The following is a 133,701-nucleotide window of genomic DNA, read 5'->3' as shown; positions in this document are numbered from 1 at the left end:
CACCGTGTTCTCAGGATGACACCACCTGAACTTCACACTGTGTTATACTTAGGACTTTGAGGTATCCATGATCACATGCTAACTTAACAATATTTTTTTCTTTTTTTGATTTAGTTTTGAAAGTACATGGCATAGAGGCCAATAGGAAACAGGGAGCTAGAGAACGATAGGGCAATGACCTGCAGCAAAGATCCCTTGCTAGAATTGAACCATTATGTTGCATGTGCGGTAACCACTCAACTACCAAGGCGCTCTGTATAATAATGTATTGTTGTTGAAGATGTATTATTATTACATTGAATTTGTTTCTTTTACTTTTGTATGTATGAATACCCCCTGTGCAAAAATGTAATAAAGTATATGTGAAAACTCAAGGAACACTGTATACTTCTTCACAGCCCTGGTACTCCATGCTACCTGAACCCACTCATGTGGGATAAAACAGCAATGTTCGCTTTAGCATCACACACAAGCTAATAGGAAAAATGAGTGACATTGCTTTTGCGCCACAGTCCAGTTTTCTGTATAAGTTTTTCCCTGTTTAAAACTCGAAAGGCAGATAGTTATTGTCCTTTTTCACATTCAATATTAGGTACTAAGAATCAACATCAAGCATGCTTTTGTCTTCTGAACCACAGGAATTTTCTAGTTTAATTAATTATTTAATGCCATTTAGTGCATTTATGGCTTTAGCATAAAAGCTGTTTCGTAATCTATTAGTGCGGACTCTCAATGTCCTGAAGCGTTTGCCTCAGGACAGCAGCTCAAAGTGTCCTGGATGAGATGGATCCCTGTGGATATGGAGAGCTTTCCTGAAACGGCGGGAACTGTACAGATCTTCTAGGGAGGGAAGATTGCAGCTGATAATCTTTTGGGCTGTGGTGATGACCCTCTGGAGCGCTATCATGTCTGCAGCTGTGCAGCTGGAGAACCACACACAGATGCAGTAGGTCAAAATGCTCTCTATGGAGCAATGATAAAAGAGTTGGTTATTCCTTAGTACTTTCAGGAAGTGCAATCTCTGTTGTGCCTTCTTGATGATAGCAGTGGTGTTGATGCTCCAGGTCAGGTCATCCTCTATCCTCTCCTCCACATTATACGTTTTTGTATAGTGATTTAGTGACTGCACTCGCTATCTTCAATCGAAAAACGTAGAACATTTCTGGGGCTTCACGTCTCTGGCATACCACTCACTACTTTGTATCCCTGGGACCCCAAGCACTACCTTGCCAAACCTGACAAGCTGTCTTCCACATTATAATCTTATGTATAGTGATGTTGTGACTGCACTCTCTATGTCCAGTCACAAAAACTTCCAGAGTTTCGTACCCCTGGTACACTAAACACTACTTGAAGCCAAATGACTGACCTGAAAAGACAAAGAATACTGGACATCAGACAAAAAAACCTCACACCTTGGCACTTTTTAACATTGTAGATTTATATTCTGTATTTTTGTTGTCAGGATTGTTTAAAGTCATGTGCTCACAAACACAAGTCTGTATTTACAACTATAAAGTTGCAGGATTTAAAATACTGAGATGACACCTGGCAGACAGAAAAGAGACACACATGTGAATGTAATACATTACATAAGTACAATATTACAAACTACCTCTGTAAACCATTATTTATATGACTGTAACTTTATATTATTTATATGCTTATTTTTGATGCTATATTTCATGGTGTTGCATTGCACTGCATTATACAAAATGTTTTTTCTTAACATTTTTGGCACTGTCCCTGCTTATATATTAATGAGGTGGATGAAATATTAGAAACATATTTCATTATAAAGCAGTCCAATTAAACACCAACACATAATGCAGCCTCAAAACATTATAAAACTGAAGAAATAAGTAAAATAGTCTGAATAAAAACTCAATATTTTGTTCATGTAATGTAGTAATTTTGTTGTATTTCATTAAATTATACATCTATTTTTCTTGACAGCTGAGAAGCCATGACTGTAAACAAAAGCAGATTTGAGATGACACTTTTTTATAACTTCTGTCTTTAAGCCCGTGTTAACTCCTGTCAGACTGCCCACTCTCTGCTCTACTTAAGCATCATTTGGAAGTGCGTGTTGCCAGCTCCTGTCACCGTTAGAGGCAAGTGTTTGAAAGATTTGAATTTCAATACCCAAGGATCATGAGATGTAACTTCAGTAAAGAGGTAGCAGTGAGCCCCTGTTTACCAAACAGAGCATTTAGTTAGTGTAGCTTTCTCTGAATGGAGATCTCGTTCTGGGAGTCAATGTTTGATTTGTCATGGTGACTCATGACCACTGTTAAGTAACCATACCTGGCACAAAGTGGCCAAATTTAGTAAGTTTCTGATATTTTAAATTTTAATGTCACTGTTTTAGGTAATAACATGACCAATGACATATGACACCCAACAGGCAATCTTGCATATATATGTATTCTGTTGTGAAATGAACATTACAGCCTTGTACAGTCTAAAATCAGTCCCTGTTACCTAATGCCAAATCATAATAATGAATGAGTAAACAAGGATCTATTTATATCCACTGTACTATTTACTATGTATACACTATATTAGATAGATTTCTAAATGTAAACAGCCAATTCTGGGATTAACTTGTATGCAAAGAAAAAGTTGTTATTTACAGGCACTGAGGAAACAGATAAACATATGTAGATCATGAAACAACATCCAGTCCCAGTGTGACATGCATGTACTCTTTATCCAAGTTCAGATCATCATCATCAGATTTCCATCTTCCCAGAAAGAGGTTGTTCTATGGGTCAGTAGGAAATGTGGAACTGTGCCCAGCTTATCCCCTGGGAGCAAACAGTCCTATCAAGTAACACAGACTCCCTATGGGGATGGAGAGGCAACTCAGAGCTGGTAAACATCTGTAGTCGTTCATGGCTATATGCTGTGTTGGCATGTGTGCGATCAATCTGATCAGTGTGAATGACTCTGCAGCTATGGGGGGAAGGAACGCCCTCTACTCATTTCACAACACATGGAGCTGTCACTGAAACCAACACTGCGCGCGGGTTTAGATGAATCATGTTGACACCGAGGATCTCAAGTACTACCAATAGATTCATGGGCTTCAGTGAATGAGCTGCCAAGCCTGTACAGTGCTGCTCAGATTCTTTTGGTTGCAGTAGTGTGAAAAAGGCCTTCAGTACTTTTCCATACGAGGTTACATTAATTATGCTGGTGTGTTCCTCAGTATGAGCATTTGCAGACCATACTGCTTCTTTGGACATGGAGCATAAACCAAGTGCTCCATGTCCATATACATGGAGTGAATGTAATCTACTTTAAATGTCACATTTTAAAGGAACTTACTGACAAAAATCCAGACCTAGTGGTCTAATAAAATTCAACATTTGACAGGGCTTAGTGGGATTTCAGCGTAGTTGTAAATTAATCTACAACATGTTCTCTCATCTTGCCACATAGATATTCAGATTGGAAGACTGGGCTAAATACTCAGGGAGATTGGTTATTTAATAACAGGTCTACAGCCATGCCAGCAACTCTGTAAGGCTATAATTAGGCACAGCAGTGCTGTGAAATAGCCTAAATGCTAAGGTCAGCATGCTAACATGTTCACAACAACAATGCTGAAGTATTGATGATGATAATGATGGTGGTACTATGAAGGTAGATTCAGCAATTCATTCATGTAGGAAACATGAACATGTGTATCAAATTTCATGGCTATAAATGTGGTCATCATTGGGACCTCTTGCTCAAAACCTCAACCTCAATATTGGCACTAGATGAAATGTCAGAGGATCACAAAGTCATAAACTAGATATTATGGCATAAATAGTTTCCTTGCTAGCTTGGATCGGTTCAGTCTTATGATTTGGAAAATGTTCAGTAGCACCAGTGAATCTCCACAGATACATTTTCAGAGCATTGTATACTTTTATGGGCTCAACAATGCAAACTTGTGTTGCTGACCCACATTAGCACAGCAAGGGAAAGGGATCAGGCGAGGATAGGGTAAGACACCGAGTAAATGATCACTGGTGCTTTGTCCCTTCACAATGACTGTGATGCATCTTGCACAAGATCATGTGCTTCTGTCATTAACCTACTGTGACCAAGTCACCCTGTTCTCTTGTTTGTGCATGAGAGACGTGACAGTATAATTGGAAAAATGTTTATGCAATCAACATAAAGTAGTCCATTATGTCAGTGCCCTACTTTAACCTCAAACTTTGCAAGTACAAAGATGAGAGGCTGAATTGGAGGAGTACATATTGAGCTTAAATGCAACTACTACAAATATCCCACACAAGAGCCAAAATCTTTTATTCATCTGACTTTCATTTGTCTAGCCCACAAACACCGGCCCTCAAAATCACTATGGAGACACCTCCATTAAAGACAGCAAGAGAAATGTCACACAAACTCTGCAGATTCACACAAGCAGCTGATGTGCTTATATAAACAGCCACAGCACTTGTCCAAAAGCTGCTACTTCCACAGAATACACCTCTGTGCAATCAGAACCTGACAAAAGTTTCCAAGCTCTAATAAGACCTGTTGAAAGGGAAGAGTAAGAACTAGAGCTGTTAAGAGCAGTAACTAATCATTGACGATGTCAGTAATATACATTTAAGCTGGGTCATTTTTATATGAGTTACACCAAAAAACACTTTAGGATGCCTCTAGTTTTTTTCCTTGAAGTGACTGTTAAGATGCCAAGCCAGAAATTCTTTGCTATGCAAGTCAGGATCAAGCATAAACACATACGCCACATTCTTGCAGAGATCTTTCTGTGCCTTTTGTCCTCTTTTAAAAAGCCTGCATTGTGCCTCTGCTGCCTGCCCACTCCAGGCTTGGTCATGGCTCCAGAATATGCACAGTAATGTTCTGTGACTGCTGAACAGGCACAATTATTCAAAGATTCTTCATTAAATACAAGATGCATATGAATCAGTCTGCAAATGTGATATAAGGTTGAAGTCTTTTATTGTCTAATAGACAAGGACGAGTTTCAATAGAGTTCAAATGGCATACAAAAGTTTGCAAACTAGGGAATTCACCAAAAAAAAAAAAAAAAAACCCAGCTGGACCTCCAGTAATTTCATTGCACCTCCCTGTTATCAAATGACAAAAACAGATAAGCTTTCACATTTGAGTGATCCATCCTTTTATTAATCTATAAAGGCTCTGCATTGAAAAGGTGTGTCTAGCGGAAAGGAGGGGCGTTAAAAAAAAGGAATAAAAAAAAAACTGACACTAAAACTTACAAATAGCGGTGATCTGAGTGGAGGAAAACAAACAAACCAAACACTTACGATATGACGTTTAAGGCATCCACATTCCCTAAGTGTGAGAAGCCCACACCGTGACAGCAGCATCTTTACAAGACATTCAGTGGCTTAAATATCTGCAGCCCTAAATACAGCACAAAACACAACTAGCTACATATGGCCCCCAAAAGACTGCCTAAATTTCAGTCTCTTATTCAAGCCTAGGAGTGTTTACTGTTGCTGAACACATTCAATGTATCTGGAAACACGCAGATGCATCAACAAAGTGGCTAGTGAAAAAAGTGTACACAAAAGTGTACCCATGGTATGCATGTCCCTCTCAAACATTAACAGTTTTACATTCATTTGCAAAATGTACAATTTAAAATTGTGTCTGGACAACAAATGCTCTTATTAGAAAACAAAACATCCAGAACATTACAATTTTGCTGATAAAAAAAAAAGCACTTAGAAACACTGAAGCCAAACCAGAACTATCAGGCTCATTTATGCATAAGCTTTCAACTTTGTATCCCAAGTTTCAAACAGTCACTCAGGAACTGACTGGCTGCTATTAGATAAACTGACAAACTGTATTACAAAAACACTGTAGAAAATGTGTCTTTTACATTGGGGCAGAAGTGCATTTACCCACAGGAAACCCATTATCCCACTCTAATCTCCCTCAAAGTTCAGCACTCCTCTACCACGGTACCAGCCGAGGAGGAGTACAGTTTTTTCTTGACGAGTCGGAAACCTGGACTCAGTTTAAGTACATGTCTGAAAGATGGGGCAAAGCAGGTTCCCATAAAGAGGAAGTCCCGCAGACTGGGCCAGGCTGTGCCATCCTGCTTAAACACAAGTGTCAGTTCAAACGTGGGCACCACAGCGGCGTCGTACACGATGCGCTCCAGCCTCTTGCAGCCCTTGTCCAGCTCCAGGTGGATATAAAGGACGCAGCCACGCAGGCCGCACGGCTCACAAGACGCCAGACGCAGGACTTCCCGAGCTATCCTCCGCGTGAGCTTCTCGGGTACCAGCACAGAGGAGCAGTGCAGCGTTGTCTTCTTGGCTCGTGACAGGCAGTTCTCAAACATCTTGGCCAGCTGTTGACAGGTTCTGTCTTCAGAGACATCTGCACTCCTCTGGGGCTCAGCCAAGCAGTGATCCCAGAAATCCAGTTCTGGGGAAAAACAAATTTAACATTTAGGAATCAGTGGTAGCTTTCTTATTTAATTTCCAAATGCTGCAGAATAATAAACGCTATTTCAAGATGGCAACATCCACAAATCACATTAAGTGTTGCTGTTTATATTTGACCACTCTAAAAATGCCAGTTAATGAGTGATTGCAGGGATTCATAACTACCTACTGGTTGCAATTTCCGGATGTGTTTTTCAAAAAAATACATTTCATATAAACTCTAAATACAGGGTTTAAATAACAAGCCAGCTTTTGACAGCAAAAGATGGTTTTGCAGCCTGTTATTGTACGCAGGCTGCTGTTGTGCAGACAGACTGAAGGGATGACTTCATCCTCTGTTGCCTCCCCCCTCCGCCCCCCTCTACTGCAGCAGCCATGCACCACACAGGGATAAACAAGCACACAACTGGAAGTATCCAGCAACTAGCAGGTTAGCTATAAAGACAAAAAACACAGAAAGACCCGGTAAGCTTACCTTTCTCAATGCAAGCCTGGTCATATCTTCGCTCAACCAAATCCGATATGCAGTCGCTGCTTTTGGTCTTTAATGTGCTTGTGGCAACCATGGTGACAGTCTTGATTTCTCCAGGAGTGGGCTGCTTTCCTGTGGTTTAAGCAAAGCTGCCTGAAAAAACAAACATACAAAAAACAACAACGATGTAGTTAGGTGTCACTGCAACAGTCGAAGCGGGTTGTCTTTAGCTCACGAAGAGCCAGGTGGCTCATTACGTTAACCATTTCACCATGTAAATGCCTTAAACAGTGAAAATGCAGTAATTAACAGTCACTTCATGCCCGCCACCGACAAAACTGAAGTTTACTAACGTTACTCAGCCGTTAACAGCTAGCCATATCATTTCTAGTCAATATTGAAATGACTTACCTTAAATATTATTTAGTGCAAAATAATTTAGTTTAGACGGTTTCTCATAAATAAATTCATAGGCGCATGTCTTTTCTCTCCCACACCGACACATACACAAACACACAAACACACAAGGTAAAAGTTCTGAGGAGTATTTATACCTTCCTCCTGCTCAGCTGACCCGAGGGTTGGACCAATCACAGCACGCCTCTCGAAGACTCGAGCTTATTCCTGATTGGCGGTAAATAGGGCTTGATTTAAATAATTGACCAATGCTTGTGGGCGTGTAATTTGGTTGCTACGTGGAAGGATTAATATACTGGCTCTAGACTGTGAGATGAGTTTACCTTGAAAAAGGGCTGAGTGGTGATGAATCCACCTGAACCCTGTTTTTTATTTGCTCATTGGGGATAACACCCACGAGTTTAACAAAATGTGGACAAACACTGGGGTCACATCAACTTCACACACATTTTTATTTGGAAAACGTAGAATTAGTTTTGGTTGGATCTTTTGTGCTGTAAGGCCCAAAGAAACATTTTAATATTAGCTTATTCTTGGTAAGAGTACATTTAAAAATGTAAAACAACCATGCAGTTAAAATACAGGCACTAAAGGAGAAGTTCAGGCTCTTTGAACACATTGTACCATCTCTATACAAATCAATTAAAGATTTAAAACTAGGACTATATTTTTATATCATTCAACAGCTACAGGTCGCTTGAGGCTTTGACAGTGTGCTAATTATTGTTTTAATCTTTGTTAAGATAACGAGTTGTCCAAATGTTACTGTCCAGTATAGTTTTACATTTTATGTCTTTGTCATATCATATAACCCCTATGAATCTTATCTTAAGAGCTGAGGCAAATCCTTATCTTAAGAGCTGAGGCATGAATAGCATTTTCAGCATAATTAACTCTTAAAACATGGTAATCTCATGAGGCAGAAGCATGAATATGGAGTCTTCTGGTTTGACCAGAAAAGCACTAGTTTCCAAAATTGTTTCCTGGGACCTTCACATGCCAAACCGGGAGGGTGCAGGCGTCTGCAGCAAAATGAAGCATTATTAGTGGTTGGCATATTAAAAAGAGTATTCAAGAATAGCAGCTCAGAGTGAAATTCTGGTGGCTTTCTACCACAGGCATGTAATTATCAGCACAAAAACAATATCTCAGATGGATGTCTGAAACAAATCAAAACATATGTTTGTGGAAAGATGATTCCCCTTGATCAGGTTCACTGAACCTATATGTCCCATCTTACTGTATGTGTATATGTATGTGTGTGTGTACATTTGGCAGGGAAAACACTGAGCACAGTTGTTTTGCTCATCAGCAGTCTATCCCCAATCAAGCAAGGTCTCAAGAGAAATTTTCTCCCAGTAACTGGATCTGCCCCTCTTACCCCCAGCAGCTCGGCTGGCTGAGGGTGATGGAATTCAGTGAACGAGAGAGCGCTTTCCTCCAGTCACATGGGGAGAACTAGATATGCCTCAGAAAAAGTCACATGCTTTAGCTAGTGTTACTGCCTTTGTGGATGCAGGCATCCCGTGTAAAGTGCTGGATAAGCAAGGCCTTTGTTTAAGTTCTGTGCAAAAGGCACTGATGTTAGCACAGGATAATATTAAGCTTTCGGGTTATTTAATACATGGTGTGATACAGGTAGGTCAAGGTAATTTCTGCAGATTTTATGACAAGAAACGTGGCACCATCAGTCTCAAGGAAGAAAAAAAAGTTTATAATCTTAGTTATGGAGATCACAGTTTGTGTAACTTCAGCAATCATTGTGACATGGTTTTAATGAGGTTTTAACCTAAATGTATGTTTGTTCTACAGTTTCTGAGAAAGCAAAGCATGCAGACCCAGTAGCCTACATTTTTATATTGCGTCATAAAAACTTAACAAGCTTGAAGTCATTTAAATAGTAAAATGATGCAGGTCAGCCAAATAAAATGGAAAAATAATTGTAAGTGAAAAATCTTCATATTCTTAAGTCTGTCATTTTGAGTGTGAGCTTCACTGGAAATTTCAAACCTCAAATTCAACATTTGTTTGATGTAAAGTGGTATAAAACTAACAAATCACATGGTGCCTGAAACTTAACCCGATAGTGCCCTTACTCTTATCTGCTGATGCCGTCACGCTTTGCAACAATGTGGGTTTACTGAGGAGCTTAGATGAAAATAAAGTAGCACACTGGGATGTTACTTCAATTTTCACAGCTGACAGTAAAATCATATATATCACATATCACCTTAGTAAATCATACATACGGTAGCAGAATCAGGGCAATACAGTGATATATTTAGTTATGGGTGCAACAGTAATTCATATATAACGATGGGACAGTGTAGCAGCTTCATAAACCTAAAAAAAATATTTTAGGAAACAATTAGCATGTTAAGAATAAGATTTTAAAAAATACATTGTAATTGGTATACTTTAAACCTATCAAGAGGATTTAGTGATGGATGTATATTCTGATTGAGTTGTTTTTTTCTGTGTGCGTCTCTAAAGTTCAGAGTTCAAAAAGAAAGCCTTCTCCGAACTCCATGAAATAATATCCTCCAACTAAAGGCCCAGGAGAGGTACTGTGTTTACAGCAACTGGTGGATCAATCCATTTGTTGTTGTTGCTAAGACGTCTCCCGTGCCTCTCTGTTACATTTTGCTTATATATGAACTTTGCTTTTCCATGACCTGCAACACTCGCCTCTCTGTAACTTCCTGTGCTGCAGTTACGCAGACCAGAGCTTGATACAAATGTTTTAATCTCAATTAAATTTCACTGGTAAAAAGGACTTCAAAATATTTGTTTCTTTCTATCATGTTTCTTCGGGTGGCATACATCTGGTGTACAAAGACTTGCAGTAAAAGAGTGGAGAGCAGGCTATAGTAATGTGAAGCACCTTGACCTTCACTGTCTGTTGGTAAGGCAACCAAAATCTGCTTTTGAATTTGTTCCATGTGCAAGCTCCTGTTTCCTTGGATGAGGCAAAAAGATAAAAACGTGTAGTGTTTCAGGTTACTAATCCATCGTAGTTTCAAATGAAGGCTCTGTTAAGAAGGCTGGTATGTTAGGCTGGCACCAAATCTCTGCTCAGTGAAACGTGCTACTTCTCTCCCCCATGAAATTTAACAACAGGAGTGCTTTTGCTGAGTTGCATTTCTCTGCCAAGGGAGATAGCTGGATGAATGTGCAGGAGTATTCCTCGAGCATGCCAGAGGGTTGCTAGCGTTGCACATAACCGACATGTGTATATGAGAGGGAGCAAAGTCCTTATAGTTAAAAAAAAAAAAAAATGCATAAAGATTTTATTTCTTTGTTAGTGCAAGCAGACAAAATACTTTCTTGGTTATCACTTACCAGTTTGTTGATTTACTCTCTCTTTTATTCCTGATAAATATTGTCGACATTTCCTTGTGCTTTATCCATTTACAACAGCTCTTCATCTACTCATGTAATTACTTGATTCTAAATGCCCCTGCAAACCTACAAAACCCAGGTCATATTAATGCCTGGTTTTAATGCAGCTTTTGATCAATGTTCTGTCAGAGTTGAAATAATTAGACTGTGACACTCCGTGAGTTACTCCTTGCCACAAATTAGGCTATAAAATAGACCAAAGGGTTAGGTGACTGAATGCAATGTATTATGAATGTGTTTATTTGACAGACCAAAATAGTGTCTGATTTTGCCTTAATTCAATAATGAATTCAAAGCGAGCCATTAAATGTTCATCTAGCTGACATCAAGATCCTATCATTGACAAATTATGGGTCATAAGTGCTTTAATGTGCCAATTATGAATTCCAACCAGCCCATTTTCTGATGGACATTTTAAGTAAGTCACTTCCTCCAGAGCAAACTGATAAGGCAGTAATCATGGTGCTAAATTGTACAATTTGCAGCAAACATGTCAGATTTAGAGATTAAATATGTGAAAAATACCTCCATTAGTTCTTGGAAGCACACAGTTGTTTTCAATCAATGAGATTGCTGCCTTACAAATACGACTTTCAGAAAGGTTCCGTTTTGTTACAGCAGAAAAAGCACTCCACTGAAATGAAATTTAAGGGCAACAATTGCATTGATTTTTTGCTGTCAGAGGCTTAAAGTGCTTTAAAAGAGAAAGTGAAAATATCATGAAAATGGAAAAGTAGATAGTTGGCCTAAAGAGTGAGATGAAACACTGTGAGGGAAAAAAGGCTGGCATGGCATCTTGAATGTAACTCAGCCCATGCCACAGCTGGGAGGGCATTATACTTGTGTGTGATGGGCCTCCTGCCAACCTGCTCACTGTCTCATTGGTGGAAATGTGCCCACGGTCGAAGCTGTTACCAAGTCTCATCTTACAAAGGCCACAGAGATCGAGTCAGAGTGTGAATCATTTTGAAATGGAGGTCACTACAAAAAATGCTTAAAACTTTTTCTTATTAACTCATTTGAATTTATTCAGGTATCTTTCCTTTAAAAAAAACATCTGGAATTGATGACACAGGTTATAAATGTATTTGTTATGTACTGTATGAAAACTATGCTGTGGTTGAAACAGGGACACAGAGTGAGATTTTTCATTGGTTGCCAATATCTCACTCCAATGTCAACAACCTCATGAAACCTCTCTGCAATAAACACTTTCTTATGAACTGGAGGTCAAACCATAGTGCTTTCTTGTGTAGTGTTAACAGTCTGCTCCTCCCAGTGGTGAATCACTGCACTTACACTCAGTGGAGATCATGGGTTACATAAAAAATACTACTCCCAAATTTCCTGCTATCACAGAGACAAACCATTTAATCAGTTATTTAATTGTGTATTTTCATAAAAGCTACGCAAGCAAGGCTTTCACTATTCAGTAAACCAACCACCCAAAGACTATTAAATTTGATGCACTGAGGCTAAATAACAAAAAACAACATTTTGTTGTGATTTATTTGAGGTTTAATTCCAGCAATAAAACCGTTCCAGTGTCTTTAGATAAAATCCTCTGCATCCCCTGGGCTTCTTGCTTTTGCTTGAGTCAAATAAACACACATTCGAAAAGACCTCCACTGCAGATTCTTATTACTTTGAGTTTAGCCACATGCACAAAACAAAATTGCTGGTGAATGTGCAGTATTGTCATGAGAACTTTCTATGGAATATTTAACCACCTGTTTTTAAACACAACTTTAGATTATACACACATTTCTTTTACATCACATACAAGTCTGTTCTCTCAGTGACAAAAGACAAAAATACAGCTTTAACATGAGGATTTAACAACATGATGCCATCATAATCTGTAAAACAATTCAAGGCATATAAATGAAGTGTAACAAACCTACCAGAACATATGATAATTATGATAATATCAAACTATGTAATCAATTATTACATCCAATATGTGATGTATCTGAGGTCAGTGCACTGTACAGAAAATGTGTTTTGTGATCCAACACGACTTTGTCAATAGTATAATGAAATATTGAAATAAACGTTTGTGTCGATTAAGAATTGTTAAAAATAAAATTTTAAAAAAGACTATATTCCACACGCAAGGAGTTATCTGCTCATAATGTAAATTCAATCAAAAAGACTTTTACAGTTTTAAGTCTTCAGGAATGTCGTGAAGTTCACTTCTTATTGTCACAGTCACAAATGTATAAAGTAAAATGCTGCTTTCAGAATACATAATCATCGCCTACATAAAACTGCTGTTCAAAATGTTACAAAAAATTCACAAAAAAGTAAAATAAAATTCATATTCATATAAATTCATATAAACAGTTCCTCCATCACAGTAGGGGGGGACACCTGTGACTCATCTGCTGGAAGGCTGCCCTTCTTTTTTAAGTTCCTGACATGATATTGTTTCTTTTTTTAGATTGACTTTTGGGCTTTGCCTTTATTTTTGATAATAGATGGCACAGAGACCAACAGGAAATGGTTAGAGAGAGAGGGGAATGACCTGCATTATAGGTCCCCCGCCGGAATCGAATTGGGGATTCTGCCATGATGCGGTATGCACGGTAACCAATCAGCATACAAAGTGCTCCAGCTGCCCTTCATTTTATCTGGCAGCAGCTGAAACATAAAGAAAAACAGTGATTGGACAAGATCTAAATAATTCTATGAGGTTGCTGTCTTGTATTTTATTCCCCCCCCCACGCTTCATCAATGAAACACTAGATGGCGTTGCTGCATTGACTATTGAGAGTATGGGAGAGTACGTGAACCTGCTTATGAGGTGGCACCTGTTGAAAATGAAAAAAAACCAAAACCTGTTGGTAACCAAGTCGCACAATTTTCTGTTGTCAAACATCATATGAGTGTGTTAAATCATTATATAATATAATATAATTATAATTATAATTCAACAGATTATTTGAACAGATTATTTTTTATGGTGTACTTGCTGATAAATTAATTACATCAGTAAAGAAGCAGTTTTTGTTTGTGAGCTTGAGCGTGGGATTGTGCATAGTACAGTATGTGGGGAACAAGTTTGGCAGTCAGATAAGAATGTAGAAAGCTGCAACCCAAAGACATCCAGTAGTCTGTAACAACATAAACACTTTCTTCCTCAGCAAAATTCCAAAAGCATGACTCCATTTCCCTCCAAAAGCTTGCAGTCGAGTCATCGAGGTCTGATTGTATTAAGGAAGGGAGGCAGGACATTTAGTGACCAGATTTATTATTTTTTTCATGGTTGGGGTTGAAGGGGTATATAGGGTGTGTGCAAATATGTATGACACATGCGTAGCTACACGTGCATGTGCACATGCATTCACCCCACGGACACGCATGCCCGCAACGTCTGGGCCACATTGACATTTACTGGCTGCACAATAGCTCCTGTCCAAAATAATCTGTGTTTATGTTAGGAAGTCCCTATCTTTCAAGCCCTGCTGCTTGTTCGAGGGCGGGGGCGCGAAATCACAGGAAACACCTTCTGTTGCCCAGCAAAGCCCAAAAGCCCATACTGCACAATGAGATATTAAAAGCAAGTCACTTCCCTGGAATAATTGCAAGTCTGTGTCTGGAGAAATAACTTTAACAAGTGACGGAAAAATGCAAAAACAGAAGGAACTTGGAAAGAGCCTTTGCGAGAAATAGATGGAAGGCAGCTCACCATTCTCTTCTCCGCCTGATGACTTCACGCCCAGGAGCATGACACCATCTTTGGTGCTTTCGGGCCTGCTTTGGAAAGATGCACTGTGGAGGGTTCGGGAGACAAAGGGGTGAATGTTTTGATGGTGAAGGCGCCTTAAAAATACAATCCATAACATGACAAAAAAGTTTAAACTTACTTCTCAGTTCCGGTGTCGATGGTTTCTGTTGAATTGAAGAGAAGAGATTTTATTTTTGCTGCTCTTTTTGGAGCTGAAATATGTATCTTTTCATTTAAATGATCTATAATTGAGTTAACTGTACCTGTGTGATCGTGGCCCTTCTTGTGTTTGAAATAGAGGACGGTGGCAACAGCAGCTATGGCCACGGCAAAAGGCAACAAGATCCACCAAAGCCTTGAGTCTCCGGCTAAAACAGGAGGAGTTCGTCATCAATATTAATCCAGTTTGACTTGTCAGTTGAGGATAAAATGTCACTGGTAAACCAGCAATGTAACAGTTGCAGCTGCTGACCTTAAACTACACTATCCCAATCAAATTATTCACTTTACCGCCACAGTCTCCACACTGCAGGGCCTCGCATATAGTCATTAAAGGTTCAATCTTTCTAACTTTAAGGAGCTGCAATTGCTTCATCATTGGTCTGAATTTTCCTGAAATACCCAATTAGTGTTGGCATGCTCAGTATGAAATGTAAACTTTTTCTTTAAAAGGGTTAAACTTGTAATAACTGATTTTGTGGCCACTTGGTTGCAGTATAATTCTCATCACTATGAATGGCACCTTTCACATATTAAAAAAAAGAGTCACATGAAACACATATTAGGGCACCCAGCTATCAAGAGCAGTGTATAGTTTAGTAGTACATTACCTGATTTGGGGGTTCCTGGGTTGTCACTGCCAGTCTGAGGATCTTTTGAAATAACATGTTTTTTGATTAGCATCATGTCCCTTGTTACAGTACGATTGAGAATGATTCATTATTTAACATGACTTTATTTATTCTTCATGCGTGGCTTCATATCCAGTATAATCACATATGGTAGAACAGTATAACTTACCAGCAGCATTTACCGCCCCATTCCCCTTTGTTGGCAATGGTGTGGTGTCAGAAACGTCTTGAGACTTAGTAGTAGAGACTTCAGTATCTTCAGAGAAGAACAAACATATCAGCATTTTAAATATTATATTTAAACTCAATTCATTAATAATTATTCTATTCAAAGTGTAATTTCATTTTCATTTTAAAAGTTAATACGACCATTTTGTGTAAACATCTTGACTGTGTTGACTGTGCTTGACATTGTTTTGCCTTATTTTTAAATCATAAAAATATCAATTAAAATGTTACAGTTACAAAGTTCATATTAAGTTTGTAAGACTGTAAATAGTTAAAATATACATTGTCATAGATGTGTGAAGCCATTAGAGTAATGTCTCCACCTCACAGACAGTGTGTGGACTATATGTCGTGTTATGTTGGCAATACATTTTTATTCATAAATGTAAATACATAAATGTAAAAAAAATAATAATAATTAGAAAGAAGGGCTTGTTCTTTACTAGACAAAACATGTACAATATAATATGACTGACATACTGTACCTGTGACATTAGTAGCTGTATCTGCAGAAAATAAAAATAAGCATTTAAGTTCAACCTGATATGATGTTTTTTGAAATTTTGCTTTTGAATATAAGATATTTTTAATTCATTTGACTTGGTTATGATTTGATTAGATTTTGATACATACCGTTGACTGATTTTGATTGATTGAAGATCAAAAATAGAAGGAACATTTTTTAAAAGTAGCTTAGATAGTGCTGTCAACACAGTCGTCATTTGAAAAAGATTCAAATACTTGTGATAATGTAATACTTGTTCTTGTTTCCTCTCACCTGCAGTATTGTTTGTCGGACTATCCAAGTTGTTTTTTGGAGTAGTGGATCCTGGCAACATGGTACTTTGCGAAGCCTCTAATAAAGTTAATTAAAAACATCTTATTTAAATTAAACAAATATCCATCATTAATAGCTAATTATGATCATTACTAATAATTATGACTCTGATACAGGTCAATTATATATTTTGACATAATACTCCATGTGACATGCTTCACTCTGCCACCATCAGGCCAAATTTGCGAAGCAGTTTTCTTTTGACACATATGGAGTTTATTTAATCATCTCTGTGACACAGCATTTGGATAAATACATGAATGTAAAATGTGGCTCCACCAACCAATGAAAAACAAAGATAACATAATAGAGTTCGACCTTTAGCACCTGGCTGGGTATTTCCAAGAGTGGTGGTCAGCTCCGGCTTGGTTGCTGCTGTACTTGTAGCTATTACAGCCTTGTCAGGTGCTGAGCTTGAAACAGGAGCTTTTTTTGGGGGAAAAAAGGGAAAATACCTGTTTTCAGAAACATGCTAAAATAAGTCTATTTGCAGTTTTGCAGACAAAAGAAACCTATGAGAATTTTAAGTATCAATAAATAAATCAATCAATCATCCATCCATAGACCCCCCAACCTGTTGATGCTGGAGCTGTGGGTTGCGTTATTGTTTCTGTTGCTGCTGCTGCTGCTGATTCTGCTGGTCCTGCTGATGCTGTTGGTGCTGCTGCTGTTGCTTCTGCTGATGCTGTTTGTGCTGCTGGTGATGTTTTAGATGATGTTGCAGGTGGAAAAAGACAAACATTGACATAAAAATGGTTGCCTAAGTGGGTTAGAGTAGAGAATAAACTCTGGTCATGCTGTCAGGGGAATCAAACAATTACCATCATTTCAACAGAGGAATCTGGGCTCAACAACAAAATGTAGGATTGTAAAAATCTATGTTTGCACCTCGTCCCTCTCTGCACTTCCCACAGCAGTTTGTCTACTGTGAAAAAAACTGTTTTATTTCTTCTCATGATGTTCTTAGAAAAGCGTTTCAATATTTAACCCTAATTCAAAGTAACAGTTATACATTTGGGGAAATGATTAGGCTATCATTAATGTTCTGGTCTAATTATTAAGCTATTCTAGCAGCTGGTTATCTTAGCTTATCATGAAGACTGGAAACAGAAATAACTATCCTGTCTCAGTCTGATAACAAAATTCAGTTGTTTGATCAGTTCAAAAACTGGAGCCTAAAAATGACAATTTGCTGTTTTAAAGGACAAGTGTAGGAGAACATATGGTTGCTGCAAAACTACAAAAAAAAACAAAACACAAAAGTTCCTCTCCAGAGCCAGTGTTTGGTTTGACCCTTCTGGGCTACTGTAGAAACATTGTGTGCTCTGTGAAAGAGGACCTGCTCCCAAGCTCCCAAGAAGAGCACCAGGCTTTGAAGCTAATTTGACATAGCTGCTGATCTATGTAATTACAGCATCATATGATGCTATTGGGCCCAAAAAGACTTTACTTTGTGAAAGAGATGTCTGTAAATCAGAGGATTTTTTTTTCTTAGCGTCACAAACCCAGCAAAATGACTCATTATTACTATCAGTATTTGATCTGTTTGGTCCAATCACACTTTGAAAGTCCAGAAGAGCCATACGATTAGATGATTCTTATACTCAGGTGATTGTATGCTAATTAAAACATACTTATAAATATTATATTTCCTTTATGCCAATAGATCTCTCTAAATCTACATACTGGTCCTTTAAGTGAAGTGACAATTTCTTGGATAGGAGTTGCCAGGCAACCAGCTGAGACTCCAGGAAGATATGGCTGGTTTCTGTTGACTTATCAACTGAGATAAAACATGTTATTTATTGAGTTTTACAGGGGCTGCTGGGCAACTGCATGCTAGTTGTTATCCCTGTTTCCAGCCTTTGTGCTAAGCTAAGCTAAACTGCTGCAACTGCTGTAGCCTTAATTTTAACACACATATGAGAGTGGTATCAGTTTTCTCATCTGACTCTCCACCAAAAGAAGAAAAAAGAATTTCCCACTATGTTGAATAATTCCTTTAATGCCTCACTTACGTTGTGTCCCTGGGGTGGGTTTTCCATCTGGATGGCATAATGAAAACAGAAAGCAGAAACACATATGTCACACCACGACCATGGGGATGGTAGCCATTTGCATCATATACATTGACTGAAATTTTGAAATAGCCTGTTTTTATGTTGCAGACAAAATCATCAATCACACTGAATGTTGTAGCCTCACATGCTCACAGCCACTGGACATCGGGATCATTAAACCACCCTGCTGACTCTTACGCTCTACATCCTTACTGTCTGAGTGCAATATTTCAAACTCATGTGTTAGCCAGTAATTCAAAATGTTCCCATCATGAAAACACCAGCATGCATTTGTCTTTGTAAAACATGTCTTCAGACAGAATTTCTATTTTAGGTTCATGGTTGTATATTTGCATCATTCCTGTTTGGCACGGCTTTAAAGGCCAGAGTCTGAGACTGAGGCATGCCCTTGCTTCAAGTGTCAGACTGGGGATGGGAGGTCAAGATAGTGGTGGTGGTCGCGGTGTGTCGAGGTGGATATCCTCTGCTCGAACTGCCGCAGCAGTGTGAAGCTGCATCCTGTCCCAGACACACTATTGTTGTCCCCCTGACCTGTGCAGCCGGGCTTCCTGTCTTTACTGCTGTCAGCTGTGACTGCATTCAGTATATTTCACACGAGAGCGCTCGCTCAAGGGCTGAAGTGCACGTTTTAGCACTGACCACATGCAGCTCTGTCTGGCTTCATGGGTGTGAACAGCTAAAGGATAAGCTGAACTCTTCTTGCCATTAGGAGTCCAAGTTTACTCTCAAGTTCTTTACAGCAAGCCATATGAGACAAGTCCAAATCAATCCTCAAGTATTTGAGAGCATGTGTCACATCTCAAGTCCATTAGTAATTCCAGACATGTCCAAACTGAGTCACAAGGAAAGATTTAAGTTTTTTCAGATCCACTGGAGACAAGTCCAAGTGAAAAATGGTGTATTTAGGAGAAGATGTAAATTTTATCTAAAAAAAACAGTCAATTAATCAAGTGCAAGCTCAAGTGGGCTCAAGTAGCGCACGTCTCGAGTCCTTTAAGTCACTCTAAACAAGTCCAATGAACTCTTAAAAGCCTTGGAGCAAGGCTTTAATAAAATCCTGATTCATTTAGCGTCTTTAAGTCAAGTTGCAAGATTTCCTATTATAGGTCAATTGTGAATTAAAATGGAAGCTTCTGAATGCAGATCATTGTTTTATGTGTATTAAAACTAGTTTCTATAAAGCTGAGAGTGTAGTATATAACTATAGGCTCCGCTCTTCTTCACTCATTTAAGTTTGATGTCAAGTTCACATTTTTTGCCACTGCAGTTGTGGAGAACACACTAAAACCTATAAGATATTCAAGCTTAAAACCAATTATTTTTTCTTTTCTTCATATTGTTTTTTTTATATGCTATGTTTAAAAAACTTCAGAAAGTTTGGTGAAACTGTCTCCGCTGGTTGAGCTGTCGGCAGGGCGAGGGTGTTTCCTCCAGATGTTTACTGCTAAACACTGGAAGTAGATTTGTTGCCAGTTGGGACATTTTGGTCTCAGGACAATGATCAGTTTTCTCTGTGAGAGAGGGGGCAGTTTGGTTCCCACTGGCTATCTGCAGTTAGATCACCTATCTAGTCAGTGCAGGACAGATAAAACTTATTTTGCTTCTCTGCATGACAAGCAAACAAATAAATCAAGAGCCAGCCTCTTTTCTTTTTTTTCTCATTTGTCACTTGAATGTTGGTTGATATTGTTGATATTCTTCACAATGAAAAATAAATAGTCTGCATTAAAAGCGGAGGACAATTGAATACATGCATGCATACAGAGACACACACACACACACACACACACACACACACACACACACACACACACACACACACACACACACACACACACACACACACACACACATATCTTATCTCAGCCTAGATGAACGGAAATATACTCTTTAATTGGATGTCTCCAAGGTAACGTTCAAAGTGTGAGTGTCTTTCAACAACACTGTGATCTTTATCTTTGCACATACCAAAACAAAACAAAATTACATGACCAAAAAAAAAAGAGTTAAATGTATATCACGATCAATCTCAACTGATGAAGCACGAGAAAAAAGACATTTTAAATTCATTTTCTCACAACAATGCATACTACTTGATAGAATATTCAATTTTTTTGACACTATAAGATTTAAGATTCAATTTTGTTTCACACATCAGCAAATGAGATGATGATGCACAGACACAAGGCTGAAACTGTCCTAACAGGATGTATCAGTCAAAGATAAAGTTTGAATAGTCCCCTTACCTTCTGTAAAGACCGGGACAGATGCTAGAAGAAGGAAGACCAGAACCCTGATGATCTTCATGGTGATCCTGCAGCTGCGAACCCTGATTTCTTCCTCGGATGCCAACAGAGTGACCAGTGCAGTGGAAAAGGTGTCCAAGCTTGGGCGCTCTGCTGCTGATGCTTATTTTGGCACTTCCCTTAGATAAAGAAGGGGAGGAAATACACTGGCTTCCCCTCCTGACGTAAAGTGGGCGGCTGTGGATACCAGCAGACGGGTGCAAGCCTCAATCCATTTGACAGGAATTTTAACTTTGGTGTAATGTGTTTGAATGCGATGTAAACTCCCATCACTTATTTTTTCCTGCTCTGACACCACTTGACCAGTTTGGGAGGAGGCTGGGACTTATTGGGTGCAAAAACAATGTTATTTGTGATCAGTAATGTCAATAAAGCTTTGGGAAAATAAACTCATAAAATCATATGACAAACTGACAGGAGGCACTTTGGAATAAGTGATTCAGAAGCCTCATCCATCCATAAACAGGAAATACTTGGCTCTCATGTGCACACGTTGCCTCACATTTCAGATTCGCAACAACTATTACATGCATGTATGGATCAGAAGCACATATTCTATAAAAAACAAACATTTTCTTTGGTAAACAATGATTGGAACAGACGACACAGAGCCAAGTCTCGGCGGCCCAGGGGAGCAGCTCAAATATCAAGCATGACGTTTCACTATTCTTCATTGTGTGTGTGTAACAGTGCCTCCAGAAAGCATGGAGATGACCTCAGGTATCCACCACGCAGGGCTAACACGGCTCAATTAGACAGAAGTTCAACCATATTTAATAAAAGCCGACATGTCTTCCCTGAGGTTGTTATATGACACCAACAAGGCGTTCAACTGCTAAACAGAAACTGTAAACAACTTGTCTCAGGGCTCATTTCATTGTCCCTCAAACATCAAACTCACTTGGTGTTCGTATTATCCCTCTGAGGCTCCAAAATCTAGCTCCTGTGTTTTTGGTCCTCCCAAAAAAACAGGATGCTAGAGTTTACTTCCTTTCATTTGAGCATTGTGTTTGATTTCAGTCGAACAAACCCGAGGAGGACACTTGAGAAAACCAGCGATGAGAACATAGGCTGTTTAGTTAAACTGCGAGGTTGACGTCAGAGTATCTTATTTAGATTCACTGCAGGAAGAAAGCAGTAAAGAAAAATGTGATTTGGAATCCTTTTCTGACATCAAAGCTCATTTTTAAGCAAATTTATGCTTTAAATTCATATTTCTGAGAGGCAAATCTTTCTCTGAAATTTACAAAAGGTTTTACTCTGAAAGTCTGTGTGCCTCAATGCTCCTATACATATTTCATCTTTTTAAGAAGAGGAAGTCTGGGGGGGATTTGTCGCTGATGTACACAGGTACACTTGCGCAATCTTGGCCTTCTCTCCTGAGTTTAATCAAAGAAGTTTGTTGAAGAGGAAACACCTTTGTTGTAGAATTGCCAAAGAGCAATTTCCTACCTACATACTGGGCAGTCAATGCCAAAATCCCCATTTGAGAAAATCTTAACACTGCACGGCAAAACACCAAGACTGTTTTAAACAAACTCAACCCGTAACTATGGAAAGATGATAAAGCTCCAAAGGTGATGTGTTGTGTTGCAGGTCTATTTTCTGTTCTTGAACTTCAAGGTTTTAATGACTTATTGTAAATCTGTTGTTTTTGTTTGTGTTACATGCAGCATATTCATTGGTGAAGGCCTTAATCACACCCACACCCTCACTCACACCCACACACACACATACACACATACACAGAGGAGAAGCAGGTTTGTTTCAAGTTGAAATTCATGCACATTTTTATTGAACAGTTATATAAAATACTTTTCATAGTTGCAAGTGCATGCCTCATCTGCCAACAGTTTTGAAGTTAAATTACAAAAGCAAGGCTTCATGTCGTGTAGTGAATTACTTGGGCACTTAAGCAGTTCTTAAAAAAGATTGAAGTATTTTTTTTTTTGTTTCATCTTAAAGTATTGAGCAGTATCAAACCTGTAACTGATATACAAAGCAGAGTTCCAAATAATAATAGTATTAATAATCAAATTACACTTTCTGTGGCACATTTACAAAACAGAACAAAACCGATTTACCTGTTATATGACACAAACAGCTAATCATGCATTTTTGAGTTCCACATTGTAAACACACACCTTCACAAGAATTGTCAAACATGCTTAATTGGACTGTGTGCACTTACAAGCGCAGGTTAAAAATATGATTTCTCGTCCATCTTAGATAATTAAATGCTTCAATTACAAAAGAAGTTGAAGGCATAGAGCATCATGGTGTTAATTGAAAGTATGCAGGTATACGTTTCCAGTATATGTTCACTAAAGCGCAATATATTTCAAAACAGGCTTCCACAGCCACGGTATTCAGATTTTCTATTTCCTTTGTTTGATTTTTATAAAACATGCATAGGCAGACACTTTAAGTTTATTGTATTCTTTTTTTCTTTTTTTTTTCTTTACACAATATAGGTTCTCTATTTTTACTTTGTTCGCAATACTTAAAAAGAGAAAAATTAACACTCAATTCCAGCAAGCCACAATAAATCTACCCCCCCTCCCCCTCCAAAAGAGACAAAAAATAAACATATTTGCAAATGATAGATAGGTAAATGTAAATTCCAGTTATGAAACTCAAGAAAATAGGTATTCATTACCGAGTTATTTAGCCATTATACAGAAAAATCAGGTCAAAGCACACACCAAAAGAACCTGAGGTAAGCATAATATGTACAAAACCATAAAACGTTCCATTATTTGGCATTTCGACAACATTGCAACATTCTTTTTAAGACTGCCTAATTCATTTCAGAGCTATTTTATAAGAGTAGCAAAAAAAAGTTATCAATAAATAGTCCTTATTTAGTTTGTACACCCTTATATGTTAAAAACGTTATCTCATGTTCTGTCCTTTTTAGTGCTGTATTTTTGTAAACGTACAATAGTTAGTAAGAAGTTACACGACTTTCCGTTTCGGTGTAAATGAGCAAGGGTCTTTCAAGAAAAAAAAGAAAACAAATAAATCACCTTTAAGATCTTACTATCCCTCTCTCTTCCTCTCTGACATACTGCGGTGTGGTGTACAATCAAGCACAGACAGGCCTGACCGTTCAGAAATGTGAACCAGCAATAACTTAGCAGATTTGACTATGAACTAATATTTTGAAGGCATATCCAAAAGACTAGCAAGTGAGATGTCCCCCCAGTGTGCGCCCTCTCCACACTCCAACACTCCCCTTTCTTTCCACTCTTTCACCCACTGCCCCGTTTCTGTGGTGGTGGGCCGTGATGAGGCTGGGGGCGGGGCAGCCCCGATGGCCAAGTTGGCGCCTGCTGCTGGCCTTCACTGGATGTTGCTGCCGCTGCTGGTGCTTCCCTTGGTGTCTGTGCCGTTGGTCTCCGAGGACAGAGCCTTGTTGAGGGAGTTGAGGCTAGCGTCTGAGGGCAAGGCATCTCGCCGCGGCGGCATCCTCTCATTGATGCGGTCCAGGCCCTTCGCCTCTTCGAAGCTGGTGATCTTGTGCTGTGGCGAGAAGCCTTTGATGGCTGTTGAGATGCAAGAAAAAAAATGGAGAAAATGGGGGTAATTTCAGAGGGGTGGATGAAATGTTTGAAAGAAAATTAATTAATTAATGAGGTCACGCTTTCCACGCTCACATTCACTCACACATCAAGAGAGTTGCCTCATTTTTGGTTTGATCTTGTTTCATGGAATTATTGTGAGAAAAAGTAGTTTTTGTGACAAAATGAAACTTAGAGACTGAGAAGCTGTTGACTAAATGAACTGCAGGTCATGAAAAGTGAGTAACTTGAGGATTGTGTATACTAATCATACGGTAACTGCATGATTTGGACCCATAAAGACATGGCTGTAAGGAATAGTTTGACATGTATTTGATAAGAAGATCCATTACACTCTCATGTCTGCCTGTTAAATATAAAGCTATAGTCAAGAGATAGTTAGCTTAGCTTAGCATAAAGTCTGGATAGAAATGTTTTATGTGGGTCATGTGCAAACTTGTCATATTTATACATTTTTGTACAGATTAAACAAATGAAGTAATAACATTTTAAGAAGTGAGCTTTAGATGTGCTAGTAGGTGGATTTTGTTACTTTTGGACAGAGTCAGGTAGTGGTTCCCTCTCTTTCCAGTCTGCTAAATTATGCTAAGCTAAGTTAACTGGCTGCCTTATATTTTAATGGACAGTGAGTGGTATCAATCATCTCATCTAACTCTCCACCATGAAGAAAATAAACCTATTTCCTAAAATGTAAATCTATTCCTTTAAATTAACATCAACATATAAACTGTAACTATAATGTGACATGAATCTGTATTTCTCATGAAGATGAAGTTTTACTGCAATGTGTTATGATTTTAAAAAGGAAAACGGCATACTGTACAACATGTGTTAATATTGATCACTTTGCATGTTTAGTGCTTTGATAACATGTGAAAACAATTAATGTAAAAGGATATAACTCATTTGTATGAAATGACAACACATTAACACCATCAGAGTTTGAAAATAATAGAAGTGGACAGACAACAGGATTAAATAATCCCTCTAAATCTATCTTGGGTACTCCTGGCATCAGGGTCAACAGGTTTTCACTGTGCCATGCCATCCATGCTCTGTCAGCATTACATATGACAAAAGACAGCAACAAATATATCTTCTGGTCATCTTGTGCTGCTAGTTTGGAAATCCTCCACATATATGGACTCTATGAGGATATCAGAGCAGTATTCATCATTAAAAAAAACATGGCTGATGTTGAGGAATAGCTTGACTCAAAAGGCACAAACCAGAGCACCTGAGGACCCCAAACATCCAGATAGCCCCATCACGTCACAGATTAAAAATGACAAAAAGGGGGAAGAAGGAGAATGATCAAAGAGACAAAAGAAGGAGGGGAGAAAAAGAAAAAAAAAACACTAGTGGAGCCCACTGAGACATTCACTTCCACAAAATAGAACCACGTTGAGACTGAGCTCACGTACAAAGACACTACAAAGATACTTGGGGTGCTAACCACTTGTTTAGTCTGCTTGGAGCATGCAGCAATTGAGGGTTCACTGGTGGTTATGAGGGGTGGAGGTCACAATACAACTTAGACTTGAATTCAATCATCAAATTACATTGAACTGAATATTGGAAATAGATTTGATACATCTGATTCCGATCCGATTTGATCATGTTTGTCAACCCAACACATTTTGAGCCCATTTTTTGGCTGGACTGCAACAGCAGGGCCAGTCCTATAAAAGTCTGTGACAGACTGACTCAGTGACTGAGTGAAGTTACACCATTGGGTGACCATGTAGTGTAACTTCATCAGTCACCGTGGCCAAATGTCGCGACTTCCTCAATCTGTTGTTTCAAATGAGAAACCTTCTAGTGTTTTGTAGGTTTTGACCTACAGTTTAACTACAGAACGTTTTAATTTTGTTACTTCCACCTTTCATAAAGGTTTAGGAGGGGAGGGAGGGAGGGGAGGTCTTGATGATAATAAAATCTATGATTTCAAAGATTTACTATAATGGGGGAGGGGACATTATTATTAGAAGACAAATTGGGGAGTGTGGATGGGCAGCGTAGTTGTGTTGCTGCATAGCACAGGTCAGACACAGGTTATTAGCAGCTCACAGGAAAGAACACGACACAGCAGGGCCACAGAGGATCCACATGGAGAAAGAAGCAGAGAAGTGTCTCGACACTACAATGAACTGTCCTCTATGGGGCTAAAGAGGAAGTACTGGACAATTCCAACATAAATAGCAGCTGGCAAACTACTATTTAGCTCGCAGTTGAGGTTGTTCTTGCGCCTGAAGCGATGTAAACAAAATGATTTTGGGGAGAATCCAATTTAGATTTCAAACTGTACACAGTAGTTATTATATTCGTAGAACTGCAACAACAATGCACAACTGCTTCAGTTGTTTCAAAGGGGAAATACCACGATAAGCTTTCATAGCAAGACTTCATTGGATTGTGTGAGGGCAGAGCAGGGGGTACGTCGTGTTGCGAAGTAAGAAGCAGATTAACTGCAGTAAAACCAGGATGTTGACTGATTCAAATTAAATACTTGTTTGTTTAAGAGCCTCCCTTCCTCTGGCAAGATTCATACAGCTTTAGATAAGCGATCAAGCTAAACCTACGCACAACTAGGTTGTTCACTCTTGAACCTGGAGTGTCTCTCCTTAATATCAACAATACTTTGCTGATATATTTTATCTACAGGACATCATGTGCTGTATAATTCATTAACACTTAAAGGCCCTGAAAACATATTCTCTCAAACAGCTTCCTACCATGAATGATAAGATTGTACACAAACTCACTATTTTCTTAGAAATGTTGAAATGAGATTTCTTTCTCTCTTCTTCTCAGTGCTGTTCACACTAGTCTGAAGTGGGCAGGGTTCGGTTGATGGGTTGTTATTGGTCACTGAGGGTCAAATCTGATCAAATCACATCCAAACAGCCCTGATAAAGCTGAGTTTTTGAGTATTTCATATTGTGGAGAAATACTTCTGGCTTAAAGCTTAAAGTTTTCAGGGGCTTTAAGGATACAGTATGTTGGTTCGGTACTGCTTCCAGATGACCTGATGATACTCGTGTATTTACACCTCCCACACTGTACGAGTGTGAACATACATTTCCTCTATGTTGAACCTAGGGCATATCTCATTAGTGAAGACTAATCTGCCCATTTCTGTGGATACAGCACATGTAGCTCCTGCTTTGCACTCACTCAAAATCACAGCATGTCCTCTGTGATTATGAAATCTGTGCTATGAAGTTCATTCCCCTTTAAAACACGTGTGACCACAGGATTTCCTAATTACTTACTTCTTTTTCTCTGTTAATACTATGCCACATTTTGTTAGCCCAAACACCCAACACACTCTATTCAAGCACCAGCGAGATGGATGAAAACCCAGCAGAGCCCCCTGTCTATTGCTATGAACAGCAACAGAAGAGGGCAGCCAGACCTATTTACCTTCGTCAGCCTCAATAGCTTCAATAGTAGCTGAAGAGAAGAAGAGGGGGGTTGCAAAACGAATGAGAGAAGTGAGCAGGAGTTCATTTCGTCCCAGGAACAAGTCAATGAGCAGCAAAGACAGCCAATGCCGACAACAAAGGTTAACGTCATCTCCACATTTTATGACAAAGGACACATGGATGTTAGCAAAAGGGAGAGAGGAGGAGGAGGAGGAGGGAGAGGAGAGGAGAGGGGATGAGCCTTAGCGCTAACACTAATAGCAATTACAACACAATACAGCTGTGAATATATTAGTTTACTGTTAAAAGCATCAATGGAAAAAGGAGAGTGTGAAACAGGACGAATGGAAAACGGATATTGTTTTTAATGCATGTGTGACAGCAGGGTTTGATGGCTGTGGCTGAATCAGAGCGTTGTAGACAAACGAAGCATGTTTGTGTTGTGAGCAGTCTCCGGAACTGCTGGATTCGCATCTTTTGATATAAAATATCAAAAATGCCGGCTTACTTTTGGGGTACAAGAAGAAACATGTGAGGGGAAAAGAACCTTTTGGCGAACTGACCACTTACCGAGTTTTTACCGTCTTTCTTGAGATAATAAATGAACACACAACTGTGTAAATCAGCTACACAAAGACAGGTAATGAGGCAGGGGGTGACAGCAAAGTAACAGCTATACGATACTGAAGACTCAGTTTTTGCCATGAGGATGAGCAGAAATTACAAAAGGGCACGAGTGGAGGGAGGATGGTTGATGGAGTCAACATTACAGTAGAAGCACACTGACGTCTGAGTAAAGGAGGGGAGCAATGTGATTCTACCGATGTTGCAACAGGAATCTCTGAACATCACTCTACCTCCACTGGGGTTCTCTTTAGTGTCAGCTGCTTCAGATGGCTTCAAAACAAAAACTCTTCAACTTCCTTTTATGCTCATCCCTAGGACCACAGATGATTCATTGTGCAGCAAGTCCTTTAATCACTACGGCTATGCAGGTCAGCAGCAGAAACACGACTCTAGCTAGGAGCGTTTAGTGGTTTCAAAACCTCTTATGGAACTCCTAAAGTATAGTGAATGTTGAGCTAAGAGCTTCATAAGTGTTATTTCTTTGTGTCTACTGCTGTTTTTAGCCCAGATCAGTGGGGCTTACAGTAGATAAGAGCATCACATGCACCCTGAGTAATTCCTTAGATTTGCTAATGTTGTCCAAATATTATTCTGTAACAATTTGGTCACTTCTCCCCACGCAGGAGCTCCCAAATGAAAAGTCAAAATGCAATTACAGAGGAGCACAGCTCAGACTTTGCGCATCTTGTGTAGCTGATCTATTACATTTGTGGAAACAAGAAAAATGTAACATTGTCTGCTTATCAGCTATTTTAAGAATTGTATTGTCCCGGCATCCTCCAAAATCATGTGAATCTAATGCGTCAAAGCTAAAACTAAGTGGCATTCTCTGCTCACGTGAAATGATGTAACTTTTAAATCAGAAATAACCCACTTTTTATATTAGAAAAAAAAGAGATTACCCTAAACTCAGGGGATTTGCTTCTACAGCCTGTCAACGTTAGCAAACTTAAGCTAAACATTACTCTATAACAGATGTTTACCAAGATATTTTGGGGTATATTTTAGTGTTTACCATATCCCATAATTTTTGTGGCCTGTTCAGCAGAAGTTACAGGCTCCCTTTAAAGAAAAGAGTTACCTGTTCCTATAAAAATAAGACTTTAAAGTGAAAACTACTGCTTTCTATCGGGCGTATTCACGAAACTCCTGGCTGATGTTACGTGAGAACCTGTGAGAGGAGAGGGAAGTTGTCTGGATTTCTGCTTTTGCGTTTTGTGAATGAAAAGGCAGACGTCAGCTATCCCCCTTTCATTCACAGTTTGGTTGCCAATTCCAATTCATCCTTTGTATCACAGAGAGTCCTGCGTCTATCCCGATCCAAACGAGCACTCAGTTTTGGAAAAGAAACAAAGTGACCATTTCTGTGAGGAGTCCGACTAAATTTTGACGTGTTTGTAAAGGCGTTCCCAGAAAGCCTTCACTTTCTTGCTGCGGCAGCTTGTCAAACTCATTTGGGGGGGGGGGGGGGGGAGTGTTTGGAATTCAACATGAGAGGGTGAACTGAACTCTAAACTTGTCTCACGAAAAAGGAAAAAAAAAAACAACCCACAACAGAATACTTGCACAACCGATTATACCTGCAGTTTCTAGGGAGAAAGGAGAAAGAAAAAGATACAGGTGATATTTGAGATAAAACCAGTGGAATACACAAAGAGACGGGGCGGTAAGACAGGGCATTAATGCGAGACATCAGGAGGGAGACACTTTAGAGAAGACAAAGGGACAAAGAAAATCTGCTAAATGCATTATTGGCATTATTTGGAAAGAATGAGCTGTCTGTAGGTAATATAACTTGAATTTACTACACTGAACTATATTAAAGTCGAAAGAAAACTAGATAAAGCAGCTGTTAGTAATATCTAACTAAACATACAGTATAGAAACGATACTGACTGAAGCTCCCGGAAACATTTCACTACACTTACAGCATTACTTCAAAGTAGCAATTTTAAATTCCAGGACGGTCACTGAGGGAAAAGGGAAGCAGTCTGTGTAGACAGTATTCCCTAAACACTGAGCTAGCACTTTATTCAGGGTATTGCTGTGTAAGGGCAATTTGTATGTGTGTGTTAATCCGTTCTGGGGGCCATAGCTTGGGGTCTCTGGGTACTTTGTCAAAGTCTTACCATTCTGCAGCTTCTCTTTGCCACCGGACAGCACTCCGCTTGGTAGCATGCCTGTCGGGGTCAGTCCCTTCAGTGTCAGCACGCTCTCACTCTCCTCTCTAAAAGTAAAAACACAGAAATATGTACATCATATTCCCATATATCACTTCCCAAAAAGCTAATTTTATTGTAAAATATTAGGAAATATGTCTTTTGGACATTCTGAAACTTACTAAATGACCACTTGGGGGCAGTGGAACAAGTTGTGAACAAAACACTGACATATTATTACCCTAAAACCTTTACTGTTATGGCTAACATGTAAGCAAACTACTGCTAAATTATGCATCAATCCACAGAGCAACATTATCAATCAATTGGAGTCACTGCACTATTAGTTCATTGTCCTCTCAACCAACTCCTCAGGGAAACATCTACCTTAGCAGCTAAATGCTTCATTATGTTCACCAGCTAGACAATAACTTTTAAACTGAAAAACAGCTGTCACATCTACTGGAAGTGAGGCGGATGAGAGCAGTGAGAGTGACCCAAGATAAAAAAGTTGCAGGTGGTAATACCAAAACTCTGAGCTGAAAGATTCTAAAATGATAATTCTTTGTGGGTTCTTTGCCATACCAGACTTTCAACTTACACATAGTTATTTGACCTATTGTTAATTTAAATATCCAGTTCAATTGAAAGAGGACAGAGTGTTTCTTTTTCACATACCTGAGCACAGAGAATACTCTGGCCATCTTCCCAATGGCACGGATCTTGTTGCGGATGACCTCCTTACGGGCAGAAGCTGTGGCACCTGAGAGGGTCAGAGGTCAGGAACAGTCATTCAAACTGTGACTCACACGTCCTGTGGAAGCGTAATTCATTGTCTGCAAGCTGTATGTTTGTTTCTCTAAAGTCTTTTACTTTTAAGTACCATAAAATGTAGTACATGTGTTACGCCTGAGTGTGTCTTTTAGTTTTTATATTTAGTTTTTTTTATAAGTGCATCAGACAAACATGATGCAAACATGAAGTGGTTATTGAAGCCTGAAGTTCATATCATTCAAAACAGTGTGAATTCACCCACACATCACAGCAATTTGGAGAGTAATTCTCAGCAGCCAGTGCATACAGAACATGCCGTCTGTGTTATACCACTAGTGCTCTTCGGTTGAACTCCTACACACTATTTCCCTCAGGTATACCTACCACATTTAAACCTTGTTTAATCATCTGTAAACGGCTTGTTCCTTGTCCAAACATGGCTTTTCAGCACATTCGATGAGCACACTCTATATGAATCTATGAAGAGATTTTTCCTGTGCTGTGTTTTGGTTTTTGCGGAGACTCAAACTGGATTTTTCCTGGACTGGAAAACAAAACTTTGTTTAAAGAGACCCTTTTTGTGGAATAACAGTTTCGAGGCCCCAGGGACCCCGCTTGGAAAATGCATGAAGTATGAAGGATGGAAATGAAGTTGGTATGTGGTGAAAGGTTGAGTAAAGGAAAGAACTGTGACGGTCTGATGTCTTGTTTGAAACACTTTTGCTCATCCTTCATCTAAGTAACCACTAATACTTGTAATGTTTCTCCACAGGCCTGATCCACTCCAATAGCACTGCTTATTTAATGTGTACAGCAAAGATATTAATTTGGTTACTGGCTAAAATGAGCTGCATGACTACAACATTCATATTTTATTTGTTTTTTGTTGCTGTGTCAGATGTAGGAATATATAACTGTAACACCACTGAAGCATTTTTCAGAAAAACATCTAAATAAGACCAACAGCGAGCCTCAGTTGAAGTGTTAGAAGGTGCTTTAAACAGTGACGTTAGTTGACAGTCTTCTGAAAGGCAAAGAGCAAGCAATGGACAAAAGTCTATCTACTGCTGCACACACCAGTCTTCCTCGTGTTTGTACCTTTTTTGGGGGGATATATTAGCTGTCCTTCTCATGAAACACCCCCAGAAGAGAAGACAACAAAAAGGACAGAGAGATCAGTAGATGGCTGCAGAATGAAAGAAGAGGTGGCGGGAGGGCAGATGGCGAAATAAGAGGCAAGAAAGCACTATGATTGAAAAGAAAAGCGATGCCTTGAACATAAAACTCTGGAAAACATAGAAAAGAGAAATTAGATGAGGTAAACCAAGGTGGTGACAACATCACAGCATGAGAGAGAGAGAGAGAGAGAGAGAGAGAGAGAGAGAGAGAGAGAGAGAGAGAGAGAGAGAGAGAGAGAGAGAGAGAGAGAGAGAGAGAGAGAGAGAGAGAGAGAGAGAGAGAGAGAGAGAGAGAGATGTGAAAGAAACAGCATAATTTGTGAAAAAATAGTGAGGTTGGGAGTATACACATGATAGTAACTATGGAAACAACAGCAGTTAAAGAATAGGGCAATAAAAGGATTATCAGAAATTAGAAGGGAAACAGAAAAGGAGATCAAGAGTGAGAGACAGAGGAAAGAACAATCCAGATGTCAACATAGTGAAAATGATAAAAGTTTATGAGTGGAGATGGCTACAAAACTGGAAGATAAAAATAAAATTAGCTCTGAAAGGCTGAAAAGTCAGAGCAGGGAAACGTGGGAATAAAAGCAGATAATGAATTAAAAAACACTGCGTGAATGAGGTGGTGGAAAATGAGGGAGATGTTTAACAACAGCTAATTACTTGAGGGACTGTATGGTGCACAAGTGGTTCCGATGGCCAATTTAAATGTAAATTATGTAAATTTGAATGTCAAGTTGGGAATTTGAGTGTCCTCAATTACAACTAATCTCCGATCAGAAAACAACTCAAATTTGGATGACAGTCTTAAAATTCATTTGGTAGGTGGTTCATGCCTCACATGTCTGGACATCAGGTTCTTTACTCTTGTCCTTTTTCCATTTATATTTCCAGGTGAATTGATTAGCCATTCTCTTGACCTTTAAATCAGCTCATGTAGCATTGAAAGGTCTCACAGAGTTTCACTTCACGTTGAAATCTGGTGATATCCTGACACTCCACCCCTGGGTGCTGTTTACAAAGTCAAACCAAATGCATCAGTAAACACAAAAGAGATAGGAGTAGGGGGAGAACACTGCTGAGATCATTTCCTGTTTGGCAGTAAGGGGTGGGGCAGCCAGAGGAAATCTGGTCATCTTACTGTAGATAAGCTGCAACTCAGGATCAAACGGATGACTCAAAGTCTCCACTCTAACATGATGATGAAAAGTATGAAAAGTATACTACTGATGTTGCTGTATGAACACCAAATGCAACAAAACACTTCCAAAAACCTTCAATTTCATGTTGCCAGGAGTTTTTGGACTTTCTAAGGGGTCAGCTGATATTCTGGGTTAACTAAAAGACATATTTTTAAGCTGCAGATGCAAATGATTCATACATCTGGTTGTGTCAAACAGTGTCTGGATTGTGTCTCTGTTGAGAAATATGCTGCAGTGTTTAAGAATCAAATCCAATAAAGTTGAATGTTCTGACAATAGGGAAGATCAGTGCTGCTATGTGTGAAAACAGAGAAGAATGTGAGTGCGTGTGCATGCGTATGAGATTTTGGATTACTTTGTGTCTCCCTCTAGTGGACCCGTGACAGACTGCAGTGAGATCTGCTGTGGCTTACCATCCAGCTCCTCGTCGGTCGTCAGCTCGTCATTGGAGCAGATGCTCAATACGTTCACTAACATCTCAGTTACTGCAGACAAACAAGAAAAAAGGAAGAAAACCATATTTCACAACATTGGCACTGTTTTTTTAAATATATTACTTCATAATTTTTGTATCCATGCATTTGTGAAGCAATACTTCTGGGAAAGGCAACAAGTCAAGTGGTGCTATTGAGACAGACAATAGATCACCTTAATGACCCTTACACACACGCGCACGCAAGGCACGCATGCACGCACACACATACACAGAGCAGTGTCTTTCTGTAACCTTGCTGGGAATAGCCCTGTGTGAGTGGGTCACACCCAAAATGGGCTTCCAAGTGTGTGTGTGTCACTGAGAGACAATAGTTATGAATGATTAAGTATCATGATTAGTATTTTTTTATTTGGAATCCTGTCAATATCCAAACATATTACTGTATCTTTAATCATGTGTGTTCAATAAGTGCATCTATGAACTATTAATCAACTACAAATAGTGGCATGCCACATGAATGCCTGCATTAAATTTCCTGAATATTCATTATATTGTCTTGAGAAATTGAATGTTTAATAATGTCATCATTTCAAACTACTGTGTACGTGAGAGCTTGCTCACCCTTCTCTCCCACGAAGGGCAGGGACCAGGTGAAAACATCCATGAAGTTGGGCAGCCAGTAAGGGTGAGGCGAGCAGTTGAATTGTCGAATGTTCATCACATTGTTCTCATACTTCAGCACGGCCGCTGTGGGGGGAGGGAAAGAAGTTCAAATTGATGCTTTCTGACAGCCTCAGGGAGTAAAACCAATTCAGGGAAATATAACCGTTTTAAACATTAATTCTTCATGTCCCCCGAATGCATGTAACAATAATATAATGAACAGTATGATGTCTCTATTTTCTTCTTATAAAGTCTAAGATACAAGGCATCCGCAGTCAGGAGTCAACACACTAGAGACAAATCATCACACCTGATGGAGGTCCAGGCCCATTACTGGCCTCCATCATATTCCCAACCACCATTTAAAAATAATATCTGGCTTTAGCAGCTGGTGTACTTCATGACAAATATCCCTAAAGTATGTCAGTCCAACATGTTTTTAGCCTGATGAGAATAGTGTATAGTGCCAGAAAACAAAGCTTCTTGTTGGAAAATATCGTCAAATGATGAGTAACCATGAAATGATTACGATTGGGAGGACGCTTTGGGAAATTAAGTTGAACAGAACAACAAAACCAAGATTTTCTCTTCTTGTAAACAAAGATTCTTATTAAACAGGCTTTAGCTGGTTAATGAATCCATTCTCTGAGGGGGGATATAGGGCTTTTTCCCCCTTTTTAAAAAAAATATAAAATGAAACCAATAAACGCTTTGTGGCTTAATGTGAAACATTTCTGGCTGTTTTTGTTGTTTATTTTTTTCTGTTTGAGGTTTCATTAGCTGCAGGTGCTGTGCAGAGTTGTGACTGTACAAAATCACCAATTTCTACAGAGCTCAAGCTGGCTCAAAAACAATCAAGAAAAGTGTAAAGGGACCAAAAAGGTGTTTTGCACACCAAGACTGAAGCCTGGATGTAGCTCAAGATTTTGTCAGGACATGGGGGGGACATGAGAGTGATTAAAAGGACCCTGGTTATAAAACTACTAACAATAAGACCAAAAATATAGGGAACATGTTAAGGTGACATATTAACATCAACAATTGTCTCCCACTTTAACAGTAGGACTAATCATATGCAAAATTGCAAACTGGGAGGTGTAAATTAGGGCTAGAAAATGCACAGGCATCAAAGTGAAGGTAACCAGCGTTTAAGGCGGGGGGGAAGGAAAATCAATTCCCCTTTTACCCCCTCTGGAACATTTCCTCTGCTTATTGATTATCGCCCCCAGTTGGTGAAACATGTCTGTCATTTACAGGATTGGATACATGAATAACATCACAGAAACACATGGCTCAGCATTTGGGCTCTGTGAGGCTGAACACTCTTCATTAATTAAAAGAAATGCAGTAATTTCTGGTGAGGAGGGGAAGAGAGAGTGGGCAGAGACAGGAAAAGCAATGATGGGCAACAGTAATGAACACTGTATGATGATCAATAATCTATTCTCATTTTCCAGACAATCTGACATGGACATGGCACCAACAATTACATTTTATAAAATGCAACTGCTTATTCCTATTGTAGCATGTTTTCCCCTGTTGCTTCACATGCAAATACAAATTTATATTTTGCATTATTCCAAGAAATATGAATACTTTACATCTGATATACTGTGAAATAGATTTAATCGCTTCCCTGCTGAGAATTAGATGAGAAGATTGATACCACACTCATGTCATTATGAAGCTACAGCTAGCAGCCGTTAGCTTAGCTTAACATAAAGACTGGAAACAGCAAACCTGGTTCTGTCCAAAAGTTATAAAATTCGATTACCAATATCTCAAAAGCTGTCTAATTAATATGTCTAATGTAATACTAGTGTAGATTAGTGTAATGATATGAGAGTATTCCCCAAAATACCACATAAAAATTCTACACATAGTGGATTTAAATTATTCAAAGCAGTTACATTAATCATGTAACAGCAGAGACTCCAGTGGGTGTGGGTAGACTAGTGTTCACAGTCAGGGTACAGAGGGGGAGCAGGATAACAGTAGCGAAATGAATTAGCTGTGTTTTGTTTGATCAGTTACAAAAGCAGGAGAGGGCAGAAAGTAACCCCGGCTCTCCGTATGTATTTGCTTAAACACAATATGGATATTGTATATAAGCATATGGATATGCATAGATAGCTGAAACCATCGGTACTTAAACCGACCAGGTTGTGCAGTATTTCTCTTAGAGTCATATACAGTATATTTCAAAATCACATGCTCTCTTTCAACTTCTGACATTGAAAACACCTCCTAAAACACTGACCACAGCATGCCGCATGTGACCTCAGCCATGATTAAGGTGCTTGAGAGCCGCCAAACATAAATATATCCCTGCTGTATATAGAGGCCTCATACACGAGGCCAGTCTGGTGGGGGGAAAGCGGACACCATGGTTGGGTCACCATGGGGGACTTTCCTGCCTCGGCCTCGCAGGGTCGGGAATAGCAAGTCATCAAACCTGGCATCCCAAGCAGCTATAACCTCGGTTGCAATACAAATCGGGTCAGAAAACATCCTGCTGGGTTGGGGTTTGCCTCAGCCTGTGTGTGTGTGTGTGTGTGTGTGTGTGTGTGCAATCAATGAGGCATGGTAATGCATACAATGCAGTAACTATGCAATCAAAGTAGTCCCTTAAGTATTGCCAGCATTACATTCCACTGCTGTCACTCCTTTGGCTGCACAAATGAACACAAACAACAGACAAAATCTCCTGCAGGGGAACATCCATATACCGTATAATTAGTATGGCGTTATTATCAACATCAGAAAAACACTGCTACCTAGCCCAATAAGAAAAGGAAGGTATTACTGCTGTATTACACACTCCACTCAGACAGGGCTGTGGGTGTTTATGCGTGTGTGTCGGCGTGCATGAAAGCAAACGCACGTGTGGGCAGCCGTTGCATAAACATCACATACTGCATAAACATCGTCGAGGCACTTGATTGAATGCAGCCATGGAAGCCTGGAGGGAAAAAGGCAGAGCGGGGGAGAAGGTCAGCTCCCCTGCCGTCGCTCCTTCAAACCGGATTCCCTTTAAAGGAACAGGGACACCCGACAACCTCCCTCGAGCAAAACAAACATGCTCGTCAAGCTCTGGGTACAGGCAGGGTCAAGGCCTGCTTTCTTTTTTTGGGTAGTGCATTAAACATGCAGATGAGGTCGACATGGGCAGCACTCTAATTACTTCCTCATAATCACAATGGTCATTAGCACAGATGCAAAGTTATTTCTTATAAAGTAGGAGGGCATTGCCCTTGTGGTGACCAGCTGTGTGCTCTGAGTTGGACTCAATTTAACGCTGCATGACAGCCACTAGATGTCTCTGCTGCTCTGATGGTGGTAACAGGGTAGCTGAGGCCAAAGCTCTGCTGCCACGGTAACACAGATATTGCGAGGTGACGCCCGCTCATTAATTATTCATAAGGGAGTGCCTGAAGCCTGTTTCCCCGGTAACGAGGACTGTTAAAACTGCTTTGAGATCAGGGGGAGATTCCCACTGTCCTTCCCCATCGCTTGAATGCTGACTGCAGATCTGTCTCTGAGGCCTCTCGTATCAAGTTCCACTGGGTTAGTCTGCCATTTAGACCTTTCACTGTCCATTACATTCAGTGCTTTCCTTCAATTTAATGGCAGATGTGAATGAAGGGTAGGGCACTAATGTAGTGTACAAACCGCTGAAATGCATGAACGGTTTTCAGTTAATGAGAGCATCTTCAGCAGCAGAGAAAACTGAAACTGATCATTCAAGTCTACTTTGTTCACATGCATAGGTGTTAGTATTGAGAATCAGTTCTGACTTGGAGCCAGTTCTTGGAGGAAAAAAAAACTGTGGATTTATTATGAAAACATGCTTTTGGCTTCCCCTCATTGGTTCCCGTGTGTGGAGCAACTGTGCTTCCGTCTACACTGGCACTTGTGCATGCATCAATATGGTTTTACAATATGGTGACCCGCGAATTGGCACTGAAAAGTGTGGACACACTTCACATGAGACAAAAGTGACACTGCAAAGTGTAGTGTAACCACTGCAGCAATATAATATCATGAAGTAGAGGGTGTCTGTCTGACATGATAAAGCATTAACTGCACCATGGTATGATGCCAGCATGGATTGCCAACACTGATCATTATAATCTGTGAGTGCACGTGTGACCATAGCAATAAACTGCATGGAAGAGAATATTTATACTTCTTTAAAAAAAACAATCTGACCTTTTTGCTAAAAATAACCACAAAATACCTTTTCATTTATGACAAATAACTACATGTATGGCAACGTAAGTCCACTGAAAAACACTCAAATAATATAGTGAGAATGAGAACCAGGATTTAAAAGGAATAGGCAGAATTGGATTCAGTATACAAGATATATGGTCAGTTAGATTTCAGTTGTTATGAAACAAGAGCTTCTTTGTGTCTAAGCCCGACCTGCGTCACATTACGTTCAATTTTTCTTGTTTGATGCAGTTTGAAAGGTTTTGCAGTTGAACCGTGTTCACAGAAAACAGAAGGGAAGCCCAGTAATGACCAGAGTGATAACAGATGGGTGGGCATCTGCAGCAGGGGATACTCTTCTTGCTAGCACTCGTGACGGGGTGGGGGGGGGGGGGGCGGGGTGGGGTGGGGTGGGGAATTAATGCCCTGCTGTGCTGGCGTCGTCATTGCCCTAGCTTCCATCCTGCTATTTATTCCAGTGGCAGGGCCAGGAGCCAATCATACCACTTTATCCCCCCCCCCCCTTCAAAACACCCAGTTCCCGCTCCGTCAATCCATTCCTGTTTCCACCTCATCATCTAACAATAACAGAATAGAGATTATTTGGTTGTAGGAGGTTTAACAAGTGTGAGTTGGATCTAAACCAACCAATACTTCGCTGTCTCTGAGGTGAAGTAAAAAATGAATGCTGGCAACATCAGTGTCATTTTGCCTTTATTTCATCCAAGCACCAAAACCATTAAGATACAGTTGGTGGTTTTTGGGTCCAGTCAATAATGATGCAGCAGAAAACACTCCATTAATACGAAACTGCAAGCTATCTCTGAAGTGTGCAACTGCCAACTTACCCCCCCCCCCCCCTCTCACTGCCGCAGTCACTTCAGGACTTAAACAGTGAAAGCTCAAACAATGAAAACTGCTAAATCACTGTTGCTGTGTGTAATACAGCTTCCTTGCCAGCTCACCCATGTCTGCGCCACTTTTCTGATGTCATTGAGAGGGTGCAGGAGTCAGAGCTGTGATGGACAGCTGGTCAGCGCCCCGACAGTTACTGCAAAAACCAACAGTTTAGGCTTAAAATAAGAAAGGAGGGATGGGTGGCATCATGCAGCTGGACTGTATCTGTACAGAATCACACCCTGACTCATAACTCATAGTTATCCTGACTCAGCAACAAGTTCGATTTAGTTGAGGCGAAGGAGCTTTTTTTTCTTGCCTGTTTGTGTTGCTTCATAGATACCCTCCGCCTCCTCCTATCTAAAGGGAGGCGCACATCTCGCTACTCCCTCTCCCCACCCCCCCACGTGGAATGGTCTCATTGGTTAATCTGGCCAACTCCCAGCACTAGATTGATGGGACCTGCTGATGCCTCCTCCCTCCACTTTAAGATTTATGTTCCCACTCGATTGCCCATCAATCACAAGATATGCTCAGTGGGCTCCAGGCTCCAGCAAGAAGCTAAGAGCACAGCAATTCATTACAGAGTCTTTGGTTCTACCAGTGAACCCCACCCACATGACTGATTAGAAGAGCATCAACGGAACTGATAGGACTGTATTGGTTAGCTGCACCTGTTCCACGAAATTGTGCAACTGCAGGGAGGAATATGTCAAGTAAATAATTGATCAAGTGAATTGAGAACCAAGCAATTACATAACCATAACTTGTTGAAGTTTTAAGAGCTTTAACATAAAAATCTCTGGCAAGACCTTTAGCTTGAGGGTTGTTTATTTGCTTGGTCATTGCTGTTTTTCCTCTGCTATAGTTTTTTAAGCCTAAACTATTAACACTTTAAGACAGATTTACCTAAAGAGGACAGTGTGTCTTATTTTCAAGCAGGCAGTGAATGATGAGAGAAATAAAGAACATGTCGTCCTGCTAGGTAAGATGTATCTGTGTGCCCAAATGAAGTCAGCTCTAAAAACAAACGTAGAATAATCTTTTCCCCCCCCCCCGTCAGATAACATCTCTTCCTCTGGGAGGTATTTTATCAACTGAAGGTCGCCTGTTGCTGCTAGGACGACAGTGCAAACCAAATCATTTAAGATACTTTTGACTGTTCCACACTGAGCTTGAGAGGTGCAAATTATTTACCAGGCAATTGGTTGCCAAATCTAAAAAAAAACATGCGCCTGACATCACTTTGTTTATTTGTTTGTATTGTGTTGTGTTGACTGTAAGCCCTAGGAAGATTAGTTGGCATGGAACAAATGGGGTCCTAATAATAAACAACGAACCAGACAGGACCGCCTTGTTGTTTTTCGGCTATCCTTATTGTGAGAGGAAGGAGGCATGGAGGCAGCTCATGGGGGACCGGGTAAACAAATGCAACCTAATCTCACATCAAAGAAACACACCTGCAAATGGGCCAAAAGAAAGGACAGCCCTCGCTCCCATGTGTAATGCCCTCACACCAGTAACACCACGGCATAAAGCCCAGTTATGGCATTTCATCAGCAGCGGAATTGAAAAACAGCGTGCACCAGCACCATCGCTCTTTCCTTCCCATTTCCATTTCCTGTGGTTTGCCCACCACTGCCCCCGCCCACACATGCCCCCACAGCCAAGGCAGATACTTACTGTCTGTTCTCCAGGGGAAAAGTGCTGACTCACAGCTTAAAGGCGAGTCTATCTTATTGCGTGGGCACTGTAGCGCAGCATAAGGTGCCACCAGGAGCCAAATGAACCGGCACCAGGCCACCTCGATCGGCACTTTCTCAAACCCTGACTTGACCAAATCAGCGTCACAGCTTTTTGTTGTTGTGTGAGTCCAATATTGTGCACAAGATTTTGTGTACTACAGAACATGGGGTAAAATCAATCTCTACTGGAACACAAAACAGCTGAATACGCTGTTAAAGTGTGACAAATGTGATAGTGCAAGCACTCTTTAGAAGTTGGCAAGTGAGTATCTGACACATAAACCATTCTGAAGGATGAAATTAAAGCACTACTTCAGTGATACAGATTTTTAAAATAATGAAAAAAGAGACCCTAACTCTTGATCCTCAGTACAGGCCAACCTCTAAAACCCTGAATCGTACAGCTCCCATAATGAAGACACTTGGGCTTACTTCTGAGAAATAATGAGATCAAATCGTGGTGGGATGGGTGAGCAGTAGACACACAGAGTAGCATTCAAGGTTGCCTTCAGCTTGCTCCTTGCCTTTGATTTTCTGACCGTCACAATGGAAAACCCTGACTCACATAAATAGGTGGTGGAGAAAGGCAACAGAAATGTGATTGTCCCATTTTGACAGAGAGGGATATTGACTGGCAGCCAGTATCCACAATGGACCAAGGTCAACTTGTGTGAGCTGAAGCTTCAGGCTGCTGTCTGCTGATAGTTCCATCAGTTCATTTTCCAACACAGTGGACAGAGCCATGTCTTCTGACGCAGGATCCACAGAGAAAGGGTCCAAAATCCAAAGGTTTCCATGTCGTGGGTCCTCTAGGATATGGTCTGCAAACTTTTGTGACAGCTGAGTCGAATGCTGCATTATACCGCCTGATATGTTGTCATGAGGAGAGGCTTGCAAAGTTTCACTTAGAAGTCAAAACATGTCAAATCATTCTTTATTGACTTTTCATTTCCAAAGAATGTTTTTCTTGAAGCCCTTAATTTAGTTGGAAACCAAAAACATTGTGTTGTTTTTTCCGTGCATTGATATATCGAGCTGATTAAACTGGTCAAATATATCTGATAAATAGGCCAGTTTTGCACAAAGTTACCATCAGTGTTATGTTCAGCAAATGCTGCTTTTTCAGTAATGTGTGCACTTTTCTCAGTTCAAAAAGGCAATTAAGCTCATGTTTTCTTAAAAGCCACCTTACTTCACTGTGTTACAAGAGATGGAAATGATCTGCATCAAGTCTTTCAAACAGAACAACAGAAAACCTTGAGGCGAGTGTATTTTCCTCAACATAGTTAACAGTCTTCACAGGCAGGTTCATGACTTTGTGCAGTTCTGGTGACATCTGCTTTGTTGCTAGACTTTCACTATGTAAGAAACAGCGTGCCCACTTGGCAATCTGGTGCTCTTTCTTGGATCTACAATGTATTCCTGTCACTGATGCAGCCGTCTGTGCAAACACCTGTGCAGTGTTTCCAATCAAGACCTTTTTCGATGAAGTAATCATCACAGCAGTGCATTAAATTATCTGCTGTTGTTCTCATGGGATGCTCTTTGCAAAACAGTGGATCCCCGTGAAGATTACTGTTCCTGCAGTGTCCTACAAATACTAATGATAAAGTAGCATTGCTAATGTCAGTTGAGTGGTCCAGCCGTATGGCATAGTATGGGCTTGGCTTCATTATATCTCACAGTGTCATTGGAGAGTGGTATTGACTGAATTCTGGTTGCCTCCTCCAGTAACTCTCAGTGCATATCTACAGCGCAAGGCTAGGTTAGGCTAACGAGTTGTGAATGTTGTGATGACTTTTTGTTGTGCCCGAATCTCGCCACTATTCCTTCGGAAATATTCTCCTGGCTTTCCGAAACATCCCAGCTACTTTGTGTTCAAGTGTCTCTGGAGCTTCGATGGTTTTATCACCTCATTTCACAGGATTTCACCACACTGAACACACTGTGCTTTTAGCTCAGCATCACTGCCTTCCATTATGAATCTAACTTTAATGTATTCAGGATTATCCACACCACACACTTTGGAGCTTTTACTGGCGCACGATTGTCTCCCACATCACTTTCCTGTTTCAAAAAATTATCTATTTTGTGTCACTGTATCCGAGGGAATATTAGCTAGCTAATGGTGGCAAAACACATTTGTCTCTACCTGATGATGTCTCGTGATTGTTGTGGTGATATTTAAATGTAATTTGTCATTTAAATTATGCATTTTAATTTGACGTTTTTTATTTTTTATTCTTCAGCACATACAGAAAAATAACTTTGTAAATTACCAAAAAAAAACCCTAGCTCTTCTTCTAATCTAATCATTTGGCAGTTCCACTACCACTGCAATCCACCAGATGGTGCTATGGGCCATTGCCCACTGGTTGAAAACAGCTGCATTAGACTGTTGGGTAAATGCCCAAAAATCTTTCAAACTCCTCACCCCCATAATCCCCTGATTTTACCACAGGCTTTGTGCAGTGGTTTTGTAGTCTCAAAGGGCAAGATACTCAATTGAAGTGTAGTGTTCTTATAGAATAACAATAAAAGACTGTTAATCCTTAAACTATATGTCAAGAAGAGTAGATACAAGTTTTAAGGGCTTTTTTGAGCTCCATTAACATTTGTTTATGTTGAAAGTGAAACAACAGAGTCCCTGTAATGTGAAATGTTTGTTAGTACTACCAATCCCACTTAGAATAAACACTCAACACTTCTGGTTGAGTCTATCTAGCTCTCACAATCTCCAAAATGGTAAACCCTGGGTAACAGATCCCCAAGAATAACCCAACTGTATGCTCCTCAGTCAGCACAAAATGGAGAACACTTGAAGATAATGAATGAGTGGTGAAGAGAGTCAAACACATAGCAAGCCAAAGACTGCAAATATTTTTTTTTATCAGGAGTAAGTGTCCTTCCAGCAAACCTCCAGAACCACTGAGAAAAATGGGGACTTCATGGGCCATTTTTTTATGAAAGATATTTTGAGGTGACACGACAGAAACTAAAGTTAATGAACAGTGTCGCTACAAGGCTTCACTGCATTTTTGTGTCACTGAAAGCCATGCCAACCAGCTAGCCAGCATGCCCTTTACAAAATATAAATACATTTAATGAGGTCATTATTTATGGTATGAATTACATTTTGGTTTTTACTCTCATGAAATATCAAAATGACAGGAAGAAGTCACAAGGTGACGACAAATACTGCCATTAAAATTTTGCACAGATCTGAGACCAAGAACAATTCTCTAACCTTGTAAGTATGATGTTGCCCTCAGGCAACTCATGAATATGACACTATGGTATTTTACTCATGATACACTGGAGACTCTTTATGATCTATTCTCCCTCCTTACCTTTGTTGTTGTAGACATCTAGGTAGTTGGGTGCTGAGAAGATGGTGATAAGGGATGGGAAGCCAGTGGTCTGACTCTTTCTGTACATGCGATATCTGTATTAAAAAAAATGTGAATGAAAGTAAGCATTAGACCTAATACATATTACAACATTTAATTCATGGGTTATTCACTGGTGTTCAACCCTCGGGACATGATTAGTGCAGACTGCTTTTATGGGCTCTTGCTTTAACTACGGCTGTGTGTTCGTCTTGTAAGCCGATGTATCAGCAAGGGGGCTACTTGGCGAAGCCTCAAGAGAGTAAATCCCCGAGTTACAGGTAAAACATGCCCCAGAGAAGTCCTCACACTGAGACAACTCATTTCTCAAACCTGACTACTCTGGTTTGTTTCTTTGATGTTCTAGTGAGTGTCTGTGCTGTGTTTGGTGGTTTAGACATTTGGAATGGAACAAGACGTTAGGTAAATAAAACACAAAGTCAAATGGTTTAGTTGCTTCACCACACCGTGCAGCAACTATTCAGAGTAAAAAAAGGTACCAATCGCAATGAAAACATAGATGGACCTGAATAACATTATTAAGTCGGCTTGGGGCAGAAACCTCATCTGAGACGTGGCGATGTGTCCCATGTGACCACTCTGTGGGAGTGCAATGGTAAACAACTGTGTGCTGTGCCTCCCACTGCCTTGCCCTAGCTTAGAGGGAGATCAGCTTGACATATCCACCCACCTGTCCGTTTTAAAAAACCAAACTCTGCACTGTAAAAGAGGTTTTCCAGTACCCTTGACAGTAGTCCAGTTTGCACTGTTACCTCCTGCTATGCCTAAATGTTTTACGAAGAAAAGTGCAATTGGGTAGTGCTTTTGTGTTTATCTCACATTAGGTTATTAAGCAATGTTTGTTTGAATGTGTAGTAAACAACATGTGTGAGAGAATTTCCCTAAACAAACTTTAAGCCAGAATTCTTCAGACAGGATCTGCATGAATCATACTAGTCACATCACATCTGGCCAACGGACTCGTCTTGCTGGATTCATTTTCATTTCTTGGATTAACACGACTTCTCTCAAAGTTCAGACTCCAGCGAACCTGCACTCCAGACTGGTTCGAGTAAACCCCCAGAGCTTCGGGGAAGCTTTTCATCTAATACCCTGGTCTGAGTCACTCTGCTGTGTGAATGTGATGTGAGAAGACGAAATGCCACAACACTCACCCAGCATCCTGCGCTTCATGGGCCCGGATGATAGATAATAAGTTATTGTGTTGTAGAAAGTCACAGACTGCAGGGTAGCTGTTGAATAAAGAGACAAACATTTGCTTTACTCACAGATCAAGAAAAATCCCAGTAAGATCAAGAAGCACAAATCAATACAAATAAGTCACAGGTATTATTGATTGTGCTCAGAGAAACAGTGGATATACAACACTCAATTGAAGCTTCATTTGCTCTAAAAATCAACTGTGGCTCATAAAGAAGTACATTGCCTTGAAAGCTCAGCTGTAACTTAAGGCTTTCATATCAATTTAAACTTCTACCTTAAATTTAAAACAGGCTGGTTAATTTCTAAAAAGCCAACATTTTCGTGAGCCATGGTATTACAGTGACTCATAAGCTAAATAATAACCCATAATATGCTTAACTTTCCAACAAGGGTTCACACTGTAAGAGGAGTAAGTTTGATCCTTCTCAAACAGCGGTTTTTATTTTAGAATGAAACTCAAAAAATGTCAAGTATGACACATGATTCATAGCAGACTATTTCTTGGAGAAAAAAGCAATCGCTAGGGAGTGTAAGAGCATGTTTTATGCTCATGCTGATCTATTCAGTCTGTGAGCAGAGAGACCAAAAACCTGCTGCTAACAATCAAACTACAGTAAGGTTTCAGAGTTTTCCATTCTACAACCTTTCATTCTCGCGGAACCAGCTTCCATTGGAAATTTCCTTTTGCTCACAATGAAAAAGGCCCAAGTCACATCGCTGCCAAACAGCATTTCTAAAGCGAGATCTCTTGATCTTAAAACGAGTGCGATCAAAAACGGCGTTACCACAACACTTATGAGAGTTGCTTCAAACAAACTTCCTATAAACCCCAGTGGGTGTCAGGATTTGTGAATCGTGGGATGCTGTGTAATAAACAACGTGAGTGACGGCTCACAATGAAAGAGTGACACCTTCACATTACATCTGAAACACTTAGTGAATGTGGGAGGATTTTTTCAACAACAGCAGAGGCTAAATTAAAGGTTTTTTTTTGCAGTTTCATCTCTGAAATTTGTGCCTGATTAATAATAATAATCTCTCCACAGATTTTACAGCAACGGGGATGGAATTTGAGGGCATCTTGTGGCCTCGTCTGATGTAGATGTAGATAGATCAAATGAGGGCATTAATGTGTAATGTTAAACTTTTGGGATCTTGAGAAGTCTGATTGGAATCCCAAACTCATAAAAGATAGCTACTCTCACTAACTCACACTTATTTTTTTTCTTGGCTGTCCTATTATTCTGTGATTTATCAAAAAAAAAAACAACATAAACCGCAATGAAACACCAAAACCTTTGAGAATCAACGAAAGAACATCATGTGCTTGTTCAAAATACAGGATGTGTTTTTGTGCTAAATTCTGTAATCCTAACTCAGCACCCCTGCAATAATCAGGCAACAACGGTGAACAACACCCACATGCAGCAATCATAACTAAACTATACATTTTGGTTACTGACCTTTAAGCAGAAGTACCACATGAATTTTGTTTTCCACTAACTGCTGCTCAATGCACCCAGTTGATTTTTAAATTGCTTTTCAGACTTGATTTTTTCACTGTAATCAGCACGACACAGTAGACCTTATGATGAGCATACTAAAATGTTGTGAAGTTGTCCACGCTAGCAGCTTTATCGCATCTCTCAATGTCCTTTGGTACAGACTTTTGATAAAGTGCGGGGAAGATAGGTGAAAAAAGCGTGAAGGAAAACAAGTTTGTGACATCTGTGTGAAAATCCATCATGGGAGACTGAAATCAAAAGGCTCATTTACAATCTGGGGGCATGTCGACATGAGAGCACATGCATCCCTGACAATCACAACAAACATCTGCTGGGAGGAACATGAAAAGGAGGCAGCAGCCGAGAGGGAATATAAGATACAAGGAGTTTTTTTTTCTTTGGAGACGGGAAAGAAATTAGGAATAAATATTTTATTTCTTACTTGATTTCCTCCAGCAGATGTAGATACATGCCATATGGAGACTTTTAGTCGACAAAATACATTTTGGCCTAGTTTGTTTTTTTCTGGCAGTTTGAGTTTAGAGCTTTTCCCATCTGTCCAACAACAGGGCACAGATGTTAATGAGCTCCATGGACAACTTGAAAACTTTTGCAAGAAAGGACTTCATCTTCACCATGTTAAAAATCAAAGTATTGGATAACATCAATAGCCTGGATTAATACTTGTGATAAAAGAAAATCACTTTAGGCTGATACATCTACGCTGCTGAGTAGAGGCTAAAATGAAAGCAACCATATTCGAAACTTGCAATTTCATGCCTGAATTGCGTTTGTAAAAGAGTTACGAGCGTGCCTACGGCGCTGGGGGAAAATATTGGTTGCTGCAAGACAGAAGCAACAAAGAGGCTGATAGTTTTTGGGGAGGGGTGTTGAGCAATGGCTCTCTCTGTCTGGCTTAAACCGTCTCATAAATCCTGAATGCCAGCGTGATGCCAATTAGTGACCATCCCCTGGGCAGAAGAAGTGGAGGACACTGATGAAAACAAGACTCCAGAAGGAATTTTGACCAAATGGCAGAAGGTTAACCAAGATGCTGGTACAACACAAACATGTGACAGTCAAATCAGTAGTTTGAGGTAAAAAGGCCACATACCTAACATTTCTGTTGGGTTTTTCTTCAGTGAAGTGACAAGAGACTAAAAAATATTTAACCACAAAACCAGTAGTGGATCAAGCTAACATAAACTAACAGAAGATGTAAAGGCAGTCCGCCTGCCCTCACAAATCCACAATAACAGCAGTGTTAAGAGTTCATTTCTAAGTATGGACATTAAAACACGACTAAAGGCCCCATGAAATGGAAGTTGGAGCATCTTTGGCTTCTGTACTGTGACGGATTTCCCTGTGAAATGGAATATTTGAGCAGTGTACAGTTACAAGAGGGATTTAAAACTAATCCTTTGCATTTCATAAAACCACAACAAGTGGGTGGGGCTTTGAGTGAAAGCCCCTGAGTGAAGGCCTTTATCAAACATTTCATTTTTAACATTTGAAATCATTTTACAGGAAGAGAAAAGACAGAGGTTTTGATGTAAATATACTCTAATACTGATTTTTTTTTTAAAAACGTTTTTATAAATATATATATTTGGCAAATAACAACAGACAAATGAAAAATTAACACAGGGACGGGACTAAAACTGGCTAAATGTATTTTCCATTTTACAAGGCCTTTAAGAAGTTAGTTATGAAACACCTGCTATTAAAAATAAAATAAAAACAAAGAGAAAAATGCATATTAAGAGCCTACGGATGTTTTTGACTACTCCTGCTGGCTCGCCCCAGGCACGCCGGGGCCAAGTAAGCATCGCTCAGGCCGTAATGAGCAGAGGGAACACCGAACGCATTTAGAGAAAGGACTGTGCCTTGTGGTAATGTGCCAGTTCATTACATTTTGCAACAGTGCGAGCTGCGTGCTCCGAGCATTTCCTCTGTTCAGTTACTCAGCTCAATTTAAGGTAATGTGGGTTACATAAATACTGGAGACAGTCTAAGAGGGAGTCTTTGGGAGTAGTCTAACGCACACCATGTTCTTACAAATGCTGGTCTCCCACCAGCAGTTGACAAGCTGAAGAAACCCAAAAAAATGAAGCGATGAGAAATGAATACTGTATTTGGCAGGAGGGTTTCTTGATTAATCAACTCTTGGTGATGTCTGCCTACCATACCTTTCTCTATGTTCAAATATTCTGCCTGTGTTGATCAGGAAAGCTTGGAAACTCTTCATTGTCTTGAAAATCACTTAACAATAAGGTTTCCATCGATAGTACAGCCAAAACTAATCAGTGGATGATTTATTTTTCCTAAAAGAAGTCAAAGCAAAAAACAGGACACAAGCTTTTCATCTCATGGCTACAACAATAAGTTGGTGTTTTTAATTAAATTAAATACTATTGTCTGACAGCCGTCCCCTGTCTGCTACTTCCAAAGTTTCCACTAACTGTGAGGGACAAAATACACACCTGTAGAAGTAGGAGCAGCCTCGCACTGTGTTGTGTGTGAAATGCTCTTGGCTCTTCTCATTCCCAAAGTCCTCCAGGGGGTCGGACCACAGCAGGTCGCACATTGGTCCATATGCTGGAGGCTCTTTGAATCTGTCTAGCTATGGAGGGAAATATAAGGACTCTTGTCAGCTTGTTCGACTGGGGAAAAAAAACTGCACATGCTATTGCAGAGAAAATATTTTGCTTCTTCTGTGAAGGCCATGTGCTTCTGCTGCCACCTTCAAAATTAAATCGTGACTCCAACTAACATGTTTGCTGAGGCGATTTTTAATTCTATTCGAGGTAGAAAGGAGAGGGATATTTAAGATACGCAGTGTGGATGATGTGTCAAAGACAGTGCTCATCCTTCAGTATCTAAAAGGCTTCTTTTTTTTTTTTTTGGAAAGCCATGAAAAAAAAACTCGATGGCAGCTATTCTTCTGGAGCAATGAACTTAAACGACTTTACTTTCAGCCAGGGATAGCGCTTTCTCGAACAAAAGCTTGTGGATTACTGGATGGGTAGCATGATGGACACTTCAATTGAGCTAATTCTATTATGTATGCCCTCTGATTGCAGCCACAAAATCCATTTGGAATTATTGAATTAGTTTGAAAGCAGGATCTGACTCTTCCAGCATTTTTTAATGAGAGTGAGGACCAGACCAGTGCTTAAAGTCCCCCGTGTCCAAGTCCTGAGCAGTATTTGAGACATATCAGGGAGAATCAACATCATGCAATTTTTTCCTCCTTAACTTTTGATGAATGCAGGAAATACATGAAGTGAACAAGATTTTCAATAAATGCTCTGTATTTTTAAAGCCTTTAAGGGCCACCTGTTGTTAAAAACACACACATACAAACACAGAGTGCAGCTTTATGAAATAATAAGAGAAAATGGTCTCGAATCAGACACATACTTTCCTGATGTCGTCAAGATTTGTGATTTCTGGAGACAATCCTCCGTGTACACACAGGAACTGCTGGTTCATAAGTGCAGCCAGGGGAAGGCAGTCGAAGGCGTCCATACATGCGTCATACACCCTCTCTGAATACTTAATTCTACCTGTCATGGGGGGAAACAGGGCAGGGAAGGAAGGGCATGCCAAGTCAAACAACGTTGCTCTCATACATTGGGGCAGTGTGCTAGTCTGGGACGGAAAGGCTCTTGAAAGTGCCAAAAACATCCCAAACACATTTTAAAAACAGCACAATTTCACAGCGCTTTTGTGTTTTTTCCCCCTTCTCTGTCTGAGTCCAAATGAAATAGCTCTTCTGACATGGGTAAATATCAAGAAGGGCAAAAATCCGACAATCTGATAGCAGGCCAGAGGGCACTTTTTAAGTGAGCGTTTGAGGTCAGTGGCTGCACTGGATGCATAATAAACAGCTTTTTAGAAAGAATAACTCAATTTTCTTTCCATTCTGTATAGATCTTCACAGACCAGACTGCTTACACTTAATTTGGATCAAGGGAAAAGAAAATGAAGTGCCGAAGCATTACTTACATTCCTGCTTAAATGTGAAATACTCTGTTAAATGTCTACATTCATGATTCCCACGAAGCAAAAACAGTGTTTTGGGGTAAAGGATCTTTAAGGCCCACAAGTACAGCACACACTGAAACAAAGAAGAACAAGAAAGAATTGGGGAATGGTTAGTTTGTCATCTTTAAATAACACCGGCAACATAAACCATCAAGGCAGACTTTGTCAATTTCACAGAGCGCATAATACAAGCAATTCTGCTTATGATGAAACATTCATGCAGTACATTTTGTGGCACGTTTCAAGCGTGCTCGAAGAGATGACAAACCTTCAGAGGAAGCATCAGAGGACACACGCCACACTCCATTAAAATATGTTTTATTAATAAAGTATAATGTTTCAGACGATGAGATGACAGGAGATATATATGCAAGTAAACTCCAACCCCCAGTCTCAGATTAAACACATGTATTTTGCCTCATATTAAAACTCTCTCTCTCTACATAACCCTAAGCTATACTGTGACATTTGCAATCCAGGCTACATTTGAAGTTATTACAAAAGCCTATTACCACTTCATCTGCAGCCTGATTTGATCTGCGCTCAAAGAAAGCTATTAATAAACACAGCTTCGGTTGGCACATGGAGTGTGTCACACTTGATTAGACCCTTGTGAGGACAAAAACAAATACACAGGACTCACTTCAATACTGAAATACCCTCTGTCAACGTAGTCCCCCAGGAAAAGGTAGCGTGTGGATGCTGGTGATCCTCCTACTTCAAACAGCTTCATCAGGTCAAAGAACTGCCCATGGATGTCTCCACACACTGGAATAAGCCAGAAAAAGAAGAACAAAAGCACATCAGGATATCAGCTATTTTTACAGCAGATGAAAGTCTCTATCACACTGTGAGAGGCTTTTTTTCCATATTTTCCATCATAGGTGAGAGCTTCAACAACGTCCGTTATCCCAGTAAAGATGAGATATAGGACTATATTGTATATGCAGTATCTTTAACTCTGGAAAACATGGCTCTACAGTGGCTTTTCATAATTAAACAGAATTTTTATCTGGCATCTTGCTATTTAGTTTTACAATTGGCTTATTTGATTTGACGGTGGTGACTTTGTGCAAACTGCTAATTTGTTACTGAAAAGGCACCATTAAAGACAGACAGCTCTGAAGCCCTTGCTTACACCATGAAATTATGCAAAGGACAGAACAGAACATGAAAACAATGTTGATTTGTACATAATTGGCAAAAAAACAGGAGCTTTTCCTAACTTAAAACATTTCCTAAATTGAGGATTTTAAATTGGATCTATTCAATTCAAATTAAGAAAAATGAACATAGTAAGAAGTCACATTCCCAGCTAGTTATAGTTAGATCTATTGACTTGTTCTTTTAAGAATGACCAAGATTAAACTGTAATACTTCAGTGCACACTATTTCTATATAAAGTAGCTTTCCAATATGGAAAGGAATCATAAGAAGTGGCTTCAGTGTACATTTTTGTGCCCTTCTTCTTCCCCACATCCTCTTTCAGCCTCTTTATAACCTTGAGGTGTTTCAACTGGCTAGTAAGACTTAATTTGAAGACACCTTGCCTTGCCAAATACACAAGTTCATTGGCTGTAACCACTGGAAAGCCTTCACTTGTATCCATTTCTTAATATATCCTGTTAAGTTAACTGTTGTTACAAATCTGGCTTGTCACAGCAATTACAAACAGGTAATTGCTAAGAGCAAGTTCGGCTGACCCGAACATGTAAATGTATCATGCTTCAGTCTTCTATATCACTTGACTTACTTCGATCTAGTGTCATATCAGTTCTATACAGCCATTAACAGCACACCAGGCAGCTGTTAAATAATGTCCAGGGAGAGTTTTGTGGTTGAACACATACGTGTCAGAAATCAGCAGCTCAGTGCGGATTGGTTTTGTATAACCTTTTGTGACCCTATACTCTATTACTCCCTGAGGAGCCAAAAAGAGCAGAGGTCATCTGAGATTTGCTGCTTAGTCCATATTGATTGACAGCATGCATGAGAGGTCATTTGATTAAAGAGCCTTGGGTCAACTTTGTAGCTTCTCTAAATGTCGGTTTGAGGGTTCGATTACACCAGAACTTATGTATTATTGATACATTTCTTCATGTAAATAAAAGAAAAGAAAACGTGGCCATGGCATTTACCCATAACAGCTGTCATTAATGGTTTGGGTTTCAGAAAATTCAATACCAAGACATTTAAAGATGATACTATACAGGAAATGATTATAATATGTATGTTTGAATAACAGTTTTTGCTGTTCTTTCTTTTGCTACATTATCTACTAACTGTGTGTGGCTTTTTATCTGTTTTTAAGAGCTATGTTAATGCAAATTCCTATCAATTGTTCTGACATGGCAATTAGGTATTGATTGATTGATTGATTGACTGAGCATGGCATCCATGTCTGATGTCAAAGTGCTGCAGTATCTATTCTTCATCAGTCTGAAAGCAATTAAACAGGGTGAATTGATGAAAATCTATTTGAAAAGGACACAGATTTCATTTACGCATGGCTGTTTGTCACTTTATGAACTGTATCTAGCAGCAAGAATTACAATAAGAGTCTGTGAAAAAGACTTTCAGAGATACCCAATTAGTGGGAACTGGAGGACAGCGTTGGAGAGCAATTATCTCAAGTTACGAGCCTCATGAGACAGCTCTGAGAATCAGCTCTCCTTGACTGTATCGTAAACCTCCGCTTTACCATTTGTCTTTTATTAAACCCACACTGTGTAACTGTTTAAATCCACAGTAGGAACCAACTTCAAAAAGGAGCCTTGTTATTTGTGTCCAATTTCTAAAGACGTCCTCACTCCCTTTAGCAATCAAGTCAACTCTGCTGCAAACATGTTGCGCTGAGCTATTTTAGATCGGTTGTACAATTTCTGGAAAACTGATTTAATGGAATAAACAATGGCTCAAATGGTGCTTCAATAAATAAAATTCAATTGTATTACTATTAATTAAAGGTAGAGTCAGTTATTGTGGAGAAAGATTGTTGATGTTTGAACCAAACACCCAAACAAATACATCCCTCTCATTGTGCTGCTTCAAGAAGCTCTGCCCCCCAAATCCATGGATGTGCATTGCCATGGCAATGACCAAAAGAGAAATATGGCAGAATCCAGAGCGATGCGTCAGTGGTAGAGTCACTTCTGTTCATCTCACACATTATCATGAGCAGAAAAAAACATTTTCATCCACACTCTCACTTGTCAATCGACCAGCCTTCAGTGTTTCTGTCCACTGTCAGCTATAGCTCCTGCTTAGCTGAGAGGACAACGTGAGCTTCATCAGGCTGACTGACTGCAGAAATTTACTGAACCAAAATAGTTTGCATGTTGGTTCTACGGGAAGAAATCAACGGTGTTTTTATTGATTGATTCATCTATACGGTAATAAGTTAAACATATACAGCAAGATATTTGTGTGATTTAAACAGCTGCCTCCTCAGATTACGCTTCACTATAGGCGACAGAAACACAATCAGAGCGTAAAGAAAAAGCAGGGGGGCAGCAGGGGTCTTGATACTGTCTCACATTCAGTGTCAGTTCATGCATTTAATAAAATGGAAGTGTTTCTGTTCCATGAGATAACACTTTCTATGGAAATTGGCCATGACCAATTCTCTTCCACTATTCATCAGTTGCGAGAGACAAGAGACTGTCATGTCCTCTCACAGACATCTGCTCTGATGAGTTCCCCCTGTGCCGTTCATGAGCACCAATGCCCCCTGCTGATTGGCTGGAATAGTATTTTGTAACTCGGTCCAAGCCCCCTTTGTTTGTTTCTCATTTCCAAAGCCAGTGTATGAACCGCGGGTTATTTTCAGTGCACACACAGAATGGACAACTAGTGGTCTGTAAGGAGATATTCACTGAATTTGACAAAAATGTAGTAAATAATCTTTCTCCAGAATCACTGACTCGACCTTTAATAAAGTATTGCTGCTGTTTGAAAGTAAAAACAAAATGTTCACACCTTCTTTGGTTGGTGTTGATAGTTTCTGTACTTCATGCAGCAGAAGTTGCATTCCTTGATGACATGCTGGACGTTTGGGCTGACCAAAGCAAGTAACTTGCCTAACCCTAACCCAAACCCATTTTACCAGTAAACCCATGCTATATTATTTTTGTCATACTAATTATTTTTAACCAATAATAATTCATGGTGCATGACCATGTGGGTGTTATATTCTTCATTAAAAAAAAGTAAAAAATTATGTTTGTTGTCAAGTAAGTAAAGCCCTATATATTTTTGTAACTGATAGAGATGTGTCCTTTTCAGGAACATACAAAGGGAGTTCAGTTTTGTTTTGAGTACTCTGCAATTTTAATCTCATCTAATACATGCTGTTCAGAAAAGCATACTTTTTGTAAGAAATGAACATGAATTTTGTTTGGCAATGTGTTGACAGGCAGATGGGGAGCAGCTTTTCTGCAATCATTCAATTTAATTTATGATTTAAAAATGTAGTTGTGTTTTTGTTTTTATTCAAATACCTAATTAACTTGGGTTGTGTGGCATTCAAATGTTTAAAAAAAACATCAAATTTGAGAAAAATATGTACTTGTCTGAAAGTCTGAAGAAAACTAAAACCTACATTGCCTGTATGCACTATATACGCCTCAGAAACAACATCAACTGCATAATTGTACAAAGAAACAAAAACACTGTTTTATTTATTAGAAATGCTTTGTTATGGGTGAGTAAGGCAATGTATCGTACAACTTAATACCAAGAAGCAATACAATGTGCATAAATATTTTACAAAAGGACAACACAACTTAACAATACAAAGTGATGCATTTGGCTTTGTCTAGGAGGGTGTATGAGGCTACAGCTGGTTATTGCTATGGAAACATCCCAATGGCATCGAAGCCTTTCAACAATGGCGGTTTATATTACTAACAGAAAAACATAAGCCTTTGCTGACCTGATAAAGAACATCTGAGTGTCACCAATGGCAACACTGCAGTGAATCCATTGTGTAGAAACACAAAGGTGTATGTAAAATGAAATAATCTTCTCTGTAAAGCAACTGTTCACATTAAACAGTGCTTTAAAGCTCTAGAGACCACCGAGAGGGCATTTATTGGGAAAATCCAGTGTTTACAGTTTGCCACTGAAATGTAGGGGTTAGATTCAAACCACAAGCGTGAGCTTGCTTTAAACTCACAGTCTTCTCTGGGAAATAAACAATATTTTCATGTTTTTAGAAGTCAGCGCTGCAGGAGGGATCCCGGTGAGGGAGTAAGAGGCTGCAGTTTCACCTGAAGCGCATGTCAAAAACACTGTGTGGGAGGACTGTACCTCCAGCTGACCTTTTGGAAAGCTGTCACTTTCTGGTGAGGAAAACAGCAGGGTGACACAGTAATGGCGAAAGTTCAATCACTGGCCAAAAAGACCCGATATAACGGCCACTGTCAATTGTAGTCGCCTCATTTGTGTGAGTGCCTACGACGCTGCTCAATGCAAATCTAACAGGAACGCTACAGCGGCTCACTCCTCCAGCTCGGGCTCTGCTTTATCACAGCAGAAAAAAAACACAATCCATCCATCCATCGCTCTGTTCCAGTACACCTACAGACATGCTTTGCCTCCCTCCCTCTTGTCACACAACACACAAAAACGAGGTGAGAACCAAAGCCCACATAAGAAGAGCAGGTGGGAGTACATTATCTGAGCGAGAAACAATTTGTTCTGGCCATCTCCTGCTTGTGCGCTAAAGTGATCTCCCTGAGTAGCAGCATATCAGCGGGCAGCAGCTATTGAGTGGGTGGTGGGCATTACACAACCTGGCTTCAGAACCTACACAGGCCACTCCAAAGGCCGGGCTCATTGAGCGAGAGAAATCTACAGTGAGGCAGACTGTGCCAGATCATGTTTTGATTGAGACTGGATGATAACAAACCCCCCTCATTTTATGATGGCACTCTCTTGAGGGTTACTGTATATCCTGCGGAGCATGCATTTATGCAAAGGCGGAGGTGGAGCTTGCAATCTGTTATCAACATCAAACTGTATATCATGTTTACAAAACTGCTTTTACCACAAATAGCAGCACCCAGATAGGTCAACATCTGATTTAAAGTTGGATTTTGAACAGCTGAACAATTTTTAAATATTTATAATTATTATGTGAACTACTGGTTCCCAACCTTTTTGCAAAGTAATGCCTATTAATTACTCTTCATCACATGTTGTACATGTCTACAAATCCTGTGTAGTCTCATTTTTAAGAGGCCAGAGGAGATAAAACTCACCAGTAAGATTTCCTGTTTAATCAGTTTATGACCCCTCTAGATTATCTTGTGAGATCTTGAGAGGTTCCTGACTCCAATATTGGGAACCACTGGTGCAAATCATGTTGGTAAAATCTATTATATTCCGAGCAATACTGGATTTTCGAGCCTGGTGGAAATCAGTATCTGAGAGATAATTATGGAGTATATCAGTCTATTAGTCATGGCTTTAGATACAATTTGCCTTCATCAGAGTCAAAACACCCCAAAACATTTGGTGAATAAAGCCTGATGTACTGGGGAGCTATGAGATACGTTTCAAATTTGATGTACAAGGAAGATTTAAGATGATTACTGATGATTATTCATCAAAATCTCATTGCGTAAATATTTTGTGAAAGCACCAATAGTCATCCCTACAACATTATATTATTATAAATATTGAGGTATTTGGTCAAACATATAGTAATACTTGATTTTGCCCATATTGCCCAGCCCTAAACAGATTTTTCTTTTTCTTTCATAACTTTGCAAACAAACCCTTTAATGACACCTCTGTTTTATCTTTAAAGGTTTAAACTGGGATATCTAGCCTGGCAGATATTGGATTTTTGTGACTGACACAAATTATGATATTTGAGGGTTGAAAAAAATACAAAGTATTAGCTAAAAATATAGATATTTAAAGCTGATAGTTGTTTTCTACAGAAACATAATGTGCAGTGTCACCTCACCATCTAATGAAAAATTTAACTTCGCTCAAATTAAATGAGCATCGAAGTGTGGTACTGTAATTTATAGATTAAACTCTGACATGGTCTAGCTAGAAGCAGGTGTATGAGCTGTGACAAAGCTTGCTGTTGCCTGGTGATGTGGCTGTGCGAGCTCTATTGATGGGTGACTTGTGCGAAGGCCATGGGAGCAGCTTGTACTCAGTGGCCTAAGCCAGCTCTGTTCGTCACGCACCCCTCCTTCCATGAAAACCCCACCTGCCATCTGGCCCAACCAGGAAGTGGCTATGTGAGTGTGAGAAGCACAGAGAGAGGGAGAGAATGATAGTAGTCATGTCACGGAGCTTTGCATCTATGATAAATATTTACATACTAATTTGCTGACCATGTGTCATGTTGCAATTGGGGGTGTGCTAATGGGAAGAGAGAGGCAGAGAAACAGACCCAGAGCAGGACACGGAATGATAAAACATGGCAGACAGAGGAACGAGGCCAGTGCTCAGAAAGAAAGTAATGTTTATAGAGAACAGTCTGTGAGTGAGCGTGCGTGCGTGAGAGGGAAACACAGCAGGAGCACGGGCACGCGCACAAGAGAAATCCTTGTTGAAAATGAGTACTGAGTGGGAGAGGGGTTGAGACAGGGGTGTTGAGTGGGAGGCAAAGAAGTGCTTCATTGCCACGCTGGTGTATACAAGTGCATGCACACACACACACACACACACACACACACACACACACACACACACACACACACACACACACACACACACACACACACACACACACACACACACACACACACACACACACACACAGCTCCGCAGGATCCTCTGCCTGCACACAGAACAGAAGCAGTCCACTGTTTCTGTGTAAAACAACAAAAGGAAGGAGGTTCACTGGCCAATCCATCATTTCAGCTGTTATAAAAATCTAAAATAATGACATGTTCGCTAGTGACACACTAGCTTCTCAGAATCTAAAAGACAATCTGATCACAGCGGAAGGTCAGTGTTAGAGCATGTTTACACACAAGAAAACCAGATTGCGATCCGGCTAAGGCAGGAAATCATATGACATTTTTACATGTTGTTCTTTCAATAGTTTGATTAACTCCCTAATTTGCGCTATTTGGCAGTTATCAGATCTCTCCCCTTCCCGCTACCATATTTTCAGACCATATTTAAGGTTCATATCAGAGCCACTGTCACTTTATTTTTTTCTCCTCTGAACTACTGCAATCTCTGAGAAAGATCACAGCTTTTACTTATAGTGCATATGTGTTCAATTTTTACAAATAGTCTACTGTTTGGCTATGGAAATTAAATTATTTAGTGGTGTTTAGTTTATAGCTGGAGTGCAGAACTTTTGTCTCCCCCTGCTGGCAGTGAGAGGAACTACAAAACACTGTCGACACGTTTGAGTCATAGTCTCCACTGTAGCCTACACCTGTTGCAACTGTAGAATGGTGAATTAATTATTTTAAACATCACACAACCTCCGTGAAATAACTCATTTCAGCATCAGAACTTGATTCATTCAGTCTGATAACATTTGGAAGTCTAGAAGAGCCGAACGATTAAATTATTTTATCTCTATTTAAGTTAGCAGAGAGCTTGCCAGAAGTTAGCCTCTCAGCCGGTGGAAATCTCCAGTTTTCGCACTCAGGCAGCCGTAGTATACATTAATTTATAAAAATTCCTCAATGCATGTTTAAACTGGAAGAGCAATGCAGTTTTGTCGAATTTCAGCCTGGAATAGAAATTAGTGGTCGTAAATACACTGGTGCACAGCTGCAAATGGTGACTTTCCTTCCTTTCATCCAGTGATACTTTGTCATGCTAATGTCATTAACCAGTCAAAAACCTCTGAGTTAGTAAGCCAGTTAATAATAACATGACTGTCTAAAGTTTCATCAGAAATCTAGCTGTGTGTAACAGGACCTCTCTCGCAAACATGAACACAGAGGCGGCAAATATGGCTTCTGATTGTCCAACATGTTTGCACCTTTGAGTCTAGCTCTCCTAAACAGCTAGATAAGATATTCTCTTATCATAATGGCTTCCATAAACACTGAGAGCCATGCTTTTGTTTAAAAAAGGACCTTGCATTCATGAATATAAGTGAGTGCGATGCCTGCCAAATATGAGCGTAGTCCTCTATGGACTACATTTTGGGAATGGTCTTGTATTAGAAAATGAGGGGTTGCCATAGATCCTTTGAGTAGGTCTCGGCCTCTGATTACAACAACATCAAAGAAGCCTCATCAGAAAGTCTAATGGAGGAACAGGGCACTTGACCAGGAAGAAAGACAACAATAGATGCACTGGGTCTGTGCATATGCATCAGTGAGCCTCCTACTACAGTATGTTGCTCCACAGAGGCAAGCATGAATGAGCTCAACTCCAGCTCCAGGGCGCTGTTAATAGAATAAGTGCTCGACTGTTAAAAAATTAAATGAATTTAAAAAAAAAAGAAATCTTGTGAAAAATTAGTTTCCACAAACAAATAACAGAAAATGTTACAGCTATTTATGCAGTTTGTTTTTGCATTCACGCTTTTAACAGAATGCTTGGTAGTGTTGCTTAAAGGAGGTAAATGTTTCTTGTTATCTTTTTCCAAGGTTAGCAGGCGTATTCGGAGTCAGCCAAGTAACTAAAAGAGCAACAGTTTGTTGAGCTTTTTGCTGTCAGAACAGTGTTTTAATGCATGAAGGAGCCAAGTGAGTGAGTTAGTTTTGGCAAAATGGATGAATTAAACCTGTGTGTTTCCTAAAATACTCTGGTGTGGCTAGCTACAGCGTCCACACTCAGCCTGGAGGCATAATGACTCACTTAATTAAGAAAATTAAGTTTTCATGTAGCTTTACGCATGCAGTCCTCTCTTAAAAGAGCCCAGTATGTGTGTTTTCTATTCCAATACACATGTATCTGCTAGTATCCTAATACATCAAGCAAACAGTTAGAGCTGCACAAGTCATTGTGTTATCGTTTCATGCAATTTTAATTGTGATGTGACTCATATAATGGCTCACTGGTGTACACTATGACAGGAAATGGCTGGGTTGAAAAGTTTTGGACAACCTTTTCTTTTCATGCCAGAGTATAGAGATGTTGCTTTAGTTTCTAAAAGTGGATCATCATCTCTCATGTGCTACATTTGACTCCTGACCTGTCACAGGGGCTTCGATGTCCAGCAGGTTTTTCTCTGCACGCAGGATTGCGGCGCCCTCTCCTATGAGCCTCAGAGCCACCGTCTCCTCCACGCGGCCTTCCTTGGTTAGGTGGGCTTTCAGCACGTCCACTTTAGGCTTCCCATCGCTGTCAAACACCTCTTTAGCCGTCAGCCGGTGACTAGGGGGAAACGGGACAGCTGCAGGGGTGAGAAAAAAAAAAAAAAAAAGCATGATTACAGCTGATATACTTTCAAAACACATTGTGCTTTAATATATTTTTCATTGACAAAAGGCTTATGAGGATACGCAGTTAATTTCACATCACTGAGCAAACGGCATTTAAGCTGTTTGATTAGCAGGTACTTTGTACCTTCCAGGGGATCGACTCCCCGCAGGAGAGGGAGCTAAGTGTTCACTCCCATGATTCCAGCCCACCCTCTGAGACAATTTACCAGATTGCTGCTATGATCTGTGACTCATTCAATTTTTCAATATTTATAACAGACCCACACAGCTTTCTAGCTTCTTGGCAATATTCACTGCTAACGGGATTACACTTTTAAAATGGTAATGTGTAAAAGTAAAAGTAAGTATTTGTCTGTTTAAATTAAAAGCCTATCATGTATGCCTAAATAGTGTGAGTATATTATCCTGCACTATTTAATATGTATGTGTCTCTTTATTCAAAACACACTTGATTTACTGTGACATGATTTAAAGAGAGATGGACGTGTTTTTATTTATTTGTCACTCACAATTATTTAAAAGAGAAAAAAGTATGAATATTTCTGAGAGTCTTGAAGGCATCATGGAAATTGGAATAACCAAATCCACAACAAATCTCTGTTGCTGTCAATTTCAATAATTGGTGTGGCGTATAAAAGATAGCTTTTCACAGCAATTCAGTGTGTTCCAGCAATTTTGGATACAACCGATGCATTCAAAAGCCTGAATCCTGTTTGCATGCATTTTCATTTAAAAACAGTGAACTTTCCAATCTAATTACAGCATAAAAATAGATGGTGTCCATTTTTTTCCTATGCAAACTTTTCCTTTTCACAAAACCCCTGATGAGCAAATTACTGACAGAAAAGGTACTAGAAGCAAATTAAAAAAATATTCAATTCAGCAGCCTTAGTGTTTAAAAAAAAAAAGACATGCTCTTCATAAACGTCCACTTGTAGACTTGCACGTAGCACAAGGCTGTGACTAATGCACTAAGCCAGGAAGCCAATACTGTTGAGTCCTTCTTCCCAAACGCTACATCAGTGGTAATCAGACCTGCACTTAATCTGTGTCTCACTGTGCTATGTGATATTTGGTGTCTCAACAGCAGTATTTAAAGCTTTCCAACAGGTGTACGTTGAAATTACAGGTTTACTGGTCCTGCGGAGTTAAATTCTGAATTGAATTACGATTCTAAATAAAACACTTAAGCCATCTGTAAAGTGGATAATTATTTTTGACACTTTCAATAAAAGTCACCATTTATATACTGGCAAGCTATATGGCAGTGGTGTTCATTTAAATTTCAAAGTTAAAGAAAATTTCCTCAAGTGAAGGTCTGGAACACTATAATGAGTACTTGTATCAAAATCTGCATGTAGTCAACAACTGACAATAAATAAAGTACATTTTATTAATATTTCAACAATATTGTCAGTTTTCACATTTAATTGTCTCGTTGTGTCGCTTCACTGGTTTTGACTGCCTGTGGGAAGAATGAACATGTATGAGTCAGTCCATTCTTGATTAAAAGTTGTTTTCATTGTCTACTTTTCTCTTTTTAGAGCAGGCCATGTTAAATTACTTTTCTCTGACTCGCTTATTTCTCTGACTGTTGTCTCTGGTCTTGTCTCTCCCCTGTGTGTGTGTATGTGAGTGTGTTTGTGTGTGTCTCACTCGAGTCAAAATGCTTTTCAGAATGCATAGATTTGATTGGCTGAGAAGTATCATGTGAGTTACAACACAGGCGATCGGTCTGGGAGTTTCCTGGGCTGGTAAACCAGTTCCGTAAAGGCAAGAAAAGCTCTGTCAAAACTGAATCATTCTCAGTAATTTATCAGTTATAGATCGAGGATGGCGTCTGGACCTGGACCATCGTCTGCCTATTAGTCTCCTTGGCTATATCGCAACAAGGATATTGTTCCCATCTCACAATGTTTTGCTCTTTACCTCCTGTTTTAATGCTCTGTAGTGTTCTACATCTGAAAGAAAGTCATTTAGTTCCTTCTATGTGCCAAAACATTAATGTAGGACAACTGGCACTGTCAATACAAAGTACTTATACCACAGCTCTTCATCTGAAAAACAACCACCACCATCATTTGTAAGTCTGCACACTGACGACCAAAATTACTAATATCTTTTCTTTTCACACAAACTTTATTCAGGACAAACACCTCATGTCAAATACTCAATATCAGCCTAATGTCTCAGCTCAAGGATCTGGGACATTCAGAAATCCCCATCTGAGATAGGATTACCCATGGCCCCAGGTTGGCCTCCCCTGAGCACCTGCTGTGCAACTCTAGCCCTAGTGCAGGGCCTTAGGGCTTCTGACTTATACAACCACACCACGCTGGCCCCTTGAGATGTTGGAAACATACAGTATGAATACTGTGGTGAATTATTATGAACTTGTTTGGGGGCGTCCAGCTAAACAGAAAAGTGGATCTCTGCTGACGATGAATCAGGGGTGTGCTTTTAATGGAGCACTGATTTTAATTGGCTGTCATAATAAACTCATGTGGTCAGATATCTCACCCGTAAATGTAAAGAACTGTCAGATAAGAGCAGGGAATAAAGTACTTACACTACTCTATATCCCACAGTGTTGGCTAATTAATCATTACTCTCTATTATCACTTTACCTTCATGAATCTGAACTTTGTGATACTAAATCAAGTTATTTTCATTCTTCTTAGCAAAGCATATGTTTTGTTTGTGTGGAAAAGTAGCTGGTGGTGAACCCACTCTATAAAAGGATACATGCAAATCGCCTGAGGGTAAAACCATTTAGTTTCATTGTGAAGAACCAATATATAATGCTTATAATGGTTGTTTGTTTGATGTTTCCATGAACGCCAATCATTGTTCGTCAGAAGGCTATAAAAATATCACCACAGCTTGCTGAAAATGCACATCCATAGGCGATGGGAAGGTCAGCCTTTGAGTTGACTATATAGCAATTTTGTAGAGGATGGGTGTTCCCAAAAACACTACAGCAATTGGTTGGTAACATCAGAGAAGCTTTTGGATGCTGATCGAGCCACATCTGCTACTACTGAGGTGACATAACCCGTTCTAAAATTCAAAACGTTGAAGAATAACATTATTCTTTAATAGAAATAACCCACGTGAAAGCTGTGGTTGTTGGCGCACTGGCAGCCTCTCAACACATCAACCTTCCATTTCCTACAGTCATGACAATGGAAACACTGTGAACTTTCCCCTTGTGGAATTTCTAACAGCCCTCTTATTAACAAGAGTAACACCCACCTCTGCCAAAACATTACATGGCACATTGTAATGGTAGGTTCTACACTCTAACGAAAAGAAAAAAAAGGCGTTTCTCCAATGACAAAAATTTAAAAAGTTCTGTGCTAAGGAAAAAAACAAAATGTGGATTAACAACTCCATCAAGGAGGAAAAATGATCAGACTGCTACTTGTGTTCTGTTATTTGAGCAAGAAAAATAAATGGTGGTGTCGAATACTGCAGTAAATAATGAGCCACATCTTTCCAGTCGTTGCAGTAATTAACCATTTCAATATGAGCTACTGACCGTCGAAAAAAAAAGAAGAAAAATCTCACCATCTTTTTTCCATTTCCTCCCCCCCAAAAAAACAGAATCAGGCTATTCCCACACAGCAGTTGTTGATTGTTGACAATAATCCCATGCATCTCTCCATCCTTTTTTTTTTTTACACAGAGCTTTATGGCTGTGAGAGCATAAACTGACCCCAAGCTGTCTGCCTGAAACTCAAAGTCTGACTCAAAAATGGTCTCCATTAGCTGGTTGCTTTTGCCTTCATTAATTTGACCATTTCTCTGCCCCCCCCCCCCCCCCCCCCCCCGGCCTTCTTATGTAACCGGGAAATTGCATGAGAGCGTGAGAGAGAAATGACGAGAGAGCGGAAGAGGGTCAGAGAGGAATTAAAAAAAGAAAAAAAATCTGCAGTATGATTTAATTTTTAGTGATAATTTGTCTCAGGTTCGCGTTGTAATTTCAAACTGCAAATTAAAGCCATCCATCAGCCATTATGTTTAAAGACTAACAGACCACTAAACCTGAGTGTCAGGAGGGCGTGCAAAATAAACCTTAAAGTTGATTTAATAAAAGTACACTATCCATTTTTGGTCAGCACAGTTTCTAGCAATATTCCCTCTATAGAGTCTTAGGTCTTCAACTCACAAAGCCATAGATCATCAGACGCAGCTGCAGCTTTGTTCATGTAGCAATTGTAAAAGGAATAATTATGCTCGAGTACGGCAGACATTCAGGTGTGATCCTGGAGAGACCTGCTACACCAGGGCGCAGTGCGTCTGAAACTGTCGAGAAGAAAAAACAGGCAGCTTGAAATGTTCAGGTTGGTGTAGTTCAGAGCTAATGCGATCTCTCTGAGGAATGAGACAGCGGGTGGTGGGCAGTCGTATGGCGCTGGACAGATCAAGTTAATTGGAGAAAGCGAGACAGGCTGTGGCAGAGCTCACCAAGCGGCCGCTGGCTTCATTTAGCGAAGAACACAGAGTGCAACTGTGAGTCTGACCCAATCTGTCGTGATCAGACGTCTACAATTCCTGTACATCATTTTCCTTTCTTCCCAGCCCTGTCAGCTGTCTGAAACATGTGTGCTCATTCTTACATTACAAACAGAATCCACAACTGTACAGTCGCATGCACTGATATTCAGGAGAGGGATTGACAACTGAGCAAATATAACTTCCAAACTAAAAGATGTTGTGTACTTGTTTAAGTATATAGCATCAGAAATTGCTCATGGAGTGCTTCTATTGAAATAATACATCTCCACCCATGTAATATGGCCTTACAGTCAATATCTAACTAGTACCCCTACTGACACCAATGGTGAAATTTTGTTTCATCAACTGCACTGCAATATCTATGGTAAACATTGACGCTGCCTGCCCTAGACAACCATGAAGAGCAAGATATCTGATAGCACCTGCCTCTGGATGAAAAAACAATCAGTCGGCATTGTGCTTACTGGGTTGGGATTGAGACCAATGAGTGGGAATAGATAAAATAAATGAATTCTTTTAAAGGACCAGTGTATAAGATTTAGTGCCATCTAGTGGTGATGTTGCAGATTACAAGTAGCTAAATATACCCCTCCCCTCACCATCCTCAAGCATGTAGGAGAACCCAAAAAACACGAAAAGCCCTTGCTGGAGCCAGTGTTTGGTTTGTCCATTCTGGGCTTCTGTAGAAACATGACAGTGCAACATGGCAGGCTCCTTGGAAAAGGACCCACTCTCTATGTAGATATAAAGGGCTCATTCTAAGGTAACAAAAAGACAACACTTGTATTTTTCAGCTGATTATACATTAATGAAAACATAATATTCCATTTCAGCTAATATTTCTGACAAGGGATCCCTTTAAATCTTATAAATGTGTAATTTAAGACTATACAAATATAATCAGACTGCTTGGCAAGAAGCCTTAATCCTGCGATGCAGAGCGTCTTTCCATCAGATGCCAAATTGTCCCCCAAGAAATTGCTGACAACGCATGATGCGGCGGGGAGCCCGGGCGAAGTGTGGGCGAGACTCAGGTTGTCACTGCCCTCGTCAAACCCTCCACCCCTTCCACCAGACAGGCCACCACACCAGCAATTTTCCTCCCCTAAGACTCAGCACGACCAGTGGAAATCTCAGCAGGACCAACAGGGAGCTGAGGCAGAACAAAAGACTTCAGAACTATGTGTGAGAGCAAGAAAGGTCAGTTCAGTCAAAGCATAGAATACCAGAAGTAATTTGACTGCATGGTCAGACGTTATTATGCAAAAGGCAGCGCAGTGTCTGATCTGAAGCGTGATACCGATCTATAACTCTGCTTCCTTAGTCGTAACAAAATAGCAGTCACTATTCCCTTGATCCATTTGCCTTTTCGAAAGATGATATTCTCTGTGCTATTTATCCTGAGGCAAGGTAAGTGGTTGGCAAGCAAGATCTCTGTGTAATGAATCAAGTGGAAACTCCCTATCTGATCAAATGGCACACAAATACAATACAAGGTGAGACAGAACAACAAGTGGAGTGGCACGCAGCGCTATTTGTTCGCAACATATAGAGAAAAGGAGGATGTATACATACAAGCACATTAACAAATGTGTGATAATGCTTCAGAGTGACGCCGAAATGTAGCTGCACTTCGGAATATATTGAGTCTCCAGCTCATTTAAGAAAAAAAAAAAGCAATTGCACTCAGACTTTTTTTTTTCCAGTTGAAAGCCTTTTAGTGATGAAGCATTTACTGTGTGTGCTGTATGTGCGGAAGACGACTGCCAAAGGTTGGAATAGGGCACCAAGAGTGTGCAACTCACTCTCTGCTGACAGTCAGGGTTTGTTAATTAAATAACGTAACAACACTGAATTACAGCGGGATATGTTTACGAGTCCAGGATGAGCAGAATGCACAAGCTTCTGTAGGCGGTAGGAAACAAAGCACATTAGGGTTTCGCTGATTGCATTTCTTTTGGCTGATTCCCATTGCCGATTTTTTTTAAAAGCCTGACCTGCCGACACCAATTCCAACCAATACCAATTTTCGTTAGCTTGGTGTAATCAATAGCCTAAAATAAAAAAAACAGATTAATGAATTTAAATTTAGAAAAATGCAGTTGTTCTTCGATAAACACCTAATGGTCTGCACATAAAACACTGAACACCGGCTCCGGTCTGAGCTGATCAGGCATAGAATAGTCCAGTTTCAATGGGTGGCCAATCGATCAGTGCACCCTTAAAGGACATACTGCACATCAGAAAGCGCCTCAACTTCAAATGTCACCTGGCAGAAGCTTCATTGCTTCATTATTTCACTTACACATAGTCTATTCCGCAGCTGATTACCTGACATGCATAATGCAGAAGATTGAGATCATATGGCTATCTAATCCGACAAAGAAAGAGCTGCAGCCGCTGAACCATATAGTACATTATATTCACCAGGTGATAAATTATTTGCAATATGGTCTACCTCACACACTGGATACACCAGCATGGCATCTATATGTCAGGTCTGAAATTGGCGTCTCAGTTTTTGAGCAACTCCGCCTCCCTCTGCAGCCCATGTAAAAATCCCATAACGCTGTCAATCAATAATTTATGAGTCAGAACGCCTTGGAAATGCATTCCTTACATACAATTAACGCAGTATAAATTCATGTTGCACAATGGCACCCACCGTCCACAGTACAAATGCTTTATTATAATACAGCAGGATTAAAACAATATTCAAGAGGGGACTTATGGCTGCCAGCTTAATTTAAGAAGATTCTTAAACAAAGAAATCATAAAACAGAAACTGACGGTAAACTAATCCTACAAAATACCCTCCATCCATTTAATGATTTTTCTATTTTGAACAAAACTGCTCAGAGTCGGCATAGAATACTTCATTTTTAATATTTAGGATGATTCAGAAAAAGCAATTTTGTGTACGTTAATAGATGGAAAAAGATTTTAAATTGACTCTGAACTCAATGAGCGAGTGTCTGGACGAGAAATGGGAAAAGCCATTTCTAGAATGTGAGATTTTCTTGCCAAAATGTGGCGGCCGCTTTATTGCACACTTTATATTGCTGGATGATTGTGCGAAAGCCAAGTGTTAACAAGCTGGATTCTATCACTGAGCTGATGCAGCGGCACAGCTGAATCCATACACCTGGTATTTGCAACGCGACTCAGTACAGCAAAGAGGGATACTCCGGTTTTTAATATCATGTCATATGAAGACGTATTAGAATTAAAGTGCCTATAGAACATACAAGGCTTCCCATCTGGCCACCGTAGACAGACCACAGAGGGCCTGCAGGCTTTAGGACTAATGGTGAAAAGGTCACTTGGAAATTGGTGTGAACCTCTCTACCATGCATTAGTGGGGATAGAAGTCTGCCCTGAACGAAACGCTTAGCAGAGTGTAGCTTTGAAGCTCAGTGCTTTTGAGTCTGCCGATTATATCTGTGTGCAGTATGGGAATGGAGTGATTACCTCTGTGGTCGAGGCAGCGAGCAGAGCAGAGCCAACAACAACACTCACCTTCCCAGAGACAGACGGAAAGAGAGAGAGAAAGAGAAGAGAAAGAGAAAGAGAACAGAAAGAGCCAGCATCAAAGGAAATAAAAATGTAAAAAGGGACTGAGCAGAACTGTCGATAGACTCAGGGGGTCTGCATCAAAGACAGATATCGTGCCATGAAGGCAAGTAATGTTACCGAGCCCAGCAGGTATCAAGGATAACATACTTTATCATTTGGGCACACAAATGATCAATCCTAACCTTGAATTAATAAGTTGTACTCTTGTACTACTTAATTTGCTCCCTGTAATTAATAATTCATGCCCTAAAATTACTAAATTGAGACCTTCAATTGCTCAGTTCATTCCTATAAATTAAATTAAATTAATTAAAATGAATAGCAAACCAAAATGTATTGTAGTAGTAGGAACAGAACTTGTAATTTGAATAATATGATTTTAGCTGGTGAGGTCAGATGAACACAGTGAGCTCCTGTATTGTTTGTGTGACACTTGGAGGATTCACAGGTTGCTTTAAAGTTATGATAACTAATTGATCACTGTCAGTGATGTAAACTGACCTGCTGGACTGACGGACATCAGCTGAGACCAGCTGATCAATATTGAACTTTTAACTAACTTAATCTCAGCCTGGACCGTACTGTGTAAAACATGTCCAGCTGGTTACTATCAGCCTCACTTCAGCCTGCTGTTTGACTGGCAGTGCTCTGTGCACTCCTCTGCTTTGTGCGGTTAGTTTTTTCCTCTCCAACAGTGACTCAGAATGTGAGTGAAAGTGAGATGAATTTACCACAATGTGAACGTTCAATGTCATGATCGATTAATCATAGTCACAGGAGCAGAATGGGATCCTGACGTGACCCGTGCACATGAGTACGCTGTGTGTAGAACTCTGCTCTGCTTAGTTGGAAAGAACATTTGTGGATATAATTTATGATTTAAATCTATTTATAATTATGTGTTGTTGTTTTTTTAATTACTACTATGCTTGCGGTAGTCCATATAAGTCCAATAAATACATCTATTCTGATTACATTACATAACTTTCCAACCTCCAACTTTCATTATTTCACAAATAAGTAAAACATAAGTAAAGCAAGTACAAATTGCACGCTTGAAAAATAAGTACAATTTCTCTGACAGCTCATTTTCTACAATGGTGTTTGCAGAGCAGTTCACTTCTTTAGTCTGTGACCTGTAGCCACTGTCATAATTAATTGCAGCTCTAATGACCAGAGCTGTCATTAGACGCTACCGGTGAACTATTACTGAACTTTAAAGAGACACTGACCATCATCCTCTGCTGCAGCGATAGAAGCTTTTACATTGCATCAACAAACAGGAAAGATATTACATAGAAATTAGTAAAAAGGGGTTGCCAGGGAAACAGCGCTGTAGAGTCCCAGTCTTAATCCCAGTCTCAGTCTCTTGCAGTCTCAGGTTCTTGCAGTACTGTTAGCACTGTTGCCTCACAGCAAGATGGTGCTGGGTTCAAACCCCAACCTGTTCTGGTGTCCTCACATCATCAAAGACACGCATGTTAGGGTTAGTACTGCTTTCAGTACCCCGGACCAAGGTACTGGCAAAAAACTAGAGTTGGTTTGCCCATTGCTCCTACTGTGTGTTTTTATAAGATGGGTCTAATGCGGACAATGTATGTGAGTGCTGAGAAATTACAATAAAGAAATCTTTCATCCATCAAAACACTGGTTAACAAATGAGTTGCCAGTAGCATGTTACGTTATGCTCATTTGATCCAAGGCTAGAAATCTGCACAAATCATGCACATACCACTATTATGTGCCTAATAAATACATTGTGAACATAAACAACAGTAGTGTGATGGTGCTTTTGACAGTTGTTCACTGCAATAACGTGTTGCAGTCTGCACAGAGGGTCCCGTCAAATGTCAGTAATCCAGGGATCCTCATTATTAAGATAGACAGGTCGTACACTAAACAAGCCAACAATACACCCAAGATCTGCATCCATCCTGCCGTAACTGTCAGGGTTATCAAAGACCATCAAGCTCTGACAGGAAATAGCCTATAGGGATGTTTTAGAGACCCAGGCGACAGCAATGTGAGAGTGAGTGACAAGCAAACGTTAATCCTGCTGTTGGCTCAACAGATTTTAGATGAGAAATGTAGAAAGCGTTGGCAGCAGCAGGTGATGAAAATGCACCGCTGCTCAGACAGCACTCTGACTAAGTCCCTGATTAATTAGTGAGGTTAGGGCTGAAGCGTGGGAGGCTGGTGTGGGTGAATTGAGGGATGGATGAATGTATGCATGCATGTAAGGATGGATAGAAGGTGGGTGGTGGGTGGTGGGTGGGCACTTTCTAAAGGATGTCCCTGCATTGGTTTTCTGGTGGTGGTGGTGATTGGGTGTGCGGCGAGCCATCAATGTAACAGCCAATCAATGACACAGTGAGAGGCCAGCAGGAACCTGGATCACAGCTGGCAAAAGACTACAGTGATTTGGAGCTGGGGTGGGGGAGGGGCGTGAGTCAGGGAGAGCAAAGGATCAGTCAATGAAATAAAAAGGCATTGCGAGTAGGGATGACAAAAAAAAAAGAAAGAGCATCTGTCAGTCCATCAGAAACGATCCACTCCCTGCCACATCTCTACACATTTACCACAGAATTTGTAGTCGACAGAAAATGACATGACGAGCCCTGACTACAGACAGTCAAGTCAGTTCAATGTCCAGACTGTCATATTAGATATTGACTCCATTAAAAACCTTTAACTTCGCTTCTAAAATTACATAAACTTGCCTTTAGCACTCAGCAATATGAGTGGATTTTGTTCCATGCAGAAATTGAAGGCACAAAGTCAAGACAATATTATGATAAATGTAGGAAAAGATAAGAAATATGTAGGTTTTTGTAGGGCAGCCCACTACATGTTGATTATCTGAGTCATTCGAATCACTGTAGAGAGCTGTGATGGAAATGGAGGGCATGGTGACGCAGTGTGGCCCGACTCATATGTGTTGGCTGCTGTGACGCTTTCAGCTCTGGTTCTAAATGCTAGCAAAGTCAGCTAAACTACTTTTGAACCAGACACTGGCACGGCTTCTTACTGTCGTTGTACTGCGTGATCAGCAGTATGGCTCACAGCTCATTGTTGGCTGCCAGGCAGGGGAGACGCTCTGCGGTGCATTAGGATTTTATTACTGAACTATGACCAAGAGGCGCACTTTTTAAGTCTGTCACTGTGTCAACCTGATGTTTTCACATTACAAATTTCACTATGTATTATTTTACATATTAAACTATACAAGCTGAACTAGGAGTTTAGAGTCAGGAGGCTGCACTGTAGCGTACCTAGGCAACGGCTATCAATACAATGTTTCTCATAATCACAGGTGAGGTGTAGCATCTATAAAAAATGGCCTAAACTGGTGACACAGAGTCAACTAGAAAAGATTGTGACTTAGGCACCGCCTGATGTTTTATCAAAATGCCCTTTTCTTCTCTGCCCAAGGTTTTTTTAAATTTACATCATCATATATCATGGTAAAAGCAAGCTGCTAAAAAATACATTTATTTTTTTCCCCCACATAGGAGTATATGCTGTACATTATGATGCAGAGGAATCGGTACACAATCATTATTTCTATTTAAGCATAAAAACAAAACTTTTGATGAATTTTAATGAGATGGGATGGCATTTTTATATCGATAGAACCAAAACTGAAAGGAATCAATAGGGCAGACTGTGACTGGTATGACACTTATGGTTGTTTTTATCAACAAGTGGTGGTCGAAAGATGTTTTTCCAATTTAACTTTGGCAAAAGACTTACCTGAAACCTGTCCAAGAAACTGTAACTAAATGTTAGACATATACAGAAAGGTATTAAAAAGACAGGGTTTCCTCTAAAATTAAACTAGGCTTTTATTCAGTACAAGTGAAGAGCAACACAGGTCAGAGGAATCTTAAAAGTGTAACAGGACAACAATCTCTAGTAATTTAGACATGTCAGTTCTAACTACAATGAAGTCAGACTAAACATACTTTAAGTGAAGTACTATAGGCTCTTACGAGTTGAGGCAACACTGTGTGTGAAATGTTAAGAGCCAACAAGCCGGCACACAAAAAAGGTAAACGTCTCAATGTAAAACACCTCGCAGATTTCCAGGTTTGCAGAGACGTTAACACCCTGTGGCATTTCCTCTGAAAGCCACTCTGACAGGCCCTGAAGAAGACATTCCCTGCTAGCTTTGCCTTGCTGAGGCCTGCCCCCTCCCCTCTTCTTCCTCCTCCACAATGCCGTGACACAGGATTAGCTTTCATTAGAGAAGGCGCTGTAATCAGCTTTGGAGCATAGCAGAGACGGAACAATGGAAGAGGCTGAAAGGATCTGGAAGACAGGGTGCTATGGGTGCATGCTCGGCTATGTGCGAGCTATTCCTTCAAATGGAACCTGTGGCACGAAACAGCGAGGCGGCTTCACGACCACATTGATCTGCATATCCCCCAGTGTTATGTACTACGCCTGAAAGACTGCTATCATGACAAATACAGCAGAAGTGCTGCATTAATTAATTATGTCACTTATCATTTTAGGGCACACCAAGCCAACGGCCGTCGTTTGCATTTATGGGCAACATACATCTATAGTTTTACTGTGTACTCTGTACTGACGCCACTTGCCAGAACTTATTGGCAATCAGCATTTGGCGAGAGAAGGAGCCATCTCATTAGCTGTTCGGCCCCCGTTAATATGTGATTTCACCCATTTAGTTGAGCTCCTGATTTTTGACCTTTTCTTTATCCACAAGTAAAAAGACCACAAGCTGACTACACTATTGCCAGCACGACACCACAAGCCAACTAAAGCAAAGCAAAACGTTGTAGTGCAACTTTATATTGTCCATTTGTATCATCAGCATTTGACGCATGGTGTAATACTGATGTTTAAAACAGATTTATAGTGTCATGAAAAGGTTAGGCTGGTTTATTTTTGTTAGTCTCTGCGTCAGGTTTTTTGGAATACAATTACAGACTACAGACTACATATTTCCTCTCTTACAGGCACAGAATAACTGTGGTGGACATGAAGTGTTACACAGAGACAACTGATCATAACTCCAAAGTGTCAATCAGGCTATCCATTCGGCCTGTCCTATCCTACGTCAAGCCTTTGAGACGAACATGGTATCTCTTCCTGGGGAATTTGAGGCCACACATTCAACATTTTCTTCAGACGCTTAACAGAAAGGTCAGGTAGCTGTAGGAAGGGACTGGTGGCCATATTTGGATTCCAGTCTGGACAAAAACCTGGCCTAACACGTGCACAGAACCACCTTTGTGTGAGTCTTCCACCGCTCTCCATCATGCTGTCAACTGGCGCTTGTATTGGGAAGGACTGACGACACGGGTCTATCGGGAACATATGTCCCCACTAACCCTGGAGAGCTCCACCAGTGCCTGGGCTGCCACTTACTTTACAAAGCGTTCTTGTTGGTGGCTGGTTCTTTGAGTGTGTAGTGACATGCAGATGGGTGACTGGACACGATAAAGATACACTGTATGCACTTCAGCTCAGGGCGCAGTTGTCACAAAACCAGAAGTTTGACTTCTTCTACTAAGTTTAACATGTGAAACCCAATACTATAATGATACTATGTCAGACAAGTAAATGTGACCACAAATAACTGGCTAGCTGTGCCGCAGTTTTTGCAGTGCTTTCATTTGTTGGTCTGTCAAAAATGTTCAGTTCTATATTTTGCACCTGGGACGAGTATTTTGAAAACATTTAGGGTCACGAGATGGTGAGCATTTTGGTAAAAGCTGAATGTTTTATCTGTTTCACTGACTGCAATTGTCCTTCCTTGGTGGGGTTCAGGGACCCCCGGGAGTCCTTGAGGTAGTTCTAGGGGGTCCCCAGCAAAAAGGGGAATAATTTGACAGAATAAGTGACTATTTTTTTTGGCATGGGTTTCATACACTTTTTGAAATAAAATATCTAAAAGCAGAGCTCTTATCACACCCTGGGACAAAATCTTATCAGATTGGGGTCATGGTCTAATTTGTGCCAGTTAAGGGGTTTCCTGCTGTGAGAAGGTATGAGAACCATTGCTTTAGATATGACACTAAAGAGTCATATAATTCCCTGTAATAACAACGTAATACACAGCTGTGTGACCTGCACCATCATGTCTTTCAGAGCATACAAACACCATAAACACACCTGTCACCTGCCCAGCACGGTACTGCTGAACCGTAGACGCCGTGGCACCAGCTCCACCTTATTTTTACACACACAGCACTGCACAGATATGCTAACGATGCTAGCCATGCCAACTAGCTGTTAGCCACTGTGCAGGGCTGGTAAAATGGATCCGTTGCATCTCTTTGTATCTGCAGTGTCAGAGCCTCCATGTGAGACACTTTGGTCGTGTTTTTAAAACTTATTTCGGGGCTGTACTCAGTCTCAGTCCTGCTGAGAGTACAATTCACTGGGGGCAGCACTCACTTTCTCGATTGCACCAACATAATTTGGTCACTGGTTCAAATTTTCATCCAGATTCTCGTACCAAACCTTAAGTTGTACTACCACATCTCAAATCCAGAATTGGAAATCTACACAGACAATAATTACAGAACTCCTGATACTGGCAATACATTGTAATCTAATGTGACACAATATGGTATGTAAATCAATAGGAAAACGTTGATACGATCCAGGAATTCCGACTGACTTTAGTGTTTTCTGTACTCATTCACAGCTTGCCTCTGAGATAATATGCCTCAACAGGCGTGATCGCACCTCCCAAGGAGGGCTCGTTGGCAGCAGAGATGTTGGCATTTCTAGAATGCAATTACTAGACGCATACAGAGGGGATGAGGCCAGTCTATATTTGCACCCACACTTGGTATACGGAGCATACCAGACCTGAAGCTGACCCAAATAAAACACTGCCTGAACTGTAGATAACATTCCTCATCGTTAATTAACCTCCCCACCCCTCCCCGCTTACTCCTCACCGCTGGGAAGGTTACCTGCTTGCCTTGAAAGTGAGTACTGCTCGGTCACTATCACAATGCTCTGTGAACTGGGGCAAACCCTCCCAACTATACAAGAATAGCTCCATCACATATGTGAAATGGCATTCCTCCAAGCTGTGTCAAAAGAACAAGGGTGGGTCAGAGGTGGCAAATTTCTGTGTTCTAAATAAATAAACACACAAATTACGATTACGATTCAAGTATAACGAGACACTTAATATTGTAACAAACATTTTTGTGGGACGAAGTGTTTGTGTGCAAGGTATCCATGGCTTAGTTTTCATCTCTGGCAGACTGACTGAGATTTTTCAGAAGACAGGTGGTGAGGCAATGGGATGGCGCAGCCAGCCACCTCCTCCAACCTCTTGCCAAGGCAACACAGCCCCTAAGAGTCCCCTTCCTTTGCCATCGCTTCCTTTTCCCCTTGCCCACGCCCACCTCTCAGGCCCATCTCAGTATCTAGGCCATGACTGCGTGGGTGTGGTGGGTTCTCCTGCCAGCAGGGGCACCTGACTGCCAAGAAAAAAAGCAACAAAAAAAAAAAGCAAGGGAGGGCAACAAAGGAATTACTTCTCTAAAGACCAAAGGAATTCTGAGTCAGCAAGGGATATAACTCCACACCAACCTCTCACACACACACATGCACACACATCTAGTCTCGCCATTCCCGGCCCCCCAAAGGAGCTCTATATTTCAGGAGAAGCTGTGACGGAGCCCCTGAAGTAGCTGCTATTATGCAACCCTTCTGGGCTAAAAATGACTGTAAAGTAAATCATCCTTCTCTACTGCCAGCCTGACCTCCATATTGCAGAGAAAGCACTTTCAAAATTCACTAGCTGAGTATTATGCTGAAGGCACCATCTGTGTAGGCTTTACTAGCAGCCGTGAGATTAAAGGCAGTTAAAGCATCATATTCGAAAGCCATCTACGCAGTCAGTGTCCAATCAGAAAATGGGAAGCGTAAGTGAGGGCCAGGGCCATAATAAACTCTAGGTGCTGCTGGATAAAGCAGTAGTGGGCTGACCAGGTCGTGGCCCTGATTCCTTCAGGCCAAGCAGGCCTGTTGTAAGGGTCGTGTGTCCTTGACAATCAGGTCAGTGAGTAAATTCAGGACTAATCGAGGGACACTTGACAGCTTGACGGCCTGAAGGGAGTCTCGACTTCTGCTGTGGTCAAAAGCTTCCTAAAGGTCCTCGGCTGGCTGTGCATGTACATCTTTTTATATCTACAGACCATATACTGTAACTATTCTTCATTTTTGTAAACTTTCAAAGACATTCTCACTTGGTATGTTCCAGTCAAAACTATCCGTGGTTCAAGTTTGTACCTCACATTTGCTTTCGAGTCACAGACTTCAGCATCTAATCTTGTGAAAAACAAATACTGCTCTTCCAAAAAAAGAATTTCCGGGCCCCGAAGACTCTTCCAACCATCTATTCAAAATTGTGTTGTAAAAAGCAAAAGCAAGGACATATACCACTTCTGGCAACCCGAATAAGAAACATAATCACATCTTGGGGACAACTTTCATGTCAAACAGCAACCATCCTTGTTTGGATTATGAATCAGTGGCATGACTTAAGAAATGGGTTAAAAATATTATTTTAATTGTACAGCGGACAGAACATGTTTTCATCCAGATGGTAAGATGAGTTTTTGAGGATAGTGCAAAAAACCTTCAGAAGAAGAAGTGTTGTTAAAAGACATTCTATGTTTTTTCAGAGTTTGCTGGTTAATTACACAACAAAACAGATACTTAGCTCAATGACTCAAATGTCATCTCAATACATGACGGGTTCAAACTGGAGCTAAGCTATTCAAGGCAACATAAAAATAAGACTTAAATAACGAGAGTGACCATGCAGGATCGAGTTGCAATGAACAATTTTATTTATTTCTAAATTCACCAAGTCCTTAAAACTGTTTCATTCACTAAATGCAAACAGAGACACAAAAGCATACAGTGCCATATACCCTGGTTGGTTCTAAGCACATTATATTTACTTTCATCTAAAGCAAATAGGCTTCATAAAGACATCCTATGCAGCATTTCAGCTTAATACTGTGGAACTGGGTAGCTCCGTACGCCATCTGTTAGGCTGAGAAGACGTCCCTCTTAACTGCTGGATACAAAACACACAGTACTCAACAAATGTTTAACACAGCTTACGACTATTGACTGACAACAGTACTGTCATGCAGTGTTGAAAATAACCATGAATTTTTGTCTTGTGGGGGGGGGGGAATGCTAAATTGATTTCCCTGTCCCAATTGCTACCCAAGCGCTGGCTTAAAATCACTCAGAGATACACTATCTGCCCGCCGACCGACTGATTTGTACCTCGATTTGGCCGTGCCCATGGCTTGCCACATTCCTCCAGGGGGATCGGATTACGTTCTATACAGGGAGACAGGCCTGAAGCATTATGGGTGTTTTTTGGTCTTACAACATTGGTCTGACACAGTTGAGCTGCCGAGTGAGCGAGCGAGTGTGTAAAAGGGAAGGAGAAGAAACGCTGGATGAATGGCAGATGGTGGCCTAGAGGAAGCGCTGTAGTCATTGTTGAAAGCAGGGATGGCAGCAGAACCACTGCTAAAACTGAACACAGGAAGAAGAAATATGTTTTTGGAGGGTGGCTGGAATACATGACAGGGAGACAGAAAATAGTTGAGGCAGTGAAAAAAGAAAATATGTGGCCTCGAACAGTGTGTCTCACTCTTTTTTACAGGACAGAAGAAAAGACAGAAGGAACTGTGGCGCCCCAGTAGAAAAGCTGTCAAAGATATTGTACTCTTTAGTATTCTTGAGACAGACATACCCAAACTTGTGTTCACAGCAGTAACCGTGTGTCAGTAAGCTCCCGTGTCTCTCGACAACCATGCCGGTTTTTGTGGGGGCTGGTCCACTATTAAAGGCTTGCATGATATAGCGAAGCAACAAACAAGCTGCCAGAGAACATGACAGCTAGCAAGCATGTGTTTGTGTGTGTGGGACTGGGGTGTGACAAAAGCATTAATTACCAACAATGGACCACATCTTGGGCTCATGAGTTCGCACAGTGTGGAGGTTAGCTTGTTGAAACAACACGTCTCCCACGGTTTCGTGATTTAGTTTTTCGGCAACTGAAACAGAAATGAAAACTAAACTCATGGCTGATTTATGGTAGGCCGCACAACACTTTTGTGATGAGTTTTCAATGAACGTCTCCCGACACTTTCTTTTCAAGTCATGCACCGAGAGAATTTTCGTGGACACGGTTGTACTTTGTTATGCAATGTGATTGGATAGTGTCACGAACATCGCCATGGAGACTGTAGTTTTCAATTAACTTACTTAATGTTATTTTAGTCTGTAACTTTAGATAACTTGTAAAGTCCTTGTTAAATTATTTTAATTAGACTGACTCCCTTTTCCCCGAATAAATTGCATAAATTGAAAAGGTCACATGACTCTCATCAACAGTGATGAGCGGCCTTCCATAAATTAGGAGATGGGGATTAGGGATGGGAGGTTCCTAGTACTTCCTTGAGTTTGAGCCTACTTTCTTCGGACTCATCACTGCACAAATATGTAAAACAAACGTGTAGGAACACCTTTTCACAACAATGACAGCTGACCACCACAGTCTATTAAGAAAAAGGATTTCTTTGTGTGCAATCAATAAAGCAAAATGCAACCGTTCATAAGCTGCAGGCCCGTTTGACAGTAAAAAGATAGAGTGTGAGTCTATGGGCCCACCCTGTAGTCCTAATGGTCTGATAGGGAGCGGGACGACATTAAAGCTTTAATGATTGGTTATCGTAATGTATGACTCCCCGGTGGTGTTTGGACAGGCACAAAAATCAATTGGAGCCATGGGACACACTTACCTCCACCACAATCTGGCTAACGGAGGTGCGCTGTGAGCTCAGACTGATGGGATATCAGTTTGCACCATGATGATCATGCTTGCCTCAGCCTGGAAACTGTGAAGGCCAACTCCAAGTCAGCTTTATTTCCAGGGGGGTTGTGACTGTTTGTTGGAACCCAGTGCTGCTGGCAGGCTGGTCCACCGTTGACAGGTTTTAGTGTAAATTAAATCTAACTTGAAACGAGATGAACTGACCTTGCAATAACTAACAGAATACACCCACTGAAAATAATTGTGCTGACTGCCAGTATCAAAGTTTCACCTGGTGGCCTGATTCAACTGACAAAACAGCAAGGGCAGGGGAACAAATACATGCCACCTCTACCTTATGTCTACCCCCCACCTCCAGACCAACACACTCACACACACACCTCAGTCACGACTCTGGCTCTGGTCAGCCTCTGCAGAGTGTGTTTTGAGTGAGTGGGCCAGGCAGTGGCCCTCTTCCCTCCCCTCCGCACGTGGGCGGGAGTGACTGAGTGGCCTGCCATCATCAGCTCTGGGGCAAACTTAACCCCTCTTTTGCCTGGTTGTCTCATGACACATTTTTAGAAAACCAGGAGCAGTTTATAATTCATAGGCCCCCCCAAAATAAAAAAAAAAAGGGAGGTAAGCCGAGCCATATTCTGGTAATTCCTAAATAAAGTCCTGATTTCTAAAAGTCTAATGAAAAAAACAATAATAATATGTGGATGAAAAGCATGTCGACCAACATCAGGAATTACTGTCATGTCTCGTCACATGAATACCGTTCTCACAAAACAACATCCTGTCAGGTCAATTATAGAACAAGCTGACATCCAATGACAGATTCTCTCCCCCCACCTCCTACAGGAGACCAAGATAACCACGTGGAATAAGAGGGTTCATTTTCAGCCAGGTGGTCTATAATTAACGTGTGTGAATGAGGGTAAATAAACCTTGGGGCCTCGACTCACCTCCAGCTGTATTTGTATAGCTGGAGTTTTTCTCTTGTCCGCACACACTGGGCGCTTTAGCTAGTTAGCTAACGGCACCTGAAAGCAAGGACCCCCGCCCCACACCCTTTATGGGAGGTTGTCATTTGGTGCAGCAGGATCAACAGTGAGTGAGCAGAGGGAAAAACAACGTGCCATATAATACACTTATTCACTCATCTGTAATTAGGGCTTTCCTCAATTAAGCTATTTTTTGTTCATATTTGCTTAATGGACCTGAGACATAAAATAAAAATGCATGCTGTTAAAAGGCTCCACATAGAAACTGAAAATAGACTTTGCACAGCATGGGGTGAAAACAAAGGGATGTGTTATGTTATGTGTATTAAAAAATAAATAAAATAAAATCACATTACCCATTGCAGCCAGATAAAAACAACCATCTCAGCAGAAGTTAATGAAGTATATCCATATGACCTGATTAAAAGTATTGATTTAATTAAAAAGGAGCTGCCTTGTATAAAATATCACCTCTCTATTCTCGTCAGATAAGATCTGCTCAGTGTTGGATTCATTTCTGGAGCTGAAAGTGGTAAATAAAAAGGTGAGGAAGTTTGGTTAACCTCACGCTGCATTCTGCATTCTCTTCTTCTCATCAAGGCGCAAACAACACACATGACATTCAATATGAGTCCCGCGCCTGCTTCACTTTTGGGGGTCTCCTGGTTTATGGTGAAAAAGGTACGAGTGCTGACATTTGCCCTGAATAATGCCATCACTTGGCCAGTCGCTGTCTGATGCCATGTTGGCTGATGCTGGTCCCGGTTGCCTATGCATCAGTGATCGGCCAAAACCAAATCCTGCCAAAAAAAAAAAAAAAAAAACCCTGCAGAGGAACGCAGCATGACACCCTGAATATAACCGGGAATTCTGGGAGAAATTAGGCACTGGCCTGACAGTTGGTAGGTTTTACTTCAATGATTCGACAACTGAAATGAGACAATTAGGCCTTGCTGGCTGTCACTCCCAGAATCCACTCCACGAGGTGCAATGATTTAACCGCATATTTGCCTTCTGAAGTCATCCTGTAAACCAGCGTCACTGTCCCTGTTTTGGGTGCGCTAATACAAAAAGACATAGCGGTCATAACATAACAAACTCCCTCATATAGCGAGGGGTTTGGCTCTGCCTGTTCAGCCATAATGCTAGATTAAAGTGTAGAGGTTGTATGTTGCCTGTTTTCTTTTATGTAACCTTATATACATGCCCACGTCCTGGTGATGACGAAAATCAGCGTATTCATCAGTTCTTCATGGGAGCGGGTCGCATTTGCATCAGCCTCAGTGTGTATGTGTGTGTAAGTGTGTGTGTGTGTGTGTGTGTGGGTGTCAACAAGTACCATTGCTTACATGATACCAGAGAAGACGCAATCTAGACTAGACAGTTACCAAGAGATATTGTGCACCCGTTTCATGTAATCCCCCCGCCCCACACACGCACACACACACACACAAACAACCACCTCCCCTCCTGCTTACATGCATTGAGTCGATGAGCCGGGACAAGAGTTACAACATCCCTCCCCCCCTGCGCTGACTTTTCTCTGCTTTCTAATCTACCATTTACAGGCAGCCTGTGCAGATGGCTTTACTCATTTCAGCCATATTTAAATACAAACGACGGCCTGGCACAACACGGGAGAGTGTGTGTGTGTCTACGTTTGCATCTGTCACACAGTGGCGTGTGCAGGCTTGTCCCGCTCCCACCAAGACAAGCCTCCCATTTAACATACAGGTATGTTTTCACCACCAGGAACTCCCACCCCCCCTCACTCTCACTCCCCCAGCCTCCTCCCACTAATGGAGGCAGGCATGGAAGAAAAACAGAGGGCGATGTACTGTGTGTGTTCACAGAGCCGAGGTTTTGCCCCAGATAAAAAACCCAGCAGTGGAAATCTTTTATCCTGATGATACAAAGCGTTATTCAGTGTCACTATCGCGGTTTCTGATTCAGCGTGCAGTTTGAGGTGGCTGCGTGCGCATGCCTGTGGTGATAGGGTTTAATAAATCAATTCAAAATATAAAAACAGACGGCAGTTCTTTGATAATGATAAAGCCACGGTGTAGCAATGCAGATTCACCTTTATCAGTCGGCTTAAAGAAGAAAAGGTGAATCTTTTCAGCTTTTAAATATACTTGAAATGCTTAAAATCGAACTATAAAAATAAGATGGAGTAGTTCAAAGAAATGTAGCTCGAAAAACCTGAGTCAACCCCTTCCTGTGGGTCAGCGTTATCAATGTTAGTGACACTGCATTTCACACACAAGCACTGCAGATGAACAGAGCAACCAGAACACAGAACCTGAAGTTTAGAGGACAAGAAAGTCACAAAAATACAGTCCGTAAACTTTGAAAAATGAATGAAATGCTCCCACGATACTAAAATCTTTCCCATCTGTTAAGGTGACACAGTATTTCCACCAGCAGCTAGTTCTGCTGACCACATACACATATTGTATGATTTGTTATACCCTTACAGTGTAGTAAGAGAAGCTGGATTCAGTGAAAATAAAAGACTATGTGAACTAGCAGTCTGCCTTCACAACCACTTGCTCATCCAACACTCCCTGCGGCCACTTTCATTTGCTTTCACTCACCAACCTGCACACTCCCACACACACACACACTCTCTCCCTCCCATGATAAGAATTAATAAGTCGAAATTGGTACTGTCACAACCACTACAACAGCTACTATCACAGCAGTGTTACTACAGCTGAGGCGGAGCACTGATTTTTAAACATCAAAGTCTGTTTACAAGTCTTGGGGAGTAGCATAATACCAAAACATGTAGGTTAGGGCTGAGGATTACAAGTCTGGGGAGTTTACCAGACCTCTGTTAGTCCATTCATCATCACTGCTTGAGGCTAGCAGCTCAAGGTGGCTAGGCGTTACTACCACAACACACAGGAATCTCTGACTGAATTACTGTGGTCTTTTTCTGATTCACCTTACATCACCTACAATGTTGAACTACTGAAAAAAACCAAGTGAAAACAATGCACACCCATATAGACGAAGCATTTGGTGTCAATTTTTGCTCGACAGCACTTAGTAACAATCCCATGACAGCTGGTTTTCTATATCTGAATAAGAAAATCTGTGTCACTGATGATGACCTACAGGTGACCCATGTTGTAGCTAATGTACAGCATGCACTCCACTCAATCCCATGTCTTCCATACTCTACCCATGCTCTCTGAGTGGGAGCGGAGGTGAGAAAGCAGATTTACTACTCTACGGGCCTCTAATATAACCCAGCAACCCAGTTCACTGGGTTATCCTCTCCTCCCCCACACACTCACTGGACTGGGTGCCCAATGTGTAGTTACATGTGTTGCAGACAGTGTATTGATTGATTTGTGACTCTGCTGCGACCAGCTTTAGAGAGGGATCTAATGACACACGACTCCTGTCTCTGTTCCAAATGGCTTTTGTTAGCCACTGTTGCTCACAAAAAGGAACCTTGTGTTGATGTCTGCCAGCTGGGAAGTGCTGAGGGTTTGTTTATATGGAGGTTGATTTTAAGAAATATAAAAAAAAAATTCAAAAGTGCAAAAATGCCACAACAGGAGAACTAGAGTGGAATTTTTTTGGGTTTGGTATTTTGGTGTCAAGAGGAAAATGTGTTGCATGCGAGGCACCTTATGAAGAGGCACAATAGCACAAAGCTACAGTATAACTCAACTAAAAATGTCGAGCTAGGTAAACAGTTCTCCTCCAAATTTCTTTATCAAGACCCGACATCCATTTGTTCACATGAATTAGCAAGAGCAGCAGCTAATGCATGGAGTCAGATTACAACCTCTGAGCACAGCCGCCTTTATCCCCCTATATGGAGCTTAATCTGTCCAAATCCGCTGCTTTGCTGTGCCCTAAATCCACAACAGAGCCTAAGTCCTCCTTAATCTAATGAGCGGTAAAGGTGCACTTACTCAGGTTCTGAATACCACAGGCTGTGCATCTGAGCATCTCATCATGGCGAAAAAAGGTTGCTCAGGTCTTCCCCCTCACTGTGCCGTGATGCAATACGTTGTTATCAGGAACCACCACAATAATCTCTTACATCTCGGCAGGACTAGGGGAGCAGATGCATGACAGGCTTCCACGGCTTGCTCAGTCGTCTTCTCGTCACTCATACTTCCTGCTATAGGCGACATTTCCAGGTCGAGCCGTGTGATGGGACTTCTGTCAAAAGACTCCATCACATGGCGTGCGGACATGACAGAAAACTGGGGGGGGGGGGGGGGGGGGGCTCGCCTGAAGACTTGTTAAACTGATGTACACTGAATAACTTCTAAGACAAATACACTGCACTGCTTTGTACAACTTCACACATTCACACATTTGGTCACTCCTGAATCAGTCATCTGTCAGTAGCAAAATAACACTTTTGTTTTTTTTTTAGTTTGGCTGAAAGTGCGACATGTTCTAAAGTTTTAAACACACAGACAGCAACAGCCTCACACAGCCAGATAAAGACTAATGACCTCAGTGTTTGTGATGAGGTTTTAGCCTGGAAAGCACACTAAAAAAATCATTTGAGGCCTGCAGCTAGAATCCAGTCCAATCTGCAAACTCAGAGGAGAGGAGGTGGTTATATGGCGGTGAATGGCTGCACAAATAAAAATAATAATAATAATTGCAATAAAACAATTCAACCACAGTGGGGTTTGATATTCACAGTTTGCTATTTAAAAACCTTCTCTGCACTAACAAGCACTTCCCACTCGCAGGTCAACTTGTCCGACCAATTGCAGGCTCTGATTAATCATGACTTGCTTCTTAAACAGTAACCCAGTGTTTCCGCCAGGCCAATGAGAACCCATGCCAGGCCAAAAAAATGCCAAATATCCATTCATATGAAAATCAATAATAATTTTTTTTTTTGCGTTTGGGAGCCTCTGTGCAGCGCTTGTTCCGAAACACGATGAGTCAACTTCTGTGTCGTTGCCTGGGAAACGAAAGAAAATATAATGTTTTATTTATGTTATTTACCTCATTTATGTGCACTCTTTGTATTTGGGCTCAGTGCGAGACTCTCTGCTGTGTTGTGTCATTTGTGGTTGTGCTACTTTCTCTCCTCTACTCTGCTCTCCCCACACACACTAAGCCCCAAAATATCAGGTCAAAATATCTGCAACTTTTTTTTTTTTTTTTTTGGAAACGTACCCAACCTGAATGTGGTGACAGTGGCGAAGATGCTACAAGCTAGCATGACTATGTAAAAAATGAATTTCTTTGAGTGAATCACTAGGAAATAAAATAGAAAATAGGAATACTTGTAAAATAAGACTCCTTTAAGTGTTTGCTTAATTTATTTTTTACTGTCAATTGATCTGCAGATATTTGAGACATTTGTTTTATTATTGCAGAAGACATAAGAAATTAAAGCAAATGCTCACAACTCACAAGTTGAAACTAGGAAGTGTTTTTGGCTGTTTTGTTTGAAAAACGCCATAAATTATTAACTGATTATCAAAATTGTGTGCATCTACTAATCGGCTGACTATTGCTTTCAGCTCTAGTACAACTGCAAGCAAAATGAAACAATTGTGTTACCAAAGACCGGTTAATAACTACGATATTGATATTTACCCTCATTATTTTAGTCATACTCATGCCTGTAATCAGTGCTTCTATTTTCCATACACCCTTTCCAGAAAAATCAGTCAAAACTGCTGAGCGCCTATCATGAATGAATCAACTTCTTAGTAAACTCTCAGAGAAGAAATCAATTCTATCCATTAGAGGAAAACAAAACCTAATAGAGTGAATTTAAATCACGATAATATTCAGGATCTTCATTTCTTTACCACATTTACAGTTTTTGGCTTCTTACTGATGTAAATTAACAGCCACCAAAGAATACTGAAACTTAAAGTGCATTAAGACAGTTTGACGTCATCTAGTTTTCTCCATCTCCACCCTGCAGATCAGCAAACGAATGTTTCGCTCTTGATTACAATTGACTATCTCACAGAAGAAGATATCACATGCCAAAAACAAATCAGGGATGGCGTTAGTGAAAATATCGGCAGACTGGCACAGGATCAAAGTCACAAACAGACTCAGCAGTTGTCATAAATCACTTTTCTTTCCCATAGTCGTCCAATTCCCATACAGTCCTTAATTGTAACGTCTTCTGCTGTTGTATTCATCTGATAATCGCCAATTAAAAGGATAATACTGTAGACAAATTAAATAAATACAAGGTTCATGCATGCTAATGAGAAAATAGGACTCCAAATGAAAACTGACTGACAAATGGTATTTTTTTTATATCACTGTGTTAGACTGTGCTTGTACCTGTTAAGAAAGAAACACCCTGATGGTAGACATGGTTTATGAGCACGAAGCAGAACCATATGCAGGTGATCACACGTAAGGCAAGGATCAAGTATGTGGCATTACTTAATGTTCTCTTCTATAAATGACTCGGCTATCCAGCTGGGATCAGTGGCTGGCATTGCGCCGCTGTCACCACCACCATCTCTCCAACCCACGCATGTCTGAGCATGGGGGCCTCTCCTCAAAAGTCAAATGTCAGATGTTATCCATCCCCACTCATAGAGAGCTCCATCGGGGGCTCTGAGGCCCTGCTTCTCAGCTGGGGACGGAAAAACACCATTACTGGCCTCCTTTTGCTGTGCGGCGCGGTGGATGTCAACTGTTTGTTGATTTTATGTCTAACCAAGGGTGGCAGGAGTTCAAACTATCATACAGGATTCAGCTGTGAAGCAAAATTTTCTTTCCACACTCACTCACGGAAATGGTTTATTGGCAGTAATTATATTCAGAAGTCTTGGGTAGATGCGAACAGGGTTGATTTAAGACACAAATTCAGTGGATCATGCATAATAATGCAATCTGGGGGGAAATCGGTTGATAAATCAACAGAAAATGAATCAGCAACTATTTTAATTATCAGTTTATAAATCCATTAATAAAATGTACAGGTTTGAGGTTCCCTAAGGTTAAAAATTGCTGGTGTTGCTGGTCTTTTATGAGGTTAAACCGAATAGAAAAAGTAATTTGAATTGAATTTGAATTTGAAAGTTATTTTTCACTATTTTCTGACTTTTTACAGTCCACAACATTAGTCTATAGGTAACCAATAATGACAATAGCCCAATGGTATAATATGATAAAGTAATGATGATTATCATGAGTCACAACATAATCCTGATTTAAGTGCTCTTCAACCAGGAAAGCCAAAAAACAAACAAAACAGCTGCAATAGCCAACAAATGGGCAGCAATTCTATACAACAGCAATATGAAATAACTGACTAACATACAGGTGATGGAGTTTTTTTCCTTTTAATGGCTATGTGTTGGCTATTTCTGCCTGGGATAAAAACATGATGGAAATTATGCAACTTCTCCCACCTCAGCTGATTAAACTCTTATGAGTAATTACTATGTGGTGGTGGCTTTTCAGGAGCATTATGATAATGCATTTTGAAAACAGGTGGTTGCAAAGCACTTATGATAAGTTGGACTGACACCTTGTAGCAGTGCAAAACTAGGCAGCTGAAAACAAATTACTTCACACCTATAGCCTGCAGATATTTTGGAAAGGTGCTTTGTACACAGCAAGCTTCTGTGTTGTCATAATACTAATGCATTACCAAAAACACTGACTTCTCAAAACTTGATGAATGAACAATTAGTATAATTACTTTGTTGATCGCCTCATCAGGTTTAAGAGAGTGTGCAAGAAAACTGGGCTCTCAGATTCCCTGACAGCCACTGTAATGACTAATCAATACATTTTAACCTGATTAAGACCATAGCACACCTTCACTAAGCAGAAGGCACTGGAGATGCAGTATTTAGACGAGCTATACAATGGCATCTCAGCGTGAAAAAGGCCATGTGACACAGAGAAGAGTAGTTTCTGATCCATATAACATGACGGGCCAAGTCTCCCAGTGATATTGTTAAATCTCTTCAAAACCCATACTTGTCATATCTATTTTTCATTAGCCTTCAAGTTGCTGGAGACTGTAGGGGGATGATCTCTTGAAATATTCATTACAAAAGCAACCATGACATGATGTGACTCTCTTTTAACGCTCAACCTCGTTTTCTTAGCAAAGTGTAGCCGTAGCCCAACTGGTTAATCCTCTCGCTATTTACTTATTATTGCAATTATGATTTAAAAGGCAACAATTTTCCATTTCAAATGGGTAAACCCGAGAAAGCAATGAAGTGGAACTGTACTTGCATGCTTAGAGCTCAGACTCGCCTGTAATATAATGTATAGTCAATGATTCCAGTCGTTTGCACACTGCAGCGTTGCCTTCCCTCCTTTCTCAACAAAATCTTGATGCTTAATGGTCACTGATGATCTAATCATTTCAACCGGTTGAACCCTAGCAACTAAGCCTGAATAAAATTACTCAACAATTCCCTCCTGCGCTTGTGCACACTGTGATCGCCGCACATGCCTGTTGTGATACACTGGAGCTTGAGAGAATAATGGTTGCAACTAGTGCTGGATCGAAACCCAGCCAGCACAAATAAACACATTCTGTCATGTTATTTCTGAGTAAAAGACTCTGTGTTGTCTCTTAAACATCAGAAAAACTTAGAATGACACAAAGGGGCCTCATATTCTCAAACAGAAAAACAGGTTTTTTAAATCCCGCAAACTTGAGTGGGGACCTGCTTGATTCTAAGTCAACATGAGATGTCAACTGACATGAAACTGGGCAGGCTACATTGCTCCTACTCGGTGTTCAAGGGGTAAGTCGACTCGATTATGATCTTTATTGCATTCTTATGGTAGACTGCAAAGGTGGAATGTCAGACCTGTAAACACAGAAGGCAGGAAGAACCACCCCATATGGCATGAACACTACAAGCACACCATGAACACCCCCAAATGTGAGATTACAAAACACAGGCGACATCAAGTATTATGCAATGTTTAAAAAAAAAAAAAAAAAAGGTGCCTTGGTTTAAAAAACTATGCTTAGTGGTGCATGCAAAACGAGGGAAAATCGCCCTTGTGTTGAATGCAACGGTTGTGCAATATCTGCATGCATACTGTAAGGCAGTGCATAGTGTATATGAATCAAAATGATCATGCACCTATCTGTCACACTGCTGGCTGTATTCGTTGCAATTGAAAACAGTGTATATAGAGACAAGCGGCTATAAGACGCCTCACGGGCACAGTGTGACACATTTCGAGCTAAATTCTTGCTCTTGGTCTACAAACTGGAGTTACCCTCACTTCCTAGTTTACTGCTGCTGTCATAGCTCGGCTAACACCCTTCTTCCTCCATAGCCACCAAACAAATTTCGACAACATTTGCTGCTGCTGCTGCTGCTGCTGTTGCTGCTGCTGCTACGGCCGTGAATTGTTCAAGTCTGCTAGTCTGAGTGAGAGAGGGAGAGGGAGAGAGAGAGAGAGAGAGACACACACACAGAGAGAGGGAGAGAGAGAGAGAGAGCCGTAGTGTGAAAAATGACACTTACATTTCACCACCCTGTCCGTCGTAGATAACTTCGGTTCATCATTCGGCTTGTTTTCGGACATTTCCAGTGTGATATAATATTGAGATATAGCAGAAATGAGACTGAAAACGGTCCCTGCGTTGCTCTTGCCGAACAACTCTTGAGTCTACCCGAGAAAAGAGACCGCAGTGATCTCACTCGGTCCTATCAGCGGCCAAAAATACTTGCAACAGGGTTACAATTTCACTGCTGGTGCTGTAGGGAGCTGCTCTGTCTGATTTACTGTTACTCTGGATCAAGTTGTCTGAGCGCAGTGTGCAGTCAAACGTGCTAACCCGCAGGATCCGCCCCCCTGTACTCCTCCTATTGGTGGAGAGAGGAGCAGCAGGCTGCCACTCTGCCTGCACATTCACTTTTATAAAAGGGTTGTTTTCTGAGTCAGTGTGGCCTGGTATGAATAACTGGTCATAAACATACAATAAATCTGTGGCTGTACATGCACAATAAACATAAGTTAATTAACAGATATAAAACAAATGTGTGTTCTCAAATGTATTCAGATCATATATTTTATTAAGCACATACAAATGATCTATACATGTGTGTTTGGTTTGGTTTATTAAAAATGTATTTGGACCAAGAAAATATATCTAGGTATGGAAGCCCATTTCTGCCAATAAAAGTAAAACATATATAGAACTATATGTGCAAAATGTATGCTCATGGTAACAGATAAAAAGTCAAAATTGTGAGACAGTAAGTTAAAATTATATTATAATAATCATAGTACTAAATAATAATCAAAATGTAGCCTTTCTATCTCATGATTCTGACCTTAGAAGATTTTTTAAAAATTGACTCATCATCAGCATTTATATTTTCATCATAAACATTTCTATTTTTTTTTTTCCTTTTACTGGAGACTTTCATATCTCACAGCTGCTCAATAAGTAATCTGATCTGCATTATTTAATTTTCACCATTTTCCATTCAATAACAGTATCTACAAGTCTATATTTCCATTATTAATTCATTTGCTCTGGATATTCATAGTTCCCTGATGATGAATCCTGATAGTTTTAGCGACACTCTGCCCTTCTAATATGGGCACTCAAAGACCTCTCATCAATTGCCAAGTGTCAACACTGCACACAAGATATATTACTATTTAGAGGACAGATTTTCAAAGGTTTCAAAGGTTGCAGACAACATTCATGCTCCTGTGGAGATAAACCGTTTTCATTTTAATGCTCCATGTTTCTCTAGCTCCACCCTCTGAACAAAATGTGCAGTTTCACTTTTGCTTATTTACACTGGTGATAGTGCTATCGATATCTCATTGAGGTCAGGTTTTATTTATCTCTGTGTCACTACTTATAGGAAAGTGGCTGCCATTATTGTCTGCTATAGAGGATGTGGTCTGCTCACTTGAACTCACTTCAAATCCAGAAGAGGACTTCATGTCCTGTCTTTGTGGTAAGATCACAGTTGTCATACAGAAAATGTGCATGAGTGAAAGTGTGTGGCTCTGCATGCATGGGAACAGCATGATCTGTCACTGGTGAGTCACATGGCTCCAGCGATTTGCATGATGCAGACCTCGGCTTTCACCTGCTCATTTTCTCAACACTTGCGCAGTTCAGTTATTCCAATGCAGCTCAAATGAAATAAATGGTAGCAAACTGGTATCACAGAGACACTGCTGTGGTATGACTCAGTTGTTTGGCAGGTGTAGGTAGTTAATGGAGCCCTGAGTTTCACATTTCTTTCAATGAGGGGCTGTGTGTGTGAATAGTAGGTCAGAACATACCACAGTCTCTTTATCTCTACCCGTAGTGGAGACATTCACACCAGATCAGTAGTTTTAACACGCCTCAGGTTCTTGTGCTCTAATTTGCACCCATTGCTCTGCAGACTTAATTAAACTCTAGTTGAGTCGCTGACTCAACCTTTTCACTTTCTGGTCACCTGTTGTTGTCTGTTGTATTTATTTGCTGTTTTGGATTTACATAGACTCATACATATTCAATCTTTTTTATGGAATCATTAAAAAGCAAGTTTGGCTAGTACTTACTGTCTCTATGTGTTTAGACTTTCACTGTGGCTTTGCTTACTCATTTGCGTTTTACAAAATATCTGATGTTAATATAATGGCATAGTGTAAAAGTTGGCACGGTAGTTTGTATATATTTTTTAATGTACGACACGAGTAATACATATTTTCTTCATAAATTACTATTTTTAAAAATTGGTATCACTCAAAAATTCACCTCTAAAAGTTCATCTTCAAGCTGAAAAACTTCACAAGAACACACAATGACCTTTTTCATCATACTCTGCTTCCTTATTTAGAGAAAAAAAACACATAGAGGCAATAGACACTGGCTTTTTATAACTTCATCTTCATATTTTATGACTATACATTTATGACTCTGCGTATCAGGTCTGGTTTAAGAAGTGTCAGTTGGTATCATGTTGACAGCAAAACTCAACTTGGATGACATACTTTCTGTTCAAACCATGAAGGGAGTTTGGGGAATTTTCCATTACATTAAAATTGCATGAGGTATGTTAAATCCAACTGATACATTACCTGGAAATGTTGTCATTGAACTAGCACAGAAAGAATGTTTTTTTTTGGTGAGGTTTTCTTTTTGTTTTTTTTAAGACAAAACCCTATATTCAAGCGTGTTCCCTGTCAGCAGAGCAGATACATGTTTTATATTCACTGTTTTAAAAAAGGTCACGTTTCTTTGTCCACTTTGGTGTAGCAGGAAGCTCCCTCTTATCTGGGCTCCTCCTGACAATAGCAGTGCTGTTTTCCATGTCACTGTGAAGCAAGACCTGCAGACAAACAGCACTGTCGCCATGAGCCATACAGGTAAGCCGTCCCTTTGCATTATTTATTCATTAATTCATTATTACAACAATTTCTCTTTGGAATTGCTTTAATATATGAGTCTTGTTCATGTATGGTTGTTGCAGCGCTCACAGTAACACTGTGAAGTTTGACATTTTAGAAACAGAATATCTTGTAGCTGTATCACTTGGCACGCCTTTTTTAAACACCAAAAGTCAACTTCATATGTTTTGCTTGTTTTTGTATATTTTGATGTCAAAGCAACAACAGCAGCAAGATTTGTCATCATGGTTAAGGCATTTCACTGGATTCTCTACAAAAAAAAATACTATGTTACATCTTAATATGCTTCACTGACAGCGACAGCAGAAGCATTTTTCCACTTTGCACCAAAGGTCTGGAAACTCTTTTGCCATAATTATATGTTACGCAGCCAGTTATCTTTAGGTAGATTAATAATGATAGGGGAAATATGATGTTTTAACCACAAAAACGAAGAATAGTCAAATTACAGAAATGTATTATTGACTTTCTGGATGTTTTTGGGCCAAATATGTGTTTTCCTTGTAGCTGAGGAGCTGTTAATCATTTATGAGACGGAGGCAGAGCAGTGGGCAACCTACCTACAGTCAGTCTTCACTGGACCCATCTCAAAGGATGGGATCTGCTGCTATGACATCGCTACAGTATCCAGCAAACGGGACGACTTCCTGAGGCTGGCCGGGTATGGCTGCAAGCTCCTGATCCTTTCCAAAGGCATGCTGGAGGGTCTATGCCAGATGCAACGCTTCTTCCTGGCCCGTGTGTTGAGTCCTTCAGCTCATGTGGTGGTGCTGCTCTGTGGGGTTGAAAGTCTGACCCCACTGCTGGAGCTGGTGCCCCTGAATGAAGACGAGTGTCTGCTGATCTCCAGTGAACAAGATGCCCATGAGTACATGTCAACTGTCACTGATATTGTGAGAAAAGGTATGGCACCGGCTCCGAAATGTTTTTATTTTGACTTTTCTGGGGACCTTCAAAGATCAGCTTTTGATCACATTTTTCCTCAAGGATAGAAAACCATTTAAATTAAATTAAATAATGAATTGAATTTAATTGAATTGAATTATACAATACATTTGGAGTCAACTAAGAATTGGATTACAGTGACTGACCAATATCTGTGTTTTTACAAAGTGATTGTCATTCTCAGCCTATTTAACACGATTCACAAATATCCTTAAAAGTAAGAATAAAACAGACAATTTAGACACAGCATGCATCCCAGTCTGCAAACCTAAAACACAATCATTCTTGTCTCCCAGGCAGAATTTGGCCTTGCTGTTCCCCTGCCATAGAGTACATGCGAGAGAAAAACAAATGCTCATTATTTGTGAGAATGCCCGAAAAACAGCTTGGAAATCTGTTTACTGTTTTTTTCCCCCTGAGACTTGTATGTACTAAAGATTGACATTCTATATTTTTTAGCGCCAGCTGCAGAGACATCTCCGGTAAAACTGTGTGTATATCAAGCATGTCCTCATCTGCACTGCCAATTATCCTCTGCCGCCTTCCCTGTTTTTCCTAATTGCACTATTTGTATAAAATCATAATGCGGAGGAGGGGGCTTGTATTTATACAGGTGTGTGTGTGTGCAGGAGGAACATCTGATGCAAATAGCCAGTCTTTCCTCTTTGGCCACCACTGATTACTCATCGCAAGCCATGCAAATTCAAGTGCACTCTGCATCACTTCATTGCACTGATACAGTGAAGTGGTTCAGGCCAGAATCCCACGAACAGTTATGTTTTAACCCAGAAGTACCTTTCATTTTCATACAGAATAATGCTGTTTGTTAGTTGTTAGTACATGCAATGTAACAGACATACAGGTGTTGGATTAGTTTTAGTGTACAGCCTAGGTGAAGAAAATACATTTCCATACTTGTTTCTCTGGTTACTGTCACAAATACAAATACAAACAAAATAAACACTGAGCTACTGCCAATGTAAAAAAAAAAATGACAGGAGCATTTACATTTCTATTTCTATTTGAAATCACCAAAGTCAATAGGCTTCATCCTCTGGAGACCATGCATGTCTATACAAAATGTTATTGTAATGCATCCAATAGTCGTTGCCGGGATATAATTGGGTATGTAATTCAGTGTCCGTGTTTTATAGGTGCTTCAGCCGCAGCAGCAAATGTCAACCCCTTGACACGTAAATCATCAGGATCAGAGCAAAAACCGGAACAAATGCAGTCAACTGGAGCCCACGGTGTCAAATCCAGCATTGTGGTTGTTCCTTCCAGAGTTCCCTGCGGGGTGAGACACACTCGTCTTTTTTAGTAGTGAGCCATTTCTCCTTTTCATAAAGCATCATGTTTACTGTGCTGTCTTTTTGGCAGAGTTCTGAGGAGGTTTTCATTCTTTTGAAAAATTATACTACTGGCAGCGAGTCTGAGGTTGAGTTCACTGGTGAGAACCAGATGCTGAGAGTGAAGGCGGTACGCTGGAATGACCAGATCCTGTGTGTCAGTGCACCAGGTGAGCAAAGTAATAAATGTTGGATGAATGATTTAAAAAATCATTGCCCTGTCTATGCAGTTTCTGTGTGTCTTCTGTTGTAGATTTTCCAGCTGGGAATGTTAGCATGACTGTGCTTAATGATGGAGTGCCTCTGGGCAAGGCACAGTTGCAGTACTACAGCAACATGGAGGAGGTCACGTGCCTTCTGTCGAGGGTGGCAGACCCTGTAGACTTCATGTGTCAGGTAAAGCCACTAAAAGTCTGTTTCATGTCACAAAATATCCACATTTCAGTTGTTATATAAATATCTCCGTATCTTGTTGTGTCAACTGGTTTTTAGTTCTGCTGATGACAGCCTGCTAATTCAGTGAGGAAAATGAGCATAATAGATCCCCTTTAATGAAGTGAAGGTGAATTCCACTAAATACTCACAAAGTCCAGTTAATAATTACAGGGACTTGTCAAATCTTGCCTTACAAACTGGGAACATGGAGTTTGCTTCTTGTCAGTCTCCCAATTTTATGAAAGTGCAATACAAAAACACTGGAGTACCACTTTAATAAAGGGGTTTCATTATACTTCATCTGATGGTCACTTCTGAAGTCAAAATGAGATCAAAGATATATTATTACATATTTAAAGAGGGGCTCCAGCTATTTTTTTTTTTTCTCCCGTGAAGTTGAGGGAAATTGAAGCAGCGGGAGATGAGAAATTATACTCCTTAGTATGATCTTTCTCTAAACCTAACCAAGTGGTTTATTTGCCCAAACCTCACCAGACCTTAACCACAGCAATGTCACATTCCCAACAAATTATGTTGTCTTGCCAATTACTGGTGATAGGGGCGCCAGGAGAAAATAATCTTTGTGTTGTTCTGGATTACACATGGTCAAACCACCTATTTGGTCATTTAATTGGTCACATTCCCAAAACACAGGAACCTACATTGCCCATAATGTTACTCAATAACATCTTTCAAAGCACATACCTCCAGTTTGTAATGCAGGTTTTCTGTTAAACTTTTTTAGTTTCAATAACAAAAATAAACCTGCTGACATCATCAGGGTTGCCAAACTTTTCAAATATGACAAAGCTACATTTGAATAAGTTTTGCTCATTTAATTGAGACTAAAAATCAACCCAGTACATCACATTATGAATTTATCTGTAGAGAATGAGTAGTAAGTATATTTCCAACTTTATACTTCCAACACTTGCAATATTCAAATAACTCTAGTCAATCATTGATTTAGTAATGTAGGAAGCCCGTTTGAATGCTGTGCTGTTTTCTCTCTTTCCTCAATAAAAGTAACTCTTCTGAGGCACTTTGAATGTGTTATGTTACTTAGTGACTCATCATTATGTAACTCAGTTATAGAAATTAGCCAATCGCTGCTCCAAAACTCTGCTTATAATCGATCCACTTCAAGCCATTAGAAAGATGTGGAAAAACAGAAGATAAATTGAATCAACATATTTCTGCTGATGTTTATGTGCACCACTATTTACCGTCTCCTCTGTGGAAATAAAAAGACGGCAGGTTTCAGCCTTCTTTCAGACATGAACACTTGATTTAATTAGGTCTCTTTTGCTGAAGAGGCAAACCTGAGCAATGCCAGAAGAGGAATTTGCAAAGAGAGTTTCAAACTGCAACTCTGGACTGGCAAGACTGGACTCTTTTGTGTGGCACTAACAATCGCCCGTCATACACATATACACGCCTCCTCAACCTGGCATCTTTATTGTGCCTCTATATACTTTACTTTATAATCCAAACACCCCCACTGTTTGTGTTCATCTAATTCAAAGTTTAGTTAGTGGCTTGCTTGTGTTGTGCTGGGAAAAAAAAGGTTTTTAATTTCTCTATGCAGCCTTGACAAATTCTTTAAAATTAAGTCTGCGTCTGTGTCTGGATTGAAGGCTTTTCAGGTGTCCTCTGTGGACAGGTTGGATCAGAAATTGTCCACCCTGCTGGTAGAGGGAATGCCCACCGGAGGTTTTCGGGGACTTCAGTGTGAAAACACACCTGAGAGAGGTACAGCGTTATCAAGTCGAAGTGCTTACTCTTAACTTTACATTGAAAAGCATCTGCTGAGTAATCTTTCTGTAAACCATAAGGGGAAAACCCAAAAATGGTGCAACTTTCATGATATTTTATTTGGGGTTTTGACAATGCATAAGCAAAGATACCATCTAAAACTATTTGCTGACTGTGCTTTTAATCTTAAAATTACTTGTACTGGACAGGAAATCTTTAAATGTTGCATTGCAGTATAAGTGGATACAAGCAATAACACATCGCAATTCCAGTGCAGTCCATAATTATCTAAAAGAACATTTCTATAAATATCAGATGTTGTAACAGGTGAGGATTAATGGAAATGATGCAGACGTGCTTTGTTTTACATATAAAACACTGACAGTGTTTATGCTAATGCCTCATCACAACAGAATGTCCATTTTATTCACTTTTTCCCTCCGAGCATGTGTTTATGAAATGATGTGGATTGAACATAATGCGCACAGTTGGAATGCGTTCCTATAGCAAGATGCACATTATCTACCATGAAAAAAAGCCTTCCATTATTTCTTGGCTCATTATGTGGTAGATTGATGGCTTCATCAGCTACTGAGATTGATCCTTAACTCTGCTAAAAAGGGCACGGGGAAGTGTTTCCATGACAAACAGGTCAATATGTGCCTCCAAGCTGCCTTTCTTCCACTCTTCTGGATGTGTTAGATTGCTCACATTTGATCGGGTCAACTTCAAGATGTCACCTATGAGAGGAAGTAATATAGTTGGTGTAATCTAAGAATATTGTGTGTACATATAGCAGCTAACCATTTAAGTTAAAATGGAATTGTTTGTGTTGTCAATTTTGAAATATCCTTTTTCCCGCTTAATCAAAACTGGCACGTATCCACAGCAGAGCTCCACCATGCAGATGTACCATCACTCCTCCACTTTGCTGCCCAGTATGGATTCAAAAGCGTCTCCAGTCTGCTCCTGCAGTGTCCAGGTGCTGAGCGAGCACTACACACAGCCAATCGCCACGGACAGACTCCCACTGAGATTGCCAAGAGTCACGGCCATACAGAGCTCCATGTTTTACTGAAGGAAACACTGGTAACTACTTCCTCGTTAGCTATTTGCAGCTCTCACCTTAGTTACAGTATCTGTTTTGACACTGTTCATATCTTTCAGTTGATATTCTTGATTTTCTTCCTAGCTCCAGTTGTAATTCACCTTTGAAATATATTGTTTCAGCTTTATTGACACATTTTTCAAAATGTCAATATCTGATGACAGCTTCTCATGTTCAGTGATTTGTGAGCTAATTAAAACTACCCAATGACATTATTAGTCCATCGAGAGCTGGCAGAGCGTAATGTCAACTAAATTAAATTCCATAGTTTTTGTTTTTTCTCCTGACAGCTGAGGAAAACAACACAATACGGTTTGGTACTTGAGATCTCACAGCCAAGGGATTCAGTGCTGCACTCAGAAATGCTCTTACTAAGGCCAATATTGCGTGGATTGAGTAGTGCTTTATCAATAATGAACAGAATGCAGAGAATAGAAAGGTAGAAAGCAGGGAGAGCGACCTGTGTGTCAGGGTCGGCCTCACTCTCTCCAAACCAGTGTCTTCACATCCAGCTCGTGGCACAGTTAGTGGATGGATGGTAACCCGCTTCCTCTCATCCTGAATGAGTTTGGCCTGCGAGGCTCCTAATGGAACACTCCCACAGAGACTAGAAAGGCTGTGTTTGTTCATGCGTGCACAATGGCTCAGAGCGCAGGTCGTCTGCATACATTCAGACAATTAATGCAGCCACTGATGTTGAGATTTTCTTGCGTAATGGGTGCCATTTTCTCATGTTAATATGGAGAGCCTCTCCCCTGCTCAACCTCCCATTTCACAGTGAAGGTACAGTAACACAAGAGCCTCGCCACTCACTCGCTAATGAGTGGCAATCCAAATGTAATAGATCCTTTGCATGCATGCACATCCCTTTATTTGATAAAGCTGGAGGGCACTAGCATCATAATGTTCTTTCCAATGCTAATTTTATTAGGCAGTGAGGACATTATCATTAAAAAAAGACAAGACGTGGTATAGCCAAGATGGCAGGTTGGAAACACTGTGTCCGTTCTGGGGCGTCCTACAATTATTGAAGTAAATATAACAGACTGACAGATTGCATATAACAAATTAACATTTTCACTTGAGCACGATTCCTGTTAATGAAAAAAAAAAAAAGAATAATTATAAACAAAGATGACTGTGTTTAGACGCATTTCTGCTGTCACTATTCCTTGCAATGTTTCTAAAAAGATATTTAATTTTTATTGTACTTTGGTACATAGAGGTGGTGGTTGTGTATTTCACTTCCTCAAGGCAGTTGACTGTTGTGATGTTAAGGCCTTGGTGTCATAGCTTATTTCTAACATCTTATCCTGTATATCGCAAGCAAATGGCTGCTGGTACTGATGGAAATTATAAAAATTGGTTGGTTAATGCAAATTATAAGAAAAAAAAATCCAACAAAAACAAAAACTCACTTACTGGCTGTGGTACATCAAACCATGCAACTAGTTTCAGATTTCTTTCTGGTGATCTTTCTTTCTAAGAAAGAAGCCCTGTATTGACAGCAGGCACTGTGGATATTTCAGAGTGAAAAGGTTTTTTTTTGTAATTTGGGTGAACTGATTCTTTAAAGCTTTTATCAGCTGTTGAATCCCTAAAGTGTTATATCAATTTGTAACAGACAGCAGCATAATGCTTATTCATTCACATGAAAATCTCTCCTTTTATCTCCCGTCTTCCATTATAATACCAACAACTTTTAACTTTCTCGGATGCCTCGGATCAGCCTATGGAGAATTCCCCCCCGAGGGAAATTTAGACACTCCAACAGCTGTTGTTAATGTACTTACCCCCCTAGCAACACTGCTAATTGAGAGTGACTGCAGATGGAGCAAGGTTTGATCAGATTGCTCTAGTGAGAACTGCTCGCTGTGGGCCTGCAGTGACTCAACGGAGCTGACTAGTGAGCAGCAGAGTCAAACAGAGGTCTCCCCACAGGGACTTCACCAATCCTATAGGTTTAACATACCAGACAGATTTGACATGCACCAGCAACTGACATTTCTTTGCGGTTTTCATGGAGGGTAATTAAAAGTTGAGTTGACAGCTACAGTAAGGGCTTTACACATTTTGGGCTTGTATGGCATTGTTATAGCAAGTGTATATGGGCGGCATCACCGTGGGGTGGGGTTTTGTTCTTCCTTCTTTTTTTGCACAGCAGTTTCATTAACTCATCGGCAGTGTTTCCCCCTCCTCCAATTAATCAACCCATGATGCATTGGTGATTTGGGCGTCAGTGTAGCAGCGCTCTGTCAATAAATCCAAGATGGATAGGTCCCCTGCTTCATACACAAGCTGAATCACTCACAGGGCCTGCGTCAAATCCACTAGTCTGCCCTGGCACCACACTTCTTTGTTAATTAGCTGTGAACTGCTCCAGAGGGGAAAGCTGAATTATTCAGGGAGAGCATAACTAGAATATAAACATAGAAAATGTTCCGCTGTTCTACAATGTTTTTGTCCTCAAACTGCAATATTGTGCTTGCTCATGGTAATTACCAATACAAACACACATTGTCTTTATTTGTTAATACTGGGTCACAAATTTGGCTGAGTGTCACCTGGCAATTAGATGGACTCTGCACTCCTACCAAGATTTCACTGTGTACTCTCACATGTAAAGCAGAGCTCGATAAATACACATGAGCTTGCAACTGTAAGGCCCTCCAAACACTACAAAGAGCTATTTGTGTGTTGCGTGTTGTGTTAGTGTACACTGTATATCTATCCAAATGCAGGAAAGCCAAATTAGGTGACACCTACACTCTAGTCCAGGGATTTGTTGGTTCCTCTCACCTTATTTTGCATGTATGTTCCACAGATTTGAATGATACAGTCAACAAAAAGAAATGGGTTGTATCCATCAGGGTATATGTTTAAAATGTAGGATTGCTGAAAAATGTAACATTTAACCAACACTGATATATCTCATCAACTACTGGATGAATTTCCATTACATTTTGGAAGGACAGTCATGGTCCCTAGAAGAGAAAACCTACTGATTTTGATGATTCCTGGACTTCACCTCTAGTGCCATGAGCAGTACAAAATTTGAATTTGTCCTATACTTTGGTTTATGACTATACTACAAAACTAAGGGCATTAGTGCTAATTAGCAAATATTAGCATGCTGAATTGAGACAGGCAACATGGTAAAAAATTATACCTGCTAAACAGCAGCACGTTAGCATTGTCAATGAGAGCATGCTAGCACGCAGACTTTAGATTTTAGCTCAATGCACTGTTTTGTCTGGGTAGTATAGCCTCAAAGAGCTGCTAACATGGCTGTAGTCTTGGTCTTGTCGAAATCGCCAACTATGATACACGTTTGGTTTCATTTAGAGAGAACTCTATGAAGATAATGCTGAATAAATATAGTTTGACAGACATGCGAAATTATACTTTGCCTGCTGAGCTAACCACTTCTTTTTCCCCTGCCAAAAGATAAGTTTGACAGATTTTGTCTGCACGGCACTTAAGTTATGGGTTCAGTGTTACACTGAAATCTGCATCAAACAGCTTTATCCTACAGCCACCATGTCAAAAGATAGCAAGTATGCTGATAGTGAGAACTAAGACTAGCTGGCTTGAGAACTGACCATTTCAGCAGCTGAAAACAGATTTACACTCCTTATATGCTAAATTCACTTGAGATGTGTCCTCCCTCTACCAAAATCAGGCCTGCTGTTTTGTCTGAAGCACTGCTTCTTGGATTGCAGCGGTGAATCTGAGTTTCTCTGGAATGCCTGGGGTTCCTGCAGTTTCAGACATCTGTAAAATGATTTAGCTTTCGTGGGTAGTAAATAAATATCTCTCCCCTATCCAGAAATTACCTCTGAAAATACCACACTGTGCTTAAGCACTGCATCTGACTATTATAATTCAATGTTCAAGCTGCCATGGTAATTAACCCATCCTGTTGGGCCAGTTATCAACCTCTACTGTTAAGTAATGAATTCAAGGCAGCCTATAAGTAATTTGCAGTACTAGGAACAGTGTAATATTGAAATTGAGTCATGAGTGGCTGTGTTGCTTAGAAACTGCACACAGTATGGCAGGTTATATCAAGGATATGTTGATCAAAATGAGCTGTTTCTCATATATTCTGCAACAATTTTTATTATTGACTGGGATTTTTGTTATTGAATACAGAATATATCTTCTTAATTTGACAAAGGATTCAAATGTAATCCTCAGGCATTATCATATATATTATATTATATTATGATAGTCATTTGTTGCCATAATCTGTTTAGATGCCAGACCTACAATACAGCACAGCAGCTGTTTTCACACACACACTGAAACACACTGTTAATTCACAAAACACACAAGTCCATGCAGATTTGAGAAATTCTAAACACTGTCAAACAATATTATTTTGCAGTTCTTTTAGTTGTGTCTCTGTCAAGCTAAATACTCTTGAAGTGAATGATGTAACTCTTAAGTTTTTCACATCTCTATCAGAAGTTGAAATATGGCAGTAAATCGATGTCCATATCTCAATCTAGTTACTGACACAGTTTAAAATATCAAGCCAAGGGTCTTGATTTGCTCACTAAATGATATGTTTGGACTGGAAAGGGAAGATTGTCTGATTTCATAATTACCCTGATCATACCCCCGTCTGTCCCTCAGCGTGCTATTAGCAAATAGGCCGACTCCGCAGCCCTGCTGTCAGAGGGAAAACTGCTTTCTTTTAGCCAGCAGGCAGGGTGCATACCTCTCTGATTCCTCTCCTAGCCCTGAAATTGCCTTTTCCACAAGTGATGTTCTAACAGATGCAGCTACAAGCTTCAATTAATAATCTGGATCTTTGTCACATCTGACATGAAAACACTGAATATTAAAGCACGGAGCGTAGAGGCAGATATCAGCTTATAATGTGACAGAGCTCAGGAAGTGATTAGTAGATAGTGATCTTAGCTTTCATTTTTAGGCCTTGGAAGTAGGATACAGGTGGAAAAAAAAGATGGCAGGCAAGGAGAGATCCACATTCTTACCAAAAGCACAAGCCTGCATTTAGACAATGTATCAAGATTTGTCAAATGCATGACTACCGATTAGCAGAAATCCACTCATTGCAAAGCCTCAACGTAACAGATTAAACATTGTTTTCCCTGAATTCTAAATTGCATCTATTGAGCAGTTTCTTTGTGATTTTGATGCGGCATAAATAGCATCTCTTCATGCTCTGTTGTTGCAGAATATGTTCAACTCAGACGAGGACAATGGTGATGCCAGTGTATACGAAATGATGTGCACCGCAGGTGAGTGAGGGATTGATGGGAAGTGGAAGGAGGACAATGGGAAGCCGGTAATGGAATTGTTTTTTTCCCCAGCATACCATTATGCTGGGTTGGTTGCTGTTCATTTCCGACCACTGAATATTTTCCTCTTGCTGATGGGCACACCATGTAGGGTTGCTTCCGATTAGCTGTGAAATGACAGTAGCAGAAACAGCTTGCAGAACTTTATCGTGGCACTCAAGCAACGCTGCAGTAAACACTTTGTGCATTAGGGAATCCTTCCACCTCAGACGCACAGAAAGAGGAACATGGGGAGGAGGAGGAGGAGGAGGAGGAGGAAGATCCCTATGCGCCACTGGGGGTGAATGACGAATATGACACCATCCTGACCTCCAAAAAAGCAGTTGTTATTGCCAATCGCCCACCAGCACCCACACCTCGGCCTAAGACCAGCCAAACAAAGGAGGATCGAACCCCTTACATTGCCCAAGGTAACTTGTGATGACTCTTGTGTTGCATCATTTCCCCCCTGTTTTCTCCCATATCAGAGATATGACAGAGCTAATGTGGTGTAAAAACAGCAGAGTTATGCACAGTATGTGAAAGGGAGTTTGGGAGATCATGTGGGAGGGAGGAAGTGCCTGGAATGTGCATTGCCATTGTCAGTGGAGTGCTGCTGAACAGAGCAGAGAGGCTTTTTTTTCTTTTAGCGAAGCAGTTTGTTTTGATCCCATAAACCACAAAAACATGGTCGTTCCCCGCTACAAAACAAACACAAGCGAGGAAGAGAAAGACCCATTTGACTGAGTCAAGAGCCCACAGGCCCTAACTGTTCAATTTCAGAGGCGTGAATATTTCATGAAGATGAAACCTCCAAAAGTGACTGGTATTATTAAGGCTTATAAATCATTAAAATGGCCACGACTTCTCTTTTTCAGCTCGCAAATGCAAACATGAACACATGCATCGACAATTAATTTGTTATTTCAACCGACAATATCATACCCGATCCTTGCTAACCATCTTTTACGCATTCAAAACTGAAATGAATTTAATTGTGCAACAGGCACCCTCCCTCCATTATGAGGCTTTTTATTGAGCTTGCTTGTATCCAGTGAGCCAACTTGCTGCCCAGTGGGACTTACAAAGCAGAAAAGAAATTGAGTGCACCAGTGAACTCGCCCAATCCACTCCACTCTCTGCATCCCAACCATCTCCTCAGTAACAGAGAAGGGAACTACTGGGCTGCCATCTGCAACCAATCTTGGCCAGACCAAGGCCAAGTCAGCCAGAATAAGTCATTACACATGTTTTCCATCGTCCTTGTCCCCAGAGCGCACGAGAGAAAGGAGAGGGATTTTGAGGTTTCCATCTATTGAGACAGTGGAGCTTCTAACCACACAAGGATCACATTTTGCTCCTCATTCCCACTGCCGCAGTGAAAGATGTGAGAGGAGAGATGAGGCTCGGTGGAGGATTAGGCGAGGAGCCAGTTATTGGAGAACACTGCACAAGTGGAAATAATGAGGAGTTTTTCTTTTGTTAGCAGCTACGTCTCAAGCTCAATGAGACTGAAATGTGAATGAAATTGTACCCTGTGGGGAGGACTTACTGGGCATGTAAACTCCAGTACATACAGAGAAAGCATTACACACACTGTACAAGGCAAAGTAATACCTACAGTCACGTGACAGCTCCCTAGCAGCACTCCACTCACAGTATCATTCTGAATTGAGCCACAAAGTGTATCATGAACAAGGCAGGACAGTGCGGCTGCGTTTGAACATGAGGTGGAAAAGAGAGATGCTGTCATGGAAGGAGTAGTCAGAGGTGGGATTATCTTGCAGGGCGTGGAAGCTGAATTTTAATCCAGCGTTGGTCACAAAGCCGCAGCACCACCGCCTCTGACAGCAACACAGTGTAGCCTTTCATTCAGAGTGCTTACTACCCAACCAAAAGCATCATTCATGATGTCTAATTCAATCCAGATCTGAATATGTGTCTCTCTCCAAGAAGAATCAGGATTAATGCTCTGGAACTGAACACTCGCTATTTTACTGTAGATCCCAATATATTTGTATTTTCTGAAGCATTAACAAGATGTTTTTTTTATTTATTTTGGCTGGCTTTTCATACTAAATCCACCAAGAGCTTAATGCGTTTCAATTTAGCTAATTGCACCATCTTGTGGAAGAATAGTTAAAATGCAGGAGTGCAAAACATTAGAAAAATTTGCAGTACCAACTCTGGCTTGAGGCAGAGTTAAAATATTTAATTCAGAAAGGATAAAGTTAATTAAAATGAATAAAAGTAACTAGAAAATGAATTAATTAATGAGATATGCTAACAGAAATGTGGCTAAAAGCTTAATTTAATAGAATATAAAATAGACAAAATGAATGCTATATTAAGATAATGACTGTACGTTCATCTGTGTTCACAGTGTTTCAGAAGAAAACACAACAGGCTGATGCTGATTTGTATTCACTTCCTACTAAACAAGGTGAGTGTCAGGTAATACTCAGTGGGAAAAGGATTGATCGATTAATGTCACACCTAACTAATCCAGAGATTTTGTATATTGCAATACTATTACGTTGGGGGACTAACAAGAGACAGATTACCAAAAAATGGTTGAGATATATAGCCACAAGGACAAAAGGAGTCTGTCTTTATCATTCAGACACAAAAGCACTTGCAGTCATCAATTATCAGAATAAATAAGATCTTGAGTCCAATATAACAAAATGATGTACTTTTTTTTTTTTTTAACATAGAACAGCAAGAATTTTACTGTGTCGATTATTTCTGCTAATTACTCTCTAATGATTTCCATTTGGAATGACGTGCTGGATGTTATCAGTTTATTATGGCATTCTTTGATAATTTGGTGTTTAGTTACAATAATTAAAACCGTAGTGATCACTGGGGGGGAAATGTGTCATTGCAGCAGTAATGGGCACACAAATAGTAAAAAAAAAAAACTAAACCAAAAAAAGCAATAAAATAATCAGCTGGTACATTTAAACACAGTTTGGTGCCGAGATGATTAGACAAATATATAAAGGGCTGCGAAAGGCGGCAAGAAGCAGTGAAATGAGCACCCACAGAGATACAAAGCCATTTGTCTGCTTTGCTGTAGTGTTGGTGACATTGAGTGACAGGTCCATAGATCATCAGAGTCACCCAGAAAATTACTTACCATCCTCATGACTCACTGACATTACAGATGTGCTGGGCAAAATCACATTACCAGCCAATCTCCTCTATGACTGCCATCTGGACTGAGTTTATACTGTCTTTTCTTGTTTCCTTCTTATTCAAAGCAGAAATTAACAGCTTAATTTATGCTATTATATATGAATTCCAGCTTGTTAACTTGTCCCCACATGTTTGATGATTATTGTGTGCCGGCTGGCAGTAAAAATGTATTTCTGTTGGGGGGCTGTTGATGCCAAATTTTCTGCCTGCTGGAAACATGCAGCAGATGTTTTCATTAAGATGTTGTTCATTGCAGCACGCCAGCGAGAAGACAGCATCTCTTCCACCTATGACACCTTTGTGCCCAACAAGATAGACAGGCTTCAGCAGCTCATCGAGCTCCAGCAGAGGGTGAAGGCAGGAACACTCACTGTGGATGAGGCCCTGGAGCGCTTCAGTGACTGGCAGGGAGTTCAGAAGAGCATGGACGCCACCCAACAGGTAGCAATATCATCCTATCTGACAGTCACACTGGACCAGACCCAAATCTAAACTATAACCATCTGTTGCTTGTGCTACACCAGCTTGTAAAATAAAGAAGGAAAATGAGAGCCATTTTTTCGGCGTAGGGACAAAGTGACAGTATGAAGTTCTTCAGTTTGGAGGGCTTCACGCAAAGAGAAGTGAAGGGCAATTCACTGCAAATTCACAATGATGTGATTGCTTGTCTGCAAATCAGTTGAATGACACACTTCTTTTAGCATGACAAAAAGGGAAAACGTGATAGTCAAAATTGACCACTTACCTTTCAACTTATGTGTTTGTGTCTCATGTCTTCTAATGACTCAAATGTTGATTTTACTATCTTACCTGACTGATTGAGGCTTGTGATTCACTTCAGATCAGGCACATTTTTTGTCTCTGAAGGGAAAAGAAAACACAAGAAAAAATGTCTTGCAGATATAAAAGTGGGTCACAGAAACTGATATATTTGATGTTACAATAGTGCTTTAATGTGTAATGTGCTTTGTAAAGATTGTCTACAACAGACAGAATCTGGTAAATGTTGTTTGGACCAAAAAGGAAGACAGATGCAGGAAGTTAAAAGGAGGTTTTACTTGATCAATGTTTAAAAAAAGCATATCTGAACTGAAAGTGGGCTTATACATATTCTAAGGTGCTAATTAGGAGAATGGGGGACAGGTGGGTAGGCAGGTGCCGATCAGGTGACTGGGGACACGGTGAGGACACCTGCTGGAAGGGGATGTAATTGCAGAGTCTGAAATTATATCACAATAGACAGATACAGGAAATATCAGAAAAAGGTACAAAAATAAATGGCCTTTCACACATAATACATTTCGACAAGCACTGGTGTAATTAATCAAATTAATGATGTCTGAATTCCATTTAGCTGCCTCAGTTTCAGGAGTGGCTCACTGTCACACTGTTATGACTTACTGGGACACTTGAGTGGCGCAAAGCCATCATTAATGATATTAGTAACATCTGTGCTTTTCTTACTATGATGAGTTAAAATGTCTGCTGTGAAAATTGGTCTATGCTGCTCTGTGTTTATGACAGGCTTACTATAAAAAAGGAGTCTGATTTGATTTATTACACTATGGTCACAAAAACCACATATATTAAGTGAGACTAGTGGAAAAAGTATTCAGAGCTTTTCAGTAAATGCACCAATACAACAATCTAAAACACATCATTACACAGTGAAAGTGTTGCATTCAAAATTATACTTAAACATACCGAAGTACTATCACCAACATTTACTTCAAGTATCAAACATGAAAGTAAAAATGAAAAATGGGTGGCAATAGAAATCTGAGGGGCTTGGGGTTATTTATGTGGTAGGAAAGAGGAAAAGTATTCTGCTGCACAAATTTGTATTGATATTTTGGACTTTTTTTTTCTTCAAAGTAACTATAGATGTTTTTTACTGACTTTTTTTTCAACGAAGAGTGAAGAGGAAGATAAAACAATACTGGAACTTTATTCATCATCATCTTTCATTGCTGCATATTTGTATATTATTTACTGACAGTTTTCCAGTGGACCTCCATGAAAGCACCACAGATTCATGACCCAACTGCAAAACCTCGATCTTCTCCTTTTCTCAGTCTGCGCACACATAACACAGATTATTTATGGAAATCTCATAATGTGTGAATACATTTTTTACTCTGTCGCTGTAATATTAATACACCGAGCTTTGTCTCCACAGGAGAAGTTGAGTCAGCTGAGAGCCAGTATCATCAACAACAGAGAGGATGATGACAGTGTCTACGGTAAATATTTCTCCATCCAAGAATATGTGGGCTAAACTTTGCTGTCATGACAGAGAGACCAGACAGAGTTTTCCTGGAAATATAACACAATAACAAATAATATGCAGTGCAGTTAAAGCTACACTGAAACAAGTAGCTGACTGTATTAAACAGTATACTGTAAAGGGCTTAGCAACTCTTCTTTCCCTCCCCAGATAAAATCAACATCGTTCATCACACGCCAAGTGAGTCTTTAAAAACCTATCTCAGTGTGCGCACAGAAAACCTGTATTTGCATGCCTGTGTAGTTTCTCCAGTCCCAGATGCAGTGGCGGGGAATTAATCCTCGGGGAAGTGTTATTAAATCAAATCCCCAGTGCTGTGTTTTGATCTCTTGAGTTTCACTTGCACTAAACGAGAGTCTTTTCTTTCTTTTACCGAACAATTTTTCTGTTCATCTGTGCATATTGGATAATTTCCCCCCAGATACTACGGTGAGTGAAAGTCGAAGAGGAAGCCAAATGGTGGAGTCTGATTTTTACAGCAAACCAATTAAAGGACATCACGTACGTAAGCTTGGCAGAACCGAGCATTGTGTAAAGTTTTCATGATAATGTGTATTATTGGAGTTGAACTAGCTGAAGTCACAATCCAATGATAAATATCCCACTGACATGTTTTGCAGTCGAATTTCTTCTGGAAAGCTGACAAACGATGAAGTCTACAAACAACCGGTTGGTATGAATCGACTTTATTTTCTGATTTACGCAACATATTTAATCAAGCTCATGACTTCAATCACTTTTTCCATATTTGCAGGCTCCATCACTCAACAAAGACTCTGTTCTTCCACCAGTCACACTACATTTATTCTGTTTAAATACACAAATCTGTGCTTTCACTTGTATATTATCTTAGTTTTGTATTATTTTAGAGCAATAAGAAAAGACATGACTGATTTTTGATATATCATCCACTACTTCTTCAGCTCTCTTCTAAGATATTACTGTAAGTAAATTCTGATTTAAGTAAAGGTATGATTAAATATAATGTGTAATTTTACTGTTGGAAGTGAGTTGAAATGTTCAGTATCATTTTAATCTTAAATGCTACTTTGTTAATTTTGAAAATTAAACAATAAAAATAAAGACTTAGTTCTTATTCTAGATTGAGCTGAATGTGACCATTTTTGTAATCATGAAAATGACTGTCAATTAAGCTTTTACACAGCATCAAATTACAGTAAATCAACTTCCAAAAAGCTGTGATGGGTTTTCATGAGTGTGTGCTCCAGAGAAAAGATTTCCTAGCAAGTCTTGGCCTGAAAAGCCCTTTAACAGTTTTTCCTCTAGAGGGCGCTGTATCTCTAAATATACCCATCACACTCACTGTTTAAAACAACCAAAGACATCTGGTGAGCACAGAAGCACCTGCTGACCTTTTGCTCGCTCAGAGGCAATCTATGGTTTAAAAAAAAAAAAAAGTATCCATATGTGTTTATGAATTTAAACAGGAAGTAAAAACCCTTGTGCAGCAGGTGTGAACATCAGTGAGATGCTTCTCGCTGTTCCCTACTTTGCCTGCTTACAAAGAGGAAGTGTGTGTTTAATCTCAGTTTGCATCAGCCAGGACATGTCAGAATGAATCTATAAATGAGACACAATTCAAATGAAATGGAAATTACATTTCTTTTACAACAGCTCACCGGGATGAATAGAAGTGTCCGTACAATTTGGCATCTGTGTGTGTGAAAAACAGCGTCACAACAATTCAGTGAATAAAGGGCCTTTAAAAATCACATCCGTCGGATTCCTGAAGAATAAACATTCATTGTATATACTTGTCAAAACTCTGAATTTGCTGTGATTTACAAAACTATTCAGGACTTGGCACAAATACACACACTCTGTCTCAAACACACACAGATACCAGTTTGTTGGTACAGCCCAGCCTGTGCCTGAATGAATGAATAAGAGCTGCATGGGGAATTCAGTGAATGCATAGCTAAATCCAAGCTCAGTCTTGAAACCCAGGCAGAGGCTGAGCTGTGTGCCAACAAAGCAGCTGGGTACACGCCGGGCACATTTTTCTGTTCAATCATGCTCTTTGTGAATAATATGTATTAATGCCGTCCCTACTTAGACCTGCCAGTTAGCCTTTGGAGATGATCCGGCTTCAGGACCCCATGGCATTTGAGGCATATGTTTGCCTGTCACCTGCTGAGTATATTTCAGTCCATGCGTCAGGCATGGCCACCGAGATAGGCCTCGATTCATCGTGTATGCAAATATCCGAGCAAGGAATGATTCCCATGTCGCAGAGAGACAAGCAGATAGAGAACTTCAGTGGCATGTGTCGCCCACACCAAACATGCTTCTATACATATGTGGGCAACACCACATCAAAGACCAGGGATCAAAGATTCACTGTTTTTTTTGAAATTCCTATACTGTACATTCATTGTAAAGAAAGAAAACGGGATATTTCGGACTTGTAAACTGCAATTATGACATCATTTTGTTGACCAAACTGGCACTTTCCATTCTGTAAATGTGTTCTTTTGAATTCAGCTGTACTCTGGGTACAATTTTGACAACTTACCCTGAGTATTTTCATTTTGTGAGACTTTATATTTCATACATTTATATTTCTGATATTTTTCTGTAATAATTTTGAATTCTTATTTAAGTAAATCAAATTTACTATTTTTGGTGATTTAAACCACTGTAGTATTACAACTTAAACGTCTCCTCCACACATTTTGAGACAGAAAAAGACTAAATTAAAAAATGAAGTTCAATTATCTAGATAGGAATTCTTAGATTACTTGAATGTGATATGAGCCTTCTAGTATCAAACTCTGCACATACATCAGTCTTTACAGTGAAGCTCAGATATCCAAGTAAAGGAACAAGAAGAAAAGCACATTTATTTATAGATTTATACTTAAAGTGAGGGATTTTAATACTTCTTTTTAGATACAGTATATGAATCAATAGATCAGAACCTGTAAACACATTATTATCATCTTATAAAGCTGATATTATAAAGCACTATTAGCATTGTTTTGGAGTCGTGTTTCTGGCCTTCCGATGAATGTAAGACCAATATTCACTCTTCCATTAGCTGTTGTGTTTTCTACCAACTCCTGAGGGACATATTTGGATCTTTAGCTGCTACAAGCTCCACTGTGTTCACCAGCTAGTCACTAACCAGTCAGCTGTTTAATGCTGAGCATGCAGTTTATCAGACCGTTGTTGGGTTGTTGTTGTTTTTTTTGCTGCAAACATCTGCCTGCTGCATCTGGAAACAATGCTGATGAGAGAGGTGAGAGTGAGCTAAACAGTAAGGTTGCAGGCAAGAAAAGCAAACAACAAGAAAAATGCTTAAAGGTTAAGCAGAACTGAGGGAAATTGCAGATTAGGATGATAATTGTCTGTGTGCTCATCCTCTCACATTATGTCATTTGATCCTATGTTAATACAAACATATTGATTGGTGCAGCTTTAAGTTTCTCCTCGTGCAAGTTTTATGTATTCAGTATGCAGCATGAATTGAAAATGCTGCAAAAATTTTAAGAAACTTCACAATTGGATTTTCTCTTGCTCTCTATTCCAGCAGCAGGCTTGGTCAGATAGTGGAGAGACAGGATTATACAGTCAACGCATCAATAATATTGTTATGACACAGCTCTTAACCGGTGATGGCCTCTACCAATTGAAACATGAAAAGCCAAGCTGTCGCCTCAGTTGTCTGCCGAATCCTTCCGGCATCCCGGCGACACTCCCGGTTCCACACTGCTGCCAAAACACTCACGAGAGCACAAACATTGGGATAACTTATCAGGGATACGTTACATAAACACAAGCGTTGAGAACTTCTCCATTATACACCTTGCATGCAACACACACAGAGGGGAAGACACACAGACACACCTCTCTCCCCTCCTAGCTGGGTCCTCTCTCCGGCCCCAGGATTAGGGCAGAGGATTGTGCACAGCTGCTCCCCAACATCCCCGATAAAAATCAGGCAATTTCACAGTCAGTGGCATTCTTTCATCCCCTAATCCACACCCCGCATACAGTAAAGATGAACCTCACTGCAATGAGAACAAGCTGCTCTGAGTTGACCCCCCCCCCCCCCCCCCCCCCCCCCCCCCCCCCTCTCTGACCCCCCGGTCAATGTGGACACCTACGATTGGCTATAGAGACATTGAGCAGCTGAGCAGCAGGGTGCAGGAGCAAGAAGTCCAGTGCTGCATACTGACCTTCACTTCCTTTTCAGCTCCTAATTAGATGAATTCATTTTGACCTACAGCCACTAGTCTTGAAAAAGCAGGACTGTACTGTAGCTAATAGAGAGGTAAAATAAGGAAATGAGCATTAGTGCATTCATTAATGCACTAATTATTCAGCTAAGTGGATTATAATTTACACAAAATACATTTCAAAACTCATAAGCAATTATTACTAGATATAAACCAATTTAAAGCGCTTTAAGAGTGAGTGAAAAGCACATTGCAGCTATATAAAGCTTCCACTTCCACAAGTAACCTTGAGCGGAGTAGCCATTGTTTATAAAGGCTTTCTTTAAAGCATTTCCTTGGTCATGGCACGCCTTTATTCTTCACAGTTTTTTCCTTTCTCAAGTGATTCACATCACCCATTTAGTCCAACCCCAACCTCCATTCAGCAATTCTTCACTGAAGTTCAAACAGAGGACAAAAAGGTACTTCAGAGGGGAAAAAAGAAGAAAAAAGTATGAATCAAAAGGCAAGGAAATGGAATTCACTGTACAAATGTCGGGGGAATTTCAATGTCCGCTGAGGCACAGTAGAGCTCTGTTCAGCCTCGCAGGCTGTGTGGTGAAAAGAGCAGCAGCCACAGCAGGGTACATCTATTCTGACAAGTCCTTACACATGCTGAAAATGCCTGAGCAAGGTCTATTTGTTTAAGAGGCAACAGAGCCAGCTGAAGGATGCTGAAGCTTTAACATGATAACAGGATCACTTAATGGTTTGGAGGATGTGAAATGAATGAAAATAAAAAAGGACTATATCCTGTTTGTGCATTAACAGTTCAAGAAACGTGATTATAGTTTTTGATTTAAAAACAGACTTGTGAAAAAATAATTTTTTTAAGACTTATTTCACAGGAAGTAAAACTAAATTTGAAAAAGGACAAAAGTATCATAAAAATAATTTACAACAACAGCACAGTCATCTTCTCAATCTCTGCTGATAAATGACTTTAAATTACAGAGCTCCAGTCCTCTCCCTTCTTTTAATTCTGATTTAGGGCAGTCCTCTCTACATACATTGCTTTGAAATGGTTAATGGATGTAGATTATAATAACAAAGTGATTTCTGTTTGATCTCCAACATGAAATCCTGGTTTCCTTTAACCCTCCTCAAAGAGGTCAAAGGTCAAAGTCAGATACAAACTGCACCCTTGAGACATGAAGGGAACTAGTCTTAGTCAAAGACACCTCAGATTATATTATTATTACGGTACTAATAATAAAACAGGCAGCGTAATTGGATTATGTGATGGACTATATTTTAAAAGAAACATGAAAAGCAACTCCACTGAGTCTTGTGTGATTCTAACTCCCATAACTTTTGTGGTTTACTGTAGTCTGTGTGAATTGAGTCTACATGATGATACTGCACTGTATGTTTTTGTACTGTAATTGTTACATAAACTCATTGTGTCCATAATGTGTCTCTAATATATATACTTTTTATTTTCTTATTGTTAACAAATTTCATCAACATGGTAAAATCTAGTCCATCTCTTTATACTTTTTAACTTCTCAATATCTCAGTGGTCATAAATATATATATATATATATATATATATATATATATATTTAAAAGGCTCAGTAATTCCCTTAAACAGCTGGGCACTGTAGTTTTGAACAAACTCCCTTTCCTCAAATAAGAGTAGATAGTACATTTGTTACAGACTGTTTTAAGTTGTGGATTAATATACATTTGGTGTGCTGGTGAATATTAATGGTAACAAACTGTGTTGCCCCTGTTCATCGTAATAAAGCAACATGGCACCCAGTTCACAATTATCTGGCTCACTGATGTGTTTGTAATAGTTTTTTGGACACCAATGGAGGTCTATGGCACAGAGGAATAAGCAGTGTTGGACAGTAGCATCTAAAGAGTGCAGCAGTGTTCTCAACAGGGTGGTGGTTATATTACTGTTTTCTGAATCAAATAGCTTTTCAATAGCAAAGTTCTTATTTTGAAAAAGTAGTGCGATAGCTTCCACTCACGCTACATTTTCCCAAGCAATTCAAAAACTCAAGTACAGCTGATCTTTCTGCTGCGGTCTGAATTAAAACAGAACCATGTTTAGTTTTGACTCTGGGAACAGAAAGCAGGCCTGTCCCAGATGACCTGAGAGCTCTAGATAGTTCATAACGTGCAGGAGATCAGAAAAGTATTTTGGCCCTAAAAAACATTCTGCGCTTTATGAAGCAACATTAGTATTTTGAAATGATCAAATCAACTCTTTGACAGACAGGAAACCAGTGTAAAGATTTGAAAATTGATGTGATCACCATTACAGTAGTAGAGCCTACTTAAGATAAACGCATGGACAAGTTTTTCCAAATCCCACAAAGGACATAAGTCCTTTAATCCTTTGTAATTGTCTGAATGTGGTTGTTGAAATTCATATCTGAGCCTGTGACTGCTACAAGACTCCTGGTTTGGTTTGTGGTTTTCAACACTGTCGATTGAAGCTGAACACTGACTTTAATCATCCTTAATTGGCTCCAAAAACAATTACTTCAGTTTTGTCTTTGCTTAATTGAATACAATTCTGGCACATTTAATAGTTGATTTGTTCAATGCACTTATTCAGTGCTTGTATTAGACCATTAAAATATCGAAGATGATGATACTGAATCAAAATCACCAACAATAACTACACAGTCAAAGTCAATACAGATTACAGTTCAGCAAACTCGTCAGAAAAGGTTGCACTCTAGGTGGCTTGTAGATATTTAAGAATCCAACTCAAGAGCCACATATTAAAAAGAAGTAACATTTCCATAAGATATGAATCATTAAACAAAATGGTGACTCCACCTTCTTTATTATGTACTTCAGTTATAAAACTGAAGTTGGGAGAGGCTGACTCCATAAGACCAGCTGCACTGTTATCTCAGTCTAACCAAGTTTCAGTTTAAAACAAATCAAAACTGTCAAAACTGGCTGAGGACTTAAAGCCAGTGGTGGAGGTGGATTCCGAGGGGGATTTAGGGGAGAGAAAAGGGTAAAAAGGTGGGGGCATGGGCAGGTGGTAAGTGTGGTCCCAGCAGTGACCAACTCTTTCATCTGGTCAATGATCTCCAAGAGGAAGAGTGACTGGAGAGGAGGGCGGTAAGGATGAGGTTTGGGAGGGGTGAAGTAGGTGAATCCTAACAGGAAGTTGTTCATAAGGGGAAAGGAGCAGCTCTGATAACTCGGATACTGAGGTGGCTCTCTTAGAAGGTTTCTGCTGCGTTGTGATTCTTGTTTTGAGTCCTCTTGTTTCTTGTTCTTGGTAGAAGGAGCAGATGGGTGACGCAAGAAGTAAAATTGTTTAAATGTGTTCCTAATTTTTTAAGTCTATCTGCCTAAGAAAAATTTCTGTGGCCCCAGAAAAAGTTGAAATTGTCAATAAAGTGCAGTGAATGAACAGTACATGAAGCTGAAGAAGGCATGTGTTTAGTGCCAATAATCGGCTAAATCTCTCAATTCCTCTTCTGACTGGTGGTAGAGGGCCACTGACACATACCTCAATATACAAAGAGCTGACTGTTTTAAGCAGATCAATAAAATCTCATTTCAGTACTTCAGACTGTTGTTTCATAGCATCATTGATCCCTATGTGCAACCATATGTAGGATTCTTTCTTTCTGATTCAGTCTGAGTTATTACCCTGCTGTGTGAAGATGAGAGATTATCCAGGTCATCAGACGGAGATCCGGGATCCTGCAACAGTGGAATAAATCTGTTCTCCAGTTGCACACTCAGTTGTAGGGGAGGTTTGTTGCTAGTTCTCCCTTTTGCAGCTGTCTACAACTGTGTCCCTTAATAAGAACAGCGGTTGAAGAGGCGCTATGCCTGGATGCTAATGCAGGCCAGCTGGTCACATCACAAATCTCAGGGCTTTGCCTGTTACTTGTCTTCTCATTTCCCAGAGAAATGATTTACTCTCAGGCTTTGCACCAACAGAGTTCCAGGGATGACAACAACTTGTAGATTTATTACCAAGTACACAGCCCTCCTTTTTCTTAGTAGTCTTGCTGGTGCTAATTAGCTGTGTGATTGCATGCTCTTGTCCACTGTTTTGGGTCCATGGTAAAGTGGTGCTGTTCCCACATAGTCCATTCACATCCATGTTCACGTCTAACAGGTGAACTTTGGTTTCCAGCATTGCAATCTTTTATCTTTAGATAAGTACCATGTTTCCAAACACTCTGGTGCAGGCTTCTGCTGTTGGTAGGCCTCGCTCATGTTGTACTGAGGAGGTCATGAAAATGTTGAAATATGGCAATAGCCTACTATATGTACAAAAGATTACAGTCCCTGTGATTTATAAGTATTCAGGGGCTGCTGCTTGTAATTTTCACTGAAAAAAACCAAAGAAAACAAAACAAGAATATCAGCAGAAGATTGCAAGCAGAAGCGAGAGTAAGCGGCAAAGCATCTGCACTGTAAAAAAGCAGGAAGCAACTACTTTTGCCATGTTGCTGTAGTTTAGCCTGTCTACATTTCTCCAAGGGGCAGCTTCACTGTAGTCAAGCTTCTTATAATGCTAAGTCTGGCAATACTAGTTAGTAGGAAAAATGTATTGTTGGTTTTAGTCTTTTCACAGGGTTTGTTGACAATAAGAAACATGCAGAATATCTCCAGATTTGTGCTTTAAGCACTCTAGACATTTCATTGGAAGTCACCAGTGTTTGGCAAATTGACAGATAGAATATCCTCCAAAATATTATCATACAGTTAGTGATGCACAACTGATTTGCCACCTGTAAGGCCTTGTGATTGTTTGTTTTTATCATATATATATTTTGTATGTGGAAATGCTGGGAAGTAATTACTTTGTTCTATTCATATTGCATAAAAGCCCTCAGAGGCCTACTGTGCTTCAATATTTACTCAGAAAATGAGCAAACAAATTACAATACCAACAATTTACATGTTGTGCTGTCGGGTATTATCACTTTATGTATGAAGAGATCAAACTGATAGTAAATGTACTTCTCCACATAATCATTTAAACCACAAAGACAACAGTGAGGGCAGAAATGGTGCCACAGGTGTTGCATCCATGTTGAGCCTTAAACACCGCAGAGAAAAGCTGTAGTGTGTTCAGATTACCTTCCATCTATCTCCTCTTTAATGATGGAGAACAACAGCTACAGCCCTGATTGATGTTGTTGAAGGCCAGCAGCACCAGGAATGATCCTCTCACCACTCCCCAGAGCATGCCTCAGTCTGGCATCTGCTAAAGGGCACAGGTACACCGTCCTGTGCCCTTGTCCCGCCCCCGCCTATTTGATTGGGGGCCAAGAGTGACCCCGTGGAGCTTGCCAAGGACCCCTGTCTGTGGGCCCCAGGCACCAGACTCAGGGGCCCACACTGTCTCCTCTGCTTTTTTGAGGCTTTGGGAAGATTAATAGGCCTCCTCTGTAGAGCGCCTTTGTGAGGCAGCGCCCAGGCGTGTTCAAGCTGTTGGGTTTGCAGGAGACGAAAGGAGCAGTGGCTAATTCCTCTGCAGGTCAGTTTGTCTGTTGCTACTCTGCATTTTCAATGACTCGGAAAGGTCACATCCGCACTGGATAAGCCAATGCAGGAGCCTCACGAATAGAAACAACTTCACTTAGACATATTTAGATCAGAATAGCTAAAGATTTTTACTTTCTGTTAGGGCAAAACTAAGAATTCTTCGCAGGAAAATGTGCCAGTTTCTTGAATTCATCTTTATCGACATTGAGATCTCGACCCAAAGCTTGTTTTTGCAGATATTAACCCACGAGACGATCCTGCAACCACAGCTGAACAATCAAACACACATCCACACAGTGCTGTTTACCACCAGCTTAGTTTGGATTATGGATTAATGGTCAAATGAATGACAACAAACATGCAAATGTACATATCATATTTGCACAGCCGTTTTCAGCAGGGGGTGCTAATCATACGCAAATACGTGGGTCAGCATGGCGAGTGGTGAGCATCACTGAGCTTTGTCTGTTTCATAAAAATTTGAGCCCTGCAGAATTTAGACAAGGAGGTTTTTTTCCTCACATATTCTCTCACACACCTGCTACAAATACCAAAACCCAAGCCAAGAATTTCCTTCAATGTACTTTGAACTTTGAATTTAACACCAGGAAAAAAAATTATACTAAAAGTTTCTGGATTTTATGCAAAGGCTTTTGGCCTGAAACCATTTTAATGATTTTTCTTCTCACTTGGTTGCAGGTGAGGGCCTTTGATTCTCATCATGTCACGCCTCCAATAGTGCAGCCACCAATAGCAGTCTCTCTCACCCTCACCCTCACCCTCACCCACACACACACACACACTTCTGACTGCTCCAGGTGCCAGGGTGTGAAGGGATCAGCCAATCCCATACTCGTCTGAAGCTGGATGGTGGCCATCGTGTTATTAAAAGCTACGGGTGAGCTTTGCTGTTCGCCTCTCCTCAGCACTCCAAACACTTGAAAAAATAACTTATGAAACAACAGTGATGTGTGGCGGATAAGCTTCCCAGAGGGAAAAAAAACCCATAAATGTGAGTTTTCTGTTAGTTGTCTAATAAGCCAATGCACTTAAACACTCTTACTGTGCATTTGCATGAGTTGATAAGGAATCAATTTTTGGGTCATCATTACATGATTGATGTCTCCATCTCACTGCTCTCTGTGCCCATTGATAATCTTCCATGATATTATTTCCATAAACATCATTATCAGATAGAGGCGTACTATCTCTTCACTCAGGACTACTGGGAAAAATGAAGTGCCTTTGATGAGATGAGATCACATTTTAGAGGGAGCTGCCTGCTCTTTGCCTGTAGCCAAAAACAGCCTAATTGTGTTTTGTCCCATATGTGAATTATTATTACGACGATTCATTTACTACACTTCCTTTGCCAATTTCCTAAATTAAAAAAATACCATGTTGAGATTTACAGCGCACCCCCCCGCATTTTCAGCGTCGGCTTCCAGCATCACCATGGCAACTTCCAATCAGCAAGGATGGTAGAGCCTGCCGGCCGTGTGTTTGGCGCGAGGCTCTGAGAGGCGCAGGTGGAGCACATATGGAACAATGGCCTAGTGAAAAAAAAAAAGAAACACCCTACCCGCCTGTATGTGCCAGCAGTGCCCATTTTAATCCCACCGTTACCTTCTAGTGCTCTCTGATGGAGACGTTCTGCTGCAATCACAGCCTCAGACTGCTGCTGGGCCCATGCCAGACTTCACTTGACAAAGCCAGGCCCAGTGTGCTTTTGTAAAACAATGTCTCCAAGAGTCTTGGATCCACCATCCCTTGATCATTTACTGTAATTGTTCCTCGCTGTCCTTCACTGAAACATCTGTGACCTTGGTTCATCTTGGTGCAGCGAGATTTTTCTTCCTGATACCAGTTACGTCTAGCTTTGTCATGTTTTCGGTAGCTAATCCACCCTAACAGATGTTTTACTGTATGTTGGTACGTTCATGGCCATCCATACATTGAGGCGGCTGTTAATGACTTTTGTGCCTCATATGGCTAGTAATTGGGGTAGTAATGTTATGGAAATCACTAGCATGTGCAGTAAATAGATCAATCATCCAAGGGGCCTTATCTATCACTGCACATTTAACCAGTCAGCTCCTATGTAGGTTAATTAAGGCACAATGGCCGAGGAGAGGACCTGGCACCCGTCCTGCTTATGTTTAAGCCTTCTCTAGGCCCGCTGGGCTGGAGCTTTCTACAGCCAGATGAAATTTGCCCATTTTATCCGCCCCCATCCCCAGCTGAATACATAAATCATCTGTAAGGGCCTCAGCTTCGACCCTAAATTCCATGAACAATGGCGTTTGTCCGCAAATACCACACATAATTGCTGGATACTCTTCAAAGCAAAAATCATGTTTCTTTGCACTTATCTAGGAGCATATAGCGCGGATTTTTGTGAGTCACTTCATCTGGTTTTGGAACAAATCAATTTAGATGTTGTGCCACATCCAGCATGGATATTGGGTAACGTGTGCCACCACTGATTTGCTTTTATGTTTGGTCTGAGCTGCGAGATAAGAGTGAATGGCATCTGTGTGTAGGGGGAGGTTGGTTGGGTAACATAGACAAGTCAAAGTTCAAATAATTATATATTTCAGATCAAAACTTCCTATATTGTAGTCAGTGTTGGGCAGTATCAACTTATTAACGCGCTACAGTAACATTTCACCACTTCCACTTTTTCGGGGGCCGGCTTCTTGCTGTATTATTATGAGTTTGATGGGGGGGGGGGTTACATCAATCTCCCCTCTACACATTAGCTTGGCAGGTGCTGAAGGACTAGCGGAAGCTAAATCAGTGGAAATGCACTCTCCCAAGTTCATTTACAAGACGTCTTTTAAGTTAGCCTCCAGCCAGCCACTGGTAGCTTTACCACATTTCTTGGTAAGCCTTCAGTCAGGAATCAGTGGGTTTTGTTTAGAGCTGAAGAGCGTTTAAACCCTGTGGCTTCATGGTAAGGAGAGGACCCCAGGAGTGCAGCTGTCACCGGGGCAAAACCAACGTTAGATATCAATAAATACCTCCAAACCATAGGCGAGCAGCTTGTTAAACTACAATGTCTCATTTTCTGTTTCCATAATAAAGAGGATGTGCCTGTGGGCGTGCAGACTTTGGAGTTTTATTTTCACTAAGCAGGCCTTAGTAATAAAAGCAATGTAACTTATTACTTTTGCTGTCGAGTAAATTCATTTGCTGATTTTTTCAGTGAGTAATGCTGTAAAAAAGTTGATGTCGTAAATTCAGAAACTCCAGGAGCTATGGACGTCTAATGCAAAAAGATTTATTGACAAACACAAACTTGATCAACCAAGTAGACAGCAGTTACAATTCAAGATGCCGGTGTTGACCTTCTGAGATGCCACAGCAAATCTGAAGGAAATAAATTGAACCACTCTCAGTTATTCAGGCGACCTTGTCCCAAGTCACAACATCACTATTAGATTGTTTACTTTAGCGCTGTCTCTATGGCAACGATCATAAAACCGGGTCGGCTCGACCGGGAAGAAGACAGCTGTCTGTTCCTTGCTGTCTGCTCTTCTAAGGGACATTTCATATATGACACATAATCTCAATATTGTTAAAACTTTCCCAACCTTGCCCATACTTTATATTTAACAACTGCTTCTATGAGTATCATTATAAGCCTGTTAATTAGCAAACAAATCAAAAATGAGAGTCCCAGAAGGTTTCTCACTTCTTCTCTGACCAACTGGATCAAGTGATTAATTATAATTCTGTCATATTTCCTGTTCAGAAACATTTTAAAATAACACAGCTAAGATGTGTGGCTTTCTACTAAGAAGCAATTAGAAGAGGTTTCGAGTCAATGCTAGCGTCATTGCAATCTCTCCTCTCACCCTGGGAGGATCAGAGTAGAGGCACCGGGCCGATACAACTCCTCGTGGCCCTCGGCTGTCACTGATAACAACTGTATCTCATTATCCTCCTTGTGGGGGCCACGGAGGTACTGGCGACCATAAACACCATCCTCCTATCCTTTCACAATGGGCTGTTCACCGACAAAAGGCACTCTTGAAAGCTTGAACCCACGCCAACAACTCTATTCATGTTGCCATGTACGGCAGATGTCTCGGTGAGCCTATGGAAGGTTGTAGATCTATGTTGTTCGTATAGAAAACGGCAATACAAGTCGGTGTCTTGAGGCATCCGCAGCGTGTGAGGAGTAGAGGTATTTCTTTTTTTGGTAGGGTTTTGAGTTCATTTAATCAGCAAATGTGTTGTTTGAGTTGGAGTTCAAAGAGGGAATTTAAGATAGTAAAAACCTGAGCATTGGGAAAAAAAATCAATATGTCTTTCAGTTTATAATATCCGGGCTTTGGCTGACACTTTCGAAAGGGCAATCAGTGTATTCTCATCGTTAATAATCTGTTTTTTCTCTGTTTCCTATTGATTTCCTTTTTACTTTTAGAGCTAAAGTGAGAAGTCGAAATAATAATACTTAACAATATTGATAATTGACTGTTCATTAAAGTAATTAATAAAGACAATGTAGTATTTATTTAATATTTGTTATTTTCATCTTCTGATGTTTTTGCTCTCTCTGTTTTATATTGTTTCCACTGTTGGCTAGACAAAAAAAAATTTGAAGATGTAACCTTGGGTTCAAGGAAATTGAGATGGGTATTTTTGGGTGGGTGGTAGATGAGTGGTAGAGAGGAAGTTGTATCTGGAGGCTCAGGTCCCTCCAGTGCTTGGCGATACCTGGAAGCTGTTTGAGGTTTTCCTGGATCCATATTTTTTTATATATATTTTTGAACCGTTATTTTCATTTTGTGTCTCTATAGATTAATTTGACTTTGATTTTAATGCCCCTTAAGGCAAATTTGTGATCTGTGGTTTTGAGCTATATAAAGAATGTTGACTTCACTTGTCTTGGCAATTTTTCACTCTTATGTGATACTTTATAGACTAAATAGATAATTGATTATAAAAAATGAAGAAAGTAATTATAATGTGTTTTTTTAATTGTTGCAAATAGGAAACACGTTCATCTGTGATTCTCTATCCACCCATTAATTTTCTTTACCTGCTTCTGCTGTTCAGGGTCACATGGAGCAGGAATACTTCTCAGCATGCACTGGGTGACAGTCAAAGAAACACTCTGGAGAGCATGTCAGTCTATTGCAGCACACTTCATTCAAATAATCAAGTAGAGTGACCAGTTCACCTAACCTGCTTGTCTTTTGACCGCATTAGGAGGAAACTCACATGTATGTGTGTTTTCACCTATGGGGAGAAAAATGCTACTTCCACACTCTGGTGTGTAATGTTCAGAAACAAAACAAAACAAAGGATTATCTACTTGTCATATCAAATACAAATAATTATCATCACTTAGTGTTGATTGACACTGTTTTAACCCTCTCGACAGGATGTATGAATACAAGAATAAGTGCAACCCTCAACAACACAGGTGGGAAATTCATATTAAGAAGTAGCACTTCATGAAATTCAGAAAACAATAGCATAATAACCAGCACACATTTAAACATCTCTGGCAACAACCTGAGCCATTATTAAAAAAGCGAACAAATCAGTCATTACTGAGTGTGGCACCCCTGCTTTCATTAGAAAATCATATAGATTAAATGTTAATCATAGCTAACTCTATACCAGTAGGTTTCTGCCAAGATGACAGATGGACCATTAATGAGAATAACGAGGGGATCTTAGTCTATACACGGATATGGAGATGCAACAACAAGCATAACACCACACTTTGCTTCCAAAAAACTGCTATTAAGACAGAAATAGAGGAAGATAAACAGCATTCACATGTAGAATTGCTTCTTTCCTAAAGTCAAATGTGTAAAAAAAAAAAAAGAAAAAAGGGTGAGATCCCGACAATGTGGATGTAGACGTGTTTTAAATGTTTTCATAGTGGGCACTGCCACAGGAGACTGAAGGAAATTGGTGGGAACACCTGTCACACACATTCAGCATCAGATATTAGCATCCGTCTCTTTTACTGGTCTGCGAACGATGAATAATTACTCTTGTTTAAAAATCTGCCTATTAGCACTAACCAGGTTATATTGGACATCTGTCTCAGAAAGCTGACTGATATAATTGGCTGCCATCATATCCTGCTTCACTCTTAAAGCAAAGCACACTGGCATGACAGGCATTGAGAAGCATTGCTGCTGTTCGCCCCGGCTTGGTGACGTAGATCCCACATGTCGGTTTCACGAGCGAGTCAAATGAAATTGTACGAGATGAAAGTTGTGGCAAAAACAGAACACATATGTCCATGCGTGGCGCTCTGTGGCATGTTATTGGCACAGTGTTTTCATCAGGTCTGATAACATATGTTTAGAACTCAGGAGGCTTTGGGCAGGAGGGAATAGTGCAGCTTTTGAAGTCAACTGCCGCATTAAGCACAGAAGCGGCACAGTTGTGTGGAGATGCTCTCTTGTTCAAAGGGATGGAAGGAACCGCTCCGGGGAGCGTCCAACATCAAGAGCTGACCCCGGCCCTGTTTCCCGCTACCTTCTGCCATGCGTCCCGCCGCCGTATGCTGTGATTCCCAAAGACCGGCAGGCCTGTGCCATCTGGCCTCACTTCGGATTCCCCGGACACATATTGGGAATCCAAACTATGCCACCTCCCCGTCTCTCCCTTCCCTCTGCGCTCTCTCCCTCTGGGTCGTCTCTGCGCCTCCACTTCATCCCTGCTTGAGTGTTGGCTCAAGTGGAAGGGGTCCGCTCTCCAAGTGATCCCAGTTGCCCTTTTCCTCTTTAATCCCCTTGTGATGGGATCCAGTAGGAGCCCTTTAAATTCAGAGGGAAACGGTCGATAGTTTTTAAGATGAAGGAAAATCCCCTGAGGGTTATCCACCTAGCGTATTCTGTCTCTGTCGTAGGGTGCTTAGTTCATTACATGACCTTCAGACTGCTTTTTTTCTGAACTGCTCCTCTCTAAATAAGCCTAAAATTTCACTTCACCTAAACTAGGAAGCAATGACTGTAATACTTTAACATTTCAGATTACAACTCATTGGTTTCCTGCTGCAAATCTTTTACCCATTTTCCAGTTTTAGAGTGCTGAGTGTGGTGCAGACGTGTTTACAGACACACACAAAGAGAGAAGAGGCTCCAGGAAGAGAGCGGCGGTGGGCTGTACAGTATGTTCTGTAGCACTGCCACAGATTTCACACTCTTTTTGTGTGTCTCTTTCTCTTCCTCTCCTTTGGCCGCCGCCTCAGTGGGGAATTCGATTCCCTAATAACTGGGGAATCAAAGTTGGACAGCACCACTGCTGAGCATCATAAAGGAAGCAGTGGAGTGGCTGGCCATTCATTCATCCAGGCCCATTACAATGTATACCAGATGGACACTGCACGTCACCGGGTGACATCTCAAGACAGCCGCGGCCGCCTGCCTGCCCAGCTTGGAAAAGATGAAAGTTATGAGGGAGACGGGAGGTAGGTTGCGTCAAACAGAGACAGATTTGATCAACAACTGCACAGAGATGAAATCAAAGTGGCTGAAGCATGTGGCGTGAGGCATCTGGTATTCTAGCAAACAGAAGCTAGCGGAGCTGCCAACGCTTTCAGGGGATAGATGCCTCCCCCGCTCGGCAGCCTCAAGCCAGTGAAAATGCTACTGGCTTGTGTTTTATATTGTTTAGCTGTATTGTCCTCAGGTTATTTTGGGGAGAGAGAGAATTTTTGAAAATATTACATCAAAGTAGCAGTAGTAGAGTGACACAAGATGGACATGTGGCAAAGGTCCTGTACTGGATTCAAACCAGGAATTCATGTTGACATGGTAAATACCTTTTAGACCACCGAGTTGCCAGGATGCCCCTTGTGCTAAATTCCTAACACAACAACTCGAAACAGTAGCTTATGTATTCGAAGTAAATCAATAGTAAAGGTGACATTAGGAATTTGTGCCTGCTGGAAACATGCCAGTACATCTGCTCAAATCCTGGGCCACTTTTCTTATCTGTGAAGCGAGCCAAGATCTGATAAACGATTTTTAAAATGGTCTTTTGGTTTGTTTTACATCAGCAAATATTGCATTTTCATTTGAGATACTGAATTCTTACCAAAAGGAAATTACAGTTCAATTGATGTATACCAACACAGAGTTAAAACAGAGTTGATGTAATGTGGTTTTATGTGCTGTATAACAACATTATGTATGGTGTATCTGTGTACATCTGTACGTAAGTGTAAAGAACGTGTCAGGCCCTCCTGGCATTGATTTTACATTTCATACTACTTCCTGCATAGAGCACTGTGAGCATCTGATCCCCTAATCTCAGAATGCCAGCTTTCACTCAATGTCATCTGCCAATGAGCTGCAACCAGGCGCCCATCCTGCCTCTGGCACCAGAACTGCACCCATCCAGCTTGTGTGCGCTAATACCCACCGTTGCTAGGCTACAACGAGAGGAATCAAATTTAGGTGGCTTCCACAGCTGCGCTGTACTGTTGTGCACCAACATGGCAATGTTCCCAGTTTGCACCTGGATGGAATGAAACAGGAAGAAGTGGAGAAGTCTAATCTACTAGGTGCAGTAGTGGCTGTTTGCCCTACGTTTGTCTCGAAAGTATGTCTGGAAACAAGAGGAAAACATATTTCACATTATGGATTTTTTGATTTTTGAGAAGAGTCTCACACTGTTGACTGGGTAAATGTGTGTTACGTGTTTTACTGACAGCAGGAAGGTCAGTGGGGAGAGCACATGTATTGGGAAAAGTGGGATTATATCTGGAAACTGTTAGCTTCTGGTCTTATGGCAAGACCTTCTTAAAATGGTGCCAAGAGGTGCTTAACTCAGCCATGTAATAAACAGAAACATATGTGTTTTAGCAAAAGTTGGAGGAATCTTGTGATAACACACAAATCTAAAACAGTCAGGATTTCTCTATGGAGTCACAGCCTTCCGATTTTCAAGCTTTCACTTATCATACTTTACAAATGCTATGATCTGTTCTCCTTTGCATCAGTGAACGCTGTTTGCTTAGATCCCTGAAACAATAGAGTTTTTGAGCAATTGGCTGCAAACAGTCTCTCCATCATGCCAAAAACCATAAAGGGCTTCTCCACAGCTGACTTCCTGCATCTTAGTTTCAATATAATCACTGAGCCGCGCTGCTCAGACATTGTTAATTTCACAGGGTTCACGCAAGTGTATCAACATCTTAACAATCGTGTTTCGAAAGAGTTGTATGCCAGAGGCTGAATTATTAGATCTTGGAAAACATGCCAGGCTGACATTAACGTGACAGTTATGAAACAATCATCAAAAAGCAGGCCTTAGTCGAATTCCTGGGCTTAATTTACAGAACTGTGAAACCTGGTGAGTATGAAGTGTGGAGAGAGTCATAAGATTCCATTCCCAAATGTTTCCAATATCTATTTCATATGTTGTACCCTGAAGGATTGGTATACAATATTTAGGAATAGTTTGCTATTTTTTTTTTAGAAAAACACAAGGTGTCACTTTGTGTCCAAATTGTTGTTTTTACACTTTACATGAACAAAATAGATGCAACATGATTACTAGTGAGACTTAAAGTGGCTGGTAGGTGGATTTTGTTACCTTTGGAGAGAGCCAGCCTAGCCATTTCCCCCTTTATGCTAAGCTAAGCTAACCGTCTGTTGGGTTAGCTTCATATTTAGCTTAGACATGAGAGTGGTATCAAATCTTCTCATCTATCTCTCAGCAAGAAAGTGAATAAGCATACATCTCAAAATGTCAAACTATGATTTTAACAAAGTGCAAAATTGTAATAAGTAGATGCCTCTAGATGTGCGTCTAAATTTAGGAAGTTCAACATAATTGAATTGATGGTTAGATATTCCATCTCTGTCTACTATCCTTAAACTAATTTACATTGAATTCCTTGTAAAAGCCAACATCACTCAAGTGGCTTGTTTGACTGGGAGGAAGAATGAAAGTGACTGCAGTAACTGAGAATGTATCCCATTTTTTTTACTTTGCCTTTGCATCCGTGACTATGATAGGCAATCCTTCTATGCCACGACTTCAAAGCTGGACTTAACCGGTGGGTGGAGAGGAATCATTTAACACAGGCTGTCAATGCACACTAACAAATGCACACATACACTTTCATTTGAAAAAGGGCCAAGTTTCTGGACTTCGGGATCCACCCCTCTTGGATCAACCTCCTCTCCTGCATTTATTGCACTCGCATGCCTTTTCCATCCAAAAACCTGTATTGTGGTACCAAATAAGAACAAGCATCTCTTCTGTCTAGTTCTTTAGGAGCCGTTTGAAGCATCATATCTGAGGAGTATTTTGTGGATTTATCCAAAAGGTGCAAAATAAATCCTTTCCCTCCTCTGGCTCCTCCTTGCCACTGAGAGCCAGAAACAGATGCTGGTGCCACCATGTTTCCAGCTCTCCCAATGGCAGAGAAGATGACAGGAGCTGCCAAAAAAATGTAGCCTCCTTCACTCATTTATGTGAAATGACTGGAATATTAATGTGGAAATAATACTCTTTCTAATAATACTTCAGCACCTTTGGCATAATCATCAAATAAATCTGAAGTAGAGCACAGGTGCAATTCATTTCCTGTCCTGTGTTTCTTCTCTCCTCACCTCCCCCACATTTCCGCGTTTCTTTGCTCCAACGTCCACGTAGAAGATGAGTTGTCGTGACCGAGGAGGAGTGAGTATGAAATTATTTCAGACCTTTGTGTGACCTTTCCTATCATCTGCACTTGTAAGTGGGAGTGGGTTCTTTTTTGGCATTTTGAATGGGATGGGTGAAATGGGCAGGTGAAGGAGAGTTGGCAGAGGGAGGCAGTGGGTTGATATTGTTTCTTTTATCGACGTGGCAAAAACGTGATTTCCGTATTTGTGTGTTATGGAATCAGTTCAGTTCTAAACCGTAACCTAAAACTTTCTAACTTTTGGGCATTTTTAACCTCAGCTCATTCTGTCATACTAATGTGTTTTTTTTCTTATACATTAATACAAACACTCTCTGATTGTAAACCTTATGTGCAGTCAGAAATCATCACCTGAAGAGTGACTGTGCATAAAACAGATACAGTATACACGTCCTCAACAAGGCTCATTTCCAAACAAAGTAATAAATTATTTAAAAAGAACAACTTGACAGCACTACTGCAGCACTGAAGGATCCGAAAACAAACTGCTGATGCACTTTCAATTTTGGAGGACACGTAGCATCTGGTAATAATTTTTCCTCACCTTCATTCTGCTTTGACGTGTGCTCGGTGAGATTTCATATTTAATCAGGAGAAAACGTATATTTTCTGTCTGCAGTTTAAAATATAGGTGCCTTTCTTTTTTTACTCTCTGATTGAAAAATCTTTAAACTAACTGTACATCAGCACAACTGTCTCTAGCTCACAGTTCTACACTAAATTACAGGCTGTTGAAACATTGATATTAACTGAAATGAATGTAGCGTGACAGCAACTCAGCTTTTGTCGACTCTAAGGGTGTAATATCACAAGCAAATTATTTCCTCATGCTGTGCTATTGAAAGAAAATAAGGGAAGATGCTGAAATACTGTCACATATTGTTTAGTGGAAGGCTGCAACAAAAAGTAAAAAAGAAAAAAAGAAGGATACTAGTGTCTTTAACTTAAACATTGAGTATGATATTTGACTTTGATTATCAACAAAAACAACCCCAGTTTAATGAAACTGGCTTTACAAGGATTACTATAGATAAATAAGATAGCTTTAATGCATCTTAAAAATTCAAAAGTACATTTAACTCGAAGACTGAATATTGCATGCAGGGTGGAAGCATATTTAGCATACAATGACTACTATTGGAAGGCTTACGAAATCAAATAGCTATATATTGCCTGAGGGAACTGGCATATCTGAAGACCTCCAAGCTTTTTTTCTCACGCGCATACACACGCTCACACACTCTGTCTCACGCCCCATGTGAACACTCATCTTTAACGAGGGGAGAGCTGAAACCATGCGTGATTGTTTTAGAGAGGCTGCCCTAAAGGCACGTTATCACTCAATGCGGGACTGCTTCTCCCAGTCATATGTCCTCTCTTGTTGATTGTGCAGCGTGGATCAGCAGCAACAAAGGCATCATTAGTGGGGCTTTGGTCCCCACCAGGCCCGGGCTAATTATGAATGGGGGGCCCAGTAATAATTCAAGGGCCCATCGCTGCAGCTTGAAACTGAAGAGAGAACTTCACAGATTCAGTGGTGGCGTACTCAGCCCATCTGCCTCCATTTCCCAGCCACCTGCCTGAAGATCTGACCCACGTCAGCCACGAGGATGGAGCACCATTAAACATAAGAGAGAGGCAGAGGAAACATATGGGATTTATACATCGCTTTAATGAATGATTTGCAGTGGTCATTAAAAGCTTTGGACAATTACCTGATTACTCCATGATGGCCTGGCTGGTAAATTGTCTAACAATTGTTAATGTTGTGTTTATTTCAGGTTGTAGAGCTGAATTATCTCCCACCCCTCACATGCTGGTGCTAGGAGTTGCCATTATATAAACACTCACATGTGCAATTAAAAAGATACATTTCAGGAAAATTATATAAACAGAAGACTTCCTGTGCTTCTGTGCTTCCTGTAAACAACATGATAAGAAAACAGCTGAAATAAAGAATTTACATAATCTATTCAGTTGTGAATCAGTGCTTTTGAATTGTAGAGATAACTGAAGCGTTTGTGTATTTTATGGATTAATAGAAAAGTGATCATTGTTTCTGCCAGAAGAGGGCAGTATCCATTTTCTTAATCACATCTCAAGTGATTCCCCCCTTGGCCAAAGCAAGCACAAACATTGCTCCAATTCCAAACCCACAAAAGAGGGAATTTGAAAGTAAACAAATGAGCCCGATGGGATGATCAGCATTCTCAGACTCGCAGCATAAACTCTTTTCCCATGGAGCTGGCTCATAATTTCAACACAGACCTCGGATTTATCTCCCAGCGCTTGATTCATTTG

The 133,701-nt window shown here is 40.3% G+C and overlaps 3 protein-coding genes across 4 annotated transcripts; 1 reads left to right on the top strand and 2 right to left on the bottom strand.

The window, feature by feature from the left end:
* Nucleotides 1–4,970: 4,970 nt before the first annotated feature.
* LOC134005479 (DNA damage-inducible transcript 4-like protein) lies at nt 4,971–7,419 on the bottom strand. The gene is made up of 3 exons (XM_062444396.1): nt 7,345–7,419; nt 6,937–7,086; nt 4,971–6,441 (listed from the first exon to the last, which is right to left on the bottom strand). Exons 2-3 carry the CDS (start codon nt 7,025–7,027, stop codon nt 5,951–5,953), a joined length of 582 nt encoding a protein of 193 aa, XP_062300380.1. The 5' UTR covers nt 7,028–7,086; nt 7,345–7,419; the 3' UTR covers nt 4,971–5,950.
* A 15,139-nt stretch (nt 7,420–22,558) lies between these two features.
* Nucleotides 22,559–91,940, bottom strand: LOC134005478 (protein phosphatase 3 catalytic subunit alpha). 2 transcript variants are annotated; one of them, XM_062444394.1, is made up of 14 exons: nt 91,695–91,940; nt 62,007–62,207; nt 52,509–52,633; nt 51,827–51,938; nt 51,239–51,384; nt 50,299–50,438; nt 46,262–46,339; nt 45,048–45,142; nt 34,799–34,924; nt 34,155–34,226; nt 32,457–32,483; nt 31,263–31,347; nt 30,555–30,652; nt 22,559–24,334 (listed from the first exon to the last, which is right to left on the bottom strand). In XM_062444394.1, exons 1-14 carry the CDS (start codon nt 91,753–91,755, stop codon nt 24,132–24,134), a joined length of 1,569 nt encoding a protein of 522 aa, XP_062300378.1. In that variant the 5' UTR covers nt 91,756–91,940; the 3' UTR covers nt 22,559–24,131. The 2 variants fall into 2 exon arrangements, with proteins under 2 accessions (XP_062300378.1, XP_062300379.1); XM_062444395.1 differs by lacking the exon at nt 32,457–32,483.
* A 2,576-nt stretch (nt 91,941–94,516) lies between these two features.
* LOC134005475 (B-cell scaffold protein with ankyrin repeats-like) lies at nt 94,517–111,797 on the top strand. The gene is made up of 16 exons (XM_062444382.1): nt 94,517–94,554; nt 95,104–95,499; nt 96,696–96,838; nt 96,922–97,060; nt 97,144–97,286; nt 98,963–99,077; nt 99,970–100,169; nt 105,398–105,461; nt 105,731–105,931; nt 107,884–107,943; nt 108,958–109,142; nt 110,881–110,944; nt 111,139–111,168; nt 111,410–111,489; nt 111,609–111,657; nt 111,743–111,797. Exons 1-15 carry the CDS (start codon nt 94,542–94,544, stop codon nt 111,639–111,641), a joined length of 1,866 nt encoding a protein of 621 aa, XP_062300366.1. The 5' UTR covers nt 94,517–94,541; the 3' UTR covers nt 111,642–111,657; nt 111,743–111,797.
* Nucleotides 111,798–133,701: the final 21,904 nt, after the last annotated feature.

This window comes from Scomber scombrus, chromosome 23 (assembly GCF_963691925.1).
Source record: "Scomber scombrus chromosome 23, fScoSco1.1, whole genome shotgun sequence".
Classification (NCBI taxonomy): Eukaryota; Metazoa; Chordata; class Actinopteri; order Scombriformes; family Scombridae; genus Scomber; species Scomber scombrus.
This window is presented reverse-complemented; position numbering and strand designations above follow the sequence as displayed.

Bases quoted from the DNA above. Each gene is read 5' to 3' on its own strand.
- LOC134005475 (XM_062444382.1), top strand. The intron at 96,839-96,921 runs GTGAGACACACT...TCTTTTTGGCAG, and splicing joins CTTCCAGAGTTCCCTGCGGG to AGTTCTGAGGAGGTTTTCAT. The intron at 109,143-110,880 runs GTAGCAATATCA...TTGTCTCCACAG, and splicing joins GCATGGACGCCACCCAACAG to GAGAAGTTGAGTCAGCTGAG.
- LOC134005479 (XM_062444396.1), bottom strand. From the start codon at position 7,027: ATGGTTGCCACAAGCACATTAAAGACCAAAAGCAGCGACTGCATATCG. The intron at 6,442-6,936 runs GTAAGCTTACCG...GTTTTTCCCCAG, and splicing joins CCAGGCTTGCATTGAGAAAG to AACTGGATTTCTGGGATCAC.
- LOC134005478 (XM_062444394.1), bottom strand. From the start codon at position 91,755: ATGTCCGAAAACAAGCCGAATGATGAACCGAAGTTATCTACGACGGAC. The intron at 46,340-50,298 runs GTGTGTATTTTG...TTTATTCAACAG, and splicing joins GGCTGCTCCTACTTCTACAG to CTACCCTGCAGTCTGTGACT. The intron at 32,484-34,154 runs GTAAGCCACAGC...TTTCATGAGAAG, and splicing joins GACCGACGAGGAGCTGGATG to GACAGCTAATATATCCCCCC.